The following is a 144,179-nucleotide window of genomic DNA, read 5'->3' on the forward strand; positions in this document are numbered from 1 at the left end:
AGAAGAAAAGGAATGAAACATGACCCAAAAAGTTTATTTTTATTTTTTCTTCTACTCTGTCATCCAGATACAGTTGCCACTAGCCTCATGTGCAGTTGTGTATCTGACACACAGATAGTGGAACTGAGGCACTGAAATTTTATTTTCTTTTAACTTAATTGAAAAACTATAATTATTTTATTTAAACTAATATTTAACTCAGTTTTGAGAAAACTTTCAGGCATTTTAGATACATACATTTAGTTTTTCAACATTATGAGATCTAAATATTATTTTCAATGACAATTTAGCATCCTAATTGATGTGGGCTGTATGTGGAAAATATGCCCCAGATATCAAATATTTACATGGAAAGAAATACAAAATATTTCAGTATTTTATATATTTTTATCCTAAAGCATTTTAGATGTATATTGAGTTAAAATATATTGTTAAGATTAATTTCACTTCTTTCTTTTTACTTCTATGATGTGTTTATTAAAAACTTATAATGATCTATGTAGCTCACATTATATTTCTATTAGACAGTCCTGTTCTGCGTCATTCTGAAAAAGTTTGAAAAGGAACTCAAACCTCTCTCTCCAAACTAAGGCTGCCAGTGGTTGACTTTTCTATCAAACATGCCTGACTTCATAAGGAAAGATGCAAACCCCACCGAGAAGAGCACGCTCGCCAACATTTGTTCCTCCATCACACCTCCAAGTATTGCAGAGGTTTGAGTCGAGTCCCTTAGGAATGCATAGTTTCCTTGCTGCGAGACACTCTCAGACAATGAAATGAGACATTTCTGGAATGTATTAAATATAAGGAGAAATCCCTTCTCATTCCTGCTCCTTAATTTCAGGTGAGTGGTGATCCTTTAGATGATTCACCTCTTTTGCTATTTCCTTGTCACCCCTTGGGTGAGATTGGTCATAGAGGAGATCACCACCCTGTTCCATCCTCTGCAGGAGAATCAGTAAAAATCAAGCTGTACATACACTTGAATAATAGGAATGAAGTTACAAATAGCTCAATTCTTCCCATCTTCCCCAGACAAAGCCCAAAAGCTCACCACTGGGAGCTGTGGCTTAAGAAATAAGCTTAGATTACCTCATTCCTTTCTTCTCCACCTGGCTAACTCCTGCTCATCCCAGTAAAGATTTCTTCTTTCAGTAAACATTTCCAATATCCCAACTGCTAAATGTCAATGTCCTTTCCTCTACCCCTGTTGTACCTTGTGACTCCTTTCATATTTATCACCATTCTCTATGTCAAAGATCTCCTAGAATCTCCTGAGGTATATTTCCTCATCATCGCCTGACATTCTTAAGGTAAAGGCCAACATGCCAAGGACATCCTGACTTTTGAGAGACTCTGACTAGTTTATGGTCCTAAGAGTAAGTAAGGAGATAGCCTAGAGTATATGACGGTGCTTCCCTAACCTCAAGTAGCTACATGCCAATTTCATATTTTTTACCATATCTGAGATCTTATTAATAAACATCTTTAAATAACTCATATTTTTCATTTAGATGTATTTAAGGAAGGAATTTTACATCACTGTCATAAATGGAAAGCTAATATAATTATATGCATTGATAGTATATAGCAATTAAACATTTATCCATTACCGCCTAAAATTTTCTCTTCCACCACCAGTGGTATACCCATTGCACAGAGGAATAACGGTCTAGAACGTCGTGGCAAAACAGATGGAAGTCTGAACTATGGATATGAGCTCATGAAAATTCCACAGAAAACTAATTTGGCTTAGGATACCAGCTTTTTCAGAACAAAGACTTTCTCTGAACCAAGATCCATAAATATGAAGATCCTTTTTCTGAACTCAGAGCTGAGGACAGGATGGGGCATAGGGAAGTGCAGGAACCCAGTAAAGTCCAAGAAAAGCAAAACGGTCCCAAGAAACTCATTCTCCAATGCAGTCTACCCCCAGGCTCTAGCTCCCAGCAGTGGCATCTGGGTAAGCAGCACCCTGCGAGTGTTGGCATGGAGAAAGGGTTTAGCTGGGAGGCAGAAAGAAGCAGATAGATGTAGTCTGAAGTTTAGAGTGTACTATGCCTCCCAAAGTGACCAGGCAAGCTTCTCAAGTGCTTCACTTCCTCCTCTATCAAATCCTTTTTTTTGGTGATAGTTTCATAATCTCCCTTAAGCCAAGTTCTGCAGATAAAATAAATTCAGCTTGACTTTTTCTTCCAAGTTCCCCTTTTTTATTTGGGGGTTACAGTTTTTACCAGCGCAATTTAGTTGTTCTGTATCCATGCACGTGAAATGGAATAAAGCTTCTCCCTTCAGAAAAATCACCTTAAAATTCTAGGACCTCAAACTTTATTAAAATCCCCCAGGTAGTTTTCTGTACATGATCTTATTTCAGCCAACTCTCAAATGGGAAAAAAAAACAATTGTATTTAAAAAACTAAATAAACACGGATTTTACATGATATATCCGTAGGGATTTAGGCAATTAGGATGGCAAAAAAAAAAAAAAAAAAAAAAAACCAGCTTCTGAGAGCTAAATGGGTAAGAAACAAGCAGTTTCCTTCACAGCTAATAAAACTAAGGGTGCTGCAGAGGTTATTTTGAAGGCAGATTTCCACGAACTGTCAATCACTTTCAGTTAACAGAAAATTACACCCATATATTCTTAGAAATCTCTGTTTTCTTCTTACTACACAGTGCTAGGGTGATAACGTTCCTCTTTGAGGTGGTGTATATTAAATACACGTGGCTTGACGTGAAAATGCTAGGGGATTTTTGCATACTTTCCTAGCCTAGATGCACATAATGCTCTTAGAAATATTTTGCAGAGGGAAATGTTTTATGATTTAACACATGTTCCACACAATCTTTTTGAGTAGTGGAAATATTGTTCTAAAACTTAATGGCTCTTTAGAAGAAAAGGATTATTTTCTTGGTAGAAAAAAACACACATTAACAATTGCTATATTTAACATGTATAGCTATTACCTTTTTACTCTTTTGCCTGAAATATATGACAATATTGCCTTTCTAGGACCCTTTATAAAGTATGAAGGCAATATTAGTCTAACAGAAATTAATAAGCAGAGCAAATAATATTTTAATAAACAGTAGGGCCAACACATAAATATAACTATTTTTACTATGCAAAAAAATGAATGACCTGTAATATTATTAACTTTTAATGTTAATTGTACTAATAATAGCATGCACTTTCACATTTACATTTTCTAGTCTCAGAGACTTTCATATTCATTATCTTCTTTCAGTTTCTATGAAACAAGATAGCAATAATATTCTCAGTATAACTATGAATAAGTAAAAATCTATAAAAGTAAAATGGGCTTCTCTGGTAGCTCAGATGGTAAAGAACCTGCCTAAATACTTTTCCCAAAGTAACAAAGCAAGGTAGTAATTAACTAGGACAAATTCTACCAGTTTGTCTTATGGTCAAACGAACTTATCAAACTATGGTGCATCTTCATACTGTGTATCTACCTTGAAAATTAGACGGTCTCATGCTTCTGCTGTTTTTTCTCTTTGGAACCTAATGTGTCACTTGAACACAGTCCCAAGAAAACCTCACTAATAATTACCTAGTAACATCCAGGCTATGCTGTAAATGATCACTGTGTTGGGCAGTCTTTTGAGGGAAATATCATTATTCCCATTTGGCTGATGACAAAACTGAGGATTAGAGAGCTCAAGTTGTGTGTGCATGGCCAGACAGGCAAGAATTAGACAAGAAATGGAATCTGGCTCTAGTAAACTACAGACCCAGCCAGCATCTTTGTCCCTCCCTAAGACTCCTCAACGAGGTCACAGAACTCCAGGGTCATCTTCCAGCCAATGGAATTGTTAAAATGGGGACAGGCAAAGAAACTGACTGAAGTTGGTCTTTATATAAGCTGGAAAATTACTTTGGTGAATCAAATGAATCATTATATTACACAAAAATTATCCAAAAGAATTCATCAAGCATTAAGTGTTCATGATATCTTGTAAAGAAAAATATTAGCAAGTTGTTGTTAACTTCACAGGCAACTTCTCTGAAAAGACAGTTATCCACAGTGATCACTGTGGTGCAGATCTGCAGAAGACTACTGGTGAAAAACAAAAAAAAAAAAACCCATTCTGTGTGGGCAAGAATGTGCTTTTGTACACATGTGTGGTTCCCAACCTGCCTGTGCTTCTTGGGACTCTGTCTGTTCCTCCTTCTGACTGCTGAACACTGTGGCATCACCTTTCCAACTGATGCACAGTGATAGGTCTTCCCTCTGTCTAATACCACTCCTGTCTGGAATCACACATTTCCTGGATTAGAAGGCATTGTTTAGTACTCTGAAGCTGCTAACAATATCAGATTGCATATGAGAATACAAAAGTACATAAGCAATACTGCTTAGAAATAATTATTCTCTTTTGCAACACCTATCCCCTAATTAGTATCTGTGAAGCTAAACCCAGTGATATCAAAACTGCTCAAAAGGAAGCTTTCCCCAGAGAATAGAGCCATATGTAACATGGACAATTGAAAATTGGGTGTATTTATGCTTAGAATCATAGAAATGAAAGAAGATTTAGGGATAATTACGTCTCATGAACCACTAAGGCCCAGAGAGATAAGCCCAAGGTCACAACGGTAATTAGTGGCAAAAGTGGGCCATGAACCAACAATGTCAGTGTCTTGGTTGAATGCTCCCTCTAAACCAGTTATGTAGAAATGCATTTTTAAATAAACTCGGTCACACTCTCAAATATGAGGTTACTGCAAAAAAGATTTCTGAGTATATGCATATTGAGACCCTCACATGCAGACAGTTTTTAAATGCTGGGTATTCCTAATTCTGACCTAAGTGAAGAGACCTGAGTTCAAGTTTCAATTTTTAATGAGGCCCGTAACAACAAGTGACTTTGCCATCATGGGTTAGTCTCCTGAACTATAAAATGAAGATGCCAGGTTCATTAGGTAACAACTGACCAAAACAGAAAAAAAAGAAAAAAACAACTAACTTAAGCAAAAACTTCAAACTGGTTTGTGTCCAGGAGCAGACATGTTTCAGGTGAGTCTTAATCCAGGGGTGGAATCATGTTGCCAGGACCTAATGTTCTCCTATCTGCCTACTATGCCCCTTTATATTGCTCTGCTTTCAGGCTCCATGTGTCATGAAATGGCTACCAGAAACTCTAGGCCTATATCCTCCACAAGTCCTCTGAGTCAGGCAAAATCAACAACTATGTTGGACAAAATGCCTTTAAGGTCCCTGGCATTTGCTCTGATTCCTGGATCTGTGAGATCCTACTAAAGTCTTACTTAGAGTATCAGGATGTAGGAACTGTCTGGAGGATCTAAGGACCTCTCTGTACCCCCACAAAGGAAGCAATTTGTTACTTTCTACTGCCATGGCCTTGATGTGACTGGTGCTTCACGGTGTGCCCCACACTTCAGCTCCTCCTAATTGTAGTTTCCTCCATGTAGTTTATTGTCAAATGTCATTTTGCCTTTTCGTACACTCTTCCCTCTGCCTGGGATGCCCTTCTTCCTTATCTGTCTGCAAAATGCTTACTCACTGAACAAAACATCATTTTTCCTCTGAAATCTTCCCTGATTACAATACTCCCCTCAAGTGAAATTGATCACTCAGTTGTACTTTGGCCTTCCTACCTACCTAGACTGGAATATATACCATATTGTATAGTATTCATCTATGTATATGTCTTCTCTAACGGGGCTTCCTCGGTAGCCCAGGGGTAAAGAATCTGCCTGCAATGCAGGAGACACAGATTCAATCCCTGGGTCGGGAAGATCCCTTGCAGAAGGAAATGGCACCCACTCCAGTATTCTTGCCTGGGAAGTCCCGTGGACAGAGGAGCCTGGCAGGCTGCAGTTCATGGGGTCACAAAAGAATCAGGCACAACTGAACAACAGGTTCTCCAAGGAGTATTTCCACTGCCGTTTGGAGATGAGCGAGCATGCCTTATTTATCTTGATGTGCTCAGGGCCAAATACAGTTCCCAAAACATAACAATCATTTGATAAATTTTGATGAATCGATAAAATCTGGTTCCTTTGAACTAGAACATTACTGACTCTCATTCTGTCACCTACAATACAATTTAAAATAATGCATCTGCCTCCCACACTTCAATCTCTCTGTCAATAACAAATGATTTTACAGTCTTATATGTTCATAAAGTAGAGTTAATCCTGCTTTCTAATCATTTGTAGGATAAATGTTTATTTGGTTTTCACATAATGAATGAGATTCCATCACTAAATCTGCGGCATCTGAGCACTAGAAAATGTGCTCCCTAATACCCATACAGTTATATAATGTATCTCAGTGTTACATTCATTGTCCTAGGAGTTCTTTGATGCATATACTGAAGAATACTTTTTAAATTATTTTATTTATTTACTTTTTTTCCAACTGTGCTGGGTCTTTGCTGTTGTGCAGGCTTTCTCTAGTTGCAACGAGCGGGGGCTACTCTTGTTGCAGTGGGCTGGCATCTCATTGCAGTGGCTTCTTTTGTTGCAGAGCAAGGGCCCTAGAGCGCACAGGCTTCAGTAGTTGTGGCGCACATGCTCAGTAGTTAGGGTGCACAGGCTTAGCTGCTCTGCACCATGTGGAATCCTCCTGGACCAGGGATGAAACCCACGTCCCCTGCATTGGCAGGCAGATTCTCAACCACTGGACCACGAAGAAAGTCCTGGAGAATACTTTTAGTGAAGTTTGTTGAGTGTACAATTTGTGTTTCCTATCAATATTGCTCAGCTACTGTGTTTAATTTGAGAAAAAATGTCTCTGTGTTTTGGGAATCTGTTAACTGATAATATTCCTACTCACCCTCCATAGCCAGAGGTTATTATGCCAGGGGACTCTAGGGTGCAAAACCTTGCTGTAGGGAGCTGCAGGACAGGGATCTGGATGCAGGGTATTCACTCTATGTGCCACACCTATATTCCACTTCATTATTTTTATACAGGAAGAATTGAATTTTTTTAAACCTAGGAAAGGAAAGATAATGTTCAAAGAGGAAGGCAAGCCATTCCTCTTGTTTTCAGTTACAGGAATGATGACATCTACAGCTACAAGCAAGGGAGACCAAGGCCTGTGTCCCTGGCATAATTTGCAGGACTCACTGTAGCCCAGGAAAAGCTCCGCCTAATGGGTTGCATTATCGACTTGGGTGTGGCTATTACTTCTTAGAGCTCAATTATGAGGTTGACCATCAGTTTACTGCCAGCTTTGGAATTTAAGGAACTTAGTGGGAAATATTATCTAAGCTCGATGAGGTTTCATTTACTTAACTCACTGAACATGACTTGGAAAAACAAGCCAACAAACGAGTTCAGAAAGCATGTATGTTTACCAGAAGAGTTCACATGGTATTGCCATACTGATGTTATTGTCATTGCAAATCCACTTAGAGACCACCCACTACAGCACTGAGAAAGAGTTACACCCTCATGCTCCTGCTGTAGAAAGTCCCCTTCTCGGGTTTCTCGAATGATTCATGCGCTCTCTCAAATCCAGGATTGGGATAGACTGTCCTGTCTGCCTGGAGTACACTTCTCTCACTGACATTCTGGTTCCCCAGTTTCATCTAGTCAACCTTGTTTTCCTTCAACTCGCAAGTTCTCCAGGAATACTTCTCAAGATCTCTTGGACTCAGTCATACCTCCTCATGTCTAGAGCTTTTCCTTCCCTAGAGTTCAATGCTGCCTCCTTTGGTTGAGGCATGTAAAGTCCTCAGTGGCCAGGATCCTTTCTGTCATGTTCACAGATGTGAACAAGAAAATGGGAGTGTGGAGTAGTCTTATCAAATTTGGGGAAAATGAACAAAGTGTTCTTTTTATGTTTATACAAATGCAAAAAGGGGAATATCTGGGAAAGGAAGAGAAAATAAAAACCAAACTAACATTCTACTATATTTAAATTCCCTCTTATGTACCAGGCACTAGACTATGATGTGCATGGGGGCTACAAAGTCCAATAAATCATGATTCCTGCTCAATGAATTATAGTTGCCTTGTTTGAGTCAAAATACAAGAGGTTGATGAACCAAAAGAAAATTTGTTGGATTCCTGAAATAAGAAGAGGAAAACGAGAGAAAGAAGAATTGGAAGGTGAGGGGGAAAATAGGCTTTGAACATTTTCATATTTCATTGATTCCTTTTACCTTCTTCACCTGCAACCCAAAAAATACTCTGAATTCAGACTTGTGTTTTGTAACTGAATATGGAAATGTTAAAGCCTGTTTCTTACACTTTATAAAGACATTTGGAGACTCTTTGCTTTGTATGCCACAGTATTATTTTAAAAAAGAGCTCAATCAACAAATATTACAGAACCATTCCTATGGGGCCAGCACTGTGCTTACTGCTGTGGGCTGTATGCTTTAAAAGAGATGCTTTATCCTTCCTTCATATCTCAGCTCTCCACATCCTCCCAAGATGCATAGCTGTTTACATTTGTGCATTTATCCTTTTTCATTTTCCCTTTGAATCAGCACTCTGTAATTGCAGTAACACATTTTAGTGCTCTGTTAGGTGAGGAAGCTGAGATAGTTGCCTATATGACTCAACCAAGCTCATGTTCTCCCAAGTTTCTTTTATTTGAAATTCCACCCTCATTCTGACCACACTGCCTTGGCAGAACCACTAAGTACAAAAGATGACAATGATTAAGTCCCATCTCCTAAACAGAAGATACAGTACAGATTTTCTTCTTACAGTAGAAAAATAATACTAGTCTCCATCTGAACATTAGAGCCCATAAAATTATGCAAAGAATGCTCACATATTAAATTTCCACAAACTTACAATAAAAGGAAGATGATCAAAAATGTGTTTATCCTTGGCAATTGGGGTTTTCTTCCAGAAGATGGCTCTGCAGAGGGCAACTGTAAAAAAAAAAAAGAAAGTCATCTCTTCCCTATGCATTGATGGATATACCTCATGGAGCCTAGAGTGATGGGATACAAAATAAATAAATAAATAAGAATGCTGCAGGAAACCTGGATTTGATCCCTGGTTTGGGAAAATCCCATGGAGAAGGGAATGACTACCCACTGCAGTATTCTTACCAGAATTCCATGGACAGAGGAGCCTGTCAGGCTACAGTCCATGGGGTCGCAAAGAGTTGGACACGACTGAAAGATTAACACTCACTCGTCAGAGAAAGACGGCAGTAGGATTTATCAGCCTTCCAGGGAAGCATTTAAAGCCTAAAAAAAAAAAAAAAATATCAGTGACAGTGCAGAGAACTTCTGCATACAGGGTGTACTCCTAAGGCAGTTTCTACATGAAGTCAATAAAATGGCCCTTTTGCCCAGTATAAAGGGACAGAGTACAAACAGATGCTGAAGAAAAAAGTATCTTCTCCTTCTATTCAATTCTCTGGAATGTTGCAAACTGTTGTAAACATATAGCTTAGTTTTTTCTCCTAAGACTGACTCACATTTTACTAAAAATAATTTGTACACCTCTTAATAGTTGACCAAGTGTGTTATACTGCACTGAACAGAAAAGTGATGATAGAACAAAGCTAACAAATTACTTGGGAATTAACATCCCCTTGCCTAAAAAAATAAAGCCTATGCAACCACACGAGCTTCTTTCCCCTTCCAAGAAAATTTAACATCTAAAAAGTCAACTACAGTCTCAGTTAAATTTCAAAGGGAGATAGGGGGTTTAATAAAGGAAGGACTTTTTCTTGGCTAGGATCATATCTGCCTCTCTCCAAGAAAGTCTGGAAGACATTGAACATTGTAAAACTGCAGTTTTCAGAATCTAGTACCACTTTCCTGTGGATGCCTTTCTATCAAATCATCAAGGAGTATCTGGAAAACTAGACTAGATTGGCATCCCCTTGCTTAGGGTGTTTCAGTCAGCTCTGTTCTACAAATGAGCCTGGAGCTGTAGGCACCCTTCAGGCTGGAGCAAAGAACTTGGTGGGTGGCCTAGAAGAGAGTCTGGGCTTTGTAATAAAAAGACACAGTGATGGTGCACCTGGGCATGAGAAGCTGCTGAGGAAGATACTCAAAGGTCCAGGGAAAGATGCCAGTCCACATCAAGACTACATAAACACTACAGAGAATCAGCCCAGGTGCCAGGCTAACACTGTAAATAAAGTATCTTGGCTTTGTCCTTATTAGAGGGACGTCATTATCTTAAGGAGTATGTTACAGTTACATGGAAAAACATAGAGAGAAACACATCAAAGGTGTGGGGAACACTGAAACTCAGCAAACTTATTGTGATTATAGTTGTTAAAGCGCTTTCCCACAAATTATTGTGTTGAATCTTCACAACTCCAGGGATACAGGTTTATTGTGAGGCTGGAAATGAGATGTTAAATGACAACTACCTTGCATGTGGCCACTCAGTGCATCTTGAGACCACCCCAGGGAAAAGAGGCCGGGTCCTCCATCCTGCACACAGAAGGGGGTCCATGTTCAGATGTTTGATGACCCCAGTCCCCACACAGTGAGTTCACCCACACATGACTGGGCCAGACCCCACCTCAGACCCGACATCTTTGTTATGACTAATTCCACCTTTGGAATGTCTGTGGTCAGTTAATTCCAATTAAGGCTTCCGTCCCTATAATCCTCATATGCCAAAAGGAAGTCAGTTTCCCTCCCCTGTTCTTAACCCCTTGCATGCTCTGTACCTCTTCTCTCTGGCTTCTCTCCTCAAACCACTAAACCCTCTGGAATCTTCTTCCTTTATGTAAAAGAAAAAGAACCAATAAACACAGCATCTCCCCACATTAAACTGTACATTTCACCTACCATAGAACTAAGGATAGGGGTGACAATTTATTAACCCATTAATGCCACTTTAGAACCACCACAGCTCCATCCTGGCATCTTTGACATCTGACAATACTACTATGTACACTTACATGTTTCTATCATCTACTGACCTCTGGTCACATGCTTTAAGACAGAACACTCCTCCCCTCAAACCCAACTTCTGCCATTTTTCTAGAAAACTTCAGTGTCTTTGGGAGCAATCCACCTAGTACCTTCAATCTGTTGTTCCTTGGCCTCAATTCATTGAGTCCTCCGGCTCCTGGGTCTTCATTTCATCAGAGTCCATGAGCATTCCCCTAAAAGGACACTAAGTAGTTGGCTATATGAACTACTCACCACCAGCACCTTCAGATAGATGTCTCTTCTTATACTGCATTTACCTGGCAAATTCCCAACACAGGATCAATGCCATCTTAGTACCTAGCAGGTTGAACACTCCTAAGTAAAATGTTAAGCCATTCGGATTATTGTCATAATAAACATATGGTCTCTGATCTTAAATCCTTAATTCATTTCAATCTTTTCACTTGATTAAATTTCCTCCCTACTATCCTATACATCTCTATTGAGGCTATAATTTTTTTCTTCACTGCCCTCCCCCCAAAAAAGATGTCTAGAGACAGAAGAGGAAAAGGAGGGGATATGGTGACATAAAAGCTAACTTTTGAGGGAAGAATCCTCTACTCTCTCTAGAGTATTTATTTCTTTCTTAAATAAAGAAATCCTTAGGGCTCACCCTGAGCTCTCTTCTCTGCTCATTTTGAGAAGTATCTCTCACCTACTTCTACAGTTTCAATTATCTTCTTTATGCAAAGGACTTTGAAACCTCTATTATCAGTCCAGGTCACACGCCTATGTATCATTAAAGCTTAAACTCAACATTTCAACTTATACATCTAGAGAATATCTCAAATCCTTATGTTGAAATTGATCTCTGTCTCTGTCACACACACACACACACACACACAAATTGCTTCTCTTATCTCCTCCTCACCAAAATGCATCACCACCCATTTGGCAAGACAGAAACCTGGTAGACATCCTTGCCTCTTGCCTCTTGCCTCTGCCTCACCCAAGTCATCAACAACTGCTACTACTATTATCTCCTGGCTTTTTCTCAAATTCAGCCACTTTTCCCTGTTCAAATAATGAACAATAGCCCTGTTCAAACAAGGAAACTAAAGCTGAGAGAGGTTAAGACATTGTACAATGCCACACAACTAGAAAGTGACCAAGCCTACTCATCTGCCTCCAAAGCCCATGATAGAAATGGGAGAAGAATTTTGGAGGGGGCTCTCAGAGCCAAAGAAGCACAAATTAGACTGTCCCAACTGCAGAGTGGCCCAAAACCAAGGGAAAAAAGACACTGGGGGTAACCAGTCTTCCAAGGAAGCATTTAAAGCCTCAAACAAAATCAGTCAATCAAAGAACTTCTGTGTGCAGGGGTTTCTCCTGAGGTAGTTTCTACATGAAGCTAAAAAATGGCCCTTGTGCCTAGAATGAAGACATAGGGGGTACAAACAGATGCTGGATAGATGGAGAAAGTATCATAGAATGTGGCCATTGATGGGCATATGTCATGAGTGAGTGAGTACTCTTTAAGGCACCAAGATTTTGAGGTTATTTGTTACCATAGCATAACCTGGTTTATCCTGAGTCAATCTCGTTTTGTTTTCATTAAGGCTTGTGTGGTACTCTCACTGTCAAGTACAGAAAGAAAGAAAGATCAAAATGGCTGCAATGAATGTTCTTCCTCTGAAAAACTTTCCTAATAATTCATTTTATCCTCTCATTAGGTTCATGTTTCTCCCTGGTTTCTCCCTTTACAGTTTTGAAGTCAGTGAAGTTGTCCATTAGAGAGACTGAGAAGAGATGAAAGTTAGAGGAAAAAAATAAATGAATGACAATTTTTCAGCATCCACAAAGTGAAATTACCTTGGAAATTATGTAAAAATATACCATGAGGCCTACAGAAAAGTGATGTAAAAAGGTCTTTTTTATTATATTGTATGACCTTTCTAGAGCTAATCTTTATATCTTACTGAGTGTGACAGACAAAATATTCTTTGCACGAGAAGATTCAGTGGTTCCAAATTTTAAATTATTTTTGGTTAAAAACATGGGCTTTGGAGTCTGGCAGAAATAAGCCTGTATCCAGTTTCTCTGCCACTTTCCAGCTGTGTAACCTTGGGCAGGTCTAAGACAAGAACAGTAATAGTATCCACCCCAGTGTCACTGTGAGGGCTAGACCATCAATGAATCCACAGTGCTTTCTGTAGTGCCCACAGGTCTTAATAGGTGCTAATTATTAATAGTATTAGTAATACTATTGTTGTCATTATTATTGTTATTTTTACTATAAAAAAATTTTTTTAAAAGGACATATAGTTCTGTATCTAATCCACAGCAGCTAGGTCTGAAGGGTAAGAAAATGTGAAGGCCTTTAAAGAAGTTGGGAAAAATAAATTCCAATGCATGTGCAAACTTAAGAATACATGGGTCTTCTGGGTAATTTAGGAGCTAACTTCTAGAAAGGAATCAAGAGACAATTTCTATAAAAGTAATATTTTAATTTAATGCTTATTTTTATCAAGATAATTCATGTATATTTTGAGTCAAATCTTACTAACATAAAACATGACAAAAAACAAGAGACACTTGTTTGGTGTGGGGTAGAAGTGGACTCAAAATACTTGTTAATATATGGTGACAGTGAGATAAAAGGTTGTCTCTAGAATAAGTCTTTGTTTGGGGGTGGGGAGGAACTAAGCAACTAGGTGGATGGCAGGCCCATTAACTAAGATGGGGAAGACTAGTAGACGAGCAGGATTTCCACAGAGGGGGCAGGCGAAGAACCAAGAGACCTGATATTTAGCCTCAAAAGTGAAGATGCTGAATAGACAATTTGATATACAGCCTAGAGGTCAGGGCATGGATCATGGGTAAAGTTAATGAATTGCAGGTTACTGGCATGTAGATGTTAATACTTAAATGATAAAAAGCTAGGTGAAGACCCGGGTTTGATCCCTGGGTTTGGAAAATCCCCTTCTCTCGCCTGGAGAAGGGAATGAATACCCACTCTCGTATTCTTGCCTGAAGAATTCCATGGACAGAGGAACCTAGCTAGCTACTGTCCATGGGGTTGCAAAGAGTCAGACACGACTGAGTGACTAACACTTTCAATATTACTAACCCAGACGAAGAAAGCTACAAAAAACTGATGCTGCAACCTTTCAACGTGTAGAGCTCAGGCTGAGGAAGGACAGCCAGGAAGGATAACTGAGAAGCAATGGATGGTAAGATTGTCAAAGAGTCAGGGGGCACTGTGACTCTGGGGCAAACAAGAGTTCAAGGAGGAGGGCCTAAAATACCCAATCAAAAAATGGGCCAAAGAACTAAACAGACATTTCTCCAAAGAAGACATACAGATGGCTAATAAACACATGAAAAGATGCTCAACAACACTCATTATCAGAGAAATGCAAATCAAAACCACAATGAGGTACTATCTCACACTGATCAGAACACCTGCTATCCAAAAGTCTACAAACAGTAAATCCTAGAGAGGGTGTGGAGAATAGGGAACCCTCTTACACTGTTGGTGGGAATGCAAACTAGTACAGCCACTATGGAGAACAGTGTGAAGACTCCTTAAAAAACTGGAAATAGAACTGCCATACAATCCAGCAATCCCACTGCTGGGCATACACACCCAGGAAACCAGAACTGAAAGAGACACGTGTACCCCAATGTTCACCGCAGCACTGTTTACAATAGGCAGGACATGGATGCAACCTAGATGTCCATTGGCAGTTGAATGGACAAGAAAGCTGTGGTACACATACACAATGGAATATTACTCAGCTATTAAAAAGAATGCATTTGAGTCAGTTCTAATGAGGTGGATGAAACCAGAGCCTATTATACAGAGCAAAGTAAGTCAGAAAGAAAAACACCAATACAGTATATTAACACATATACATGGAATTTAGAAAGATGGTAACGATGACCCTATATGCAAGACAGCAAAAGAGACACAGATATAAAAAACAGACTTTTGGACTCTGTGGGAGAAGGCGAGGGTGGGATGACTTGAGAGAATAGCACTGAAACATTTATATTACCATATGTGAAACAGACGACCAGTCTAAGTTCGATGCATGAAACAGGGCACTCAATGCCGGCGCACTGGGACAACCCAAAGGGAGGGGATGGGGAGGGAGGTGGGAGGGAAGCTTGGGATGGAGCAGATACAGGTACACCCGTGGCTGATTCATGTCAATGTATGGCAAAAACCACTACAATATTGTTAAGTAATTAGCCTATAATTAAAATTAATTAATTAATTTTTTTTAAAAGGAGGAGGGCATGGACAGCTGTGTGCACGCAGCTCAGAAATCACACTATAATCCTAGCCACCCTTTATTTCCCTGCTTCTGCCCTTAATGGACCACTGTGCTTTTTCTATTATTATTCTCTTGCATTAGAATGGCTCTTCACCTGCCAAAATCCTACCTCTCTTTTGTGACCCAGCAAGAATGCCATCACCTTGGTAATGCATTTCCTATCTCCACTAATAAAAAATGCCTTCTTGCTCCACAATATTCCATAGCTTGTTGTATATTATAATTTATTCTGCTTTGTGCTGTATGTATAGATGTTCTCTCTTTATCCTTGTCTTCCAATTAGACTGTAGTCCCCCAACCCCTATTATTTCAGCAGAGTGCTGTGCATGTGCTGGGTACTCAGTAAAGATTTCCATTGAGTCAAATCCAGAAATAAAGGACTCAAGCCTGAAAAAGTATCTCCAAAGGACAATCTGCTTTAATACTGTACATTTGTTTGCCAGCATATGTATCTTCTGCACCTAACCCAGAAATTCTTTATACATTTCCCTGACCCTCTATAGAAAAATAGTGGGAAGAATCATTTCCAAAAAACAAACTTTTTAAATGACACCTTAAAAAAGCATGTGATCAAAACAGTGTAGGGTAGGCAAAGTTCCTGTCACACGTGTATCTCCCGTCACATAGCTCCTGTTGGCTGTGTATCTCCTGAGCTAATGGCTATTTTGGAAACTATTTAGACTAAGCTTTCCTCCAGATCTCAGGTATGAAAATAACAAGTTGCAAAAGTCTCGTGAATGAAAAGAAAAAAAAAGTGATCCCTGAACTTCACATTAAAGAGCTAAAAAGATTGTTCTAATCCAAGAGCTGGGTTAGCAGGCAGCAATTCTTCAATCTTCTTGTTTCAAACATCACGTGCTTGCTCTCTTATTCTAAGCAGGAGGAGTGTGGTACAAAGAGGGCATCTGGAAGGCAGTTCTGGCTAAGAGCTGGAGGAAGAGAAGAGAGAAAAACAGGTTACCCATGGTAAACACAGTCACAGTCCAAACTTGATATACCAAACAGAATTTCTACAGGCCTAACAAGGGAGAATTATTTGCCAAGCTGCCATGTGCAACTTGCTATAAAAACAACTGCGACTCAATGACAAAAATGTTAATTTTTATGATTTCCTTTATCATCTCTTCTGTGTTGAACCATGTTGCAAAACAGTTGTTTTTTAACTAATCACTCTTTCGTAGCCAATGGTGATTTACAAATTAGACCCTCAGACCTCCTCTAAAACACTTAGGTCTTTACAGATATTTGAAGATAAACAAATAGCCTGGTGATTAATAAGAGTACACATTCTTTTTAGTTGCATATGCCAGATCTACCACATATTTGTGATCATCCAAACTGGTGTTTTTTGTTAATATCTCTACTTCCTGTACCTTCAAACCACATATTCAGAGGGAGAAAACTTTTTTTTTGCGAGTACAAGGTGGTGATTTGCAGACGCTCAGCAGTAGACTACATAAAAGTAAATAATCAATCTAGGGACTACCCTGGTGGTCCAGTGATTAAGAATCCACCTTCCAATGCAGGGGATGCTGGTTCAATCCTTGGTCAGAGAGCTATGATCCCACATGCCACTGGGCAGCTAAGCCTACACACCACAGCTAGAGAGCTGGCACCACAACTAAGACCCAATGCAGCCAAATATATAAGTTGATTTTTAAAGAGAGTATGAGAATAATCAACCTAGCTGCCCTTTGCTGCAACACTGAATAGTCCAGTAACCTCCTTTTCTTAATGGTGGCACCAGTTCAGCCACACTCTGGAAGGTATTGGTTTCCCAAAGTACAATGTGGAAGCATCAGAATAAAAGGACAGTGTGAGGAAAAGTGACAGTGGGGACTTTGTGGTCTCTAGATTCAGTTGCTCATACAAGAACCTGGGAGGGGGAACCCCCAAAAGATTAATCACTTCGTTTTGTGTTGCAGAACTCAATTCAGGTTAACAAAGCATTTGCCAACAAAGGAGATGGGAGAATGGCACTATTCACTTGCTCTGGTCTGAGTAAACAAATGTGGAATTTGTGGGCTGACTAATGTCCTGAGATAAACCAGGCAGTCAGCCAAATCCTAGGAGTTCTGATGCAAAGACAGCAAACCCACACTTTTCTTCTTCATGGAAAGTGCTCCATGGGAGTATTAATGTCCACAAGGGCAGCCTGGGTCTTCAGCTTGCCTTAAAAATTCACCAGTATTCATCCACAGGGAATTCTCAATGTTTCCAAAATTGAAAACCTAGATCAAGTGATAGAAGCAGAATCCCTTCTCGGAAAGTGTCAAATACGCCATTTAGCTCCTTTTAGAAATGTGTTATCACAGTCCCTTTTTAAATACATTACTCTGAAAATATATAATTAGGCTATTAAAATATGACTTTGGTTCTATCTTTCCTTTCATTCGTTCATTTTATTCATTGAGTGCCTTCATTCATTCACTGTATACTCCCAGCATACAGAAGCAATTTAAGTTTCTATGGATGAAACAGTCTCTGAGTCAGACCCAGTCCAGCTCTTGGGGAATCCCTGGGCAGTCTTTGACAATTTCCAGGGCATTGGAAGAGTATTACATTCTTATAATTTTACTTTTGTTCCATAGAAAGTATTAAAATTTGTAATTTTTTAGTGAAAGAAGCAATAAGCTCTTAAATTAAGGTCACAGCATAAGTTTGTGGGGACTTCAGAAAAAAGAATAAGGGGTTTCCCTCTATTTGCCCACCAGGGTCCCTCACCATTCTTTGAGGACCAGATTTTATTACCAATGACAGCTACTGAAATATCAAGGACCGAGTTTCACAGGTTCCTAACTAACTCAAGAAAAACTTCCCAGCAACAGCTCATGCAATCTCCTTTAAACCTATAAGGCTGGTTTATCTACCCAGATCAGACCATACATGGTATATGCAGGCTAAAAGCAAAATCACTGGAATGATTCAATGTGAATATAACATACACTAGAGGGAGAAAGTTCACTGTGGTAAATGATACAAAGGGAGTGTTTTAAGAGTCTCCAAAAAACCTCCAGCCTTCCTTGTGATGTGGGGTCTTCTTAAGTAGTATTTACCCACATTGGGGCCTTCCTATTTCCCACATGAATGTGTAATCTCCATGACTTATTATTAATCCTCCAGAGTTCCAGGAGGAACCTGCCTGCCAAACTGCAAATTTATATAGATGATTCCTTTTAAGCGGCATTATATGTAACTGCCTTAAGAAGGAAATTCAGGTAGATTAGCAGAGATTCAAGCCAGCTCATTCACACATACACACACACAAAAAAGCTGTCAAGGAGTCTGGGGTTTACGAAGTCATCGAATCAATACCAAGTTCAACATGTTTTGGTTAGTCTCATGAACATAACTCTTTAGGAAAAAAAGTATTACAAAGTCAAAGTGTGGAAAGGGAGCGTTATTTCTGCTTAATTACTATGAAGAGGGGAAAGAAAGTAGAAAGAGAAAGCTATAGAAAAATTCGGGAAAAGAGCTACTTCAGGTATAAAAAACAAGGAAGGAAAACCTGAGCCTGGGACTGGATGATAAACAGATGGCAGAAGGCACCACAGAAACTGTTTGACCAGCAGCTCAGTCCTCGCCTTGAAGGAACAAGACGAAGTACACAGGCCACAAACCAGAGGAAGCCTGCACAGGAAGCGGGGGGGAAAGATAGAGGCTTATGGACCCGGGGACAGGATGAAGCCAGTCCATGTGAGGTTCATGAAAACCAAGTAGGCAATACAAGCAGCAAAGTGTTTCCTTGTGTCATTCACTCAGGACCACAACCCGATTTCAAAACACCATGGGACCACAGATGGGAAAACTGGGTAAAATGGGGCCATTTAAAAAATTTTCTCTCTTTGCTGTTTGCTTGTCAGAGATGACCAGAACTCCTTTGACAACCCCATGTGTAAAGCACAATTCTCTGGTGGCTTAGACGGTAAAGGGTCCACCAGCAATGTGGGAGAGCTGGGTTAGATCCCTGGGTTGGGAAGATCCCCTGGAGAAGGAAATGGCAACCCACTCCAGTACTCTTGCCTGGAGAATTCCGTGGACAGAGGAGCCTGGCAGGCTGCATTCCACGGGGTCGCAACGAGTCAGACACGACTGAGTGACTAACTCATTTTTTCACTTATGTAAAGCACACACTGGATCCCACTGTGGTGAGCGATTTGATGGACAGTGTCATACTTCCCAGAGAAATTAGACAAGCAGTTGGACTTGACAAGTAGCATAAAATAACATAAAAAGCTTCCCTAAACAGTGCCAGAGAATTAGGTGCCAAAAGCCTGAGGTGGTTATTAGAAAATGGTAACCGCCTCTGATTGTCTGCCTACAGTCTCTTCATCACCAGGAAACGGCTACGGCAGAACCCAGCCAAAGCAATCACAGCTCCCTTAGGAAGCATTCACCGTTCACTGCTAGTTCTTGCTAACATCTCCGCTGTTTGCAAAGTGGCTAGACAGGGATGTGACAGCAATTCCTGTCGTCAGTTAAGAAGGAACTGCCCAACGGGATTTTAACTTTTAACTGGATTTCAGCCATGCTCTTTCCTTTGGTTACCTATCAGCTGAAACTTCTCTGGCAGCCAAGCTCCAGTGCATTTCGTTTCCATGGTCACTGGAGCAGTACAAAGGAAAAAAAAACTGGAAAAGGGTCAGGACACCCCAGCTCTATCCCTAATCAGCTGCAAGGCCTGTGGCCAGGCCAAGTTGCTTCTTTTTTCCTTTAATCATAAAATAGAATAATATAAAACCTACCTTACAGGGTTACAGTCATTGGAGAGAACAGATGAGCAAAATGTTACAGAAAGTATATTCATATATTATATTAACATCTAAGTTATGTGTATATATACATGTTTTTAAATGTTTCCCATTGCATAAAAGTAAGGATAGATGTGGCAAGTCCCTGGATAAGTAAAGTGACATGGACCATTTAGATAGTTAAGAAAAAAAATGCCTCTCTTGATCCTAAGGAGAAAGATAATTGTCTAAATTGTTTCAGACCATTTTTCTTCTCCAAGTCCTAGTCATGGGATCTATACAAAGACTGACTTTCATGATTGCTGGCAAAAAAAATATTTTGAGGAAAATATAATAATAGCTACTGATTACTAAATGTTTACTATATGCTGGCCAATCTGTGAAGCTCTTTATAAATATGACTTCACTTCCTCTTCATTATGATCCCATGAAATATGTATCATTTTATAATATTATACATTAGGAAGAAATTCACTGTTAGAACTAGTATTTAAATTCAGGTCTGTCTCACTTCAGGGCTCTTGGTCTTAGAGCCATTTCAGTTCTATAAAGGAAATCATGTTTCTCTTTTGCCCCAGCTTCTTGCAGTTGCTATTAAAAGTTGGCCCATGTGCTCTGGCTGGTTGGAGCGCCCTTTGTATTAGAGCTGAAGGTTGCTGGAGGCCCACATGGAGGCCCATAGAGAGGGGGTGGTGTGAGGGAGTGTTCTAAAAGGAAATGGCAAAGAAGCTTCACGAGAAAGGACCTGTGGGGTTCACACTCATATCTGAAAGGCTATATTTCTTGGGTAAATGCCACACAGGTTTGCATTTAGACAGAACAGGAAAGAGTCCCAGAAACACACACACATAATTAACCGGCACCAAAGGAGGCAAGACTATACAGTGGGGCAAGACAGCCTCTTTAATAAGTGGTGTTGGAAAAACTGGACAGTTACATGCAAAAGAATGAAACTGTACTACTTTTTCACAGCATATACAAAAATGAATTCAAAATGGATTAGAGACAATTATAAGAATTCACCATAAAACTCCAAGGAGAAAACATAGGCAGTATACTCTTTGACACTGGACTTGGCAATATTTTTTTGGATCTGTCTCTTCAGACAAGAGGGAAACAAAAGCCAAAATAAATAAATAGTATTACATCAAACTAAAAAATCTGTTGCTCAATAAAGGAAAGCATCAACAAAATGAAAAAGCCACCTACTGAGTGGGAGAAGATATTTGCAAATAATTATGTCCAATATGGGGTTAATATCATATATATATATATATAATTCATACAACTCAATAGCAAAAGAATAACCTGATAAAACATGGGCAGGGTATCTAAATAAACATTTTTCCAAAGAAGACATACAGGTGACCAATAGACACACAAAAATATGCTCAACATCATGAACATCAGGGAAATGCAAATCAAAACCACTATGAGATATCATCTCACATCTGTCAGAACAGCTGTTATCAAAAAGACAAAAGATAACAAGTGTTGATGAGGATGTGGAGAAAAGGGAAACCTTCAACACTGTAAGTGGGATTGTTAAGTGGTACAGCCTCTACAGAAAACAGTATGGAGGTTCTTCAAAAAATTAAAAATAGAACTACCACATGACCCAGCAATGTCACTCCTGGTTATTTACCTAAACAAAAACACTAATTCAAAAAGATATATGCACCGCTGTGTTCATTACAGCATTATCCACCAATGTGAAAGTGAAAGTTGCTCAATCATGTCCAACTCTTCCTAACCCCGTGGACTGTACAGTCCATGGAATTCACTAGGCCAGAGTACTGGAGTGGGTAGCCGTTCCCTTCTCCAGGGAATCTTCACAACCCAGGGACTGAACCCAGGCCTCCCGCATTGCAGGCAGATTCTTTACCTTCTGAGACACCAAGGAAGTTTAAGAATACTGGAGTGGGTAGCCTGTCCCTTCTCCAGCAGATCTTCCCAACCCAGGAACCAAACTGGGGTCTCCTGCATTGCAGGCAGATTCTTTACCATCTGAACTACCACAGCATTATTCACTAATAGATGAATGGATAAAGAAGATGAGGATCTATATGTATATATATACTTACATACATATACACAGAGAGAAATATTGCTCAGCTATGAAAAAAGAAATCTTGCCATTTGCAACAATGAGGATGGATCTATAAGGTATTATGTTAAGATAAATGTTAAAGAAAGACAAGTACCCCATGATCTCAGTTATATGTGAACTCTAACAAACCAAATGTAATGAAAACAGACACATAGATTCAGAGAACAAATGGGTAGCTGTCAGAGGGGAAGGAATAGAGGTTGGGCAAAATAAGCATAGGTGAAGAGGATTAAGAGGTACAAATTTCTACTTATAAATAAGCCACAGGGATGTAATATACAGCATGGGGAATATTGTCAATAGTACTATGATAACCTTGCATGGTACAGATGGTTACTAGAATTGCCATGCTGATTATTTCATAATCATTTAAAATGTAGCATCGCTAGGTTGTACACCTGAAACTGGCATTATATTGTGCACCATCTATATTTCAATATATAAACAAACATTTTTTAAAAGAGCAGGAAGGAACGTTTTCTATAATCTCTGGTCATTCTCATTTAGACCAAAACTGTTCCTCAGACGTGGCAATGAGCTGTTCAGGAATTTTATTCAACTAAGATTAGTTCAGTTTGGATGTCTAATAGGTTTTTGCATCCCATCTCCCACCAGTTACCTCAGATAGTTTCTTTGGAGTTAAATACATTTCAAATATGTATCCCAATTTTATCCTCAAAAATAGTACTGACTCAGGAAAGGTTTCTATCTTTCACAATAATGCTTGAACCCTGGAAGAACCATATAACATATTTAGCCTAATTATTAGATTTTACTTTAAGAGAAAGGTTGACCAACAGAATTTCAGAATTGAGAATAATAATAGCTGTACAGCTGATACTGAGTTATTATAGAATGGAAAGCATAGTGCCATACCTCTTATACAGATTATATCATTTGAACCTTTATAATATCCCTATGAGGTAAACACTGTTAGGATTTTCATCTTCAAACAAAACTAGATTTGTCATTAATATTTCTTATGATCCAATGGCCACCAAAATGACAAAGGGGTAAAGCTGGGACAAGAGCAACAGAACATTTTAGCATATTCCCCTGCAACCTCCCTACTTCGCCAGTGTTCTCTCAAACACCTTATTCAGTCAGCCAAGGTGGTTCAAAATCATTTGTCCTACTGCTTCCCTGACATGGATTGGTTACTAGAAATATCCCCAAAAATTATCCAGAGGGAAAAAAAAACCCAGTAAAACCATAAAGAGGCAATTAAAGAAATTTAACTGTTTAAAGGACCTGAGAATAAACTATGACTTCAAGAAAACAGTACATTATGCAAATTATGAAACTGTGAAAGTTAAGTATGCAATGAAGAACTGCAGACTAGCCCCATGAACAGACTCTTCCATGTAATTCAATGGAAATGATTTCACTGGACTTATGCAATAGAAAAGGAGAAAAAGATATATGCTGAGAAATGTAGGACCAGGAGAGTTGGGCCAATAAAATGAAGAGCTTTGGTTGGTATGCACCCTTTGGCCAGCTCCCTCCCTCCAAGAGAAGGTCACAGCTGAGGGATGTCTTAGAGAGGCACACGACTGCCTGGGGCAATGGAGTTAGTACAGAGAGACATTTATAGGATGACATTGACAAGTGGTTGTTGAACAAATCCACCTCTAAAATATACCCAATGACTTACATCATCTTTGGCGTTTCCAGCTTAATATTTTCTTACCCAGAGTCTAACCACAGAAAAGCTGGATCTCAAAATTTCCTTAAAGGGAAAATATTTAGGAAGGCATTACATAGTAGGTCCTTGTTTCTACTTTTGTTGTTGGTGTTATTGTTGATGTTATTAGTTATGTTTTATAATATATCTTCTTTAATGGAGACACAGTGGATAAGTTCTTCAACTCACCAGTTTTTGGAAGCATGAATTTGCAACAGTGGTGAAAGGGTATCTCTTCAGTGCTCAGGTCAGGGGTAAAGTAAGTGCTTTTTCTCACCGATCCACCAGCATCCAGAGTTCCCCCTCTAAAACCTGTGAAGATGAGACAGTTATATTAATACAGAAACACAAGCAAAGGATCAGGGTCTCCTTTTATACAAAACTGTAGCAACAATATACATAGACAAAACTTGGGCTTGTGAAACACTGCTACAGAAAAAAATAAGAGAAAGAAAAGAAAAGGGAGGAGAGGGAGAGGAGAAGAGAAGGGAAGTGAAAAGCTCTTAGACGAATACAAGAGGTGAAAAGACTTCATTTGTTTTATGTCTTTTAGGATCATGAGTTTATCTGTATTATATGCATTATATCTTTACTATAACTCTGGAGGTCATTTGGATCACCCTCAAGTTTCAGAAAAAGAAATCAGTGCTCAAAGAAGTAAAGTAGGTTATGCTACTAAAAAGCATCACCCCAGGATTTGATCCTAGGTGTCCATGATTTTAAAAATACTCATTCTCTTTTATCTCATTACCTTTCTTCCCAAGAGAATGCTCCTTTGAGGTACACTTTCAATTCTGTAAGTGCAGATAACATATATCTGCTGGCAAGAAGACAGAAGTTTTTTCATTGATTCAGAATGAGGCTATTTTTCCTCTCATCAAAAGAGAGAATGATTGTAGGAGAAAGAAGAAGCAAGTGTTCACAAATCTTGTGACTTGGCCTAAACACAGGAGATATTGCTTAATCCCCACTTCCTAAGCCCCTTTATCACTTGGACAGTGTGCAGAGTAGAGAAATACATTGAATATAGTATACTTCCACTCAGTAACTAAAATACAAGAGTTCCATCTTCCAATTTCAGGAATTTCAGCTAGTTTAAATCCATGAACAGCATGAAAAGACACAAAGATAGGACACTGAAAGATGAACTCCCCGGGTTGGCAGGCTCCCAGGATGCTCCAGATCAGTGGAGAAATAACTCCAGAAAGAATGAAGAGACAGAGCCAAAGGGAAAACAACACCCAGTTGTGGATGTGACTGGTGATGGAAGTAAAGTCCAATGCTGTAAAGAGCAGTATTGCATAGGAACCTGGAATGTTAGGTCCATGAATCAAGGCAAATTGGAAGCAGTCAAACAGGAGATGGCAAGAGTGAGCATCAACATTTTAGGAATCAGCGAATTAAAATGGACTGGAATGGGTGAATTAAACTCAGATGACCATTATATCTACTACTGTGGGCAAGAATCCATTAGAAGAAATGGACTAGCCATCATAGTCAACAAAAGAGTCCAAAATGCAGTATTTGGATGCAATCTCAAAAATGACAGAATGATCTCTATTCATTTCCAAGGCAAACCATTCATGGTATCCATCACGGTAATCCAAGTCTATGCCCCGACCAGTAATGCTGAAGAAGCTGAAGTTGAACAGTTCTAATTCCAAAACTAACACAGAAAAAAGATGTTCTATTCATTATAAGGGACTGGAATGCAAAACTACGAAGTCAAGAAATACCTAGAGTAACAGGCAAACGTGGCCTTGGAGTACAGAATGAAGCAGGGCAAAGGCTAATAGAGTTTGCCAAGAAAATGCACTGGTCGTAGCAAACACCATTTTCCAACAACACAAGAGAAGACTCTACACATGGACATCACTAGATGGTCAATACCGAAATCAGATTGATTATATTTTTTGCAGTCAAAGATGGAGAAGTTCTATACAGTCAGCAAAAACAAGACCAGGAGCTGATTGTGGCTCAGATCATGAACTCCTTATTGCAAAATTCAGACTGAAATTGAAGAAAGCAGGGAAAACCACTAGACCATTCAGTTCAGTTCAGTTCAGTTCAGTTCAGTCACTCAGTCATATCCAACTCTTTGAGACCCCATGAATCACAGCACACCAGGCCTCCCTGTCCATCACCAACTCCCAGAGTCTACTCAAACTCATGTCCATTGAGCCAGTGATGCCATCCAGCCATCTCATCTTCTGTCGTCCCCTTCTCCTCCTGCCCCCAGTCCCTGCCAGCATCAGGGTCTTTTCCAATGAGTCAGCTCTTTGCATGAGGTGGCCAAAGTATTGGAGTTTTAGCTTTAGCATCAGTCCTTCCAATAAATATTCAGGGCTGATTTCCTTTAGGATGGACTGCTTGGATCTCCTTGCAGTGCAAGGGACTCTCAAGAGTCTTCTCCAACACCACAGTTCGAAACCATCAATTCTTCAGTGCTCAGCTTTCTTCACAGTCCAACTCTCACATCCATACATGACCACTGGAAAAACCATAGCCTTGACTAGACGGACCTTTGTTGGCAAAGTAATGTCTTTGCTTTTAATATGCTATCTAGGTTGGTCATAACTTTCCTTCCAAGGAGTAAGTGTCTTTTAATTTCATGGCTGCAATCACCATCTGTAGTGATTTTGGAGCCCCAGAAAATAAAGTCAGCCACTGTTTCCACTGTTTCCCCATCTATTTCCCATGAAGTGATGGGACCAAATGCCATGATCTTCTTTTTCTGAATGTTGAGCTTTAAGCCAACTTTTTCACTCTCCTCTTTCACTTTCATCAAGAGACTTTTTAGTTCCTCTTCACTTTCTGCCATAAGGGTGGTGTCATCTGCATATCTGAGATTATTAATATTTCTCCTGGTAAGCTTGATTCCAGCCTCTGCTTCTTCCAGCCCAGCATTTCTCATGATGTACTCTGCATGTAGGTTAAATAAGCAGAGTGACAATATACAGCCTTGATGTACTATGACCTAAATCAAATACCTTACGATTATACAGTACAAGTGACAAATAGACTCAAGGGATTAGATCTGATAGAGTGCCTGAGGAACTATGGACAGAGGTTTGTGACATTGTATAGGAGGCAGTGATCAAGACCATCCCCAAGAAAAAGAAATGCAAAAAGGCAAAATGGTTGTAAATAGCTGTGAAAAAAAGAGAAGTAAAAGGCAAAGGAGAAAAGGAAAGATATACCCATTTGAATGCAGAGTTCCAAAGAACAGCAAGGAGAGATAAGAAAGCCTTTCTCGGTGATCAATGCAAAGAAATAGAGGAAAACAACAGAATGGGAAAGACTAGAGATCTCTTCAAGAAAATTAGAGATACCAAGGGAACATTTCATGCAAAGATGGGCACAATAAAGGACAGAAATGGTATGGACCTAACAGAAGCAGAAGACATTAAGAAGAGGTGGCAAGAATACACAGAAGAATATACAAAAAAGATCTTCATGACCCAGATAACCATGATGGTGTGATCACTCACCTAGAGCTAGACATCCTGGAATGTGAAGTCAAGTGGGCCTTAGGAAGCATCACTATGAACAAAGCTAGTGGAGGTGATGGGATTCCAGTTGAGCTATTTCAAATCCTGAAAGATGATGCTGCGAAAGTGCTGCACACAATATGTCAGCAAATTTGGAAAACTCAGCAGTGGTCAAAGGACTGGAAAAGGTCAGTTTTCATTCCAATTCCAAAGAAAGGCAATGCCAAAGAATGTTCAAACTACCACACAATTGCACTCATCTCACACGCTAGCACAGTAATGCTGAAAATTCTCCAGGCTAGGCTTCAATAGTGTGAACTGTGAAATTCCAAATGTTCAAGCTGGATTTAGAAAAGGTAGAGGAACCAGAGATCAAATCACCAACATCCATTGGATCATCAAAAAAGCTAGAGAGTTCCAGAAAAACATCTACTTCTGCTTTATTGACTATGCCAAAGACTTTGACCATGTGGATCACAACAAACTGCGGAAAATTCTTAAAGAGGTGGGAATACCAGACAACCTGACCTGCCTCCTGAGAAATCTGTATGCAGGTCAACAAGCAAGTTAGAACTGGACATGGAACAACAGACTGGTTCCAAATCAGGAAAGGAGTTTGTCAAGACTGTATATTGTCACCCTGCTTATTTAACACACATGCAGAGTACGTCATGAGAAATGCTGGGCTGGATGAAGCACAAGCTGGAATCAAGATTGCCGGGAGAAATATCAATAACCTCAGATATGCAGATGACACCACCTTTATGGCAGAAAGAAAAGAAGAACTAAAGAGCCTCTTGATGAAAGTAAAGGAGGAGAGTGAAAAAGTTGGCTTAAAATTGATCATTCAGAAAACTAAGATCATGGCATCTGGTCCCATCACTTAATGGGAAATAGATGGGGAAACAATGGAAACAGTGAGAGACTATTTTTGCACTCCAAATTCACTGCAGATAGTGACTGCGGCCATGAAATTAAAGGATGCTTGCTCCTTGGAAGAAGAGTTATGAACAATCTAGACAGCATATTAAAAAGCAGACACGTTACTTTGCCGACAAAGGTCCATCTAGTTAAAGTTATGGTTTTTCCAGTGGTCATGTATGATGTGAGAGTTGGACTAGAAAGAAAACTCAGCACCGAAGAAATTATACTTTTGAACTGTGGTGTTGGAGAAGACTCTTGAGAGTCCCTTGGACTGCAAGGAGATCCAAGCAGTCCATCCTAAAGGAAATCAGCCCTAAATATTCATTGGAAGGACGGATGCTGAAGCTGAAACTCCAATACTTTGGCCACCTGATGTGAAGAACTGACTCTTTTGAAAAGACCCTGATGCTGGGAAGGACTGAAGGCAGGAGAAGGGAGAGGACAAGATGGTTGGATGGCATCACCAACTCAATGGACATGAGTTTGAGCAATTTCTAGGAGTTGGTGATGGACAGGGTGGCCTGGCATGCTGCAGTCCATGGGTTCACAAAGAGTCAGACATGACTGAGCAACTGAACTGAACTGAACTGAAACCTATGCTCCAAATCCTCTTGCCTTTTTCCTCTCTTAAAGCAACTGTCTATACACAGTCAAGTCTCTATGACAACCTTAGCTGTTCTTTTATAGGATAGGGGGACAGTCCAGTGGTTAAGTCCATGGGGTTTGGCATCATGTCTAGGTTTAAATTCAGGCTCCATCATGGATGTGGCCCTGGGGCAAATTGTTTTACTTCTCTAATCTTTCTGTGGTTTCTCAATCTCTAAAATGGGGATAATAACATTTCATGGAGTTGCTATTAGAATTTTTAAATTATGTGCACAATATCTTAGCATGGTGCCTAAGACATAGAGAGTCAGCACATTTTTCCTGAATCATTACTCTGATCTAACTCAATAAGCTGTCAAGGAGACAAATTATAGTACTTTGAAGTAGCTTTAAGGTGTAGGGAATTATTCTGATGGCTTCCATTTGCCACAGGGAAATTTATCTGGAGGTAAAGAAGCTGTTCAAAATACTTTCTCAAGAGACTTTTCTTGAGAGACCTGAAATAGTCAAGTTGTCCCAATTTTTTTTCCTATGTCTTAAGTCTAGTGCAAACTAAATGCATCCTATTAAATAATTAGTATTTAATATAGCCAAAAAATTAATTTGAGGCCTGATTTTGTGATATTGCAGTATGGTATTTGTGTGTGTGTGTGTGTGCGTGTGTGTGTGTGTGTGTGTAGTGTTTAATGAATGTGCATGGTGATTTATGAGATTATAAAGAGCTTTAACCACAATTTTGAGCAATTTACCTCATGGTAGAATTTCTTAGTGTTGTATCTTCACATTTACAGCATATGAAGGAAAACGTGTTAGACGCTTAGTCGTGTCTGACTCTTTGCAACCCCATGGACTGTAGCCTGCCGGGCTCCTGTCTCCATAGGATTCTCCAGGCAAGAATACTGGAGTGGGCTGCATTCCCTTCTCCAAGGGATCTTCCCTATTCAGGGATCAAACCCCAGGCTCCCGCACTGCAGGCAGATTCTTGATGGCTGAGTCTATATGGTTTATTTAACACCAATATCTTGGTGAAGAATACAGCCTCCAAGGATAACATTAGTCTTTAAATGATCTACTTTTGACCTGCACTATAGGAAAGAGCAGGGACAACCTGCGTATTTTACTACATCAAAACCACAACTACCACCAGTACCCAACAATTACTGAATCTCCAACCTATTGTACTTCTTAAGCATTGACAGTTATGGGAAAAAATTGACTGATTTAATGCAGCTAATTTATTTGTATATTTGCTAAGATAGTATGATGTATTACCATCACTAATAATAAATACCTCTGCAAAAAGCAAGCCATAAATTGCTTTGGATTCAAAAGCCTATTTCCACCATTCATTAGCAGTGTGGAGTTCAATAAATCAACCAGCTCAAGCTTCAATGTCTACATCTACCAAATCTAAACAGATTCAAAACAGTGGCTACATATTATATTAGACTACATATTTTGATGAGATAGTGTTGTGTTCTACCTATAATAAACACTAGACAGCTGATAGCTACTCTGTGCTAGAATACAATTTATTTTCAACTTAACAATTCTTCTATTTTCCTTTTCTCTTTTTGCAAAATATACATATTTTTTCCTTTCCGCTCTTGATCCTACAGTATTATTTGTATTTGTAAAACCTCCTTAAATTCTTTGTGGAATTAGAAAAACGCACACACACAAGTAAATCAATAACATTTTTCTCGTTCTTCAAAAAAAACTTTCTAAATTGACTATTGATCTTGTGATTTCAAGATCAGGTGATTTTTTTTGCACAGTGGCAGGTGATTTGGGGTTTTCTAACTTGAATATAAAGTGGTATTCTCAGGAGAGGGTCAGGAGGGTGGTATGAAGAGCCTAATGAAGCAAATTCAAACGTCTTTGCCTTCAAGCCTCTTTTCCCAGCCAATAAAGAAAATGCAGGTTAAAATTTTCCACTCTAACTGACTCATCTGGCGGAAAAAGTCTTCCAAGTGCCAAGAAGACTAGGAGGAAAAAAAAAAAACTGGTAGTGAAAAGGGCACAGGAAGAAGGGGGAGATAGGAGAAGCATGTTATATTCCATCAAGCTATTAAAAAAAAAAAAGCAGTTTTGAGGATTGAAAAGGAAGATGCATTGAACTTTACAGGTTAAAACAGAGCTCTGGAAATACAATACTTCTTATAGTACATTTCACACCAAAGTATCTCTCAAGTACACGTTTTTTACACTTTTATAACGAAGATAAATAATTAAATGAGGTTTAAGTATCTAGAAAGCTTATGTCAAAGAATTAAAAAGCAAGCTTTATGGGGTATATTATCCAATTTAGCTAACCAAAAATCAGTTCTTTCAGACCCACTAAATACAAGGAATTCTGCTGAAAATTCAGGTAAGAAACAAGGCATGGTTTGTGCTGGAATTCACAATATACTAGAAATCAAAATTCAGGTATGCAAATAGAACATGTGTCTGTCATAAAAGGATGGCAATACCAATCATGCAAACACGGGGAAATTTTTTCTAATTATTGCCAGGTTTGAACTTTTTTTCCTTCCATTAAGTGAAGTTGTCTTAGTCTCCTCAGGTCTCCTTCAAACTTAATATTTTGTTATATGTTTATAAAAAATATTTATTTCACTATTTTTTTGCAGAGAGATAGAAGAATTTTGCCTTTAATAAGTTAGGCACTGTACCAGAGAATGCAGAGGTTTTTGAACATATGCCTTGGTTCAGTAGGACAAAGATATTCTCATTGGAGCAACTGGAGAAACAAAAAACTATTAGCCAAAAAGTATATAAATAAAACTGTTTTAGTCTGATTTCTCCCTGCTTTCGTAGAATGGGTTTAATTGACATTAACATCCTTTTTCTGTGATTATTCCATTTGACTAACAAATATAGCAAATATATTTGAATAAAAGTGTTTTAATCTGCCACCATCACTCTCCAATTTTCATAAAATAATCAGGTATGAAATCTCATCTAAATAAAGAATAAATACTAAAATATGATGATGCATATTATTAGCTACAGCTGCTCTAGGCAAGATGAAGCTTCACTTCCACTATTCTCTCTTTCCTGCCTTTTTGTTTCACGTTGTGATAGGCACGGCTATGAGAGTTGCAGAGATTAAGTAAGATAAAATTAAATGACCATGTAAAACCTTTAATAAATAATAGCTCTTGTTACCACTGCTATGGTTATTATCATTATTTATGCATTTTATTTTTTTTCTGCCATTCCTCACTTTCAAAGGTAATTCCTACATGTAAAGCTTCCCAAGGTATGACACGTCTAGTACTAAGAGCCCTTGAGAAGATTTGGGGATACACACACACACAAAAAAATTTAATTTAGCAGTCGTGCTTAATTTAGAAGTCATATTAGGCCTTCCCAGATGGTGCTAATAGTAAAGAAACTGCCTGCCAATGCAAGAGGCATAAGAGACACGGGTTCGATCCCTAGGTTGGGAAGATACTCTGGAATGGAGTATGGCAACCCACTCCAGTATTCCTGCCTGGAGAATCCCATGGACAGAGGAGCCTGGCGAGCTGCAGTCCATGGGGTCACAAAGAGACACAACTGAAGCAACTTAGGTTGATATATATTAAAGTACATTTGAAAATTTTACAGCTAGCACATTAACCTAGTGATTTAACAATTATTATTATTAACTAAATTTCATTAAGTAAAAAAACAGTAGTATCTTCAGAAGCACAATTGTACAGGTGGTATGTGGTACGTGAATACAGCAAAATTATGAAAATTATGAGCAACAACTGAAGTTTGGGAAACAATGCATAAACAGCCACTTTCACAATCTGAGGAGTGAGGAAGGAGTGTCACATTTTGAAAGAAACAAATCTCTCATATCCTAGATTACAGATCTCTTGAGGGAAAATTCAGTCTTCATCTATGTCAGTACATTAATATGTGCTCAGTGACTGAAAGCTACCTAAATCTGGAGATAATTAAAACTGTGTGTGTGTCTTTGATCAGAACATTCCGCTTATTCAGACAGCTCTTACTGGAGAAAAATAAAAGGCAGTGAATATGGAAAGGGCTTAAACCGTGAGTCATACCTTATTCAACATCAAGGATTTCTTACTACTGAGAAAACCTATGAATAGGAGACAGTCTTTACCATTGTTTCCCTTGTGGCTCAGCTGCAATGTGGGAGACCTGGGCTCAATCCCTGGATTGGGAAGATCCCCTGGGGAAGGGAAAGGCTACTCACTTCAGTATTCTGGCCTAGAAAATTCCATGGACTGTATAGTCCATGTGGTTGCAAAGAGTCAGACACAACTGAGCGACTTTACTTTTCACTTTACCAATGTTTAAAATGCACGGGTTAAAAAAATCTTAAATTTCTAACACATGTAGGGAAACTTTTAACCACTCACTCTTCACAACATTGGAAAAGTCTGAGCACATTCAGTTCAGTTCAGTCGTTCGGTCATGTCTGACTCTTTGCGACCTCATGGACTGCAGCCCACCAGGCCACCCTGTTCATCACCAACTCCCAGAGCTTGCTCAAACTCATGTCCATCGTGTTGGTAATGCCATCCAACCATCTCATCCTCTGTCATCCCCTTCTCCTCCTGCCTTCAATCTTTCCCAGCATCAGGGTCTTTTCAAATGAGTCAGTTCTTTGCATCAGGTAGCCAAAGTATTGGAGTTTCAGGTTCAGCATCAGTCCTTCCAATGAATATTCAGGACTGATTTCCTTTAGGATTGACTGGTTTGAAAAGTCTAAGCACATGGTAGCATTCAATAATTTTTTGTTGAATGAATGATTAATGTGGATATTATACCAACAAATAACCTAAAGCTGCATAATCATAATGCTGACCTGATAGCCCTGCACAATTGGTCAGGGAGGAAGCTAAAATTGAAAGAAACAGGCTGAATAAAACCCCTATGGAAAGAGTGCTATAATAGTGTTACAATGACAGCCTATTAATAGGAATAGCATAAAAACTCTATTGTAAATAGATTTTCAAAGCATGTATACATGTCATAAGCAAGGCAACACATTTCCTAACCATAAAGACTGTAATTCAATTGATTAGGGGAGTTTAAACCTATCATTTAACATCAATCCTTATATGATTATGCAACAAAAGAGACTTCAGAGACTCTTGCTGAAACATAAGGGCTTTTTGAGAAGTTCAATCATACCTTTTCTCTTTTCTTTTCTTTAACATGATAAGGTCAAAGTGAATATCTTAGTAAAATTCTTTAATCTTACTACTGGGTCTGAGTACTGGTGGGACAACACATGGAAGACACTCAGAAACAGTGTGGGTGGAGCTTGAGAGCGGTGCTTCCAGCAGTGCTTGTGGTGGCCTTAGCCAAAACAGCCTCTGAGTATAGAAGGAAAGGGAGGGCTTATTCTGAATGCACAGTGGAACGGAGAAACAGGTTCACATATCCATAAGTTTAATGAGTTCCCATCTATAAATACACCTCCATGCCATACCTTTGTGCACTTTCTGCTTTTTAAGAGACTTGAATTATTATTATTTTCCACTGAGTATTGCAATTATTAATTTATAAGTACTTAAAGGCAGGAAATGTCTGATTATATATATATGTATGTACATATATATATTATATTTCTAGAGCCTAGGTCAGTGCCTGACACATTATGGCTTCTTAGTAAACATTTGTTGGATGAATGAATGCATGCATTTGTAAATGAGTGCTTCAGTCCCTAGACAGTTGGCAGAAGAAAGGGTTTGGGAGAGGAAATAGGAAAGAGAATTTCTGAAATCCAAAGTCAGTCCATTTATTTCTTGTCTTCTTCCGCCTACAAGACCTGGCAATGAGAAAGCCAAGCAGTGATCTCACCTGCAGAACCTGCTGGGCTAGTCCAGTCAGCAAGTGAGGAGAGTCCAACCACTCATGTCAAACACAGTAAACTTGGCTCATAGATTACCAGAAGTACAGTGTGACTGCTCTCTTCCTCCAAATCTCCCCTGCTAGGCTAGATCTAATTATCCACCATGGAATTTGGCCAATTACACTGAGATTATGGTATGTTGAGAAATTTGAACTTTAACCATACATAAATGAAAGCATGGGGATCAGAGTCATTGCTTCTGGGTGATTTTTGAGTTTTTTTCAAGCAGAAAACAGTTGCTTTGGAGCCTGTGAGTTTAAGTCAAATTTTTGAATGTAAATTGTCCTCAGATGTCTTTATTAAAATCATTCAAATTTATTGAATAACAATATCTGGATATTATTTCTAAATATAAATAACTAAAATATAGCACCCTTTATTAATCATCATCCAAAGAAAAAACAAAACGTTGTTAGGTACAGAGAATGATACAAAATAAGTAAGATATAGTCTCTGGTGCTGCCTTTTTCAGTTAGATTTCAACTGAAGTAAGTTCAAAACCCTAAGAAAATGCTTTCCTTCCTACCTGAGCAGTAGATGCAGAAAGGTTAAGTCTTGCCAGTCTACACTAGAAAGTCATCAGGCACTCATCACATTTCCCAGCAGCAGAATTAAACAAATTTTGTTTACTGTTTCTTAATGTTTCTCTTTAAGAAAATCCCCTTGGTAAACACAGTTTGTCTCAGGGTTGTGCTGGTGTGATATTCTCAAGTTTCCTAGGTATAGCTGGACAAAGTCCTCTCCATAAACAAACTAGAGGGTGATCAGAGTTTTCTTTACTTTGAAAAATGGTTCCCAGTAGAATCTCAACAGCTAGACAATTTCTACAATTACACTTTTGTTCACCTTAGATGCAACTCCTCCTTAGATGCAACAGATGATACCTGTTTTCAGATATACAAATAACATTTGTTCTCCTCACTACTTCAGAACTAATTCAGAGATTTTCATTTTCTCTCTTTTCATTTCCTCCCAATATATCCATTTTCTCCTTTGCAGCAATGGACACCACTTCACAACAGGCCTTCTCCTTATCTGTTTTATCTCTTGTAAGACCAGCCTTTCTAGTACATTGTTTTCTGTTTTCATGAGAATTTCTGCCTTGCCTTGAGAGTTATTTAATGACAAGGAGGGAATGGTATAAAACCACAGAAGTGACTAAGAAAAGTCAGAGAAAGCAAAGCCAGTTCTACTGGCGATGAGAAATGATAGAAAATATGCCGGGTTGACCTCAAAAACCTAGGGACTGGTTCCAGCACCAAGGATTATCTGGTGCCAGAATTGAATTCGGGGAACCTCTTGTATTTCAGTTTCCACATCTACATAATCAGCATGGCTTGTCTACTTGACAGAAATGATAACAACATTGAATCAGACAGCAAAATAGTTTGATGTTTTATTCATTTATAAAGTGTATATCTCTGCATTGCATGAGATGTGGTTTTTGATGATATTAGATACCCAGCTGCAAAGGGGGTGATTATGCACACCAACTGTCACAGCCTTCTATTTACTTTGGCCTAGACTGGACTAACTCAGGGATATTTAGGAGCTGATTATATGGAATGAACAAGGAATCTATGTACCAATATATAGGAGCAATCCTACCATCTATATTCTGACTAGTTGGTTGACTTCATCAAGCTTCTCCCAGCTTGCTTTCTTGACAGTCCAATGCTGGCCATGCTCCTTTTCAACCCATAAGCACTGCCCACACCCCAGATACAATCTGATAGTTTGTGAGCCTCTGGATTGGACTAGACTTGAGCAGGGTGATGTCACTCTGGAGTCACACTGGCACTATAATGAAACATCTGTAACACCTTAAACTTGTTATTTAATTTCTCTCAGGCTACATTTCCTAATTTGTACAGAGAAGCCACTAATATCTACACTGTAGATATTACAGTGGGATGAGTAAAAACCAATAAAGATATCCCAAGAGCTAAAAGTAACATATCACAAATATGATATTTGGGGTTGTCCAGATATTTGAATTATAGTCTTAAAAATATAAGATTTTTAAAAAGAAGCAGCCGTGCAATTAAAGTAAGATACACTTTGTGGTCTCTTTGAGCTCATACCTCTTTAGAAGTTTATCAAATATGTACTAGCACAATAATTAAGCCTGCTGCTGCTAAGTCGCTTCAGTCGTGTCAGACTCTGTGCAACCCCATAGGTGGCATCCCACCAGGCTCCCCCGTCCCTGGGATTCTCCAGGCAAGAACACTGGAGTGGGTTGCCATTTCCTTCTCCAGTGCATGAAAGTGGAAAGTGAAAGTGAAGTCGCTCAGTTGTGTCTGACTCTTTGCAACCCCATGGACTGCAGCCTACCAGGCTCCTCTGTCCATGGGATTTTCCAGGCAAGAGTACTGCAGTGGGGTGCCATTGCCTTCTCTGATAATTAAGCCTAGTAGATACTTATTTTTTGATAATTAAATGAGTAAATAATTAAGGAATGAATTCTGCTGAAGTTGTTTGAAGGACTGTTGTTTCATCTCTCTCCTCTAGGTGGCAAACTATTACCTCCTACAGTGAATTGCATTTCCTTGTCTCAGCAACTGACATGAAAATTGTGCTTTAAAAAGTACACAATTTTATGTCTGTCCTAGTGTAGAAGTACACAATCATAAATCTATTTGCTTCTAAAGTTATCTCTTTGTACATCTTTAAGCTTTTTGTCCCCAAAAAATTGTTTCTAGAAAATCATTCAGAAATAATGATTGTGTAAGTACTATAAAGAAATTGAGTTGTGCAAGAGAGTTTTCAAAGCACTTGTACAAGATTGTTTTGGGTACTTTCAATTTTCATGGAGTACTTAGGCTTAGGAAAACATTGTTTTTTCCAAAGTTCATTATTATTTTTCTAGGGAATGCTTTTTCCCCTAAATAAGAAAAAATTAATAAAAGTAATTCTACTAAAAATGACTTTTTTAAAAACTAAGCTCCAAATATATGCTTTTTCTTCTAGATTCATTGTGACAGGAACAGATAAAATTAAGAGCTGAATACAGAATCCTGTAAATTGAATACAGAACAATTAGATAAGTTCATCCAAATACTTCAATTTTTCTTAAATCCAGGATATGAGTTCCCTGAATGATTTAAATACTGTCCCCCAAATTCCACTCCCCTTTATAATGACATAGTCTATATTTTCTTACATAAGAAATACAACTGGAAAATATGTCGGAGTGCCAGGAAATCTAAAAGGCAAAGCTAAAAGTCACCTGAGAGCACACCAAACAGGAACAGCAGGAACTGAAGATGCCTGTCTGTTTCTAGTACAAGGGGAGGGGATAAGTAAAAAGAACAATGACATGTCATAGCCCAAGAGCTAAAATTAAATGCATGTAAACAATTCCTGTTGAAACTAGAAGCCAATGTAGATTAGGCAAACCAGGTGAAGAGTTCTTTCCTGCCAAAACACGCCAGGAGAAGAGTCACCAAGCACTGAGACATGGCTAGTACAGAAGTGAGGTTAATTCTGGAAAGCCACAGAGGATTCTGAGCTATATGTGGCAGCTCTTAAATTCTACATTAAAGTGTAGTGTGTACCGAAAAGCCATATTTCTTCTTTATCCCACCCAAAAACCTGAAAGCCAGTTGTTCAGATATGGAAATCGGAATGAGAATTTCTAGCTGAGTATAATCATTTCTCTGGGGCTTCCCTGGTGACTCAAGTGGTGAAGAATCCTCCTGCAGTGCAGGAGACCAGGGTTCAATTCCTGGGTTGGGAAGATCCCCTGGAGAAGGAAAATGGCAACCCACTCCAGTATTCTTGCCTGGGAAATGTCATGGACATGGAAGCCTGGCAGACTACATACAGTCTGTAGGGTCGCAAGAGTCAGACATGACTTAGTGACTAAACCACCATAAGTATTTCTCTAACACACATTTCTTGAGTAACCACTCTGGGCCAGGCCCTGTGGTCAAAACTTTCAGAACTACAAAGATGATAAGGTATGGTCCCTACCCTTAGAAGAGTGAGGAAGATAGGGACATGTACACAAATAGTTTTATGAGCTCTATCAAGAGAAAGGAACAGTAGGCACTAAGGCCAAATCAGTATGTTGATGTGAAAATGTGGAAGAGTCACCTTTAAATCCCATCCCATAGATGAGTTAGTGGCAAGTTGCCTGACCAGAGTCCAACCATAGTATTAGGTTTTGCTGGAATTCAAATTAAACCTATACTGCTGGGTCTTTGATGCAGCTAAATCATGGAATAGACCTGGAAAAAGATATAAATATATATAAACCATCTTTCCAAAAGCAATTTGGGCTTTTTTCATAAGATCATTCTCAAAAGCATGCAAGAAGCAGGAGCTATGGAAGAAAACACCACCCATGAAATTAGCATACAATTTCTAACTTTGCATGAGTACACAAGTGTAAACCTTTCTAAGCAAAATAAGAAACAAGATAAGAACCCATTAATAGGGGAGTGTAAATAAATTATAGAATATCTCATACAGTGATGGTAAAAGAATGAGGTAGCTTAGCATACAGACATGTCCATGTGTATAGAAGTGAAAGAAAACAATCAGGAGGAAACAGCCTAGGCTAAAACTTTTTTTGTTATTTGACTCAACTTAAACACTTTTTCTGAACTGTGGTGTTGGAGAAGACTCTTGAGAGCCCCTTGGACTGCAAGCAGAACCAACCAGTCCATTCTGAAGGAGATCAGCCCTGGGATTTCTTTGGAAGGAATGATGCTAAAGCCAAAACTCCAATACTTTGGACACCTCATGCGAAGAGTTGACTCATTGGAAAAGACTTTGATGCTGGGAGGGATTGGGGGCAGGAAGAGAAGGGGACGACAGAGGATGAGATGGCTGGATGGCATCACTGACTTGATGGACGTGAGTCTGAGTGAACTCCGGGTGTTGGTGATGGACAGGGAGGCCCGGCGTGCTGCGATTCATGGGGTCAAAAAGAGTTGGACATGACTGAGCGACTGAACTGAACTGAAACACTTTTTCTAAAGATTAAGCAAAAGCAGAAAAAGGCATAAATATGTAAATAAAGTATGAAATTATGCATTCTTTACTTATCACTATTATGTTTTACCTCCAAAATTACAATCATTTAGAGTGAATTTTTAATAAAAAATTTTTTTTGAGTGTTTGTATTATTTTACCTACCAAAAATAATTTTGTTTTAAAGTACAGTGTGTGAAAACTTTTGGTATTATCCTTAAGTATTACTAGGTTGTTTTAGACACTTTCTCTGGAGTCACTTTTGCAAGCCTTATCTCTATTAATGTTTAAAGCCTTCAATCTAATTAACCCGTGCACACTATAATTTTAATTCAAAAAGAAAAGTGAACTTTGACCCAACTTCAGATGTTAAGTGTGTATCTAGCCTCCATACCAGCCCACAGCATATTTGTTATCATTTGTCTTTACTCTTCATTATAAGAAAGGTAAATGAAAAGGAGAGAATGGGGAAAAAGTCAAGAAAAAAAGAGAAAATAACTGATTATCCTTTCAATAACGGGAACTGAAAGTCATCTGTTAAATGTAGCCCCTGTGTTCATGGTGGGTCAACATCCCAGGCTCCATTCTATGGCTTGTGCCTTACTGTACAATTTTCTCCTTTAACGAAAAATTGCCTTTGAGTATTGTGATGACTCAAGACCCTCAGCTGTGATCATCACCTTTTCGCCTTCTAGGGAAATTCACAAAGATAAAAAGCCAGAGTCTCACTTTTATGAGCCAAATTCACCTCTAGAAATGAGGCTGCACGCCACAGAGAGAAAGCCAGTACGGCATGTGTACAGGATGTGGGATCCAGCCCAGCAGCTCAAATCAGCCAACGCCGTTTCACGGAGAAGACAAAGGCAAATAGGCAGAGAAGCAGGCACGTGGTTAGCGTCCACGTTACACAAGTGGAGCAGGCATCTCCACCCTCCCTTGGTGCCACAGCCCAAGCCAGACACACCCAGACCCTCCCACTCTCAGCTACCAGGGCTGGTCCGAGTTCAGCCACTAGAAGCCTGCAGCATGAGGAGAGGTGAGAGCTATGTGTGGTGTCAATCGACATGTACATGAATACCCAACAGGGAGAATAAAGGGGGAAAAGCACATCTACACCCACTCCTATACAATTGTTTTCAAAGATCTTGAGGCAGAGAAACCAGAACTAAGAGAGAATGGTATTAACTCAGTAAGTATGAAATAAGCACCAACACTCTCTTAAGCAACATTCCAGTTCCAGTAGAAGAATTTTCAATGGTGAACAAGCAAAAGACAGTTCCAGCTGCCCTCAACAGCATTTATTGGTTTGCTGTAAATACATTAGCTAGACTGCTGAAACAAGTAGGAAAAAAAAAAAAAAACTAAGAGAAATTAAAATAATAATACTGTGATGATGATAATAATTATAGTTACCATTTATTAAGCAGTTATTAGGTGCCAGTTTGCTGTATTTAGCTACATGGCTTAATCTTCATAATAGTCTTTGAAGTAGGTTTTATTTTTCCAATTTTACAGATAAGAAAGCTACATCAAATCTAAATTAAATATCTTTCCCAAGAATACTGCTGCTGCTGCTGCTAAGTCACTTCAGTCATGTTCAACTCTGTGCAACCCCATAGACAGCTGCCCACCAGGCTCCACCATCCCTGGGATTCTCCAGGCAAGAACACTGGAGTGGGTTGCCATTTCCTTCTCCAAAGCAGGAAAGTGAAAAGTGAAAGTGAAGTCGCTCAGTCGTGTCCGACTCTTGGCGACCCCATGAACTGCAGCCCACCAGGCTCCTCCGCCTTGGGATTTTCCAGGCAAGAGTATGGCTCTTTCACTCTAACTAGTGGCATGCCATTGTCTTCTCCCCCTAGTTAGAGTGAAAGAGCCATACTCAGACTCCCCCTGAACTGTCTCCACTATACCAGGAGTCAGCAACCTGTGACCCTTCTGTCCAATCTGTCCTGCTGTCTGTTTTTGTAGATAAAGCTATACTGAAATGCAGACATTCTCATTCATTTTTGTATTATCTATGGTTGCTTTGGTGCTGTAACAGCAAAATTGAGTATCTGGCCCACAAAGGGTAAAGAGTTTACTATCTGGCCTTTAAGAGAACAATTTGGCCAACTTCTGCAATGTAGTATGCCATTAAGTATTTTTAAAAGGTTGAGTATAATAAATATTTTTGGAGAATTATGAAATTCTAAGAAATGGGAGTACACTGCACTCAACTCTGCCTGTGCATAGATCTTTCTTCCACTCCTTAAAAACTCAGTTGGGGAAAGCATATACGTGTTTCCAAAACTTAGAACCTTAATTTTATCAAGGAATTCTTTCACATCCTTCCCAGACCTGCTTTCAGTTCCTTCACACTTCAGGTTCTCACAGGACATCTTACCAAACTGGGCACCTAAAAAGAGAAAGAGAGGGAGAAACACAATGAAAAAATAATGCTATAGTTTCAGGGAACTTCCATCCATTCTGACACTGACCCCCTGCCACAGGGCAACTCCAAAGGAACAGCATGCCACATTACAGGGTTCACTTGCCTTAGGCTTGTTAGCTTGGTGCACCTGAGTAGATGAATTTATAGACTAGAAGAATAGTATTTTAATATGGAAGGCATATTAGCTAGATTATAGTATTTATCAGGTTGAAAACAAAAACGAAAACTCAGCAAACCTGGGTGACTTGTCAGAGATTATGTCCAGTTCTAACTGTTGCTTCCTGACTTGCATACAGGTTTCTCAAGAGGCAGGTCAGGTGGTCTGGTATTCCCATCTCTTTCAGAATTTTCCACAGTTTATTGTGATCCACACAGTCAAAGGCTTTGGCATAGTCAATAAAGCAGAAATAGATGTTTTTCTGGAACTCTCTTGCTTTTTCAATGATCCGGCAAATGTTGGCAATTTGATCTCTGGTTCCTCTGCCTTTTCTAAAACCAGCTTGAACATCTGGTCCACATATTGCTGAAGCCTGGCTTGGAGAATTTTGAGTTGGACTATAAAGAAAGCTGATTGCCGAAGAATTGATGCTTTTGAACTGTGGTGTTGGAGAAGACTCTTCAGAGTCCCTTGCACTGCAAGGAGGTCCAACCAGTCCATCCTAAAGGAGATCAGTCCTGGGTGTTCATTGGAGGGACTGATGTTGAAGCTGAAACTCCAATACTTTGGTCACCTGATGTGGAGAGCTAACTCATTTGAAAAGATCCTGATGCTGGGAAAGATTGAGGGCAGGAGAAGGGGATGATAGAGGATGAGATGGTTGGATGGCATCACCAACACAATGGACATGGGTTTGGGTGGACTTCGGGAGTTGGTGATGGACAGGGAGGCCTGGCTTGCTGTGGTTCATGGGGTCACAATGAGTCGGACACGACTGAGTGACTGAACTGAAATGAACAGAGAAAAGGCCTCTTTTACTCCACCATTCTTGCCCAGAGAATCCCATAGGCAGAGGAGCTTGGCAGGCTATAGTCCATAGGGTCACAAAGAGTCAGACACGACTGAAGTGACTTAGCACGCACATCCAATCTACCATGCATTCAATAGGGTCTGGTGTAAGGCAACAGCCATATGCTATACATATATATTCACTAATATATTCACTAATTTCATGTCCTTTATCAAGGCCACAACTTTGATGGAAAGAGTACCTTTGAGGAATCAGGCAGACTTAGATCCAAACACTGACTTGGTCACTCATTGCTTGTGTAAACTTAGCAAAATCAGCAAACCACTTTAAGCCTCAGTTTTATATAAATAAAACATGGTAAGCTGTTCTCTGACTTTAAAGCAGATAAACTGAAACAGCACATTCAATGCCTAACAATGTATCTGGCACATAGTAAGAACTTTATGAATATACGGCAAACACTAGTATTGTTCTTACAAGATGAGTAAAAGTGCATCACCTCAGTCTCTTTTTGGAACAAGGTCCATAGGTATTAGCATTTGGACCACGTAGCATCTCACTGTTCAAGTATAGATGATAACTGCTAGTTGCCTATGGTCGAGTTGAAGAATTCACCTGAGAAAGCTAACTTTTAGCTTTCTAATCAAGTCTGGTACCAGTGCATATAATTGTTATTATATGTTATAATTTATGGACAACCTTGTTTTTAATTACAAGGTTTTTATTAGAGAAACAGGTTTCAGGGTGAGTCTGCGATCTGACTTGCCAGCACTTGTTGGAAGTTTTTATGTGATTCATTTACATGTGTGTGTGTGTGTTTAGGAGCAGTGCTATTATTAAACTTTGCTGACATACTGTGAGGAATCTGTGATTCAAATTTGTATATACACCTTCCCCACCACCCACTCTGTCCCTTCACACAACTCACCCCTCCCCCATTTATCAAGGACTAGTTTCAGATTATTTTCAAGGATGTATACAGATAGAATCACTTGGAATGGTCCTTGCCTAATTCTCTTTAGCTACTTGTGCATATGAGATAGAAGTAAACACTGCTTAAAAGTAACAATCTTTCAAAAAGAAAAAGGAGGGGGAGGGGACTTCCCTGGTGGTTCTGTGGTTAAGACTTCACTCTTTCATTGCAGAGGGCATGGGTTTGATCCCTCATGGGGGAACTAAGAACCCACACACTGCACAGTAGGGCCAAGAAAAAAAAAAAGCTAAAATTTTTTAGGTAATGTGGTGAATAGAAAATCCAAGGGGACTCATTATGATGTAAAGCAGGCATGTCATTTCCTCATTCTCAATGTTGTTAATTTTGTAGAAAGGATACCTGCAGAAAAAACCATCTTCACATCAAAGTCAGCAAATGATACTGATAGGTCAGTGCTACAAATCTCACTCAGAGGAAAAGGGAAAAGATGATTATATAAAACCCGCAAGGAATAAAGATACTCTCACAAATAGAAAACTGAAAACGAAATGGAATGGACAGTAATGAAACAACTCCATGATGATTAAATAATAGCAAGAGTTGAACCTTTGTCAAGCACTTCCCACATATGGACATGAAACCTGCATATGAAGCCCAGGGCAAGGCATTGTAGAAAGGTTACATGATAATGTTTTACAGATGGGAGTTCTCTTTAGTGTTACTATTGTCTTTAAGCTTCCAACTGCTCTGTTAATTAAAAACATAGGAAAGAGTAGAAGAAATGAAGAGGAGGGAAAAAGAGAGGGAAAAGAGGAAAGGATGGGAGAATAAAAGAGGTAGAAAAGATGTCCAGTGTTACGTGTCACAATCCATTAAAAATGCAAAACTTGGGGCCCCCACACAACCGTTTCACTTGATCCCACCTCATTGAGTCACTTCTTAAAAGGACCCCTATGGACTCACGTTACATGTTGCTGACTAGTAAATTAAATCACCCCCTCCCCAAAATGAATGGCTTAAAATGCCTGTGGGCCAGGATTCTCAGGATGGTGTGACAGGTCCTCCTCTTCACAGTTTCTCACCAGGCTGCAGTGAAAGTGTCCAGCAGGGCTGGAGTCTCATCTGAAGGCTCACCTAGGGAAGGCGCTGCTTCCAAGTTAATATACCTGATTGTTGGCAGGATTAATTTCCTTGAGAAGAGGGTGAACAAAGGCCTTCAGTTCCCTGCGAGCTTTAGCTGGAGACTGTCCTCAGTTCCTCTTTCCTATGGCAACTTTTCTTCATCAGAATCAGCAGGAGAGAGAGTCTTCGAACATACACTTGAGAAAAGTTCCTCCTATAATCCATGGGCCACTTAAAATCATCTCAAGCACCTCTGGTGCTATGTTACTGTAGTTTGGAAAATATTGACACATGTGATCTTCCTTAGTCCTTGTTACAATTATTTGAGGCAAAAAGAGAAGGCACAATTATTCCCATTTCTAAGATGAGAAAATCAGGTTCATGGATAAAATTTTACAGCCAGTAAATTTCCAGAAATGGGCCTGGCACTCATGCTTTCTCCATATCAACCCAATTCTTCTACTGTACTACGAATGCTTCTAAGGAAGACAAATTTAGAACTAAAAGTAAAGTTTTCTTTTTTTATTTAGATATGATTATTTTGGAATTTGGTGGTAATTTGAATAGCAACCAGAAAGAAAATAATTAGCAAACAGAAATACTGAGAATAGATTGCCAAGTGGTGGTCGGCAGCATCTCAGATAGTTTTGGATTAGCTCAGCCTCCTAGGAGTCATGCCTGTGTAATCCCCTCCACTTGAATAACTTACTTTGAACCAATAGAATGTGGAAATTTCCCTGATTAAAAAAATTACAAAAGATTAGTTAATCAGGGAAATGATACCTTCTCTAAATTGCCATTTTCTGGAACTTTACTGGTTGTAAAATTTTATCCATGAACCTGATTTTCTCATCTTAGAAATGGGAATAATTGTGCCTTCTCTTTTTGCCTCAAATAATTGTAACAAGGACTAAGGAAGATCACATGTGTCAATATTTTCCAAACTACAGTAACATAGCACCGGAGGTGCTTGAGATGATTTTAAGTGGCCCATGGATTATAGGAGGAACTTTTCTCAAGTGTATGTTTTTAGAGTGTATTAGAAAAATATAACGTGCATAGCAAACCCATGATTTCATAGCTAATGTTACTTAAATGAGATTTAAATGAAGTTGAGGAAAGTGTGAGTCAAACTGAAAACAAATATTAAGAAAAGAATATACTAGATGGTCTAAGAACAGGACAAACATTGTGAAAGCGGTATACAAATGACTGCATAAAATTTAGAATGCTCAGTAAATACATTGAATCTTATTCATTAACTTTTGCCCCATGACTCTGGTTGAAGAAGGTAACTAGATATATCCTTATTACTAGCAGAGCAAACCTAACTACACCTGGTAAAAGAGATGACTCCTTGAAAATCCAATCCTAAATTGTTTGCCCACAAATAATCCATCTATTAATATTTTATAAAACATTATTCATTCTCTATGTCTTTTTTCTTGTCCTAGGATGTATTAATAATAACTTCCACTTATTAGGAGCTCGCTATGCTAAAAGTTGGTGATAGACAGGGAGGCCTGGCATCCTGCAATTCATGGGGTCGCAAAGAGTCAGACACGACTGAGCAACTGAACTTACTGACTGATGCTAAAATCTGCATATACAATTTCAACTAATATGTATCCTTGAGGAAGGATGTATTAATATTATCATTCATTTGAATGAGGAAACGGAACGTTAAAGAGGTTAAATAACTTGGCCAAAGTAACTCAGCAAAATAATAAGACAAGTAGAATTTATTTTTTTAATTTACCTATTTTAATTGGAGGCTAATTACTTTACAATATTGTAGTGGTTTTGCCATATACTGACAAGCAGAATTTAAACTCAGGTCTATCTAACTTTAAACCCTGTTTTAAGTCTACTTCTGCCAGTAATGTTTTAAAGGACTGACCCTCCACTTAGTATGCCCACACATCTTTTTTGACTTCTTACACTTTTACTTTTTAGCATTCTAATCTTTTTCCTCTGGAATGTGGGAAAATATATCAACACCGGGGCATTCAAAACAAGGTCAGAGGATGAATCTTTTTTTTTTTTTTGGCCAAATCCCCAGATAGGACATACACATGAAGCAGAAAAAAAGAAGCAATTGCTTCCTGGCCCAAACTCTTTCGCCCCACTTAGTCCGCAGGGCAGAGGAGCAAACAGAAAGGTACAGTTCAGGCACTTCTTAGGGCTCCTTCCAGGCAGGGATGTTACCACTCACCACTTCTTCTGCATGTGCTTCCAACCAAGAACAATTCTACAAACAAAGGAGAAGCACATTACTCTTGGGCTCCGAATACCTGGTGCGTTGTGTAACTGCAAAGAAATCTCTCAAGACCAGACAGCATCTGAGTTTTGCTTTTTCAGTATGACATGTAAGTTTTGACTGACATGTGATTTTCTAAGTGATAAGGGTAACTAAAATGTTTTTAATTCTCTTTCCAAGAAGAACTTTGAGCTTTATGTCTTTAGATCAAGAAAAATAGACTTGCAAAATCTACTTTGAGAAAATATTACTAAAGTTATAGCCCATGAGCAGGCGGGAATTAGAATTCAGGAGACTGTACAGAACAGAATGGTCCTATGAGGAAAATATTACTCTTCTATATTATTCACTCCCCATTTTGTAACAGGAAGCAAGTTTTTGCTCATTTGAATCATGGAGTATCAATATCACAAGATTCAGACCCTAGTAACTACAAACAAGACAAAATTAACTTGTCACATGAAAGTCACATGAATATGGAAAATTGTTTTTAAAAACCTGAAAGCAAGCCCTTGTGATATTCTCTAAGAATGTTCAGATTGAACTTAGCAGAAATGTCTTCCCATTAGTCTTCTCTTCCCACGTAGCCCTGGAAGATGACCCCAAACAGCAGTATGGGTGTCTCTCGCGGGCACATATCACCCTGACTACCACAGAGTCTTGTGGGTTGGGTCAGAGACAAGACGGGAGGTGCCATCAGAGCGTGACCACCTACACTCTCTCTTCTCTGGATCCTTTAAGCAGTCCTGGCCAGTATTCCTGGAGAATATTCAACAATCTGAATTGGTTAGACCATCTTCTCTATGACTGGGTTCATATCAAATGTTCCATCAGGAACCCCACATAGATGAACCTCAAACTGTACTCACAAAGTATACATCAAAATTAGTAACACTGTTCTATAAGCCTGTCTAATACTTCACTGTTAAATTTCAAGTGCTAATTTAAGATTACGTGCCAAATTTTAAAATCCTAACATTGCCTTTATATTGATTATGTTTCTGATAATTCTTTGAATTTGTTTTGAAACTTTCATTTCAACACTGCCTTGGTTATAACCACATCAAACACAATTTGAGACTAGACTGTCAAAATTAAAATCCTAAACTGCCATCATAACGATACTGAATTTTGGCTTATGACACTTTTATAAAACTTTCATTTCAACTATGCCTTGGTGTACAACCACATCTAGTTCTTCAACTCTGAATTAGGGGTACTCATTTAATATGGGAATAGAAAAATTAGTAACCCAAATCTGACATGCCTTATTCTGGTGTCTAGGTCTGTTTCTTAAAAAATTGCTTTAAATCTACCAAGGTTTCTTTAAGATGAAAATAACTCTGCATTCAGTTTATGATTTTTGAAGAAATGGTCTCATTATTGATTCATTCATGTAACAAAAAATTTTTTAGAAGTCTTTATATGATGGGGTATTGATTTATCATAAGCTAAATCTTGTGTTGGAGAAGGAAATGGCAACCCACTCCAATATTCTTGCCTAGAGAATCCCATGGACAGAGAAGCCCGGCAGGCTACAGTCCATGGGGCTGCAAGAGAGTTGGACACAACAGAGCAGCTGAACAACAAACTTTGTGTATTTGAGGGTATAGTATAAAATATGAAATATGTTCAATTTTAAAATAACTTCTTTTACATGCTATTTCTATAATATGATTAACTTTACAACAAAAACTGCTACTCTTCCTAGAATGTAACAGCCATGAGGATGGGGATCTTTTACTATTTTGTCACCAGTACATCTAGAGAGCTTCCAAGAGTGCCTGTCACATAACAGACACTCATTAACTATTTGTCGAGTGACCATTAGACGAACTGAAAAATCAGAACAGACGCACACAGAAATGAGCAACCATGAAGAAAGGTGTTCCTCATTCAGAAAAGGCCTTACTTTTAGACAATTTTCTAACGATATTGTCTTGCTCGCTATTTTTTCACTTAGTAAGAATGCACCTATAAAGAGAAACTTCAGAAGAAACTCTTATCAGGGGTATTATGTGGTAAATGCCTTCTCTTGGCATTGTTTCTGGGTGTTTTTATGTAGTTCTCTGATCTGCTTCAATAGATTATTCCAAGGTTGAATCCAATAGAGTATTCCAATTTGAATTACAGGCATACCTTGTTTCACTGCACTTCATTTAATTGCACTTCACAGATCTTGTGTTTTTTACAGACTGAAGATTTTTGGCAACCCTGCAGCAAGCAAATCTACACTATTTTTCCAACAGCATTTATTCTTTTCATGTCTGTGTGTCGTATTTTGATAATTCTCATGATACTTCAAACTTTGGGGTTATTATTATATTTGTTATGATGATCTGTGATCGGTGATCTCTGATATTACTGTTGTAATTGTTTGAGGCCACCACGAACTGTAACAACATAAAGTTGGCAGACTGAATAATACACGGATAATACACGGATAAACGTGTATTATGACTTCTCCTCTGACCTGCCCTTCCCTGTCTCCCTCCCTCTCCTCAGGCCTTCCTATTCACTGAGATAAGATAAATTAAAATTAGGCCAATTAATCACCTTACAATAGCCTCTGAGCATTCAAGTGGAAGGAAGAGTTGCAGGTCTCTCACTTTAAAGCAAAGCCAGAAATGATTAAGCTTAGAGAGGAAAGTACGTTGAAAGCCTGGATAGGTCAAAAGTTAGACCTTCCCCGCCGAAAGAAAAAAAATGAAATCGTTCAGTCATGTCCGACTCTTTGCAACCCTATGGACTGCAGCCCGCCAGGCTCCTCTGTCCATGGGATTCTCCAGGCAAGAATACTGGAAGGGGTAGCCATTCCCTTCTCCAGGGGATTTTCCCAACCCAGGGATCAAACCTGGGTCTCCCACATTGCAGGCAGATTTTTTACCATCTGAGCCACCAGGGAAGCCTTGTGTGTCAAATAGTTAATTTTTTAATGAAAAGGGAAAGTTCTTGAAGGAAATTAAAATTGCTACTCCACTGAACACATGAGTGATAAGAAAGTAAAAGAGGCTCATTGCTGATATGGAGAAAGTTTCAGCGGTCTGAATGTAAGATCAAACCAGCTACAGCATTCCCTTAAGATGCCTAACCCAAAGAAAGCCCTAACTCTCTGCAATTCTGTGAAGGCTAAGAGAGGTGAGGGGAAAAGCTTGAAGGTAGCAGAAGTTGGTTCACAAGGTTTACGTCTCTGTAACGTAAAAGTGCAAGGTGAAGCATCAAGAACTGATATGGGAGCTACAGTAAGATATCCAGAGATCTGGCTAAGATAATTAACAAAGGTGGCTCTATTAAACACAGATTTTCATTTATACATAAAACCTTGTATTAGGAGAAGGCACCATCTTGGACTTTCACAGCTAGAGGGGAGAAGTCAAAATTCAAAGCCTCGGGTTAATGCAGTGATGACTTTTAAGTTGAGGCCAGTGCTCATCTACCATTCCAGAAATCTTAGGGCCCTTAAAAATCATGCTACATTTACTCTGTTTCAGCTCTATAAATGAAACAACAGACTCTGTATGACAGTAAAAGATTCTTTTCAAAATATGACTGCTCACTGACAATGCACCTGGTCACCCAAGAGCTCTGACAGAGATAAACAATGAGATTAAGATTGTTTTCATGCCTGCTAACACAATATTTCTTCTGCAGCTCATGCATCAAGGAGTAATTCTGACTTTCAAGTCTTATTATTTAAGAAATATATTCCATAAGGCTACAGCTACCATAGATAGTCATTCTTCTGGGTAAAGTCAACTGAAAATCTTCTGGAAAGGATTCAGTATTCTAGATGCCATTAAGAACATCAATGGTTTATGAGAAGAGGGCAAAATATCAACATTAAAATGAGTTTGGAAGAAATTGATTTCAATCCTCATAGATGACTTTGAGGGAGTCTAGACTTCAGTGGAGGAAGTAATTGCAAATGTGGTGGAAAGAGCAAGAGAATTAGAATTAGAAGTGCAGCTTGAAGATGTAACTGAATTGCTACAATCTCGTGATAAAACTTTAATAAATGAGGAGTCACTTTTTATGGATGAGCAAAGAAACAGCTTCTTGAAATGGAATCTACTCCTGATGAAGATGCTGTGAAGACTGTTGAAATGACAACAAAGAATTTAGAGTATTGCATAAACTTAGTTGATAAAGCAGCATCAGGATTTGAGAGGACTGACTCCAATTTTGAAAAAAATTCTACAGTGGGTAAAATGTTATCAAACTGCATTGCATCTACAGAAAGATCGTCCATGAAAGAAAGAGTTAATGAATGCAGCAAACTTCATTTTATCTTATTTTAAGGAATCGCCACACTCTCACCAATCTTCAGAAACCACCACCCTGATTAGTCAGAAGCCATCAACCTGGAGCTAAGACTTTCCATGAGCAAAAAGATTATGACTTGTTGAAGAATCAGACAATGTTTAGCATTTTTTAGTAATAAAATATTTTTAATTAAGGTATGCACTTTGTTTTTTTTTTTAAGACATAATGCAATTTAGCACTTAATAGACTACAGTATGGGGCTTCCATGGTGGCTCAGATGGTAAAGAACCTGCCTCCAATGCAGAAGACCCGGGTTCAATCCCTAGGTCAGGGAAGATCCCCTGGAGAAGGGCATGGCTGCCCACTCCAGTATTCTTGCCTGGATAATTTCAGAGACAGAGGAGTCTAGCAGGCTATATAGTACACAGGGTCGCAAACGTCGGACACGACTGAGCAAGTAACACTTTCACTTCACTTGCAGACTAAGTATGATTTCCCAAGTGGCACAACAGTAGAGAATCCTCTTGCCAATGCAGAAGATGCAGGAGACATGGGTTCAATCCCTGGGTCAGGGAAGATCCCCAGGAATGGGAAATGGCAGCCCACTTCAGTATTCTTACTTGGAAAATTCTATGGACAGAGAAGCCTGATGGATTAGAGTCTATGGGGTTGCAAAGAGTCAGACACAACTGAGAGACTGAGCATGCATGCACTCACAGACTATAGTATAAACATAACTTTTATATGTACTAGGAAACAAAAAAATTTGTGCAAATGCTTTATTATGATATTTATTTTATTGCCATGGTCTGGAACTGAACTGATATTTTCCAAGTATGCCTGTGCATTCATATCTTTGGAACTAGCCCTTATATATAAACAATCAAAAAAAAAGTTAAGCCTAAATTTTAAAAAATAAACAAAAAACATTATCAATGTAAAGATGTATAAAAAATGTCTTCGAAATGATCAAGCAAATTTAAAGTTGGAAGAGGTGGTTTCAATGTATTTATCAACATTTTTGCTGGAAATATTTCAGAATTATTTGCTATAACTTTTACTATTTTTTTTTCTGAAAAATAAACTTTCCAGGCTAAAATTGTGACATAAAATTTCATTTCTACATTTGTCAGTATAAATTAGTCTGCATTTAAAATTTGCACTCCTTTCTGAGCTCCATTGGAAAAGACTCTGCTGCTGGGAGGGATTGGGGGCAGGAGGAGAAGGGGACGACAGAGGATGAGATGGCATCACTGACTCGATGGACGTGAGTCTGAGTGAACTCCAGGAGTTGGTGATGGACAGGGAGGCCTGGCGTGCTTCGATTCATGGGGTCGCAAAGAGTCGAACACGACTGAGCGACTGAACTGAACTGAACTGAGCTCCAGACCCATCTTTTTAATATTGGACATCTCCACTCTGGATACATCACCATGTCTCAAGTTCAAGTTCTCTGAATGCAAACTTGTGATCTTTACCTCAAACTGCATCTTCCTCCAGTGTTCCTTATTTTGATGACCATGATCACCAACTTCTTCAGTTGTACACATCTGCATATCTTCCTCTCTCTTATCTGCTATCTCAAATTTATTGCTAAACTCTGTTGAAGTTAATCCTTAAATATTAAATATACCTTACAGAATTCTATTTCTTTCCATGTTGGTTACAAACACTTTAGTTCAAGCTACCATAATCTATCCATTGAACTGCCAGCCCACAGGTATCCATTCTTGCTTCTTCTCTAAACCATTTTCCAATGGTATCTAAAGTAATTTTTTTCTTCTTTTATTTAACCGAAAATCTGATCACATCACTTCTCTGCTTAAACACATCATTGACTTCTCTTTTTCTTAATATAAAGAAGAAATTCTTATCATGGCATGTACTGCCCTTACAAGATTTTACTGTACTTAATTTTCCAACCACAGTTAGCCATACTCTCCTCCTCCATCCCTATGCTTAACTATTGTTATTGTTTAGTTGTTAAATCATGTCCTTCTCTGCGACCCCAAGGACTTCAGCACACAGTCCTTCATAATCTCCCAGAGTTTGCTCAAATTTATGTCTATTGAGTTAATGATGCTATGTTTATGTGCTTAACCATAACTCATTCAGTTCAGTTCAGTTCAGTCGCTCAGTCGTGTCCGGCTCTTTGCGACCCCATGAATCGCAGCATGCCAGGCCTCCCTGTCCATCACCAACTCCCGGAGTTCACTCAGACTCACATCCATCGAGTCAGTGATGCCATCCAGCCATCTCATCCTCTGTCGTCCCCTTCTCCTCCTGCCCCCAATCCCTCCCAGCATCAAAATCTTTTCCAATGAGTCAACTCTTTGCATGAGGTGGCCAAAGTACTGGAGCTTCAGCTTTAGCATCATTCCTTCCAAAGAAATCCCAGGGCTGATCTCCTTCAGAATGGACTGGTTGGATCTCCTTGCAGTCCCAGGGACTCTCAAGAGTCTTCTCCAACACCACAGTTCAAAAGCATCAATTCTTTGGCACTCAGATTTCTTCACAGTCTAACTCTCACATCCATACATGACCACTGGAAAAACCATAGCCTTGACTAGATGGACCTTTGTTGGCAAAGTAATGTCTCTGCTTTTGAATATGCTATCTAGGTTGCTTATAACCTTTCTTCCAAGGAGTAAGCATCTTTTAATTTCATGGCTGCAATCACCATCTGCAGTGATTTTGGAGCCCCAAAAAATAAAGTCTGACACTGTTTCCACTGTTTCCCCATCTATTTCCCATGAAGTGATGGGACCAGATGCCATGATCTTCATTTTCTGAATGTTGAGCTTTAAGCCAACTTTTTCACTCTCCTCTTTCACTTTCATCAAGAGGCTTTTTAGTTTCTCTTCACTTTCTGCCATAAGGGTAGTGTCATCTGCATATCTGAGGTTACTGATATTTCTCCCGACAATCTTGATTCCAGCTTGTGGTTCTTCCAGTCCAGAGTTTCTCCCAGTCCAGAGTTTCTCATGATGTACTCTGCATAGAAGTTAAATAAGCAGGGTGACAATATACAGCCTTGACATACTCCTTTTCCTGTTTGGAACCAGTCTGTTGTTCCATGTCCAGTTCTAACTGTTGCTTCCTGACCTGCATACAGATTTCTTAAGAGGCAGGTCAGGTGGTCTGGTATTCCCATCTCTTTCAGAATTTTCCAGTTTATTGTGATCCACACAGTCAAAGGCTTTGGCATAGTCAATAAGCAGAAATAGATGTTTTTCTGGAACTCTCTTGCTTTTTCCATGATCCAGCGGATGTTGGCAATCTGATCTCTGGTTCCTCTGCCTTTTCTAAGACCAGCTTGAATATCAGGAAGTTCACGGGTCAAGTATTGCTGAAGCCTGGCTTGGAGAATTTTGAGCATTACTTTACTAGCATGTGAGATGAGTGCAATTGTGCGGTAGTTTGAACATTCTTTGGCATTGCCTTTCTTTGGGATTGGAATGAAAACTGACCTTTTCCAGTTCTGTGGCCACTGCTGAGTTTTCTAAATTTGCTGGCATATTGAGTGCAGCACTTTCACAGCATCATCTTTCAGGATTTGAAATAGAGCAACTGGAATGCCATCACCTCCACTAGCTTTGTTTGTACTTGATGCTTTCTAAGGCCCACTTGACTTTACATTCCAGGATGTCTGGCTCTAGATGAGTGATCACACCATCGTGATTATCCAGGTCATGAAGATATTTTTGGACACTTTTTCTGTGTATTCTTTCCATCTCTTCTTAATATCTTCTGCTTCTGTTAGGTCTATACCATTTCTGTCCTTTATCGAGCCCATCTTTGCATGAAATGTTCCCTTGGTATCTCTAATTTTCTTGAAGAGATCTCTAGTCTTTCCCATTCTGTTGTTTTCCTCTATTTCTTTGCATTGATTGCTGAAGAAGGCTTTCCTATCTCTCCTTGCTATTCTTTGGAACTCTGCATTCAGATGCTTATATCTTTCCTTTTCTCCTTTGCTTTTCGCTTCTCTTCTTTTCACAGCTATTTGTAAGGCCTCCCCAGACAGCCATTTTGCTTTTGTGCATTTCTTTTCCATGGGGATGGTCTCGATCCCTGTCTCCTGTACAATGTCATGAACCTCATTCCATAGTTCATCAGGCACTCTATCTATCAGATCTAGGCCCTTAAATCTATTTCTCACTTCCACTGTATAATCATAAGGGATTTGATTTAGGTCATACCTGAATGGTCTAGTGGTTTTGTCCATACTTACCCCTACCTCAGAGCTTGCCACATGCAGTTCATTCAGCCTGGAATGTTCCTCCTTGCAACTACTGCCCCATTCCTTTGATTAATTCATAGCAACATTATCTTACAGATCTCAACCCAAATATCCCTTAATTTTCTTGACCACCAGACCAGATCAATTCCCTCATTATGCATTCAGAGAGCATCCAGGACTTTTACATAATGGCAGTTATCAAGTTTTGTAGTTAATACTCTCTGATTTGCTCATCACTTATACCTAGCCCATAGTACCTGATATTTAGTAGGGACTCAATATAAAATTTCGTAATGGATAAGTAGATATTTTACAGATAGCTAATAATTCAAGATTTCACTTTGTTGTTATCACTAAAAATATGGATGGGTTAAATGTGAAATAAGAATATATTTGAGGGGACTTCCCCAGCAGTCCAGTGGTGAAGACTCCATGCTCCCAATGCAGGACCACGGTTTCCATCCCTTGTCAGGGACCTAAGATCCCACATGCCACAAGGCACAAGGAAACAAACTGTATATATACATACACATACATTTGTAGGAATATGTGAACATGTTGGTATTATTTACATCACACACAAGACATATTGTAAATATATGAGAGGATGGTTTTGTGAGAGGCAAGAAATTTAAAAGCCACAAGAAAAGAGAATTAATCCGGATACAAAACTGTAGGAAGAAACTATAGTCAAATGAAGATTATAAAAAATTATAGTCAGATTATTGAATTAAGTGACAAAAAAATCATTGATTACTTTCACAAATGGTTACCTAGATTCTGAATGAAAGCCAGATTGCAGAAGATTGAGGAATGAATTGAAAGAGAAATAACATTCCTCTTTCAAAGAGCTTACATTCTGAATAAGTAGCTTCTCATGGAGAAGGCAATGGCAACCCACTCCAGTACTCTTGCCTGGAAAATCCCATGGACGGAGGAGCCTGGTGGGCTGCAGTCCATGCGGTCGCACAGAGTCGGACACGACTGAGCCACTTCACTTTCACTTTTCACTTTCATGCATTGGAGAAGGAAATGGCAACCCACTCCAGTGTTCTTGCCTGGAGAATCCCAGGGACGGGGGTGCCTGGTGGGCTGCCGTCCATGGGGTCGCACAGAGTCGGACACGACTGATGTGACTTAGCAGCAGCAGCGGCAGCAACAATGTAAAGGGTAATGATTTGATTGTGTCTGTACTAGATCTACAAGAGCAACGTTTTCTTGCTCTTGTAGATGAGAAAAAGATCCACTTTTCATTTCACAAAAACTCATAAAGATGGAGGCTTGAATGTAGAGCTGGATCCACCACATATCAGACTAATAAAATCTTCAAGCCAATTCATTCTGCTGAGATATGTTTATATGTGCTTGTACATGCACTTGCATTTTTTTAAACAAATAAGCTTTTGTAATTTTTTTAAGTTTTAAAAAAATCACTATATTTTAAGTTTTAAAAAATCACTATAAAATTTTATGCCTTTATATAGAGAGTCCTTTATATATACCTGCCAAATATGTATAAAGAAAAAATATACTTTATCAGAAATGTATAATTATCCCTAATGAAAATTAGTACTACATATAGCTCAGAAATAACACATTTCTGAGAAAAAACAGTTAAATATGTAATTTATGCTAAATACCAATATTCAAGAGAAAATGAAGATAAAGTAAAATTCTCAATTCATTGATTTTTTTTTTTAGCATATTTCAAGAAATTTAGCAACTATCTCTACTTTGAGAAAATGCTTTTCAGGTAACTCAACCTTTCATTCCCTTTCCTGATATTCCATCTACAATAGTAAGAGCTGTGAAATTCACTAGATACTAACATTAAAACTAGACAGTCAATATAAAAGAAAGAGAGAGAACTTCATGTCACAAATAATTACTGACTCCGATACTGCTGTATTATTCATCATGTCTAACTTGAGCAGTAAGTCCTCTGTAAATTCATGTTGGTGAAAATGTATGTAAATATTCTGATCTAAGAAATTATGTTTAATGTATAAACACAAAGGCCTAAAAATATAATCACTGACTGGGTAGCAATAAAATCCGCAGCACTCAGGCTGTGTTTTTAAAATTCCAATTGCCACTAAAAAATAATCAGTGCTCCTTTGAGAAATGGTTGATATCATGTATAGTGAGGGAAATATACAAGATAAAAGTGGAATATATTATCATGCCAGAAATAAAAGATTCTGTCAAAGACTACTGAAGTCATATTAAAAAGACTCAGGAGCCAACTTTCAGGAGCTCCCATTGGCCAAAGATAGGGCTTGAGCATCAGTAGGAATGATAATTATAATAAACTGAAACATACCAATTATGTTTAAATGCCTACATCTACAATAATTTAAAAATCAGTAATCACCTTTGGAAGAGGTTAGGGACTCAACTCATCATTTTGAAAGCTTGAAAATAAAGTATTCATTCTGTCTCTTAGATGTACCTGAGGGCAACCAAGTAGATAATAAAGAAAAATGTCTCTTCATAGAAGTAGCCCAGCTAGTAGATGAAGAAGTATTGAAAGGATTAAAATATCACCATTTTGCAACCCCTAAGGAAATTACAGATATAAGAAATAATTATTAATGACTGTCGAAGTTGTAGAAAAAGAGACAATCAGATTATCTGCCTCTTAGTGGAAGTTTATAATTCTACTTATGAAGTATTTTTGCCAAAATATCAGGCCTGAATGACACCCAAACTCTGGATCTAATAACAAATGATAAGAAATACAAGTGACAGAGAAAAATGTTAAATGTCATCATGAAAAGTGAAAAGTTTGTCATTCTGCAAAGTCCAGACTTTAGAAAACTACAAAATTAGCAACTGAATTACTGCAATAAATAAATTGCAAGAGGGAAAAAAGAAGAAAGAAAGAGGGGAGCTGATAAATTAGAAGAGACAAAAGAGACTAGTAAAAACTTCAACCAATTTCAATGTGTTGATTTTACTTTCATCCTTATTCAAATAAATAAATTATTGACAACAGTTTTTTATAAAGCAATGAAAAGTGATATGTGTAAAACTTGGAAGAGACTCCATATGAACTGAATTGTTCATATGTTAAATCTCTAACCCCCAGTATCTCAGAATGACTGTATTTGAAGACAGCGCATTAAGGTGATTAAGTTAAAACAAGGCTCCTGGGGTGGACTATAATCCAATCTGACTAGTATCTTTATAAGGAGAGGATTCTTGGACACACAAAAGAGATACCAGGGACTTGCATGCACACAGGGTGACTATGTAAAGCAGTAGTAGGAAAGAGACCATCTGCAAGGCAAGAGGAGTGAACCAAAACTAAAAAATAAAACCGTGTTGTTAAAGCCACCTTGTCTGTGGTGGTGCTAGCAGTAAAGAACTTGCCTGCCAATGCAGGAGACATAAGAGATGCAGGTTTGATCCCTGGGTCAGGAATATCCCCTGGAGGAGGGCATGGCAGCCCATTTCAGTATTCTTGCCTGGAGAATCCCATGGACAGAGGAGCCTGGTGGGCTACAAGCCCATAGGGTCCCAAAGAGTCAGACATGACTGAAGCAACTTAGAATGCACACACAGCCCCAGAAAACTAATACTGATGCTAAAATGATATATATGCCCATCATTCAATTAAACTTATAACCATATATGGGGATATAGAAGGAGCGGTACTGTGGGTCCTGAGGCAATAAATCTCAACTGGTGAAATGGAGAGAATTAAGTCTCCTGGTGAGATGTGGGTCATATACACAGTAGCTTGAAGAAGCTGCGAATATGATTCTGTATTTCTTTCTCTCCCAACTTAGAACCACTGTCTTAGATTAAAAAAGAAAGAGACAGTTATGAGGGCATAATTATGTCACTACTTCTCTTGGTCACTCAACTGATTTTATTCATACTTCTAAAGTGAGTTCATATATAGTGTTGCTTCAATCGTGTCCAACTCTGCGGGACCCTGTGGACTGCAGCCTGCCTGGAGCCTCTGTCCATGGGATTCTCCAGGCAAGAATACTGGAGTGGGCTGCCATGTCCTCCTCCAGATCTTACAACCCAGGAATCAAACCTGCATCTCTTATGTCTAGCTTGCATTGGAGGCAGGTAGTTTACCAGTAGCTCCACCTGGGAAACCCTGTAGTTTCACGAACTAGAATACAAACATCTTCACTAGGGATCTGAATTGTCTACAATATTGGAACTGATTCTACTCCTTCCCTTCTATTAACTTCCAAAATTCTATGCCAATTTACTGTTTACTTTCTCTCCCTTCTCACTTGCAAATAATCCACTCTATTAAAAGGCAGAGCTATTTTAATTCCTAATTTCAATTGCCCACTCTGTTCCCATCCATTTCATCTCTTAAATGTGTTCAAAGCATTAACAGCAGGTTATATTTCATCCTAGAGACAGCTGGGTTTCAGGAAGAGGTAAAATGTTTCATTATCTCCCTCTATTGCCCAAGACAAATGTGCTACTGTATTATGTGTGAAATATCATCTTTGAAGTCTATTAAGGTTGTGTTATGAGGTGAGCCATCTGGAAAACACAGTGTAGACTGAAAAATAATTATAAACCAGTTTGTTGTGCTTTCTTTCCAGTTAAGCCTATCATGACAGCTGCAAAAAACCCTATGTAGTGTAAATGGTAGAGGCTCTGAAGCCACACAGGTTAGACCATACCTCCAATGAGTAGCTCGTATGCAAGTGACTTAACTTCTCTTTTGTCTTTCCTGTAAAAGTGAGATACAAGTGCATGTTGCATAGGAATTTTATGAGGATTGAATAAAATAATACTCATAAAGCATTGGCAACATAGTACACAATAAGTGTAATTTCTCCTCTCATCTTTCAAATATAGAGGATATTTAATATTGTCTACATAGAATTCTCTGTGTAGATTATCCAATAATACTTGGAAACCAGGCTGAGCAGGTTGGTTTTGTAAAAGACATCCATTGAGCTTCCATTGGTTTCCTTTAAATTTCAGGGGAGCAAGGGACTTTGGAAAACCAAGTTTGCAGCTTCCTCAGGAATTCTCAGTCTGGAGTGGGTTAGGACCACCCAGATTTTGCTTAATAGAGAAGTGCTGTCCATGGTGCTAGTAACCGCGCATACCCCTGGCAATATTTTCCCTGTGCAAAGTTCTTTTCCAGTCAATCTGTTTCGTGCACATATCTGCTTATCGGAAGATTATCAGTCATTCTGCTCTTTGGACTTTTCCTGTCTTAACATTCTTTATCTACATCTTCTTCAACAACAACAACAATTCTCTTCCACCTTATCAACTTCAAATAGTTTTTATTTTTTAGACACTTTGACCGTGCCTTACCATTTAAGAAGACAGCTCAAAAATTGGCTCATGCTATATTTTACTAATCTTTTGTTAAATTTTAGAGAAATCTAAAGCTTGAAGCAAGGATACAGGAAACAATCAACTTCCAATGCATTTTTAAAGACTCTCTTCAGCTGCAACATCTCTAAGAATATTCCCTGTACTTCTTAAGTTCCCCTATTCCTAACTCCCAGGGTACCTTATAGATGCATCTCTCAGTAAGGTTATTACATTAAATGGAAGCTCTTTGTTAGTTTTGACTGTCACTAGAAAGAGTTTCTTAAAATCTAGGAGCCTTTTAAAATTTTTTTAAGCTCTGGCCATCTTGTACCAACTTCACTCTCCCTCTCTTCTCCACAGGTCATATCTACCTATGCTGATGAAGCATGCAATTTCAGAAGACTAGACTAAGAAAGTTTATCCAGTTTAAGGAAAATTTATGAACTTAGCTATCATAGTCAACTGGGTTTGTAATTTTGTGCCATATTTTTATGCAATCATACTAGCATTCATTTTAGAATAGAGTTAAAATTGTATACTTATATAGTAGCAGTGATAGTCATAGTAGTATATTCAAGCACTATTTTCATCCATCCCTACATCTACCTTTTCAAAAAGGAAATCTGCAAGTAATCTGTTTTTCTACATCTGAATTCTTGAGTACCTGAATAATCATATCCATCACTAGTAGCATTTCCTTCAATTCCTAAATCCCAATGCTTCTTACCCAGTTCTGTGTCTATTCATGAACTAGGATTCTATTTCATCCTGGATGGCCCTCCTCTGAAACCTAGACATTACTACCTCTCTGACCATTGCCAGGAGTAGCTTATCACATTTTGTAACCCACATGAGAAATTTATATTTTCCACCCTTACAATTCTAATACCTGTGGCCTGGAAATCTAGATTCCTAGAGAGAGAACAATTTCACCATGAGATGTTGGAAGAGTCCCAGTTAAATTCTAGATGCTGCCCAATCACTTCAGACCCTTCATGCTAACAGACCAGTTAGGATGTAAAGGAATCATCTTTCCTACAGGGGATAATTGATCATGTTTATCAGAAGATGGGACTTCTGAATCTAAGAAAAGGAAAAAAGCATTTGATATTCAGATAATCCACTGGAATATCTCTTGATATTTGTCTGCCCAATTGTGACAGTGAATATACAAATATACCAACCTTGTTCTGAAAAGAGCATGAGGACTAGTCACAGCTCTCAGGAAAGGGGGGTCTACTTGACTTGCTAAGTTAGACACCTAGATCACCACATGTGCTCAGAGGGAGAGAATCTAGAATGGGTACTCGAAGAAGGAGACAAGGATTATTAGTAGTGGCTGGGCAAACAGCTGCAGCAAGAAGGGCTGGATTTTGTCCCCCTAACTTCACAAGTATTCTAACTTGCTGTAGGGGTGAACAAGACTTCAAACAAGAGGCTATACCAAAGGAGAAATTGTAGAGCTGACAAAGATGAGACTGCTGTTACAATAAAAGTAGGAATACATTTTTTACATTTATTTAAACAATTTAAAGCTAAAAAAAAAAGTTCACCCATTTTTCACACAGCCCCTACTCCCTGTCTCTTGCAACCAACAATCTGTTTTCTATAGTAATGAGTTTGATTATTTCTATTTTGTTTTTTGAGGGAGGGATTTTGTTTCATTTTAGACTCTAAATATAAAAGAGATCATACGGCATTTGTCTTTGTCTGGCTTATTTCACTTACCATAATGCCCTCAAGTTCCATTTATAGTATCACAAATGGCAAGATTTAAATCTCCTTGTAGCTAAAATATATATTTGACAAGTTGCTTATCCATATATCCATCAGTGGATACACAGGTTGTTTCCATATCTTGGCTATTGTAAATAATTCTGCAGTGAACATGGGGATTTATGTATCTTTTTGAGTTAGTATTTTCATTTTCTTCAGATAAATATACAGAAGTAGAATTGCTGGATCATATGGTGGTTCTATTTTCAGTTTTTTGAGGAAGCTCCATACTGTTTTCCACAGTGGCTGCATCAATTTATATCCCATGAACTGTGTACTGGGGTTGCCTCTTCTCCACATTCTCACCAACACTTGTTATTTCTTGTCTTTCTGATAATAGTGATTTTACAAGTTTGAGATGATATCTCATTGTGGTTTTGACTTGCATTTTCCTGATGATTAGTGATGTTATACATCATTTCATGTTCCTGTTGCCCATCTGTATGTCTTCTTTGGGAAAATGTCTATTCAGACTTTCTGCACATTTTCTAATTGGATTGCTTGGGGTTTTGCTATTGAGTTGTTTGAGATCTCTATATATTTTGGATGTTAGTCCCTTATCAGATAAATGGTTTGGAAATAGTGTCTCCCAATCATAGGGTGCCTTTCATTTTGTTGATGATTTCCTTTTCTGTGAAGAAGCTTTTTAGTATGATGTAGTCCCACTTAGTTATCTTTGCTTTCATTGTCAGAGTCAAAAAATCATTGCCAAGTCCTATGTCAAGGAGCTTACTACCTATGAGTTTTACCACTCCTTACCACTTTTAGGAGTTTTATGGTTTAAGGTCTTACATTCAAGTCTTTAATTATCTTGAGTCAATTTTGGGTTATGGTGTAAGATAGCTGTCAAGGTTCATTGTTATGCATGTGGCTTTCCAGTTTTCCCAACAGCATTTTTTGAAGAAACTTCCCTTTCCACATTGTATATTCTTGGCTCCCTTGTCATAAATTAATTGACCAGATAACTATGGATTTATTTCTGGGCTTCCAATTTTATCCCATTGATCTTTATTTCCTTATTTATGCCAAAGCCATTCTGTTTTAATAACTGTAACTTTGTAATGTAGTTTGAAATCAGGAAAGTGTGATGCCTCTTGCTTTTTTGTTCTTTCTCAAGATGGCTTTGGCTATTTGGAATTTTTGTGGTTCCATATAAATTTTAATATTATTTGTTCTATTTTTTTTGAAAAATGCCATTGGGATTTTGATAGGGATTGCATTGATTCTCAAACTCTCTATTTGTTGGTTTAAAATTTAGGACCAATATCTTGTTCAACTGTGAAAGGCAGTATATAGCATATGCTGAACTAAGTACTCTTGAACTAAATTTAATTGCTGGATTCATTAGCGGGAAGATCCAACACTCTTCCCTCTAATGCCTTGTTGCATCTAGCTGTGCACTAAATTTCAGAGTAATCAGGCTGTTCTGATGAAGATATTTTTGTCTGAGCCCATATGCCACCATATCCGGCCAAGATCAGTCTAGTGATTCAGCTCCTCAACGTAACTTGCAGAGACCCAATGCCATTCATTTCAAAGTCTCTGGCTCCCTACTGTCCATCTTTTCTCTTCCTTCTCCCATTCAACCTGCACACCTGTAATCTCAAATACACTGGGCATGAGAACTGGCTTCTAAGACAAAAAGAGTTATTCATGTTTTTCATCCAGCAGCAGACTTCTGTTCTTCTGGCCAGACTAGGAATAGAATCATCACCAACAAATAAAAGAACAAGGTTGTGTTTTTTTTCCCCCTAGATAAGAGTAGAGGTTCAAATAAGAGTGAAAGAGGAATTAAAACCGTGAAAACTAAGAAATGAGGGTGTGGTGAGAGAGAAAATAAAATGTTATTAATGTTGCCCCCTTCCTTTCCCCATCCAGGTGAATTTCAACCCTGTTGAGTCTCAGTCAGCAAATCTATAGGCCTAACCACCACACTTCCATGCCACCCGACCCCAACCCTGTCCATAAAGAGCTCTTCTTTATTCTACAGTGGATTGGAACCAAGAGAGTCCAAAATAAGATACACTATAGAGGAAATATGTGGAGTCTCTTACTTCAAGTGTCCTCCCTTTGTGTTTCTCAGCACTCTAAACCTAAAAGGATGTCCAAGATAAGAGCTGTTAACTGTTAGGGGCATTATAATGTAGCTCCTCACCAAAGTTTCGTGAGGAAATACAAATACATAACTTGTGATTCTCTTATTTCAATAGCGCATCAACTGTAAATTTTTTTTAACCTTTAAAGCAATGCATCTGTTAATACAAACTCACGAAGATTAGGAAGAAAAGCAAAGCACTTGGCCTTTAAATCTTCAGAAGCGGGTTTAATGACAGGTTCAGCCTGTTTAATGACAGGCTCAGCACCACACCCCTGTTTTATTATGTTTCATTATTACTGCATAATTTCCTTTATTACCCATGATAAATGGAAATCAAATACTTGCTGAGGTGGGTTTAAATAGGTAAGAGTGCAAACAAAAATAGACAGTTCAAATATCATGAAACTGAGATCTCAAGTTCTTAAAATGTATATTTATATTTTTTAAGTGTCCGACGTACCAAGCTCTGCAACTCCTAAACTAGGTGTGTGTGGGGGGGGGGGGGTGTAGTTGGCTAAGTTTTTTGTTTGTTTTTTGTGGGTTATTTTTATTTTTTAGTATTGCATCCATAATTTAAGGATAAAAAGAATTAAAAGCACCTTCAGAATATGATTCGCGGGATCTTTCAGTCAGACCCATTTTTGGCTGAGTCAAATAAACATCCTCTTCCCAACTGCTAAATTTGATGGAAGATGTGAAGCAAGTGAAATTCAAGTACGGCCTGAGGATGAATTTAACCTGCCTGAGAGGGGGCAGAGCTGTCTCTTTAAGACATCTTGAGACAAGGTTATTTCAAATGCCCGGCCTTTTGATTACACAGGGAGCGACTAACGTCTCCAAGTGAGAGCGGCTGGGCCGGGACTGAAGAACTAGAAATCCTCTGCTCCGCCTGCTGGAAGGAGGAGATCAGGAGCTGAGTACACCGCTTCAATTGCTCCAAAAAACTTACCCTAGAATTGCTGGATACCCCACAGGCAGTATCACAGCGGGCTCCGCTCGGCGTTGGCCGGCGCATGCGGCCGGGCACCTTCTGGACTGCTCTCCCCCGCCCCTCCCCTCTTGGGCTGTAACGTCAGCCGCGGGCCTGGCCTCCGCGCCAACACAGTGGGACGCGCCCGGACCCGCAGGGGGCGGAGCCTAAGGAGGTTGGAGAGCGCCTCTCGACAGGCCAGCTGGGAACGGGTTCAGTCCCGGCCGGCTCTCCGCTCCGCCGGAGGGAAGCTCCGCGGTGAGGACTCTGTGACGCGCCCGCACTGGCAACCAGAGCGGGTTCGCGCAAGGTTGTTGCTGCGCGAGGCGCATTTTCCTGGGAGCCATCCGGGAAAAGGCCGGCTTTAACTACGTTTCGGCCACTGTACCGACCCCTCTAGAAGCAGAAGGACGGCAAAGGGTCTGAAGTTGAGCTAAGCTCTTCCCGAGTGGGTAGAGCCCTCCAGGGCGAGGTGGGAAGGGAGGGTAGGGTGTTGCGAAGTTCACGGCCAGCGGTGGATTATCCCGGACAGTTTGCGCTTGGGGGCTGCGAAGTGAGCGAAGAGGACAAGGGCATGCTCAGTGGTGGTGGCGGTGATGCGGACCTGGCCAATGCCGCGGCGCGGGGCCAAGTGGAAGCCGTGCGGCAGCTCCTCGAAGCCGGTGTGGATCCCAACAGACTCAACCGCTTCGGGAGACGCCCGATCCAGGTAGCTGGGGGCCCCGGGCCTCGCCGGCAGGGGGCGCACAAACACGGGGCCGCCGCCTCCGTGGACGCGGCTGGAACTGAGATCTCCACGAACAGACCTGTGTCTCTCTTTGCTGGAGTATGGAGCAGCAGGTTTTCACTCATCAAAAATTCTAAAGAAAGGGACTGGAAACCCCACTACTTTAGTTTGCTTTTCTTTTTAATGGGGGCGGGGGGGGGGCGGTTGGGAGGCCAGTATTCCCTGTCCCATCTCATAAGAGATGCATGGGATAGGTTCAACTGGGCAGGAAAAGGGAAAATGAGAGGCTATTTGGGGAGAACTGCTTTGTCTTATCTGTTTGTCTTTAAACAAATAGCGATCAACTTTCAACGACAGAGATAATTAAATTACAAGTTACGCAATTTGGATTGGATTTAAGGAATCCTACATCACAGCACATGAAAAAAAAATCATCCTGAAGTTTTAAGCTGCGATATGAAATGTTATATTCTTTCCTCATGCAGGCGAATTGAATACAAAGTAATAAGTCAGGATTCCTCAACCACAGTACTTAATTCCTTTTATTTTACGTTAGCAGTGTTTCTTGAGTGTTACATAAGAAAAAAATATGCTTCTATAGATTTTTATCATACTGAATGCTTGGATTACATATACATTCTTTCAGCTTTGTTAAATGGCAAAGGGTCTTTATAATTAGCCTCTTCATTGTTAAAATTCATTTATTCGATATGTTTAACTATTAATCCCACTTTAATCAGTGCTGATATATCTTTTTAATTTCTTTAAAATCTAAGGTAGTACTTTGTGTCTTACTGTTATCATGTAGTCAGCAGTATTAAATACTAAAAATTAGTATTCACCTCACAATCATCTTCCAGAACCAAGTCATTAGTAAGAAATCTTGTTAATCGTGCAATTTTTAAATATGTATTCATTTATTTTGAATTCATAGAAAATGTTGGAAGAAATGAGGGATTATTAAAAGCAGCAAAAATATTTTAAAGTAGTCCTCAAAGACTTCAATTATATTAGTAACTGTAAAAGGGGGGGCTTTTATTTGTCATTTTAATTCACCATATTCTGAGATATTAAGAGCCACTTTTTCTCCTCTATATATGAAATGCCCTTTACATCACTCATAGAAAATATATCATGGTTTTTAAGGGAGGAGATGGATGTTTTCAATAACCATGGAACAATGAAAAAATTAGCATACTATATTTTGATTCCATGGTACATATTAAAGCATAAACTCACAAGAACATATAATTTCATTTTGAATATTTAATTATCAAAAATTGTTAAAATAAAGTAAATGCTGGCATAATGTACATGTACACAAATGGATACTGTAGGATTACTGCTTCAAAACATCATTTTTCTAAGTTATGCATTGCTCTGATTTGACTGCTAAAATCCAAGATCCTTTTTAGATAGCAAAATGTTTACTATTTAACAATATAAAATACTAGCACATTATAAAATCCTGTACAATGCAAATATAGTATCTATTTTATGTTACATCAAATATCCTCTAAACTGTAGCCCTTATCTATAATGTTAAATATTAAAAGTGGTGAATCATTGATTGAAAACAAGTAGTTTGTTTTCATCGTCTTATAAAACTATGCACGACTTTACTTTCCCCCCCTCTATCTCCCATTGTGGCTCAAATTATGGGACCATATATACGCCCTTTATGAGCAAAGGCATATAACAGTGAAAAGCAAAAGCCTTCCCACAGGGGATTTACTACAAGAAATAAACAAAGTAAACCTTGTTTTAAACGTAGTTGTTTCTTATTTTCTCTCCTAAAGCATTACTCTAACGCCTAAAATAAATATATCAGCTGACTGCCTAGTAAATTTTTTAGATGGGGACTATGGCTGGGGGAGAGGGGAGAGCAAGCGAAATAAATTTAAGACTTTAAGTCTTTAAACTTAACTATGCTCATACATCCTTTAACAACATAGATTCCCCTGTTTCAATGGAAATTTTTTTAAAAAATTTCCGACAACAGCGATAAGCACTTTGTTATCAGCTCTTCCTTTTCTTCCCACGTTCGGAGAATAAAACTGTACGAATTAGGTCTGAGTAGAGTATAAACTGGAGAAGGAAATGGCAGCCCACTCCAGTGTTCTTGCCTGGAGAATCCCAGGGGCGGCGGAGCCTGGTGGGCTGCTGTCTATGGGGTCGCACAGAGTCGGACACGACGGAAGTGACTTAGCAGCAGCAGACTTCCGAGGCTTATAAGGGCCTGGATGAATAGGTATTTTTTTTGGAAAAGACTCTATTTGCCCCTGCGTCCTGACCACTCTGCTGTCTCTGGCAGGTGATGATGATGGGCAGCGCCCGCGTGGCCGAGCTGCTGCTGCTCCACGGCGCGGACCCCAACTGCGCGGACCCCGCCACCCTCACCCGGCCGGTGCACGACGCCGCCCGGGAGGGCTTCCTTGACACGCTGGTGGCCCTGCACCGAGCCGGGGCGCGGCTGGATGTGCGCGATGCCTGGGGCCGCCTGCCCGTGGACCTGGCCGAGGAGCGGGGCCACCACGACGTCGCCCGGTACCTGCGCGCGGCCGCGGGAGATTGAGGGCGCGCGTACACAACCGCCCACAACGACTTTCTCTCCAGTTCGCCACCCCAACTTAGTTCAAAGAGGGCTGCAAACGTGGAGCAGCGGAAGTCTTCCAGGGCGACTGGATTCCCGGCAGCGAAGGAGGAGCTGACTGGGAGTAATTTTTTCTCCCCACGCCCCCGGATATCGCCCCTCGGCACTCACCGTGAATAAAATGAATAGAGGTGGGGCACATGGATTTCCAGTAGGAGCCGAGTGTGGAACTCCCAGGTTTGTTTTTCAGGGCGTTCTGGTGAAAAGCGGCCTGTGAACAAGTCCATGAACAAACCCAAGTGCTGTGAATCTTCACACACGAGGTGCTGGGGCGGAGTGGGAGGCGGCGGCAACTAGCCTTCAGGTGGGAGGCAGATAACGATCGCCCCACTGACCGTGAAGGACCTCCCCTGCAAGTCCCCACGTCGGGCGTCGGGCCCTGAGGGAAAATCTGGAGGTGAAGGACCACACAATGACGAGGACGAAGATCGACACGGGCTCAGTAGGCGACCAACGCTTTCTTTACAGGCTTGAGGAGCGGGGCAGGTCGCGAGCAGAAAGCTACCTACTGGAAGCCTTGGGGCCTCTTGCCCAGCCCCATCAGATAGCGATGGGTGAGAGAGGACCCGGAAGTGACCTCAATTTGCCAGCTTATTCTAAAGTCCCCAGGTCGAGGTGATGCTGAACAGCTCTCCGAAAGGGGCGCTCATTTGCTGTTGTTACGGCGAGATTCCTGCGGTGTTCCCTCCTCGCACAGACTGAAGTCCGGGCTGTAGCGAGAGCGACTGTAGGGAGACTGTTAACTGTAAAGATTTGTTTGATCTCTATACGGTAGGATTCAGAGAGCCCCCTGTAAATTGCCACTTGAAATGACTTCGTGATATTTTGTACTTCTGGGTTGTTCTTCAGTAGCAGTCTTAATTCGGAGACTAAATAACAAAGTAACTCGCAGCCCTTGGGAAGGAAGTGAAGAACTACAGCTTTTATGCGAAGCTGTGGCACAGTGCCATCTCCCAGGTTACTTCAGTCTTTAACTTATTTATTTCTTTGTTAAAGTTTGTTTCCTTTACTGGAGTGTCTCCAGGGTCAAACTATGAAACATTACAAATGTTTTTCTTAGAAGATCCATGCCCTTACCCAGTAAATGATCTCAGGGTATTGCCCAAAGGGTTGCTGAAAGAGTACACTGAGTGTGAAACTGTTGAAAATACATAATGATGGTTCGTGAAATGTCTTAATATCTGCTGAACAAACTAAAGGTGTACTGTTTGGGGATTTAATTTCCAGTGTTGCTTGATTCATTACAGCATTGGAATAACTGATATTTCACTGTTTTAATGGTAAAAAGAAAAGTTGAGATTGGACACCAAGGTTTTGGCTTAAAACATGTGAATTCCATTCCTAATTTAAGGGAGTGGTGGAATCTGGTGACAACCTTATATTAATGGAAAGTAAATCAAGAAAATATGGTTGGGTACTACAGGGTACTGTGAGATTCATATATATATATACATATATATATGTGTGTGTGTGTGTGTGTGTGTGCCAAAACATCATACGTTATTGGAAAATCAAGTACCACCAGGTTGCAACTGAAATATTTATGATGCATGTAAAAATAAATTCAGATTTCAAATCCACCTGATAGGTAGGTATGGTCAATGTGTTTTATCAGCTGCACAAGAAATACATATGTTGACTCTGTTTAAGATTTTACTTTGAAGGATACATGCAAATAAATATAGCTCTATATACATGAGCCCTGCTTCTGGCTCCATTTTACAATTACAGAAAAATATATATGCTAATTTCTGTATCTAAATCTAAAATATTACCAAGGTTTGTAAAATCTTATCACCTGATCTTCACTGCAAGATCTGGAAGTAAAATAAATTTATAATTCAAATATATATTCATTTGGCCTCATTTTTTATTTCTTTTTTCAGCCGAGTGAATGGATGAGAAAACGAGGATGCTTTACTCTGAAAGCAAAATCTGTTTAAAATTTCCTATGTTCTAATGGCTAAAATTAGTGATTTCAAATATAAGGAATGAAATAAATTCTGAGAGCTCAAGATCCATACAGCTCCTAACAGTTTTGGGAAAATGTGTTCATAAGAATGCCTTAATGATATTTTATTTCTGTGTTATGACAAAAACAACATGAATATGGTGTCCAGAACCAAATAAGTTCATTTTATGAAGCTAGGTAACTGACCTTCAGCAAATAAATAAAACTTATTTAACTTACACCAATCACACTGAGATTCTATATTGCCCTTCCTTTATGGGAGATGTTAAAAAACAAATTACTTGTGTGTTAATATGTAATAGTCAATAGGGATTTTTTTTACCACCTCTGTAATTACCAATTATTTTTAAAAACCAACACATGCTTATTTTTCTTTTCCAATGTTCAAGATGTTGCCACTCTACCAAAATTAAAAAAGAGCAATTAGAATTAGTGATTCTAAAACCTTAGAAACACTCTTGTGGACTACTTTCTGAAACAAATGGAAAAGCGAGTGTCATCTACAATATAAGAAGACTGCTTCAGTATTTACATCAGCAGCTAATCATAACCAAAATCTGATATGAGTACTAGGTTTTCACTATTAACAAACTATTTCATTATCTTGTGAAAACCTAGGTTGGTGTAATTTCATTGCATTCAATTACCAAGTTTAAAAAGATGGGAGGGTAAATACATAAGAAAATAAGAATATTTTATTTTTTTAAATTACTTGAAGAAGCAACAAGAGTTGAATCACAATACTTTCAACATCTTTTCCTGTTCTATTTAAAATTCCAGGGAAGAAAGAGGGAATGAAGGAAAGAGAAATTAGATAGGAGACCTGGATTCTGATATTGGTTCTTCAACTAATTCAATATATGATCTACTAAATTAAATGACATGACTAGCCCCAATTTCCTCATCTATAAAAAATGGGAGTGGTACTAGATTATTTTTAAGCTCCCAACCATCACTAACATTTTATCCCTTTATAAGTTTGTCATATACATGACTGTAATAGGGTCTTATATTTTATTAGTAGTGATTTTGCCATGGTCTGTCTGAGCCAAGAAAAGCTATATAAGGGAAGAGACAGAAGAGATTTATTTGCTGACCTTCAGCAAATAAAACTTATTTAACTTACACCAATCACATTGAGATTCTATATTGCCCTTCCTTTATGGGAAATGTTAAAAAACAAATTACTTGTGTGTTAATATGTAACAGTCAATAGTTTTTAAATTCTGGAGCCCTGGGGAATGGGGGATCTTTATAAGTACCACCTCTACCAGTTAATTGAAAAGTTAGAGACAAGTTTGTGGGAACTAGCACAAAAAAAATGATGCTTTGTAAAATAAATATGTAGTTTAATTTTAAGCTCTTTCTTACTCCATCTTACCTGATTTTTTGTTGTCACATTTTGCATTTATCTCATGTCACTCAGAGCCACCAAAAGAACCCAGTTCTTTAAGTGAGATAAGCAGGTAAATCCAATAAATTTATTAAAATAATGCTGAAGTAGGTATTTACCAACTAAATGCTCTGAAAGGAATGATGTTTTTTAAGTACGCTTATAACAAGTGATTCTGACCTAAAAGGAGCTGGTAATAGGAGTTAAAACCAAGAAAAAAGGATGGGGATTTTGGAAGGAAAAAGAAAGTGTGAAGCATGAGAATGCTAAAATATGTAGAAATGTCATTAGAAGATGAATAACTGTAAATAGCTGTCACGGATTTTACAAACGCGTTTCTAAAGGTCTGCACTTTCTCATTTGTTTGAAGTTATAGGTCCCTAAGTGTTAGGTGATAGTAGGAAGCGGCTGGTCAGAGAAGAGCTTAGTATCACCTGAATAGGTATAGTTCAGTTCGGTCATTCAGTCCTGTCCCACTCTTTTCGACATCATGGACTGCAGCACGCCAGGGTTCCCTGTCGATCACCAACTCCCACAGCTTGCTCAAACTCCTGTCCATTGAGTCAAGGACGCCATTCAAGTATCTCATCCTCTGTCCCCTTCCCCTCCTGCCTTCAATCTTTCCCAGCGTCAGGGTCTTTTCAAATGAGTCAGTTCTTCACATCAGGCAGCCAAAGTATTGGAGCTTCAGCATCAATCCTTCCAATGAATATTCAGGACTGATTTCCTTTAGGATTGACTAGTTGGATCTCTTTGCAGTCCAAGGGACACTCAAGAGTCTTCTCCAACACCACAGTTCAAAAGCATCAATTCTTAGGTGCTCAGCTTTCTTTATAGTCCAACTCTCACATCCATACATGACTACTGAAAAAAACCATAACTTTGACTAGATGGACCTTTGTCAGCGAAGTAATATCTCTGCTTTTTAATACACTGTCTAGGCTGGTCATAGCTTTTCTTCCAAGGAGCAAGCGTCTTTTAATTTCATGGCTGCAATCACCATCTGCAGTGATTCTGGAGCCCAAGAAAATAAAGTCTGTCACTATTTCCATTGTTTCCCCATCTCTTTGCCATGAAGTGATGAGACTGGATGCCATGATTTTTGTTTTGAATATGTATAAGTCAGCCATTTCAGGAGGGCAGAGAATGAGATGAAAAGGAATAGAAGGAGGAGAGGTATGTGGTGTTTTGTGGAAGACGGATCAGTGAGTAGCTCAACAAAATCAAATCAAACCAAAACAAACTGTATATGATCTACACGCTGGTAGGGTTTGTGAAATATCTCCAGGCCTAAAATAATGGGAATCTGCTCATATGCTACTGTCTGGATTTTCTATAAAACTTTTCTCAGGATCAGCTTTTACAAACGGTATGTGTGCATGTTAGTCCCTCAGTCATGTTCAACTCTTTGCAACCCCATGGGCTGTAGCCTGCCAGGCTCCTCACTCCATGGGATTCTCCAGACAAGAATACTGGAGTGGGTTGCCATTTCATTCTTCAGAGTATCATTGCGACACAGGAATCAAACCCAAGTCTCCTGCATTGGTAGATGGATTCTTTACCATCTAAGCCACTAGGGTAGGAATCCTTTTTACTTTGTGGAAATAACTTGTATATATCACCCCTTTGTTAATTATGTAACATAGAAAATTTTGCTTTGAAGCCAATACTACTGATGAAATAACACACAACTGGCATGGATTACATATTAAGCACAGTATTTCCCAACTGAGCACCCAATTCTGGTTTTCTAATTTGAAGTTTTAAATCAATATAAACCAAATATTTTTCTGGGGGTAAAAGAAATGGAGAGAGAAGTATGAAGATGATTCGATGACTGTCTCACAGACATCTACATTTTCTTTGAAGTTTACAAAGAACCCTAAACACCTGTTAATCCCCTTCCCATTCAGAAGCCCCTGACATTAGACCTCCAGCAGATCTATATAGTCAGTGCAGGCATGTAAAATGTTTAACCACAGAGTTAAGGTGAAAACTTTTAAGACCAATTACAGTAATTAAAACATGCCTCATTTCCGTTTCAAATTTGGCCTTCTCCCAAAATGCATAATCTGTTTTCTCTTTGGCATACTCTATATTCTGACAGGATTGGAGCTACTTCCTTTGCACTCTTTTCTTGTGTGACCTCTGAGTCTCCATTTCATTTTAACCAAACTCCTCTCTACTTCCCTATCCCAGCACAAATTTCTTCATCCCTTTGCTTTAGTTGAAAACTGCATGTGACTGATAATTCCACTTTCTTCTGACAAGATAATAGGTGTGGCTAAGAGTGGGAGTTAGAACCAGTCATGAGTGCCTGCTGTTTGAGTGGTTTTCAATATACCCCTAAACCAGATAGGTAAAAATTATCCATTGTTCTTCAGTTTTCACTCATCTCTTAATATAAATAATTGCATTTTGTTTTCTTTATCAGATTAAGCTGTAAATAATTTTAGTATGCGTCATTACATCTTTAATAATATGTTTATGAGAGATAACATATAAACATAAAATAGTAAGCACTTTTTCTATTAACAAAGCCACAGGTAGGTCAACAGATTATCAATAACACACAGAGTTTTCTTCTGTGAATTCTGGGAAATTGGCTTTTCATTCTGTCTGTGGGTTATAAGTTACTAAATTCTATCACCTTTCCTAGGACACAAGAGTAAGTACCCTGTACCGTCTTCTGTATCTGCTTCCAACATGCCAATTTAGAATTATAAGCTATAGCCTTGCCTAAAATATTTTGTCATCCTCTACTGCTCTCTAATCTCTGGACTGCCTTTGATAGTTAAAGATATTATATATGGATCTATTCCAGAGCTTTAGGAGCCTTTTGATCTATTTAAATTCCATCTTGAACAGACGACTATGCCATCCCCTTTCTAGGGAAAAATTACATGACATTTCATTTTATATGTGCCCCAGGTATTTATTATATCTGTATAAATGATGGTGTTTTCCCCACCAGTCATTTGAGACCAACATGTAGGGAAGTGATTCTCAACCCTGACTCTCAATCATTTGTGTTCCAAATTTTGAAGTCACTGACCACTTCAGGACTACAAAATTAGAATCTCTAGTTTTGAAGATGAAAATTTCTGTAGTTGTTATTTTAAAATTCTGGTTCATAGTAAACTTTCAATCAGTACAGAAAATAAACAGAACTAAGTAAATACCTCCTGAAGCTTTCCTACCCACCATTCTCACTATCTCATTAATCAACTTTCCAGAAATATAAGTACATATAATTGTAAACACCCCTTCCCAACACACACATTTAGAAAACCATTCTGCAACTTGTTTTCTTTGGTAGTAGATCTTTGACAACCTTCATTAGGAAATAAAGATGCACTTTGTTTTTTGTATAGTTGCATAGTTTATATTTTATGGATAAACCAAAATTTTTAAAAATTGGTTTCTTATTGACAAACATGTAAATTGTTTCCTGTTTTTTTGCTACTACATATGCTGCTACAAAGAACCTTTTTTTCACCCCTATATGAGCAATCTGTAGCAATTTATAGAAGTGATATTGCTAAGGTTAAGGGTACATCTCTTTTTCCTCTCACACACACACAAACACACGCATACAGTATATGTCTGCACATATGTGTGTATAAAATCTTTCCATACTTATGTTTGTATATATGTGTGTGTGTGTATATCTCCAATAATATATACACATATACATGTATATATACTTTTCATACTTAGATGAGTTATAGGAGTAGAATTGCAAAGTCAAAGGGTAGTACATATATACATATATATGTAATATGTATTTCTTTCATACACATATAAACCCTACACAAATAGTATACATATTTCCATACCTATATTTGTGTACGTGTATATGTACATACATAAACTTAGTGGGATTGCTATAAAGTTGCCTTCCAAAATGAATGTACCAAGTTGCAATAGTATGTAAGGATGATTGTTTTCTGACAACCTTCCCAATGTTGTCACTCTTTTTATTTCTGCCATACCTATAGGTATATGTCAGTGTTTTTGTTACATTTCTTTACTAATCAATAAAGTTGAATATATTTTCATAGTTTTTTACCATTTGACTATTTTAATATTTTCTATTCTAAACTGCCCATTATATTATTTGCTACCATTCTTACTGGGTTATTTTTCTAACTCACTTATGTATTCATGTATTGTAAGAGTTAATCTTTTGTCATTTATGTTCAAATAATAGTTTTTAAATCTTGCTTATAGTGTCCTGTGTCTTACACCTTTGGGATTTTTAGTTTGAGCATGGAAAATTTCTCACAGAATTTTGATAATCAAGAGATAGCTGAGGGAAAAAGCTAGTTGTCTCTAGGACATCATGGCTGGGGGTAGTAGAGTTGGATGGTACAGACAAATCATTAGTAAAATGCCCACTCCTATCTCTGCCTGTGGAATGAATTTGCTGATCCAAAATAGAAATCATTTTTTTAAAATAAAACATCATTTTCCTCTGTTCAAACACTCAGATCTGTGAAGTCCAGTTTTAGGCCAAAAATGACCCATCAATAGCTCACTTCCTGTTGACTCTAGCCTGTAGAACAACAGAAAGGGCACAAGGATTTTAGCCCAAAGACTTTCTTAATGAGACCAGCCTTGGCACTTGCAGGTCATAAAGTATCCAAGATTTTAGTCTGTCTAGGCCTCAGTTTTCTCACCTGTAAGACAGGGTAGTAATCCCAAATTCAAAGGGCCACAGTGAGGATAAAATAAGTAAAAGAAGCCAAAGTGCATGCAAATAACACTGCCAAGCTTTTGGTCATACTGTTTTTGAAGAACACATAGCTAAAGTCATGTGAAACTCCAAACGTTTTTGGAATGCCACAAATTAGTTGTATTGGTAAAGATTCACCTTCATAATTATATTTTGCTTAGTCTGAATATTAAAATTAGATAGAATTCCCCTGTATACAACTAAAAAAACACAGGTGTTGGGCAGCAAGGGAAAACCAAGATGGAGTTTGAGTTTTTAATTTTATATTCATTGAACTGTTCATTCACTACTATATAGAGCTTATTGTATAGCTTATCATTTTACTCAGTGCTGTCATTCAAATGGCATTCCTCTGAAGTGGGTAACTCTCCTTATCCCCAGAATAAGTTTAGGTGGAGAAGAAATGGTTATGGGTGAAGCTATTCAGGCCAAATCAACACAGACAAGTCCCTGAATTTAAACGTGGGATCTGAAGTCTAAAACTTCCTTTGGGAAACTGAAGCGCAGCAGGAATAATAGGATAATGTGAGGTTTAATTTTATGTGTCAGCTTGGCAAGGCTATGGTATCCAGTTGTTTGGCCAAACACCAGTCAAGATATTGCTATAAAGCTATTTTTAATATATAATTAACATTTAAATCCATAGACTTTAAGTAAAGCAGATTATCCTCCATAATGTGTGTGGGCCTCATCCAGTTAGTTGAAGGCCTTAAGTGAAAGAGATGTTGCCCAAAGAAGAAAGAATTCAGTCTCCAGGCTGCTGCCTTCTGACTCAAAACTGCAATATCAACTCTTCTCTGGGTCTCCAGCCTGCCTATTTGTCACGCGGACTTCAAGTTTTGCCAGCCCCCACAACTGGGGTAAGCCAATTCCTTAAAACAAATCATAGAAACACACACAATTTGGTTCTGTCTCTCTAGAGAACCCTGACTAATAATTTCAAGAAATGATAATACAGAAATGCGTAATACAGGTCTTCTCATCCTCACCCACCATAGTTTACTGACACAGCTAATAACACTACCTGGGTTCACTCTTCCACGTCTCCAGGGTTCTTAAATGATACTAAGCTGTAATTGGGCTTCCCTGATAGCTCAGCTGGTAAAGAATCCGCCTGCAATGCGGGAGACCTGGCTTCGATCCCTGGGTTGGGAAGATCCCCTGGAGAAGGGAAAGGCTACCCACTCTAGTATTCTGGCCTGGAGAATTCCATGGACTTCGTAGTCTACAGGGTCGTAGAGAGTCGGACACGACTGTACAGGGTCAGGGTCGTAGAGAGTCGGACACGACTCTACAGGGTTGTAGAGAGTCAGGCTCGACTGAGCGACTTTCACTCACTCACTCAAGCTGCAATTGGGCAATATTTCTCCTCCAGGATTCTTTCTCTTATCCCCCATCTCCTAAAGTACCCCTCCTCTGTTTTCCATAAAATGAAATTTCCTCATTATAATTGCAAGTTTTTACAAGCCCATCTCTCCTACGAAGTTTGTTTTGTTTTTGTTTTTTTTTGGCGGGGGGAAGTGAAGGAGGGGATCATGGGCATAGTGCAAAACAGAGCAAGATCCACCTTCCATGGAGGTTGCATACTGAGAGACAAATAATTACTTATGATAATTTCTGTAGGGTAAGCACTGTAGGGGAAAAAAAAAAAAATACAGTGCCTAGAGGAAGAGTCTCTGAGGGCGGATACCTGAGAAGAGACCTGAAGAAGAAGGAGCTAACCTTGTGAAGAGGAATGCACATTCATTCTGTCACACAAGAGTGGCAAGCAGCCTCAGCATGGAGCCTGGATGGTCGGGAAAGTCTGAGGGAGTCCTACAGGAGAGAAGAGAGGTGCATTTGTAATTTATTTAGACTGGTTATTTGAGCCTGGGGCTTCCCTGGTGGCTCAATCCTAAAGAATACTCCTGCCAATGCAGGAGACGCAGGAGACGCCGGCTCGATCCCTGGGTCGGGAAGATCCCCAGGAGATGGAAACGGTAACCCTCTACAGTATTCCTGCCTCATAAATCCCATGGACAGAGGAGCTTGGCAGACTCCAGTCCACGGAGTTTCAAAGAGTCAGACGCGACTTAGCGATTAAACAAAAACATTTAAGCCTGGTCCCTGAGTCTCACTTCAACTGGCCAGTCAGGAGGCTGCGTCCTGTGCGGAAGTGAGGGATGGGGAGTGGAAGCAGCCCGAGTGCAGAGGGACCTGGCCTCACCGTTACAGTACGGTGGCTCGTACCATCCGAGTCCCACTTGCCTCCTCCAATAGTGAAGAGCTTGGCGTTTGCTCCAGGGGATCTGTCGGCTGTCTCACTAGGGATCCACTTCTGCAGCTCGGCCACTAGGCTCGGGCACAAGCAAAAAAAAGAAGCCACTTCAATGTGGTCCACCTTTCAGGCTTGGAAGGCTGGGCCTAGTCCCACACCCTCTCCTCCACGCCGAGCGGCCAGGCCGCGCCTCCAGCCCGCGAGGCTCTGGGCCGATCGAAACCGACTTCGGAGCCGAGGAGCTGGGGACATCGAGTCAGCGCCGCCCGCCTGCAAGCGGCGTCCTGGGCTGGACCACTCGCTTTCGGGGAGCCGGCGAGCCCGCGTCAAAGCTCTTTCTAGCCCGGGAGCCGGGACCAGTCCGACTGCGCTCCGGAACTGGCTCTTGAGTGTCCCCAGGCCGCCTCGGTGTCCTCGACTCAACCTCCCCCCGCCCCTCCTTTATGCGGCTCTTTCCTTTCCTTCCCCCGCTCTCCTGTGCCGGGTGGACCACAGCAGCTCGGGAGGGGGCTGGGGGGTGTCCAGAAAGAAAGGATCAGTGATGTGTAAGAAAAGAGGGGGGAGGGAGGGAGGGAGGCGAGGAGAGAGAAGAGGGACCACGCTGGGGAGTCGGGCAGCGAGAGGGAAGCGCGTCCGAGCGTGGGGCCGGAGGGAGGAGGGGGGTAAGGCTGCGGGAGGAAGGACCGGTGGACGCAGGGACACCGGAGAGCGGGGATCAGCCGTGGGGGAGGGGAGCACGGCGGGAGGAGGAAAGAGGAAGAAGCGTTCAGATGCTTCGCTGAGCGGGATGTCAAAACCGAAAATAAAATTTGCCTGGTGAATGGACTCTTGGCCTAGCCCAGAACCCTCCGCAGCGCGTGGAGCTGGGAGGGGAAGGGGCGCCCCGACCCAGCGGGAGTTGGGGTTCGGCTCCGCCTACCTGGTCCGGCGCGGGGCCCGCCGCTCCAGCGGCGCCAGCGCCACGCAGTGTCCAGATGTCGCAGCAGTTTCCTTTAATTCCGCTGGTTTCCCAAATCTAGAAGTGGAGCGTAGCGCCATTTCTTTCAAAAACTGACATCCAGCCTCCTGAATGGCGGATAGAGCCAAGAGATGACTTAGCGGGTTTTTTTTTTTCTTTCTTTTTGTTTTTTAAATAATCCGGTTTGAAGAAAGGGAGGACCCCCCACCCCAGCGAGGGGCGCGAGGAATAAAGGAAGGAGGTCAGGGAAGCAGGGACGCGCGCCGGACCGTGGCGGTTCCTGATATGGCCGGGTCAGGTGACGGATGTTGCGAGGGGGGCGGGCTGCCTGGAGATGCGTTGTGGCGTCAGGACCCGGAGCTGTCACCGCGTGGCGCTCCCCCGCGCTGGGTGGGAAGGCGGCGGGGTAGGGGAGGGGGGCAGTGTGGACAAGGCGGGAAAGGAGAGGTGCGCGGGCGAGAGAGGAACCTAGGAAGCTAGCCTCCCGCGCGCGCCGCCCGGCGCCTCAGCCCGCCTTTCCCGCGCGCGCTGAGTGCAGTGCCTCTGGGCTCCCAGGAGGTTGGGGGCGAGCGAGCGCGCGCCGGCCCGGGCGGGGGCGCGCCTGCGGGGCGGGGATGGGCGGGCTGCTGCGCGTGGGTCTCTGCGATCCTCGGGGGGCGGGCGCCGAGCTGCCTACCTCTGAAGTCAAAAGGCGGCGCAGCGGTTGCCGAGCTCCGAGGCGGCGAGAACATGGTGCGCCGGCTCTCGATTACAGTGAGGATTCCGCGCGCGGGCGGCCCACCACGAGTCACGGTGCACATCGCGCGGCCAGCGGGTGAGTGGGCAGCGCCGAGTGTGCTGGCCGCTGTGGCCCTCGTGCTGATGCTAGTGAGGAGGCAGCGCAGAGCGCAGCAACCGCATCCTAGACCAGGTAGGAAAGGCCTCGAAAATCCCGGGGCGCACTCGGCCCTTGGGTGATTTTGTTTGATGTAATCTATTGCACAGATAAGTCACCTCGGACGAGGTTGGAGGAGGCTGTAACGGGGGTTGGAGGCTCCTTCCACTTTCTCCCCATACGGGTTACAATTTCGGTTACAATTTCTCCGAGGTGCAGTTCTCGCAGCATGTTGAGCCCAGAGCCCCCTTCACACACCTCCTTAAGTTCTTGAAACTCTGGGGGAAACCGGGAGATTCCAAACCTACTCTAGAAGTCAGTCACTCCTGACTGGGAATCAATAAACAAACACGCACATCCACACACAAGGTGTATTTCAAAAGCACTTTATTGTGCCCTGAAGGAAAGTATTACTAACGGTCTTAGATTTCTGGAGGCCGCCTTTTTTCTTCCTGCCGGGTCAACCCTTTCTCCTTGCAGTAGTGGGGGAAGTTTGAGGCTGGGGGCTCGCGCCCTCAAATATTACTATTATTCTCGAAATAGTAATATTGATCGCAGGATCAGTAACTTCTAAGAGGAGCAATCACTTGCTTTTTCAAGTCAAAGGAGAGATTGACTTTCGTAGTGAGATGGAGATTTCTTTTTTAGCGGCCTGGTGTTACCTAGAGTCGGGACAATGCCCATATGTTTAGAAGAAGCCAGAACTACAGTGTGGAGCCCAAGGATGACATCGATCATATTTTAATCATCTCAGGCCCCAACTAAAAGGCCCAAAATGAGGCCTACTTCTTGAAAAACAGAAATCTAGGTAGTTGTGTCCTCACATCAGATAATTCTTTACACAGTCGATGTAATTTCCGATGACCATAATAGTTGAAATATATATATATAGTTACAATATAGAGAGTCCTAATTAGAACCAGGATAAAAAATCCAAAAACAATTTAGTGAGGCTTCATTTTTGTGGCCTTCTTTGTGGCGTTATTTCCCTGGGAATATGTGTTTTGAAAAAAGCAAAGGCCAGCATGGGGGGAATTAATTTTTTTATTTTAAGGTTAGTAGATTTTTTGACATGTAAATGTAAAACTGTTAACACTATCCGTGTTTAATTAGGTGTCTCAATTCTATTGGCGAAAATCTACAACAACTGATAGGGAAAGTACACATTTTCTTTTTCATATTTTTATTGTAAGTTCAGTTATTTTTGAGCATTGGTAGAAGTATTGTAAAAAATTTCAAGGGGTGTTGCTGGATTTGATTTCAATTCATTTTAAAACACTAACAGAATCCCATTTTTTAAACGGTGCTTTATCTGTACCAGCAAGCATTTAGCCACTATGATATGTTTATTAATATCTTCACTTTTAATTTTATTCTCTCTATAAAGCTATTTTATTAAATTATTAAGTTGCATCCAAAAACCTATAGTAATGAGGTAGAAATTTTTAACCTATGTAAATACTGTAATTACTTGATTTCTATTTTAGGAGTACATAGGATAATATTGTGATTATTTTAAGTTAGAGAAATATTCATTTTATAATATATTTGTTGTGTAAAGAGTTAAAATATAAAAATGATAGGTTCATTGAAAATAGCCATTTATTTCTTATTATTTAAGTATAAGTCAATTTTCAGGAATGAAAGCTATTTAAAAATGCAATGATCATATGAAAAGCCCAATTTTCAGCAAATATCTGATGTCAGAATACATGGCTTGGATAAAATAGAGTATTTTGAAAATATGTGCAATTCTCCAACTTCGTATATGAAATTTTACACATATATAAAAAACATCTGGAAGTATTCATTATAAATGGCATGTAATTCTATATTTCACAATTATATATATTATGTCTACGGTTGTGCTGATTTAACAATATATGTGGATGGTAATTATGTTGGGACTCATACAATTCCTTGAGAGCCACAGGGCTAAAAATATAACTTGTATGAATTATTTAACATTAATGCTGACCTGTATGGTATTGTTAGTTTAACATAGTTTTATAGTTTTGCAAATATATTCATTATGACTTTTTTATATGACTGGAAACTGTATATAATAAAATTTCATGTTACTACTTTCTTATCCATACATGCCTGATGAATTACACTAATTGACTTGTTACCTCTACCTTGGTGTATTTATAAAATAGTCATACTTTTCTGAAATTAAATATTTATTTGTTTACTGCTATCTGGGAACTCTTAGAGGTTTTCCCCTCCTTTAACGGCACAGTATTCTCTCACGGTAAGCACTATACAGTTAGCTTAAACCATTATTCCCAATGTGTACATGATCTTTAGCTATCAGAAATAAGACAATATTCATTTACTTCTTTGGGGACTCGAATTTTAAAATGTCCATTCTCAACACAGCCTATTGCTGTCTGCATCCACAATATTTTACAGGTCTGCTAATTACGTATTAGATTATCCATTCTCAACACAGCCTATTGCTGTCTGCATCCATGATATTTTACAGGTCTGCTAATTACGTATTAGTTTATCACTAGTAACTACCATGATAGAGTTAAGCTAAACCATTTTCCCAACATGTGAGTGACTCCTGATAATAAAGTGATCTATATCATCTCAAAATATACTTTCTTCAAGGAAGGCTGAACATTTGGCCCAGTGTTTTTGCTTCTAAAACCTTTAGTCCTTTTTGAAAAGCATAACAACCTCATTTGCCCTACTCCATCCTAAAACACTCTAGGCCAGAGAATCCTCTCTGCTCCAAATCCAGCCTGATAAAAAGTTTTAGTGGTGTTTTCTTTCTGTAGTTTAAATTATGTAAACAATGGGTATAGTTTCATTTTCTAAACATAAAATTCTAATATTGAATAGCTTTAAAAAAAAATCTACAGCTCTCTAGATTCTGATTTTCACACACCTGATGATGAATACTGTGTCTGTTTACTGACTGAAGATTAATGCACTTTCGTAAACACCTCACCAGCAAGAACATTTTTTACATTGTATATCAAGAGCTTCTAAATACCCATACACTTTTATTTAGCTTTTCTACAAGTAGGCATCATCTTAAGGAAAGAAAACTTCTGACAAAAATTGATACAAATAAATAGTAGCAAGAAATTGAAAATTGCCTAAAATTCTAGCAATCACATTGTTAAATTATTTTGAATTATACTCTGGAATTAGGTCTGAAATATTTCAGATCTGGATCATTATAGGCAATCATGTTTTTTAAGAATATTTACTAGAATGTAAAATTATTACATTATAAAATTAAGTGATTTTTTAAAAGCAAGATTTAAAGCAGTAACAGTAAACAATTCTTATTCTTGCTTCTCTCTCTCCACACACACACAGAGTAACAAAATATTTATAGTGGCTTCCTCAAGATGGTTGGTGGTCTTTTATCTTCTCATTATACTTTTGAGTTTTCCAAAGTGCTATGACCATCACCAGTTAAAAAAGAAAGAAAAGATAAAAACCTTATTTTCCTATAGTACAGCGAACTAAGACCTTACTTAGAAAGGATGAGGAAAGTATTCTGTTGCACAAATATTCTATATAAGAAGGTGACTTTAAGGTCTGGAGAGAGTCTGCAAGGGTTCTGACTCTAGGGCACGCTGTCCCTATTCACAATGTAGTTCGTTTTTTAATAACTGATAAATTGGTGGCTCTACCTGTTTTCAAGGCGCCTGGGTGTTAGGCCTCTCCGGTTCTAGCACTTGCCTCCTTCTCCGGATCCCTTCTCCCAAGTCCTCTCTAGACGACTTCAAAGTGGGGTTTGCCACTTCCCAAAGCTAGGCTGGGGTCACCACGGTTGTTGCCAGGACCTCAACGTGAGGTCTAGAAGGAAGTGAGACTCAAGTTGCTCTGTACCGGCCCCTTCGCTTCTCAACCCCAGCCACCCTCCTTGACTCATATCCCCACCGAATCAATTCTTAGAGATGCTTCGGATGTTGTTGGCCGCTGGGGTAGGACCCTCCAGCCAGAGCTAGACGCTGACCCGTTTATCACCCAACTCCTCGAACGCGCCCTTTCTACTTTTAGCCTTCCCTGGGCCTCGCTCCTCCTCACCACAGCTATTTCCGCATGTAATATTTCATCAAAGTAACAGAGCAGAGCAAGGGTTAAACGCAGAGCAGGGCGCGGGCTGACAGAGGTGAGAGAGGGGTGAGGGCAAGTGGAGTCTGAGTGGGCTTCGTGGCTTTCAGAGGGTTGAAAGCGTGACAGGGGACATCTCTGGGTCACCTCTCCAGCTTGAAATTGACTAGGCCTCCCCCCGCCCCCCAACCCACAAGAGTGAGAGCGAGATGGGACAGGTTCACTCCGAGGTGTACTTCCAAGTTTTGGCGACTGTTCCTTTACCTTCCAGGCTAGGGGGCGACCAGAGTGTTGACAGGCCTGGGTTTCTTTGTTTCTCTGTCTGGGATGCAAGGTGGTATAAAGAACGGTCCGTAATATTCCAGTGATATGGTCTCGAAGTAGGTTTCTTCTTATACTGAAGCTTTCCTGGTATTTGAAAACTTTTCTCCTTCATTAAAACATTAAAAAGATATTTATCAGAATGAAAAAAAAAGTAAGTTTGAAAATAAGGTCAACTTCTGTGTCAGCAAGCCAACTGATGGAGACAACCTTAGTAATAAATATTTTGTTTAGTAGGAAAAAGGAGTTCTTTTTAAAGACTACTCTACCTTAGAAAATGCCCACCAACTGGGGGCCTCCGCAGGGGCTCCGGAATCCTAATTCATGGTCTTTCAAAGTTTGTTCAGCAATCCCATGTGCATTGACAATTGTTGAACTTGCTATATGTCAATAACATTTGCTTTTTAAAGAAAGAAGGATCAAAGATAATCTCTGCTTGTCAGTGCAGTTTGCATAAAAACTGGAGTGATTGTTGCAGTTGGGCAGGACTACATAATCAGAAAGAAGTAATAGAAAAGAAGAATTAAAGTGTCAACTACAAGATTGAAAATTACAGTGCCTCAGAGGTTCTTTGGAAAAGAATAAGTTGATTTTTAAATTTTTATTACAAATGACTTTTTAATTCTTCTTCAACTAGCTCTCAGTTTCCCCCTTTACCTTTAAAAAGAAAATCTCAGAATTTATTTAAATGGTTGCACAGCCAGAGGTGTTTTTTTTTTCAAGGAAGGAAAGTTTTGCAGATTGTGGAGGTTCAGCACTGTATGAACAAAGATATGTAATCTCTTAAACAAATTGAAACTAACAAAGCTATGCCATCAGAGTGGTGTAAATCAATATGTCTTTTCTTAAATTAATCATGAGAATAATCAGTGAAGTTAAAGAAGTAAGGCGAAGGTTATCAGCAGCATCATTACCTGGACTGCTCTTTAAAATACATATTTCTGTAATTCACTCTCAGAATATCTAACTGAGCAGATTTGCTGTGGAGTCCCAATAACTTGCATTTTAAAGCATTTGAGGGGGATTCTGTTAAGATATAGCTCCTTGGGACAAATATGGCCAACATTGGGGTTTTTTTTTAACTTATTTTTGATTATTTAATTTTAAATTGAAATTCAGACTTTTAGATAAGATTTAAAACTTTAGAATCACACTTTGGGTCCCAGGTAGGACATTGAGAATCTGAATAAATCATTGGAGGAGCTATTTTACCAAATGAAGGGGACCCTTTATTATGTGATTCTCCGTGTGACTTGGAAAAGATCATCTCTTAGATGCCAGGTCTCTACAATCAGAACACATTTGAGGGCAAAGGATGTAATAGGATATACTTGTGCATTAAAGCTTGTAGCACCAGACAGAAAATTTCCACAGAAGACATTAATCATATCTTTTTGAAGCACTATATATACTTACAGTTGTTTACATAGGATGGATAGTGCTAGATAGATAGAGTAATAAGTAACATGGGATTTTTTTTCATTTTATTTTATTTTCCAAATCAGAAACCAAGCAATAAACATAACACACTAAAATTATCTAAGAGAAGGAAAAGAAAGCATAGAAGTATTTTACAGGTTTAAATTATATTTATTTATGATCAAGGCAAATTACAGTAAAATGTACCCATAACAGAATAAAGCACGTATAGACACAATGATGGGTCTTTGTGTCTGTAAAAACACATTGGTGAGGAGAAAATATATTTAGAAATAGTGTAAGCTTAAAAAAAAATTGCAATTATAGGTAAAACTACAATAGTATGCTTTCCCAATTATAGTCATAATTTTTCTGCTTTTAAACTACATTTTTCTAATGTTACACCTATTAGTTTGCTGGTTTATTGGGGGGGAACTTACGTTTTACTTTCTTTTTTTGAGTGCCACCATTTTCTTGCTCTGAATCTCTCTGGCTGCCAGATCATCTGACTCAGCAATTGTACAACTCTTTCACCCAATTTAAAGAAACAGCAACTATCCCAAAACCAGGGTATCCCCCCAGTTGCAAATCTTTACCAGCCTATAGAACTAGCAGTATATTTTAACTCTGAAATAATTGTTACATGTACATGCAACATGGACACTTTGAATTTTACTCCATTCAATTTACATACTGAATAGTTGAAACTGAATTTATTTTATGTAACACAATTTTTGAAAAGAAACTTGTTAAAACTTTCTTCTAAAAGTATATGGTCAAGTTTGCTTTCTCTTTTCTCTCAAAATAATTATGAGGAGATTATTAACAGTAATAGAGCACATCAACTTATATTATTTCATTTAATTGTCACATTTTCCTTTTGTTTTAGGGGTTTTATTCTCTTATTTCATAGACTGGGTTGCAAATGGTCTGTCAAAAGTCTTTGACTAATAACATGCCAAATTCAACCAGGTGTGCTTCTTGCACTAAATGCCCTAACTTAGCCCTTTATAACTGCCTCTTGAGTGAATACATGTTTTATATATATACACATATTATATATATGTATTATATATAATTATATATATACATGTTATATATAACTATACATATAGTTTCAGTTCCATCTCTTATAGTTAGTTATTTTGTAAATTGCTTAACTCTCTTGGATCTACATTTTATTCAGCATCAGCTACATATATTCTAGCAAATATATATTGATTAGGTGAATTAAAAAGTTCTGAAAAATAAGGCAGTTTAATAACTGAAGTCCCTTTTAGGCTCTAAAAGCCATTGAATCTCATAATAAAACAAGAAGATTAACTTGTTTTAGAAATTTGTATCTTGCCCAGAATAAAACTAACTCAAAACTTCCTTATAAATTAAATTACCCACTTCCGCTTCAATTTAAGATCAATAACTAGGAAACCTATGCAACCAGCATAGGGATCAGCTGAAGCACCAAGTAGAAATGTCACTTTCTTGGAATATGTGGTCTGTGATTAGATTCCATTTCTTTTACTTACTAGCTGTGTGGTATTAGGACTAATACTTAAAACTCGCAGTACTTCCATTTTCTCATCTGTAAACCTGAGGTGGTACCCTCTAGTACTCATCCAGTAAGAACTAGTACAAATAGCATGTGTAAAGAGGCATTGTAAACTTTCAATCCATCACAGACATTGGTCAGTTTTTATTAAAGTGCCTAATTAAACTACATCCTTAAAAGCACATTAGTTTACTTTTACAGTAAATGCCTTCTTAACTATAATTATTTAGAGTAGCTAGGAATTCCTGAACTCTGTTTTAAAGAATATGCATATCATAATAAACATATGTATATTTATTCAAATCCCTGATGTATTCCAAGGTGTCAGGTAAGTTTATGCAGAAAATCAGTATAAAGGTTTAAAGAATCCCTGCATGATGGCCTTTGTAGTGTGATCCCAAACTTTTCTAGTATTCATAATTATTAAATAGGTATTAACAATAGTCATGAACCTCTGTTTTCTAAAATAAGAAATTAAATTGGTTTTAGAAAATTGAAAAAAGTTATTAACTTGCCTTTAACTTATCAAAAAATTTAATAACCCCAAGTAATTTTTGGAGGGAACACGCATAATGGGTTCTTGATTCCTTCAGAAAGGTTGCTGCAGTGTATCTGAATCAATAGTTTTTGCACAGATTTTCCTTAAAGTTCTTTGGTAAAAAATGTGCATGCATAGGGTTGTGTGTGTGAGTGTGTGTGTGTATTTGAGCATGTGTGTGTGGGCTGACATCTATGGGGTCGCACAGAGTCAGACACGACTGAAGTGACTTAGCAGCAGCAGTGTGTGTGAGTGTGTGTGGTGGACAGAAAATGGGGAAGAAACGTTAAAGTCATCCTCAAAACCTTCAAAATGTCTGCCTTGGAAGATAACTTCCAACTATTCTTATTCACGTTTAGTAGGCTATCAAAGAGACAAAATACACTGAATATACTTCCTTGGGCAAAATTGACTTAGGTATATAAAATTAGTGCAGAGTAAACATAAAAAATATCCCATTATCATTTTTTTGAAAAACGAAGTCTGAGAGTTATCATCTTAACCATAAGATAGAGAACTATAAAAGTATATCTTCAATCTAGAGTCTCAAGGGAAAAGCATAAGTGGGAATGTTAAATCTGTAAGTGAAAGGTGCTAAAACATGAATAGAAAGCATTTTATAATTTATTCAGAATTGACGTATATGATCATGAAGTTGATTCCTTCCAGAGCAGTTTAATCCCATAGTGGGTAAAGAATGTGACTCCAGGAAGAGTGATCCAACACAGAAAATTTTCTTATGATCTTTTACAATATCAGACGGTAGTTTGGCTTCAGAATTTTCAGAAGTCCAGGAAAGAAAAAAAAAAAATGAAGATAACAGTTAGACTCTAGAGCCCCAAGAAGACAATCTGCTCTTAAAGGATAGTTGTGGGGAGGGTGGTAAATAGGTCTCCCTTTGAAGAGGAAAGCTTCAATATAGATGTATTAGAATACTCAAGTATTAGGCTACTGGAAATTAGAGTATCATCGTTAAACCCTATTGATCAACCATGAACACTCAACTTCCACCAAGAGTAAAAACTAAACACAATGTTACTTCTCTGTGAGTTTCACTTTCTCAAGTTGATACTAGCACATACAAGCGTCAGCATACTGTATGCGGGAATACTATATGTCTTCAAGGTTAGCAATTAAGACAGCAACTCATGTTTGAAAGGAGAAAATCTATCCCATCAAGGAGAAAAAAGAGGGAGGTTGGGAACAGAAGCTTAGAGAAGGTAAACTTTACAATTTTGCCTATAGTTTCTCCATTGTACTTTCTGCTTGAACTGCAATCCAGGGAATGGTGGTGGGTGGCAACGAATGCAGGGGAAACACTGAATGAACATAGGGACACAATCCTTTGTTACTTCCCATGATTTAATGAAAGATTTTGTGGAAGTACTTTTATTATAATACAGCCAACATGATTACAAAGAAGCTTTGTTTTCATGGGATTAGAATTCAAAGAAGACAGAATTAATCACACCTTTTGGAAAGGAGTTTGCTTGTTCAATCCACAGATACCTGCCAGAACGTACAGTAATGAGAAAAAAAAAATTGACAGATGGTCTAAATGAATAAGATGATAGTAAATGTCATATCCTTTTTTTAAAAAAAAAGAAAATAAGTTCCATTTATTGAGAGCCTACTGTGTACCTGGATTTTTCTATATCTGACATTCTATATTCTTTATAATAACCCTATGAGATATGTTTTATTCCCCACTTTGAGAGGTAAGGAAATGGAGGCTCAGAAAGTTTATGTCATTTATTCAAGTCCACAGAACTGGTCAATGAAGGATGAGGGCTACCTGAGTATAAAAACTAAGATTGTTCCATTACCCATGTTGCACTTGTGTCTTCTCCAAGATCATTATTTAAGGGTGTGGTTGACATTCTCACCAACCACATTTGTCACGGTCAGAGTAAGTTGCTGTGGCCCAAGAAAGAACATGAAGGAGGACTGGATTTAAGATCTGCAGGAAACATTTACTTTCTGAGTAACCATGGCGATGCATTACCCCTCCATTTATAAATAAAAGGGGTAACGTTTTGAAAAACAATTTTTTAATGTGTCACAAGACTTATACTTTGAAAATCTGCAATACTATTTATTGCAAAAATTTTGAAAAACCTTAAATATCTGACAACAGGGGCATCAGTAGGTAAACATTTTCTCCCAAGTAGAGTGTGCTGCAGCAAATTAAAAGTAGTGTTTATAAAGTGATGTTGGAGAATTTGGGAAAATGCTCTAACAATGAGTAAGAGGAAGAGTTCATTTCAAAACTGTGTTATATGCACAAGAACTGAGCAAGGATAAAAGACAGGAAGGAAATATTTCAAAATGTTGTTCTTGTTTCTATGTAGTATAATTTTTCACTTTCTTTATAAAGCTCGTTTCTTACCTTTTTTTGCATATGTGAACTATAATCAGGAAAAAGTCATTCAAAAATGAGAGGACTGGATTAAGTGACTTTGAGGGGACTTCAGGATCCAAATTTCTGTCACCATGTGTATTATTGGCCAGGAATAATCACACAGAAGCATGGTAATTCCCAAAAGTGGAGATCCTGTCACCTTGGTCTAGAATTCACAACCTGCCTGATGGCATAGTTCTCAAAGAAGAGAAAGCACTGCTGAGTTGTCCACTACATACTGTACAAATCAATCAGCAGGGAGACCTAGTGCATCTCTCAGACGGAACTGGGAACCTTGAGCTGGAACTGCATCTCTTTGTGCATTGTGAGTTAAGCACACTGAGCTTTTTTTCTGATTTAGGAAAGAAGGATAATACTCTCTATCCCACAGGATAGTGGTGGGATTAGAAATGATGTATCTAAAGCTGCTTAATTCTTATCACATAGTTGGGGTTCAATAATGGTAGCCATTATGATTTTCTTGGCAATTTGGAATGAATTTTCTCTTGTTTCTATTTCCTTCTTTCTCTCTCTTCTAATTATATGCTTTACTTATTTTGTCCCTCAGGATGAGGCTAATTCTAATTCTCCATATTCTGTGCATATAAACAAATTATTCATGTATGCACACAAATACATATTATATACTTATATATACACATACTATATATATAAAAAGAGAGACACATACACACACATACAGTGCTACCTTTTAGTTTTTTCAACTTGCTAAGTAGCCACAGATAAGCGTAAGTAATTCAACAAAAGAAACTTATCAACAAACAAAAACAGACATTTACAAAACAATTTAGTTAGAGATTAATCATTTTCATGATTTATAGAGTCCTCATATCACGAGTCCACTCTAGAAATAGTTTTAATAGTAAACTCCTTATATAGATCTAAAATCACATATGTTTTGCACACACTTTGGAAAAGACAGCTGCTGTATAACATATACTTACAAGGTATCCTCAAAATCATCTTGGGAAAATGATGATAGGTACTGCAGATTCTACACCCAGTTAATACTTTGGAAACCAGGACTGAGAAATTGGGACTTATCTATAATTATGCATCGGGTTTATAATAAGTTAAAGAGAATTTGTGTTTTGTGCTCTTTGCCCACATCCTGTTTGAGCAGGAAGATAAATCTTATAATAATTCAGAGTGCAAGTGAAAAATCATAGAGTCCCTGAAAGAGTGACCTATTCATAACAGATACTCAGTAATTGTGCTGTATTGAATTTAACTAGAGAATAGTTTTTTTAAAAGGAGGGGGAGAAGAAAACATGCCTCCATCTTGAATTTTCCAAAGATATCATTTCTGGGGGCACATTCCCTATTTTTAACTAACCTGTTACAGAGATCTGCTTCATTTCTCAGAGATCTCCCCTTCTACTAAAGTTACATTTTATCCCTGTGGGAAAATAAATAAATGATTAAAGGAAAACCTTGTGTTCTTTGTCATTTTTCACCCAAGAAAGTTCTTTCCCATTTAAAATGCCAAGCTTGGACACTAAGCTCTTAGAATTCTTACCCAGGGGGCACTTTGAGGGGCAGTTTTCTTGGCTGAACAAATCTCTTTTGAGGTACAGCTGTTATTGTGCCCACTTTGAAGATATCAACACCAGAATAAAGTATTACTTTCTCAAGGTGATAAAGTTGGTGGTGGAGCTAGGCCTGGGCTTTTCTTTACTTTACTATCTCTTTGTATATTAAAAGGGGTGCCTGAAATTATTCTTCCATTGCTCTCAGTTCAGTTCAGTTCAGTCGCTCAGTCGTGTCCGACTCTTTGCGACCCCATGGGCCACAGCACACCAGGCCTCCCTGTCCAAGAGTTTACTCAAACTCATGTCCATTGAGTCGGTGATGCCATCCAACCATCTCACCTCTGTCGTCCCCTTCTCCTCCTACTTTCAATCTTTCCCAGCATCAGGGTCTTTTCAAGTGAGTCAGTTCTTCGCATGAGGTGGCCAAAGTATTGGCGTTTCAGTTTCAACATCAGTCCTTCCAATGAACACTCAGGACTGATCTCCTTCAGAATGGACTGGTTGGATCTCCTTGCAATCCAAGGGACTCTCAAGAGTCTTCTCCAACACCACAGTTCAAAAGCATCAATTCTTCGGCACTCAGCCTTCTTCACAGTCCAACTCTCACATCCATACATGACCACTGGAAAAATCATAGCCTTGACTGGACAGAACTTTGTTGGCAAAATAATGTCTCTGCTCTTTGATATGCTGTCTAGCTCGGTCATAACTTTCCTTCCAAGGAGTAAGCATCTTTTAATTTCATGGCTGCAGTCACCATCTGCATTCATTCAACCCTGGAGCCCATTTATTCAGGCTCAACCCAGATATGTCTAGAAGCACTGTTACCTGAGCATACCGGCTCTGATAAGCTTTTTCCTAATGAGATCACCTTAATGATTGGAACCTCTCCAGGCCCTGAAACACAACATCTTTTTCCTGATAATACAAGTCTGAAGTGTATTACCACACTACAGTGTGCACACTGACGTGCACAGATCAGAGTGTGTCTTCCTCCTCCTATGCCGTGAATGTAGGCTCCCTTGAAGGGTACATCCCAATTCCAGACCACCTTTCTCCTCCAGAGAATCAAACATGTTGATGGTTGTTACCAATTTACCCTCTTGACTAAGGACCCTTCTTTTTTGTGTGTCCACAATTATAGTGTGTCCACTATATGCCAAGTGCCTGACGTATAGTACAAACTCAGTTAATCTTTGTCAAATAACATTATGAATAATGGCTTTCCGAAAAACAACTTTTATTTGTCTAATAAAAGATACTGTTTACTTAATTAGATGGTTAATATATGCATATAGTACAAAATTCCAACAATATAAGTCATAGAATATGAAAAGAAAATCACATGCTTATCCTCGTATCCCTTTTCTTCTCCCCACAGTTAACAGGCTTCTTTGTTTCTGTCCAAAGGTATTCTGTGTATTTTTTATTTTTAACCTCAAGCTATATATTGAATGGTTCTTTTATAACAATACTAATATTAAATACAGTAAAGAGATGTATGCTTTCATGTATATTGCCTCACTTGATATAACACGCTCATGAGATAGAAAGGTAGAGCAAAATAGAGTCCATTTTAAAGATGTGGACATTGAAGCTAAGAGTAGTCTCAAAAGGTTTCACAGTGGAAAGGCATTACATAGACATAGAGAAGAGACTTGTGGACACAGTAGGGGAGGGAGACGGTGGAATGAATTGAGAGAGGAGCATTGGAACATATATATTACCGTATGTAAAATTAGGTAGCCAGTGAAAATTTGCTGTATGACACTGGGAGCTCAAATCAGGTGCTTTGTGACCTAGAGGGGTGGTTTGGGGTGGGAGGTGGGAAGGAAGTTCAAGAGGGAGGGGACATATGTATACCTATAGCTGATTCATGTTGTTATATGGCCGAAACCAATACAGTATTATAAAGCAATTATCCCCGAATTAAAAATAAATTTTAAAAACATGTCAGATAGTGAAATCAAGACTGTCAGTTGTCAGACAGTCCTGTCACCAAGTCAGAGTTATGTATCCAGTGACCTCTGTTTTCCTGATAAAATAATGATTTCAAATGATATGTGGGCATATCATGCATATCATACCCTGTGAATCCTGCAGTGGCTTGTAAGAACCAGAACCTAATTTCAGAATACTATTAACACCTTCTCAAATGTCTTTCTTTCTCTTCCTGGTGGTGTGTTGAATTAATAGTCACATCTAGAATTACTATTCTTTGATTTGTAGGGTCACAGGAGCACCATCATCACAAGGCTTCCTTTAATTTAAATAAAAGAGTCACATACTTCTGGTAGTGTCACTTACCCTCAGCTGAGTTCTCCAGGCTGAAGGAAAGGCTTCTCAGTTTCTAAGTCTGTCTTAGCCCATCCCTCTTTCTTCCCAACAGATATCCTAAATGTTCACCACTCTCACTTCCTAATCCACCATCTTATCATCACTGTAAACAAGCCAGGCTTCGTTGTTCACAGAAGGAAGTGTTTCAACTTCCTTCCTGCCCTGACCTTTTCTCCCTTCCCACATCTAGCTGAATCTCCTGCATCAAATTTATGATCACTCCCTGTGCCTTGTACTCCATTTCTTCCTGACTTCTTAGGTGCCTCAGGTCCCCAGAAATACCCTATCGTGCCTGTGTCCTCAATTTCTCGCTCTCTTTTTCTTCTCCTAACACTTCTTCCTGTCACCTGGTACTCTTCCTTTAGGGCACATGTGTGCTCAGGCCTCTTCCACCTTCCTTCTGCCTCCTCTTACCACACGTGCCTTGAACTATCGCAGCTAATCTGTGAAAGAGTGGCCTACACAAGTGTCTCCACTTCCTTGACATCCCAGTCACTCTTGGTTTTCCTTCTGATCCATGTAAGCAGCATTTAACAGACTCCTTTGCAGGCTTTTCTTTCAGGAGTTTACTTTTCCAGCTTCTCACATGCTGCTGCTAAGTCGCTTCAGTCGTGTCCGACTCTGTGCGACCCCATAGACAGCAGCCCATCAGGCTCCCCCGTCCCTGGGATTCTCCAGGCAAGAACACTGGAGTGGGTTGCTTCTCATATGCATCCCAGTAAATTACTGTTTTCCCAAACCTCTTTGCATTCACTTCTGCCTGGAACATCTTTATACTTTTATATCTTTATACTCACATTTTTTAAGACTAAGATGAGCTTTCAGCATCCATGGAGACTTTGTCTAAGCCACAGAATGAGCTTGGTTCCGTTTTCATTTTCTTGTGTCATCCTCTGCTTCTGTTTGCTCTTCTACACATATTACATATAATACTTCGTTTAATCTCTACAACAACTGTTTGAGGCAAGGACTATTATCCCAGTTACACAGATGAAAAAACTGAGCTCCAAGTACATTAAGTTACTTTGTTATAGAGCAATTAAGTGAAAAGTGTAGGTTTGAACCCAGGCATTCTAACTCAAGCCCCATACATTTAATATCTTCCCCGCCCCCCGCCACACTCAGTGCTCTACCCCTAACCTCTGAGCTTCTTGAATGAACATTCATTTTTAGAGGTGAGCAATCGTGAAAAAAAAAAGATCAGAATTGAGACAGATTTTTAATTCATAGTGTAGATTTTCAAAACTGCCAACACAGCACAAACCTAAATAAGGCCATGTCATTCTCAGGGAAGAGAAGGAAGTTTGAGAAGGGTAATAACAGTAACCAACAAACTTTAGAATTTTTAAAGCTCTTTGACATGTATCATCTTATTTTATCAATCCATAAAATATGACTCCATTTTACACATGGGGGAACTGAGACTAGCATAACCAGCACAAGGATCCTGGGTTTTATATTTTATTTCTTCTGAGATTTTTCCCCTCAAGGCTGATCTAATAGACATGAGTAAGTTGAGAGTTTGGTAGTTCTTTAAAAGAAAAACTAGGCAATCTTTCATATTATTGCTAGTTACCTATTTATAGAAGATTGCTGGCTGAGTATGGGGTCAATTTCTAGAACAAAGGGGCCACACTCAAGGATGCCATAGTCTTTAGTGAACTCTACTTAAGTGTTGGAGCTAGTGCATACCTGTCTAAAACTTGCTTTTGAAGAAAATCAACCTCTATATCTATATATAATGCATCCAGTGGATGTTTTTATACTGTTCGAGCACCCGTTTCCTTCATCAACAGTCCAATATATTACATGAGAATTTAAAGAGTTCCTGATGTAGGAATCTATAGTTGAATTTTAGAGGAATTTCTGAATTCCCTAAAAGTTACATGTGCCAGTGAACACACTTTTTAAATAAAATTGCATATTTTATTTTTGGAGGAGAGGGTATATAGCTTTCAACAGCTTATTCTCCCTGCCCTAAGATTAAGAACCATTATTTTAATGATGAGAACTAATTTTGATATTAGTCTAAAAAGCCAGACCTATTACAAGGGAAATCTGTTCCCTCCATCTCATTACCACAACTGCTGTTTTCCCCTCCTCTTATCATACAATACCTTAAGCAACATTAGAAGATGTTTACATTTCCACATCATTGTTGCTCTGTACTTGAGAGGTGCCTGGAGGAAAATATAAATAACACAGTGATGCATTGTGGATTTTATAATGGACTTGACGTCCCAGTCCCGTAAGTGTTTTAATTGTCATTATTTAAAACCTCATGTGTTGCCTAAGCTAACAGCCACTGAAAGTATAGTCAAGTATTATGGGTCTTCAAGAGGAGTCAAGTAGGAATTGAAATATAACTTTTAAAACAGAGCTGGGTTATCTAGCAGACAGATTAAACATTAACTTTTCATTAAATATGTCGGTCATTGGAAGATGTCCATCATTGTTTCAGTGATTAAGGTTTTCTTGCCTGCCCTTTTCTATGTAATATTGATAATTCTACCCAAACCATTTCCTTCTCTGCCTCCTAGATTGCAAGAAAATCTTCAAAATGGAAAAGTTAAGAGCTACAGGCATTAGCTTAGGATGTGTGATACTGTTCTAAATGCTTATGTGTGTATCAATTCATTTAAAACTCAAAACAGTCCTAGGAAGTAGGGACACCTCTTATTCCCCCCTCCATTTTATAACTAAGAAAAGTGTAAGGTTTTTCTAACCGGAAGGAAAGGTGGACAGAAGTGGCACCAAGACAGTGTGTGAGCCTGCTTTCTGAATCATCTCTGAATGCAGCCCTGTCCCTAGCGCAATGAGCATGTTTTCTGGTGTAGGAGGAATTATTGAAAACAGAGCCTACTAAGCCCAAGGATACCCTTGCCACTTTCCTATCTGCTTATAGGTAGAAATCTCCACCATCCCTTTTAAATTGACCTCATCTGCTCGGAGCCAGCCCGTATACTGGGCACTAGTACCAGGCATTGTGCAAGCCTAGGAAACGCTCTCCCCCGACATCCGTTTTACATGTGTGTGGAGGGAGGGAGGCACAGCCTGGCGCGTGAGCCAGTTCTCCAGAAGGGACGTTTGAGCTAGAATTTCTGGCATAATTGAGCCAGCGCTCGAAAACCTGGTGCTGAGCGTTGGAGGGGGAGTGTATCCTCTCCAAGAAGGAAAGCCTCATGGTGGTATGGCTGATACCTCTCCTGGGCTCTCGGCGCCAGGACAAGCTGGCTGTTTCTTCTGATTAAAAGAGGAAGCAATAACTTTGCCTATGACTCCAAACACACTGGTTCGAACTTGGCAGTTAGGAATCCTGTGCAGTTGTCTCATGCCACTCAGGGTGTATACGCGAGGAATTTTCACTTGGCTGGAGTGAACTCGCTCGGAGCCGCGCGTGCGCCTCTGATGGGGGTGGGGGCGCGCTGCGCGCGGAGACCGGCCGCGAGGACGGGGGCGGGGGGCGGGGGGCGGGGAGGAGGTCCCAGGGCGCCCTCCTTTCGCGGTCCCGTCGCGCTACCGGAGCGGACAGCTTCCGGCCGGTGCCTCGGGTCGCGTGGGCGGCAGACCTGTGACCGAGGAGGCCCGGCGGGGGGCGACTTCATAGACGTCTTGTTCGTCCTGGAGGAGCGCGTGGAGGGCGCTCCCCGGGTGGAAAGACTCCTCGGGAGGAGTCGAGGGGCCGAGTCTGGGGGCCGCTTCCGCCAGCCCCGGAGGAGGAAAGAGGAGGGGCGGGCTGCTCAGGAGCTGCCTGGGCGGGCCGCCCGCGCTCGACGCAGGCGGGAGGAAGGGAGGGAGCGAGGGGCGAGCATTGGGGAGCAGCATGGAGACCTCGGCTGACTCGCTGGCCGCCGCCGCCGCGCGGGGCCGGGCTGACGAGGTACGGGCGCTGCTCGAGGCGGGAGCGTCGGCCAACGCGCCGAACCGTTACGGTCGAAGCGCGATTCAGGTGGGTCAGCAGGTCTGCCGCGGAAAGGTGGGCGGCTGGGTGGGTGGATGGCGAGAGGCTTTGGAGGACGAGGTCCGCCAGTGAGTCGGAACCAGGTAAGCGTTTCTTGGTAAAGGGGAGACTTTTCAGACCGAGTTCGGGATCGGAGACCTCCTCTCGGCGACTCTCAGGGGGCTCAGGACGGCCGCGGAGCTGGCTGAGAAGGCGCATGGGGTTCAGATTTCTAAAACGGTGTGAAGATCTAGAAGGGAGAACCTATGTGTGTTAATATAGACCGATATGCGAAATTGACGAACGTCTGGAGTACGAGTATAAAGACCGTAAGACATGCTGGACCACTTACTCCCGAACTTATAAAATTGTGAATGGAGCTGATCGACTTCTTTGTTGGTGGGGAGGGGCGGTGAGAGGGAGATTTAAGTGGAAATCTACTGCTGTGTAAGTTGGAATAAAGGTCGATTGAAATTATTCAGAAGCAACCATATATCGTGTTGATTATTTTTTTTAACCGAGTAAGGAACATATATGCTTGTTTAGGAAATAGACATATATGAAAAAAAAATTAGTGCAATTATGCCTGAAATAATGCTGCCAATTTAGTTACCACTTGAGTGTCTCTTACCTTTTGGGGTATTTTAAACTTACTTGGTATACATTAATTTCCTGGGAAGTTTTCAGTTCCTCATAGTTTAAAAATGTCATTTCTCCTCTCCCCACTCCAGTTTTGTATGTGTGAGGATGAGTTGTGAGTTCGTTTTTCTGTGTGGTTTTTTTTTTTTTGCCTTCACTAACTTCCTAAATCTGGGGCTAAAAATAAATTCTTCCTGGCCGTCACTCCAGTTTTATTCCAGGTTTCGACAATGATTTCTGATTCTGAAAAATAATATTTATATGAAATGTACACTGCAAAAACTCCAGCATAACAAGACAAAGGAAAAGTAACTCAACCTGGAACTTAACAAGTGGTTTCACAAGTGAATCGTCCTTTCCTCAAACTATGCTACATAGAACAGATATATTTTATATACTTTAAGATACAAAAATAAAAATAAAATATCCTCAAATCTGAGATTATTTGGGATTTGAAATGTAGAGAGATTTGGAGATAAAAAGGTTGAATGGTTGTAGAAGAGAAGCATGAGTTCTTTTTTTAAAAAATGCATGCATGATTCATAATTGGATATCTCTAAAGTTTTGCCAGCAGTTTGCAGACTGGGCGTTACAGCCTTCTAGTTCTGAAAGATGTTATATTAGACTTTATTGTTTAAATACAAAAAGAAAGTTAGATAATTAATTTTAAATTATTTTTAAATAGGATAAGGGCATCGACAAAAGGGATATGATTTTAGTTTTGAACCCTAACCAAATTTGTGTTTAAAAATACTTAGTTTATAGAAAAATTTTAATGACTAAATTAAATTTATATCTTCAATTTGACTTAAGTACCCTAGAAGTATTCATTTGAATGATTTTCTTTTTGCTTTGGATTGCTACTATGATTTAAATATTATGTTACTTTTCATACTTTAATACTGTAGCATATAATAATACCTTTAACCAATTTAATGACTAAGACCAAGGACTTCATTTATCCAACCCATGTAATATATTTTCACCTGCATTATATACAAGCATGGAAGGAGACATACATATATATATGAGCTCTGGCACTTATAGTAGAGTTTCCAAAAGATTATGGTATCCTTGGGTGTGGCCCCTTTGTTTTGGAAATTAATTCATAATCCATGAGAAATCCAATAGTGTAAATTTCCCCAGTTTTTATTTAAAAAAATTCTTTCTTCTAATGCACTATGTTAGTTTTTCTTTTTGTAGCTGCAAGTTGGTTCACTTAAATTTTCTCTGTGGTTTTTTTTTTGAAAAATAAATCAGTTTCACTTTCTCCAGGATAGAACTCAACAAGCATAGTATAACTTGTTAAGATTCCTTGGTTTGAACAAATTAATTCAAGTTTAATACAGAACTCAACTAAAAATAAATAATTCCTCAATATAGTGTAGCTAATGTAACCAAATAATGGTTACCCTAAAAAAGAATGTTGTATCACCTCCACCCAATGTATAACACTCAAATTGCAAAGTTGCTGTGATTGTGAACAGTATTTCAAAATTCCTCTTTGGTAATGCTCTTGTATCATCAAAGATTATTTAGGAACCAAATGAAGTGAGCACCTCCTCTTTAATGAAGTCTCAGAGTGTGATCTTGGAAGGTGTCTTCCTATTTCTGCTATAACAAATTACCACAAATTTAGTATCAACATAAATTTATTACCTTATGGTTCTGTAAATCAGAATTCTAAAATGGGTCCACAAGGTTGCATTCCCTTTGGGAGTTCTAAGGAAGAATCCATTTCCTTGCCTCTCCCAACATTTAGTGACAGTCAACATTCCTTGGCTCTTGGCCCCTGCATTTTCTCTCTGACCTCTGCTTCCATTCTTATATCTTCTCTGACTGTGATCTTTTTATAAGGAAACTTGTCATTAAATTGTGCCCACCCTGACAATACAGGTTAATTGCCCGCAAAATCCTTAATTTAATCATATCCGCAAAGTCCCTTTTTTCACATAAGGTAGTATGTTAACAGCTTTTGAGTATCAGGAAATGGACATCTTTGGGGAACATTATTTAGCTTACCAGAAGAAGGAATTTTAGGACTGGTTAGACAAACTTTTTCATTTTATACTTCAAGAAATTGAAGTTTAACGTTCAGGGAAATCAACAGTAGCTTAACCTTTTACAAGAATTAAGTTTTTTTTTTTTTCATTTTTACTTTTAAACAATTACCATGTTCTGGGCTTGGACATACAGCAGTGAACCATACAAAGTCTCTGGGCCTTGCATAATTTCATATCAAAATAAAATACAGGAGATTAGGCTGTAGTAGAAGTCAGTTTGTTCCTCACCCTTTTGCTGTTATCTATGACTCTAGTAGTGTTCTGTTCATGGCTGGAACCCCGCAAAATGTTGGAGAATATAACAGTGTGTACAGAAAAAAAAAAATGGAATAGGTAGGAGAACTGGCTAAGCGAGTCGGTAACTGAAAAAAAAAAATAGTAACTAGATTCTTGCGGATCGTAAGCGCATCTGCAGGGAGTACGGGTTCTACAAGTAGTTTCTTTAATCCTGCCCCTGCCCCCAGCCGTCCTGACCACTCTGCTCTCTCTGGCAGGTGATGATGATGGGCAGCGCCCGCGTGGCCGAGCTGCTGCTACTCCACGGCGCGGACCCCAACTGCGCGGACCCCGCCACCCTCACCCGGCCGGTGCACGACGCCGCCCGGGAGGGCTTCCTTGACACGCTGGTGGCCCTGCACCGAGCCGGGGCGCGGCTGGATGTGCGCGATGCCTGGGGCCGCCTGCCCGTGGACCTGGCCGAGGAGCGGGGCCACCGCGACGTCGCCCAGTACCTGCGCGCGGCCGCGGAGAGCACAGAAGGCGGTAGCCACGCCCGCGCAGACTCCACGGAAGGTCCCGCAGGTGAGGTGGTGGATCCACGAGTTTGAACTCAGAGAGCTTCCGCTTCCCAGAGCATTTACTGTTCAGAAGAGAAAGTTGGACTCAGGAGAGTAGGCTATTTGATGTTAGCTCACCCTGCCAACCTTTGGGACAACCGCAGTCTCCGATCGCGACACCACGTTAGGGCTGCGGACCGGGATATCTCAAGATGGATTTCCGCACGTTAAAGCCCATCGCAGAAACCGGGCTTCCATCCCCTAAACACACTGCACAGCTAGACTAGATTGAGGAGAACTGAACACTCCGGAGGCTCCAGGTCTAGTGAGTGGCCCCTCTTCCCGGAAATGAGCTGCAGCCGCATCCATTCGATGGCTCTCACTTTTCCCATTAGTTTATCAAGATCGCGGAACCAGCCTGGGATTTCCAAAGTCAGCTTCTCGTGGCATCGTCTGGCAGAGACCTGTCATTCCCGACGCTGTTGCGAAATGCGGTGGAGTTTTCCAGAGCTCCCCCAGTGGTTTCTGAGGGCAACTGGAGCGGATACCTCCCCAACTCTGCGCACTGGGATTTGCTGCACTCTATGAGAAACACTCTTTTAAGCTTTTCCCTCCCTTGATTGAGCATTCTGTTATGATGGGAATGTGGTCCTCCTTCCCTTTTTCTACAACCACAAGAACTTCTTTTCCCTTGGCCCCCTTTCCCCCACCTCATTCCTACCTGCCTAAAATACCAACTTTACTCTTAGTTTTCTGAAGACAGAATTGTTTTATCTATCTAAAGCATTATATCAATACGAAATTACACGAAAATTTAAGGTAAACCATAACTTCAAAGAGACCAAACCCTATCCTGTTTTGGCTCACAACTGGGGTACTAGGCTCCTCGTGCTCTAGGGGAGCTTAGGAGGACAGAGTGTAGGGGCTAGCTCTGGATTTTGGGGAGATGTCTTGAGCGCTGCGCCTTGGGTATGAGAGGCACGCACATCTTTAGCCTGCTACCCTCTCTCTCCTGAAATTGAAGCTTGCCTAAGGCAGTGGCATAGGAAAGTGAAAAGAAAGTGAAGTCGCTCAGTTGTGTACGACTCTTTGTGACCCCATGGACTGTAGCCTACCAGGGGCCTCTGTTCATAGGATTTCCATTCCAAGCAAGAAAACCGGAGTGGATTGCCATTTCCTTCTCCAGGAGATCTTCCCAACCCAGGGATTGAACCCGGGTCTCCCGCGTTGTTGGCAGACGCTTTACTGTCCGAGCCACCAAGGAAGTCCAGAGAAGGATCAGGGGCCAATCAGAGGGCTGCTGAGCGCAGTAAGAACTGGGAGGAGCTGAAGAGGAGAAGGATTTAGATGATCAAATTGGGCCACAGGCAAATGAATAATCAAGCCTAAGATATTTAACCCAAGTACGGATGATCCCTCCTTCCTCTCTCCCTACCACGTCCCCTTCTTCCTACCCTTTTTTTTTTCTTTCTTATCTTTTTCAAAGTTCCTGCTGTGTGATCAGCCCCAGTCTAGGTCGGGCACAGAAATGAACAAGACAAAACAGGAGTCCTGCCCTCATTGAGCTTATATTCCGGGAAACTAGACTTTTAAGCAACATAACAGTGTATCTGGAAGAGTGAGTTTGTAAAACTAATGTGGTGGATAAGAGTGAAGTGTGAATAGGAGGCGAGGCTATCTTAAGAGTGGTCAGAGAACCAGACTTTTGAGAAGAGACTAGCCACTGGAGGCAGAGAAACTCTCAAGTGCAAAGACTTACTCCAAAAAGAACGTGGCAGGTTAAGAAGATGGGAAGGCCAGATGCAGAAAGCACACAGAGATCAAAGAGAAGGGTAGAGACCAGATAAGGTAGTGAACCAGTAAATCCAAAAAAGGATGTTAGATAACCTGCTCTCCCATTGGCTGAGACTCCCCAATGCAAGACACCCCAATTTTATCCATCTCTGGTCAGGGAACTATATTCCATATGCCACAACTGAGTTCGCATGCCACAGTGAAGATGAAATATTCCACATGTCATAGCTAAGACCCTGGGCACCAAATAAATAAATATTAAAACACATACACAGGTTTTGTTCTAGAAACGTTAGGGAGCTATTAGCCATTTTGGGAAAGGGGTGTCTGGGAAAAAAGACAATAGGACTGCAGAGCACCCCTGAGCCCGAGCAACCCTGATCTCTCTGCTTACGCCAGTTCACTGAATCTCTCTGAGTTGCAAGAGCTACCTGGGGACGTTCGAAGGGCAAGGCGGCGACACCTTCGCCCCCAGTCGCCTGGAGTTATGTGTGGTAAACAACTTGGCACTAGTAATAGACCCGCTTTGTTCTCTCAACCCCGCGGGCTGTTCAACCGCTGTCTCCCTGCCCTCGTCGGGCGCGTCGGGAGTGGCTGGGGAGCCCGGAGCAGCCCAGAATGGCAGCGGACGCGCTGCGAAATTCCGGAGGCTAGTCAGTGCCGCGGCGGCTGGGAAGGTCCAAACACCCTAGACAGACCCTGGACAAGGCGTCAGCATTGCCGAGGGGGTAGGGGGTAGGGGCAGAGAGGAGGAGGGAGGTGTTACAGTCCTTGACTTCCGTTTTCTAATGTCTTTCTCTCTCTCTCTCTCTCTCTCTCTCTCTGCCATCTACAGACAGCTCGGACCCAAAGAATTATTGAAATCATTGGAATACGAGAAAGAACATCACCCACGACCAGTTCTTCCCAGCTGTCTTAATGCCAGGTCCCTCCACTCCAGTATTCTTGGCTGGAGTACCCTGGCGGGCTACGGTCCATGGGGTCGCAAAGACTCGGACAAGCCTGAAGCGATTTAGCAGGCACGAATCAAATAAAGCTTTTTTTTTTTTAATTGGAACGACCTCGATTTTCCTTTCCCTTAAATTTCTCATATACATTTTGCTATAAAAGTTTTCTTTAAAAAAAATGTAACACCGTTCTTGTCTTTTCATTGGGTTTTATGAAACGAGTACTCGTGCCCAGAGAACAGGTCTAAAAAGGACACTTCCTCTTTCAAGCCTCGCACCAGCCAGGCTCTGGTTTTATTACAGCCATTTTGTGAACTAGGAAAACGAAGCTTAAATGGATTACATGACTTGTGTCAAACTGCCTGTGAGGGGTGGAGCCAAGGATAAAAAAATTAAAAAACATGTTCTTTCCGTTCAGTCAACATTTATTAAGCACCTATTATGGCATCTTGCCAGGAGTATAGGTGGGAAGGGAGGCGAGACAGACGTCAAATAATAAGGAAATTTTAAGGCCTGTTTCACTGAATCGTAGATGCAACATTGTTTCCGACACTCACCATTGTTTCACGTACCTCTTAGGAAAACCGCTGTAGTTAACAGTGTGTACGTGAGTGTGCACCGCTCAGTCCCTTCAGTCCTGTCGGACTCTGGGCTACCCCATGGACCCCTCTGTCTGTAGCATTTTTCCTGGCACCGAATACTGGAGTGGGTTGCCATGATACCATAGATCAATAAGAAATCCAGATTTCAGATGACGAAATCGCCAAAGCAGCAAAGTTAGATTGATGAAATGGGGTTAAAAATTGATAAATGGAAACTCCAAAGGAGACCTCAGATTGAGATTTCCCTTCCTTACCTGGATCAGAGTCCGGTAAGGTTTTGGGTATTTTGCATGGAGTGTTACAGCCAATAGGTGCCGAAGCCAGCAGAACGTGACTCACAGCCACCCGCCTCTTTCTGCAGCGCGCTGGGGACCTGCGTGAGAGGGCCCTCAGTGCCCGCCCAGTGCTCTGGGATTGGCGGGGCGGGGGCGTGAGTCTGCTGCTCTGACCACCACCCAAGCCAAAACCGGCTCGGCTTTCTCTGTCAGAGCAAGGGTGCTGCAGGAACGTGACTCCAACTTCAGCTAGGGCTGCCTTGGCCTCCGTGGCTTATTCATTTTTTATTGAGGTGCAATTCACATAAGATCAACAATTATAAATTTCATAATCCACTAACGTGGTATTGCTGCTAAGTCACTTCAGTAGTGTCTGACTCTGTGTGACCCCATAGACAGCAGCCCACCAGGCCCCCGTCCCTGGGATTCTCCAGGCAAGAACACTGGAGTGGGTTGCCATTTCCTTCTCCAATGCATAAAAGTGAAAGTGAAGTCGCTCAGTCGTGTCTGACCCTCAGCGACCCCTTGGACTGCAGCCTTTCCAGGCTCCTCCGTCCAGAGGATTTTCCACGCAAGAGTACTGGAGTGGGGTGCCATTGCCTTCTCCAAACGTGGTATTGCACAACTCATATGTTGTGCAACATCACCTTTTATCCAGTTCCAAAACATTTTCATGGTCTGCATAGGAGACCCCCATACCCAATAAGCATAGCATGTTCACTGGACCCTCCCCGTTCCTAGACCCTCCCTGTTCCCAGACCCTAGCAACCACTAACACTAACGTCTGGTTGTCTTTGCGGATTTACCTATTCTGGACACTTGGTGATAAGTGAGGTCGTACAATATATTGTCCTTTGTGTCTATCTTCTTTCACTTAGCATAATGCTTTTGAGGTTCATCCATGTTGCAGCATGTGTCAGTACTTCACTCCTTTTTATGGTTGAATAATAGTCCATTGTTTATCTGGTCATATGGTAATGAACAGTTGGGCTGTTTCCACCTTTTGGCTTTTGTGAATAGTGCTGTGAACATTTGTATACAAGTATTTGTTTTGAATACTTGTTTTCAGTTCTTTGGGGTATATGCCTAGGAGTGGAATTGCTAGTTATAATTATACTGCTTAACCTTTTGTGGAACTGCCAAACTGTTATCCATAGCAGCTGCACCATTAAATATTCCTACCAGCAATGTAAAAGAATTCCAACATCTCCACAGCCTCCTTATTTTCTCTGTGTGTGTGTCTGTGTGTGTTTTAAGAAGGCATCCTATTGGGCATTAAGTATAACTCATTTTGGGTTTGACTTATATTTCCTTAATGAGTGCAGATGTTGAGTATCTTTTCATGTGTTTATTGATTACTTGTATGTTTTCAAAGGAGAAATGTCTTTTTGAGTCCTTTGCCCATTTTAAAATTGAGTTACTTTTCTTTTTGCTGTGAAGTTGTAAGAAATCTTTGTATATTATAGATCCTAGATTCTTATCAAATACATGATTTATAAATATTTTCTTTCATTCTATCTGCGGTCATTTGACTTCCTTAATAGTGTTCCTGTGCACAAAACATTTTAGTTTTGATGAGGTCCAATTAATTTTGCTTTATGTTTGCTGTTTATGCTTTTGGTGTCATATCTAAGGTCGCATTACCAAATCCAAGTTCATAAAGATTTACCTCTATGTTTTCTTTTTTACTTTTTATTTCATATTGAAGTATAGCTGATTACAGTGTTGTAGTAGTTTCAGATGTACACCAAAGTGATTTAGTTATACACATACACAAATCTATTCTTTTTCAAATTTTTCTCCCATTTAGATTGTTGCATAATATTGAGCAGAGTTCCCTTTACTGTACAGTAGGTCCTTATTGAAGATTTACCTCTGTACTTTCTTCTATGACTTTTAGAGTTTTATATCTCTTACTTAAGTCTTTGATGCGTTTTGATTTTTTTTTCTTTTGGCATGTGGTGTAATGTAGGGTTCTATCTTCCCTTCCAAGTGGATATCCAATTGTCTGACATCATTTGTTAATGAGACTGTTATTTGTCAATTGAATGGTCTGGAATTCTTGTCAAAAATCAATTGATTGCAACTACTGAAGCCTGTGCCCCTAGAGCTTATGTTCCACAACATTCTCCAAAACATTCACCACGTTGAGGAGCCTGCACACTGCAATGAAGAGAAGCCTCTGCTAACCACAACTAAAGAAGGCCTGTGCACAGCAATGATGACCCAGTGCAATAAAAAAAAATTTTAAGTAAATTTAAAAAATCAATTGAGTGTAGATGTATTGGTTTATTTCAGGATTCTCAATTATATTCCACTGAGATATATATGTATTTTTAATATCTGCTCCACACTGTTTTTATTACTTTAGCTTTGCAGTATGTTTTGAAATTGAGAAGTAAATATTCTATTTCTGTTCTTCTTTTCAAAAGTATATTGATCTGGAGTGCCTTGCAATTCCATGTATGGTTCAGGATCAGCTTTTTCATTTCTACCTAAAAAACAAAAAAGCACATTGGGATTTTCATAGGAATTTCACTGGATATGTAGATTACCTTAGGTACTACCGCCATCTTGACACTATTAAGTCTTCTAATTTATGAACAGAGGGTGTCTTTCCATTCATTTAGGTCTTCTTTAATTGCTATTTGGTTAAATTTATTTCTAAATATTTTATTATTTTTGATGCTACTAAAAATTGAATTTTCTCAATTCCTTATCTGGATTGTTCATTGCTAGTGTTTAGAAATACAGCTGATTTTCATGTTGATCTTCTATCTTGCAATTTCACTGAATTTATCAGTTCTAATAGTTTTCTTTGTGTGTGTGTGTATTCTTTATTTTCCATATATGATCATGTCATCTGCAAAGAGGGATAGTTTTACTTATTTCTTTCCAATTTGGATGTCTCTTATTTCCTTTTTCTTGACATATTGCTCATGTTATAACTTTCAGGGCAATGTTTCCTATACAATTTTGAATAGAAGCAGTGAAAGCAGGCATTGTCGTTGTTCCTGATCTTAGGTGTAACTCTTTCAGTCTTTCACTATTGATGTTAGTTGTAGGGTTTGTTTCCATAAATGCTCTTAATCAGATTGAGGAAGTTCTCTTTATTCCTATCTTGTTTAATGTTTTTATCATGGAAAAGTGTTGCATTTTGTAAAATTCTTTTTCTGCATCAATTGAAGATTATTATATTTTCTTTCATTCTATTAATATGATATATTATAATTGATTGGTTCTTATTTGTGGAACCCCTTGTGAGATAAATATCACCTGGTCATGGTGTGTAATTATTTTAACAGTCTGTTGAATTCAGTTTGCAAGGATTTTATTCAGATTTTTTTCCATTTATATTCATCAGTTCAGTTCGACTCTTTTACGACCCCATGAATCGCAGCACGCCAGGCCTCCCTGTCCATCACCAACTCCCGGAGTTCACTCAGGTTCACGTCCATTGAGTCAGTGATGCCATCCAGCCATCTCATCCTCTGTCGTCCCCTTCTCCTCCTGCCCCCAATCCCTCCCAGCATCAGTCTTTTCCAATGAGTCAACTCTTTGCATGAGGTGTCCAAAGTACTGGAGTTTCAGCTTCAGCATCATTAGGGGATATTGGTCTGCAGTTTTTTTCTCTTGTGATGTCTCTGGTTTCGGTATCGCATAATATTGGTCCCATCAAATGAGTGAAGAAGTGTTGACTGTTTTTCTATTCTTAGAAGAGTTTGAAAAGGATTGGTATTAATTGTTCTTTAAGCAGTTCATACAATTCACTAGTGAACCACTGATCGGGTCCTGGACTTTTCTTCATCAGAAATTGGTGTTTGTTTTTTTTAAAACTACTGATTCAATCTCTGGTTATAAGGCTGTTCAGATTTCTTTTTTTTTTTTTTTCTCGAATCAGGTTTGATGGTCTGAATCATGTTTCTAAGAACACGTCCATTTTATCTAGCTTACCTAATTTGTTAGTGTACATTGTTCATAGTTTACTCATAATCTTTTTTATTCCCTTAAAATCGCTAGTAATGTCTCCATTATGCTGTGTTTAAATCATCTTTTTCTTGATTGAGGATTCACTCGAATGCTACAAATGATCAACTATTTCTCAGAGCTCCCATAAAGTCATTTCTGACACCATTTTGGTGTTTCTGTGTCGGGACGGCCCATGGAGCTTCCTAGTCTGCCATTTCCACTGATAGCCCTTTTTTTTTTTTTGCTTTCCAGCCGAATGGCAAAATGACTCTGATGTGCCAGGTTTCGTTCTCTACACATCCTATGCGACTGGGACTCAGTCTTCCCCTCCCCACCTTCCCACTTTCTGTCCCCCACCACGTCTCTGAAGCCCCGTCTAGCTCTAACACCCAGCTGTATCTGCGAACTCAGTCGTGTCCCACTCTTTGCGACCCCATGGACTGTAGCCCGCCAGGTTCGTCTGTCGATGGAATTTTCCAGGCAAGCATCTTGGAGTGGGTTGCCATTTTCTACTGCAGGAACATTCACCTAGCCCCTTCCAAAATTTTCTCCACCCGCTCGCCTTCCTCTTTTTTGCACTGTAAAAGGAGGCTCTTCTTTCCTCAACTCTCTCTCTCTCTCTCTTTCTCTCTCTCACACACACACACACAAGCAGGCACACCCTGTTCTCCACGATTCCCGAGCGCCTCACAGCGCTCAGCTGAAGGCCCCGAAGAGGCTCGGGCCAACAGGAGCGGGTCTCGGGCCCTTTACGGAACCTGCGCTCGCCGAGCGGAGCGGAGCGTGCACGTGCGCGTCTCCCGAGCACTCACAGCGCCGCCCGGCAGCCAGTGCCGCCAGCGCCATTGGGAAGTGAAACGCGGGGCTGGGCGGCGGCCTCGTGCAAGCGGCCCGAAAAAGTCGGCGGCTTGCTCTGATTAAAGAAACAAACGAAAGAGAGCGAGAAGGAAGGTGAGAGAAAGGGAACGAGGAAGAGGAAAGGGAGAGGTTTTTAACTAGACCGTGGGCCCCTTCCCGTTGGCTGGCTGGAGGCCGCGGGACCGGAGCTCGGAGGGGATTTCCCGGTAATAACGGTAATAACGGACGAAACTTCGGGGTCATCCGGCCGTGGAGGAAAGAAAAAAAGGTACTGCCGGACTGGGGCGTTTCTAGCGTCAGTGGGAAGCCCGCAGGGTGCGGCGGACCGAGAGTCCCAGGCTCGCGGAGAGCAGAGCACCCTGGGCTCGGCCGCGTCTCCCAGGTGCCTGCATGGCCCTGGCAGCCGGTGGGAGGGCCCCAGTTCAGCTCAGTTCAGTCGCTCAGTCGTGTCCGACTCTTTGCGACCCCATGGACGCCAGGCCTCCCTGTCTGTCGCTAACTCTTGGAGTTTACTCAAACTCATGTCCATTGGGTCGGTGAAGCCATCCAACTATCTCATCCTCTGTCGTCCCCTTCTCCTCCTACCTTCAATCTTTCCCAGCATCAGGGTCTTTTCAAATGAGTCAGTTCTTTACATCAGGTGCGCAAAGGATTGGAGGGAGTTTCAGCTTCCCCATCAGTCCTTCTAATGAATATTCAGGACTGATTTCCTTTAGGATGGACTGGTTGGATCTCCTTGTAGTTCAAGGGACTCTCAGGAATCCTCTCCAACTCCACAGTTCAAAAGCATCAATTCTTTGGGGCTCAGTTTTCTTTATAGTCCAACTCTCACATCCATACATGACTACTGGTAAAACCATAGCTTTGACTAGACGGACCTTTGTTGGCAAAGTAATGTCTCTGCTTTTTAATATGCTCTCTAGGTTGGTCATAACTTTTCTTCCAAGGAGCAAGCAACACCTACCCCCAGAACTCATGTGCGGAACTTAAGCAATAATGGTCAAGCAATAAACAAAAAGATACATATGTGTGTGTGTGTGTGGTTTTCCTGCTTTTTTCTATTTGAATTTTCTTTGAGTGAATTGTTTTACAGTAACTTAAACTTTTCTGAATTCTCAGTAATCTTTTCCTTTAAATAGCGGACTAAATTGAGTGTTGCCCCAGTTCTGTCTGTAGATGGCTTGGTCCTAGAGAATTGTTTCTATTGAGGCATCATAGTTGAGGAACAAGTCTACATTTATGTTTTCTGCCCCATATACAGCTACCTGAAGTTATTTATCTTCTCTGTTTATTTATATCTTTAAGGTATTTCTGAGCAAACCGAATAATCATTCCCTAAACTCTGCTTCCATTCAGGTGGACAATGTACCTGCCCCACACCCTACCAGTTTACTAAAAAAAAAAAAAAAGATATGTGAGATTTGAAGGGGAAGAATGTGAGGAGTTCTGCCTCTGTAAGTAGTCTTCTCGTTCATTAATTTATGCAATAAATAATTATTGAATACCTCTTGTATGTCAGGCACTGTGCCAAGCCATAGGACTACAGGACTCACCATCTCTAATGACAGATAAAAATAAAACATAAAGTACTGGTGTTGATCATAAATCTTCCAGTATTCTATTCTGTCTACCTTCTGAGAAAATCTTTCCTGTTATACAAACTTCTTAACAGGCTGAAATCATAACTGTTTCCAGTCAAGCCGAATATCCTTGATTCGGTAAAGATTGCCCCAAAGTTTTTTGTTTTTTTCTTAAGTGAATAAGAGAACAAATCAACATGTTAACTCTACCCAGAAGAAGTTACTGAGAGTACTATTTCTTTATTGGAGGAGAGAGAGAGAAATAGTGTTACCCTTATTATAAATTATATAATAAAGTGATTCTTATTGTTAATAACTCAAGTGAGAAAACTGTTGTCGCAGATGACATTTGAAGTTGGCAATCTAGGAAGCAAATCTCAGGATCCTTCCACTTGATAACATCCAAGTCACCATTAGTTGCTATATAATTTTAAAGCTATTTTGACATATGAAAAGATTTTCTTAGTTGTCATATTTTCAAACTTTGTATGAGTGTGCAAGCTCAGTTGTGTCCGACTTGTCGTGACCATGTGCACTGTAGCCCACCAAGCTCCTTTGTTCATAGGGTTTTCCGGGCAAGAATACTGGAGTGGATTGTCATTTCCTTCTCCACAAACTTTGTATAGGAAAGAATAAATAGATTTTCTATTGGCCCAGTAGTAAGAAGAAATAAATTTGGCCTTGGAAATCAAGGAGTCTATCTTTGTAGGTGGGGAACTGAGGAAACTTGTTTTAATGGCGCGATAGTAAGAAGAAATAAATTAGGCCTTAGAAATCAAGGAGTCTATCTTTGTGGGTGGGGAACTGGGGAAACTAGGTTACACAAAGCTAAATAATAATGACTATACAGTGGAAGTGAGAAATAGATTTAAGGGACCAGATCTGATAGACAGAGTTCCTGATGAACTATGGATGGAGGTTCGTGACATTGTACAGGTGACAGGAATGAAGACCATCTCCAAGAAAAGGAAATGCAAAAGCAAAATGGCTGTCTGAGGAGGCCTTACAAATAGCTGTGAAAAGAAGAGAAGCGAAAAACAAAGGAGAAAAGGAAAGATATTCCCATTTGAATGCAGAGTTCCAAAGAATAGCAAGGAGAGAAAACCTTCCTCAGTGATCAATGCAAAGAAATAGAGGAAAACAATAGATGTGAAAGACTAGACACCTCTTCAAGAAAATTAGCGATACCAAGGAACATTTCAAGCAAAGATGGGCTCAATAAAGGATTGAAATGATATGGACCTAATAGAAGCAGAAGATATTAAGAAGAGGTGGCAAGAATATACAGAAGAACTGTACAAAAAAGATCTTCACGACCCAGATAACCATGATGGTGTGATCACTCACCTAGAGCCAGACATCCTGGAATGAAAAGTCAAGTGGGCCTTAGGAAGCATCACTACCAACAAAGCTAGTGGAGGTGATGGAGTTCCAGTTGAGCTATTTCAAATCCTGAAAGATGATGCTATGAAAGTGCTGCCCTCAATATGTCAGCAAATTTGGAAAACTCAGCAGTAGCCACAGGACTGGAAAAGGTCAGTTTTCATTCCAATCCCAAAGAAAGGCAATGCCAAAGAATGCTCAAACTACTGCACAATTGCACTCATCTCACACGCTAGTAAAGTAATGCTCAAAATTCTCCAAGCCAGGCTTCAGCAATATGTGAACCATGAACTTCCAGTTGTTCAAGCTGGTTTTAGAAAAGGCAGAGGAGCCAGAGATCAAATTGCCAACATCAGCTGGATCATTGAAAAAGCAAGAGAGTTCCAGAAAAACATCTGCTTTATTGACTATGCCAAAGCCTTTGACTGTGTGGATCACAATAAACTGTGGAAAATTCTGAAGGAGATGGGAATACCAGACCACCTGACCTGCCTCTTGAGAAACCTGTATGCAGCTCAAGAAGCAGCAGTTAGAACTGGACATGGAACAACAGACTGGTTCAAATAGGAAAAGGAGTACATCAAGGCTGTATATTGTCACCCTGCTTATTTAACTTATATGCAGAGTACATCATGAGAAATGCTGGGCTGGGGGAAGCACAAGCTGGAATCAAGATTGCCAGGAGAAATATCAATCACCTCAGATATGCAGATGACACCACCCTTATGGCAGAAAGTGAAGAAGAACTAAAGAGCCTCTTGATGAAAGTGAAAGAGGAGAGTAAAAAAATTGGCTTAAAGCTCAACATTCAGAAAACTAAGATCATGGCATCTGGTCCCATCATTTCATGGCAAATATATGGGGAAAGAGGGGAAACAGTGTCAGACTTTATTTTTGGGGGCTCCAAAATCAGTGCAGATGGTGATTGCAGCCATGAAATTAAAAGACACTTGCTCCTTGGAAGGAAAGTTATGACCAACCTAGATAGCATATTACCAGGGAAGTCCAGCATATTCAAAAGCAGAGACATTACTTTGCCAACAAAGGTCCGTCTAGTCAAGGCTGTGGTTTTTCCAGTAGTCACGTATGGATGTGAGAGTTGGACTATAAAGAAAGCTGAGCACCGAAGAATTGATGCTTTTGACCTGTGGTGTTGGAGAAGACTCTTGAGAGTCCTTTGGACTGCAAGGAGATCCAACCAGTCCATCCTAAAGGAGATCAGTCCTGGCTGTTCATTGGAAGGACTCATGTCGAAGCTGAAGCTCCAATACTTTGGCCACCTGATGCGAAGAGCTGACTCATTTGAAAAGACCCTGAAGCTGGGAAAGATTGAGGGCAGGAGGAGAAGGGGACAACAGAGGATGAGATGGTTGGATGGCATCACTGACTCAGTGGACATGAGTTTGAGTAAACTCTGGGAGTTGGTGATGGACAGGGAGGCCTGGCATGCTGCAGTTTATGGGGTTGGAAAGAGTCGAACACGACTGAGTGACTGAACTGAACTGAACTGAAATAATAATGAAATAAAATGTTTTCCTAAGGACCATTGGGGAGAAGTCAATGGCAACCCACTCTAGTACTCTTGCCTGGAAAATCCCATGGACGGAGGAGCCGGGTAGGCTGCAGTCCATGGGGTCTCGAAGAGTCAGACATGACTAAGCTACTTCACTTTCACTTTCATTCATTGGAGAAGGAAATGGCAACTGCCTCCCGTGTTCTGGCCTGGAGAATCCCAGGGACGGCGGAGCCTGGTGGGCTGTCGTCTATGGGGTCGAACAGAGTCGGACACGACTGACGCGACTTAGCAGCAGCAGCAAGGACCATTGAGATGAGATTGATGAAAGAAGGGAGGAGAGAGATGGCAATTTTTTTTGCCAGAAAAAATTACCTGATGTAAATACTTGCCAGGAAGGGGCAGTGGGTCCATCCTAGAACCAAAGGTGGATGTTTCTGGAGAGTTCAATCAGAAAGTGACCCAGGGTAGTGAGGGGTTGATCACCTTGAAAGGAGAGTTATCTTTCAAATGGAAGAGCAGAATTAATAATTTCCATGCCCAGCCCTATATGAAGTAGATCAATCACGTGTAAAGGTTTCACAGTCTCAGTTGATAAGTAGTACCATTGTAGGAAATGGAGGTTTGATGGAACTGCAACTTGCCCCTGGGCAAGGTTGAAAGAGCTACCTTTGGGTGCCAAATGCAAATGAAATAAATTTTTTCTTTTTTTTTCCTTTTCCTTGTATAAGAAAACACTACGTATGACAGAAAACAAAATTCTGTAAAGCAAGTTTCCTTCAATTAAAAAATAAATTAATTTTTAAAAAAGAAAATAAGTCATTGCTTTGTGGAATATGTTCCAGTTTCCATCCCAGAATCCTATTAGTATTTGCTACCGTGGTTATCAAGGAATTCAACTATCACTTTGGACATGCCTATTTATAAATTTATAGAACTGAGAGTTGAAATCAACCTTAAAGGCCATCTGATCCACCCTTCTCATATATAAGTGCTGTATGAGAATCCTCACAAATTGAAACTGCTTCCGATTCTAGGTAACAAGAGTTTAGAATGTTGAGATTAGATGTATTAACTTGAGGAAAAAAAATAAAGAAAAAAAGAAAATATTACCAAGTATTGGCAGAGGAGTATAAATAAACAGTGGGGGGGGGGCAGTAAAATTATATAACATCTACAGAGGAAAATTATCAGTATCCATGAAGAAGTTAAGGGGCATCGTTTGTATTCAGCAATTGCTCCTCTAGAAATTATTCTGCAGATACATTTACACATGTGCAAAATGGCCTATGTATAGCAATAGCCACTGTAGCTTTGTAATAACAGAAGATATTAAACAACCGCAGTTGCCATAAATGAGGGATTAATTAAATTTTGAGTTTTCCCTAAAATTAGTAATGTACAGCTATTAACCAGAATGTAGCAGACCTAGCAAATATGAAATGATTTCTAAGGTACATTGTTGAGTGAAATAAGAAAAGTACAGAACTATGTGTGTAAAATACTTCAAATTAGATTTTAGGTATATTTGTGTGTGTGCTTGTATATACATGGAATATTTCTGAAAAGACACAGAAAAAGTTGCTGACTGTTGTCCCGAGGGGGGAGGTAGATGACTACAGGCTGTGTGGAGGGAGATTTACTTTGTACTGAATACAGTTTACTGCCAGTTTAAAAAATAAGGGTATGAACTATCTAATACAAGTAAAACAAACACCTAGTAAAGTAAATAAAGTACTGGTAGAAGGAAGTATTTTTGTTGAACTCACCACATTCTGTTTTGTAAGAATTCTGTTACTGTCAAAATTGCATTTACAGGAAGAGAACAAAGAAAACCTTAGGGTAAGTCATTTCAGTTAGTCTCTTATCTAAGCCTTAGTTTCCTTATTTGTAAAATGGGTATGAGGATGACTGCTTTGCAGAGTTGTTGTCTGGAAGCATAAAGAATATAAATTATTATACATACTAAAGCACACACACATGCATATTCACTCACTCACTTTTGGCTCAGACTTCCAGTTTCCCCAAAGCAGTTTCCAAATGAAGACCAAGCTGGGCTTGAAGCAGAAAGAATTTAGGCATAGTTCAGGCATATTCTCACCAGCTCAGGATTTATCATTAGCAGTAAATCTCATCCCCTTGGATTTCATTCACTAAACAAACATCACTGTGCTGGCTGCTTGGATACAATGATGAACAAGACAAAGTTGTGCTTTAAAAAATATTATGCAGTTTATACATGAGTGTGACTGCCTTCAAATAATATAGAACAAAATTAATGTTTCACGTTGCTGCTGCTCTTCTGCCCAGAGGTAACTGCTGATATCTTCATAAAAGTGGGGACAATACTTTATGATTTATGGTTTTGTTTGGTGCATATTGTTTCCCCCCTAAAAATAGCTTTATACAGTACATACTGTTCTGTTACTATCTAAAATATCAATGAGATTTTTGCAAAGAATCAGACAAATTCTTGCTTATTCTTTTAAATTGTTGTAGGTAGCCTATCGTATGCTTTCCTTGTGGCTCAGCTGATAAAAGAATCTGCCTGCAATGTGGGACACCTGGATTCGATCCCCCGGTCGGGCAGATCCCCTGGAGAGGAAATGGCAACCCACTCCAGTTCTTGTGCCTGGAGAATTCCATGGACAGAGGAGTGGGACAGGCTGCAGTCCATGGAATCATAAAGAGTTGGACAGGACTGTGCAACTGACTTTCTATTGTATGGGTAAATGCACCATTTAATCATTCCCTTACTGATAGACACTTAAGTCATTTTCTATTTTTACTAGTATAAAATGGGCTACTAATCCTTGGTGAAAGTGAAGTCACTCAGTTGTATCTGACCCTTTGGACCAACTCTTTGCGAGTCCGTGGACTGTAGCCTACCAGGCTCCTCTGTCCTTGGGATTTTCGAGGTAAGAGTACTGGAGTGGGTTGCCATTTTCTTCTCCAGGGGGATCTTCCCGACCCAGGAATCAAACCCGGGTCTCCTGCATTTTAGGCAGATGCTTTTACCATCTGAGCCACCAGGGAAGTCCTATCCTTGGTTATATATGCTGCAAATGTTTTATGCCAGCTTGTTGCTTGTGCTTTTGCTTTATGTAAGTTAGATTACAGAGTTTTAAAACTTTAATGGAAATAAAGGTATCAGTTTTTAAAAAAGCAGTCTTAACAATATTGTTGTCTTAAGACCTTTGACACACCCAAGATTGTGAATACATTCTCCTACATTTGCTGTTAATACTTGACATTTACTTATTTTGTTGACCTGTACTTTATTTTCCCTTTATGTGAAATTGTGGTATAGGCATTATAATGCCCTTCCCCCAAGATGTCCATGTTCTAATCCCTGGAAACTGAGTATGTTAAGTTACAAGGCAAATGAAATGAAGGTTTCGGGTGGAATTAAGGTTGGTAATCAGCAGACCTTGAGATGGTCTAGATGATTTAGTAACAATAGTTTCCTATTGTTACTAAAATTTAGTAGCTTAAAACAATACATGTTTATTTTCTTACAGTTTTGAATTTCAGAAGGCCAAAATCAGTTTCACTGGGCTAAAATAAAAATGTTTGTATGGCTAATTTTTTCCTGGAGTCTCTGAATGGAAATTCCCTTTTCTTGTTTTCTAGTGGACACTTGTATTCCGTGGATAGGGGCCCCTTCCTCTATCTTGGAAGCATAAATCTCTCCAATCTCTGCTTCTGTCATATCTCTTTCATAAAATCTCCTTCAATCTCCCTCTTATAAGAACACTTATAATTACAGTTCACCCAGATAATCTAGGATAATTTCCCTCTTTCAAAATCCTTAATTTAATTACATATGCAGAAGTCCCTCTTTCCATATGGCAGTAATCATAGGTTCCAGGAATTCAGACTTGGATATCTTTGGAGGACATTAGTCACTCTCCCATGTATGGGGAGATTATCCAGATGGTCCCAATGTAATTATATAAATGGGAGCGAGAGGCATAGCAAAGAGCCAGAGTTAGCAGTGGGAGTCTTAGGCTGATGTTGATGGCTCTGAAGATGAAAGAGAGAGGGCAGTAAGCCTAGGAATGTGGGTAGCCTCTAGAGAGTAGAAAAAGTAAGAAACAAATTATCCCTCAGAGCCTCAAAAATGATTTGATTTAACCCAGTCAGACCCATTTCAGAGTTCTTTTTTAAAATTTAACTTTTAGAATGAGCACTTAGCATGAGATTTATCCTCTTAATAATTTTTAAGTGTCCAAAACAGTCTTGTTAACTATAGGATAGATAACAGTATATTGTATAACAGATCTTTAGAACTTTATTCATCTTGCTTAACTAAAACTTTATGCCTGTTGATTAATCATTCATACCACCCCTCTGCCCCTTGGCAACCACCATTGCACATTTTGATTCTAAGATTTTGATGATTTTAGATACCTTATATAAGTGAAGTCATGTAATGCTTATCTTTCTGCGACTGGTTTATTTCAGTTAGCATAAAATCTTCAAAGTTCATCCATGTTGTTGCATATTGCAGAGCTTCCTTTTTAAAGGCTAAATAATAATCCATTGTATGTGTATAGTATTGTTTCTTCATTCATCTGTTGATAGACATTTATGTTGTTTTCACACCTTGGCTATCATGAATGGTGGTGTAATGAACATGGAAGTGCTAATATTTCTTTGAGATCTTGGTTTCAGTTCTTTTGGATAAATACCTAAAAGTGGGATTGCTTGGTCATATGATAGTTCTATTTTTTTTTAAGAACCTTTATACGGTTTACCATAGTGGCTATACTGTTTTGTATTTCTACCAACAGTGCACAAAGGTTCCAGTTTTTCCACATCCTCACCAACTCTTGTGATCTTTTTTTTTTTTAATAATAACCATCCTTACAGGTATGAGACGATATTTCATTGTGGCTTTGATTTGTATTTCCTTTACATTTATAGACTGTGGAACATTTTTTCATGTACCTGATAGACATTTATATATCTTCTTTGGATAAATGCCTATTCAGGTCCTTAGCTCATTTTAAAATCAGATTTTGGTATTTGGCTATAGAGTTCTCAGTTCAGTTCAGTTGCTCAGTCGTGTCTGACTCTTTGTGACCCCATGGACTGCAGCACACCAGGCTACCCTGTCCATCACCAACTCCAGGAGCTTGCTCAAGCTCATTTCCATTGAGCCAATGATGCCATCCAACCATCTCATCCTCTGTCACCCCTTTCTCCTCCTGCCTTCAGTCTTTCCCAGCATCAGGATCTTTTCCAGTGAGTGAGTTCTTCACATCAGGTAGCCAAAGTATTGGTGCTTTAGCTTCAGCATCAGTCCTTCCAATGAATATTCAGGACTGAATATTCAGTTCCCTTAGGATTGACTGGTTGGATCTCTTTGCAGTCCAAGGGACTCTCAAGAGTCTTCTCCAACATCACAGTTGAAGAGCATCAATTCTTCAGTGCTCAGCTCTCTTTATGGTCTAACTCTTAACATCATGACTACTGGAAAAGCTGTATCTTTGACTAGATGGACTTTTGTCGGCAAAGTAATGTCTCTGCTTTTTAATATGCTATATAGGTTGGCCATAGCTTTTCTTCCAAGGAGCAAGCATCTTTTAATTTCATGGCTGCAGTCACCATCTGCAGTGATTTTGAAGCCCAGGAAAATAAAGTCTGTCACTATTTCTAATGTTTCCCCATCTATTTGCCATGAAGTGATAGGACCAGATACCATGATCTTAGTTCTTTGAATGTTGAGTTTTAAGCCAACTTTTTCACTCTCCTCTTTCACTTTCATTAAGAGGCTCTTTAGTTCCTCTTCACTTTCTGCCATAAGGGTGGTATCATCTGCATATCTGAGGTGATTGATAGTTCTCCCGGCAATCTTGGTTCCAGCTTGTGTTTCTTCCAGTCCATCGTTTCGCATGATATACTCTGCATATAAACTAAACAAGCAGAGTGACAATATACAGCCTTGACATACTCCTTTCCCAATTTGGAACCAGTCTATTGTTCGATGTCTGATTCTAACTGTTGCTTCTTGACCTGCATACAGATTTCTTAGGAGGCAGATAGGGTGGTCTGGTATTCCCATCTCTTTTAAGAATTTTGCACAGTTGTTGTGATCTGCACGGTCAAAGACTTCAGCATAGTCAATGAAGCAGAAGTAAATGTTTTTCTGGAATTCTCTTGCTTTTCCTATGATCCAGTGGATGTTGGCAATTTGATCTCTGGTTCCTCTGCCTTTTCTAAATTCAGCTTGGAACATCTGAAAGTTCACAGTTCACATACTATTGAAGCCTGGCTTGGAGAATTTTGAGTATTACTTTGCTAGTGTGTGAGATGAGTGCAATTGTGTGGTAGTTTGAACATTCTTTGGCACTGCCTTTGGGATTGGAATGAAAACTGACCTTTTCCAGTCCTTTGGCCACTGCTGAGTTTTCCAAATTTGCTGGCATATTGAGTGCAGCACTTTCACAGCATCATCTTTTAGGAGTTCTGTGTGTGTATATATATATAAATTATATAGTTTGCAAATGTTTTCTCTGAGTCCACTAATTACCTTTTCACTTTCTTGTTTCTGTTGCTATAGAGAGGCTTTTTAGTTTGATGTAGTCCCAGTTAACTGTTTTGCTTTTCTTGCCTGAGGTATTGTTGTCATATACAAAAAAAATCATTGTCAAGACCAGTGTCACCAAGCTTTTCCCCTACAGTTTCTTTTAGGAGTTTTACACTTTCTTATCTCTTCTTTAAATGTTAATCCATTTTGAGTTGATTTGTGTATATGGTATAAAACAAGGGTAAGGTTTCATTCTTTTCCATGTGAATATCCAGTTTTCTTAACACCATTTGTTGGGGAAATTGTCCTTTCCATATTGCGTATTCTTGGCACTTTCGTTAAAGATCAGGTTGACCATATATGCATATGTTTATTTCTGGGCTCTTTAATCTGTTCCATTGGTTAGATCTGTCTTTATGCAGGCACAGTACTGTTTTAACTTCTGTAGCTCTGTAGTATATTTTGAAATCAGGAAGTGGGGTGTTTTCAGCTTTGCAAGATTGCTTTTTCTATTCATGTCCTTCAGTGTTTCCATATGACTTTTAGGATTGTTTTTTCTACTTCTGTGAAAAATACCATTAGAATTTTGGTAGCGGTTACATAGAATCTGTAGATCACTTTGGGTTGTATGGACATTTTAACAACATTAATTCTTCAGTTCATGGACATGAATATCTTTCCATTTGTTTGTGTCTTTATCAGTGTCTTATAGTTTTTATAGTGTGCAAGTCTTTTAACTCCTTGTTTAAATTTATCCCTAAATATACTAAATATGTATATTTATATTTATATGTATATTCCTAAATTCCTAAATATGTTTTTATGCTATTGTGAATGAGATTGTTTCTTTAATTTTCTTTTCAGATTGTTCACTGTTAGTATATAGAAATGCAACTGATTTTTGTTTATTGATTTTGTATCCTGCAACTTTACCAAATTTATTAGTTTTAACACCTTTATGGTGGCATCTTTAGGATTTTCTGTATATATGTATATATATATGATCATGTCATTTGCAAACATGGATAATTTTAGATCTTATTTTCCAATTTGGATGCCTTTTCTTTCTTTCTCTTGCCTAAAGTGCTCTACCTCTAACTTCTAGTACTATGTTAAATAGAAGTAGCATAGCAGCCATCTTTATCTGTTACTCATATTAGAGGAAAAGCTTTCCATTTTTTTACCATTTAGTGTGATGTTACCTGTGTGCTTATCATATATGGCTTCTGCTATGTTGAGGTAATTTCCTCATATTAAGATTTTTTTTCCTGTCAAATGCTTTTTGTGTATCTATTGAGATGATTCTATAATTTTTATTCTATATTCTGGCCTTATGGTGTGACATGTTGATTTGTATATGTTGAACCATCCTTGCATCCCACTTGGTTGTGATTCATGATCCTTTTGAACAGCTGTTTAATTTGGTTTGCTGGTATTTTGTTTAGGATTTTTGTATCTGTATTCATCTGGGATATTGGTCTGTAGTTTTCTTTTCTTGTTTGTTGTCAGGGTAATTCTGGTACCTGGCTTTGGTATCAGGGTGGCACTGACCTTGTAAATGAATTTGGATATGTATACTTCTCTTTGAGTTTTGGGAAGAGTTTGAGACAGATTGGCATTTATGTTTTTATTTTGTCATCTCTATTTTTTTCCTAGGTCATCTAAGAGTTTGTCAATTTTGTTTATCTTTTCATGATATCACCTCTTAGTTTTGTTGTTTTCTTCACATTGTTAATCTGTTCTCTCTTTCGCTTATGTTTTAATCTTTTTTATTCCCATAATTTTGATAACTTTAGGCTTAATTTATTCTTCTTTTTATAGCTTCCTGGTGTATAAAGTTAGGTTGTTTGAGGTTTTTTTTCTTTTTTAATATAAGCATTTATGTCAACAAACTTCCCTCTTTGTACTGCTTTTGTTGTCAGTCAGTTCAGTTGCTCAGTCATCTGACTCTGCAACCCCATGGACTGCAGCACGCCAGGCTTCCCTGCCCATCACCAACTCCTGCAGCTTACTCAAACTCATGCCCATCGAGCATCCAACCATCTCATCCTCTTTCATCCCCTTCTCTTGCTGCCTTCAATCTTTCCTAGCATCAGTCTTTTCCAGTGAGTTGACTCTTTCCATCAAGTGGCCAAAGTGTTGGAGCTTCAGCTTCAACATCAGTGCTCTCAATAAATATTCAGGACTGATCTTCTGAATATTTTGTTGTACCTCATGTATTTTGATACGTTGTGTTTTTGTTTATCACAAGGTATATTACAATTTCCTTTAAACCTAGTTGTTCAGGATTATTATTGCTTAATTTCCACATTTGTTAATTTTCCCATTTATCATCTACTGTTGACTGCTAGTTTCATTCCATTGTGGGCAGAAAAGATACTTGGTATAATTTCAGTCTTCTTAAACTTCTTAAAACATGTTTTGTGACCTAAATATGAGCTTCCTGGAGAATGTTCCATGTGCACTTGAGAAGAATGTGTATTCTATTGATACAGTGTGGAATGTTCTTTATGTCTCTTAGGTCCATTTAGTCTATAGTTTTGTTCAAGTCCTAAACCTTTTTGATCTTCTGTCTGAATGTTCTCTCTATTATTGAGAATGGAGTCTTTTACTGTTATTATCTTGTCTTGTATTGCTTATTTCTCCCTTCAAACTCTCAATGTTTGCTTTATATATTTAGATGTTCTGATGTTTTATATATATATAGGTATATATATACATGTATGTGCATGTATGTATATATATATATATACATACATATGTTTATGCATGTATGCTCAGTCATTCAATTTTTCCAACTTTTTTGTGACCCCATGGACTGTAGCCCACCAGGCTCCTCTGTTCATGGGGCTTTCCCAGGCAGGAATTATGGAGTGGGTTGCCTTTTTCTTCTCCAGGGCATCTTACTCAGGGATTGAACTTACGTCTCCTGTCTCTTGCATTGGCAGGCAGATTTTTTACCACCGAGTCATGAAGGAAGCCCCATCTTATAAATGAGGAAACAAAGGCTTAGAGAGGTGCTGACCCTGGCCCAACCATATATATCCAGTGAATGGTAGAGCCAGAATTTGATCCTAGTTCTGTCCAGGAGAATGGACTATGCTCATTGAGCCTGATATTGCTCTACACTGGGAGGTCTTTAGGCCTTTCTCAAAAAGGCATTTGGGATTAAAGCCACCTTTGCTTCTTATTCCTGTTTTCATCAGTCAGAAACCTCAGTGTAAGTAAGCATTCCTGACCAATTTCCTCTCTCTACCCTTCATGCTCATAATGCTCTATAATCTCTTGTCCTTAACCCAAATCTCTCCCACCTCCCAAACTTTCCACTGTGTCCCTAATATTCCTACTCTGTAATCAGCTAATGCTACGTAGGCTCAATTTCTTTTTAGTTTCTGCTTCCTTCTTGAAGAGTATAAATGTAATCCACCTCTCTCTTGAGGACATGGAATTTCCTGAAGGTCTCTGATATGACAATTTTTATTCTCATTAGCAACTCATTTGAAGTCAGGAGGTGAATTTGAGACCCCTCTTTGTTCACATTGTATCTTTCCCAACTGTTGTGGATTGAATTTTATATCTGCAAAATACATATGTTGAAGTCTTAGCCTCTGGTACCTCAAAGTGTGACCTTGTTTGGAAATAGGGTCATTGCAGATGTAATTAATTAAGGTGAGGATTAGGGTGAAGCCCTAATTTAATATGACTGATGTCTTTATAAAAAAGGGAAATTTAGACACAGATATGGACATAAGGAGGATGCCATATGAAGATGAAGCAGAAACCAAGCCAAGGGACACCAAAGATTGCCAGCAAACTGCTGTAATCTGGGGGAGAGGAATGGAACAGAGTCTGCCTCATCACTCTCAGGAGGAACCAATGTTACAGACACCTTGACTTCTAGTTTTTTAGAACTGTGAGCCAATACATTCCTGTTGTTTATGCCATCTAGTCTGTGATACTTTGTTACGGCAACCCTAGCAAATTAACACACAAACTCTGGTAAAAATCTTGTTTCACTTTAAGGCTCAGATCATTCAACCCAGCTCATCCTTCGGATCTCAGTTAAATGGTTATTTGCTCCAGATTACTTCCTTGATTAGAGTCTTTGGTATAAGTGCTCACAGAATGATTTTCATTCTCTTTGGGACACTTATTTACCTCAGTTTGCAATTGTGCAAAAGTTAGTTGTTTGATATTTGGCTTTACTGCTTGCTCCAAAACTCCTTGACTCCAGGAAAGGTTTCTGTTGTGCTCACCATCATATCCCAGAGTAGGTGCTCAGCAAATATTTGTTGAATGAATTAAAGCACTCCATTGTTTTAGAAGTTAATTCCTTTTTGAAATACAAATAACCTTTGGCAAATATAATTCACCAAACCTTATCAGTTAACTGATATTTAATATGTACATGAAGGTTAGGTCCAAAAGGACTCTGAGTTTTGTGTTATCAGATAATTGCTTCCTAAATGACACTTGGCTTCTTTTTGAGTCCTATTTCTTGCTTTTGTCTACTTTTGATGATGGTTTTATTGACTTTTTTCTGGCTGATTTGAATTTTTTATTGACAACCCTGTGGTCTTTAAAATCTTATCTTTTAACAGCAGTTGCCTCAGATACTTTTAGATTTCTAGGCAGTTGTTGTCACATCTTAATTTGTTTGTAGCCATTACATGGTGTCTTGGCCATACTCCTACATTTAGGCTTGTTTATCTTCTAGTCAAGATTTTAGAACATTAAGAGGTAGATGGCCTACCATTATTTTTAGCCCTAGATGTAGGGAACTTGCTCTTTTTCAAATGGTACTAACAATAGCTAGTGCTATCTTGAAATTAGCCAAGGATGCACCATTATGCAACTTGGGGCAGACGATGCCCTGGTGATGTCCACTAAAAAAAATAGTCACAATGCAGACATTGAGAGTTATGTTTTATTCGGTGGGGATTTTTTAGGACTTCAAGCCCGGGAGACAGTATCTCAAGTAACTGAGAGAATTGCTCCGAGGAAGTAGGGGGAAGAGTCAGGATATATAGATGTTTGCAACAAAGGGCAAGTAATCTAAACATCAGAAGTATTTTTGTGAATTAAAGAAAACCAGATATCTCAAATTAAGGAATTTAGTGCTTTTCTGTGTATGAGAAGATGCAAGAATGTAGGCTCACTGAAATCATTCCTTTCATGTGCATCTCAGCTATCTGGGACCAGTTTTTCTTCAGTGCTCACCCCAGGAAGCTGCCCAGATAGCAGGTACTATACTTCCTGGGTTCCCTTGGGGCTCAGAAATTCACATTTGGTGTATTAGAATTGCTGATGATTATGACATCCTGGTTTACTGATATGGCAAGAAATACTCTTAATTCTCAGTGATATAAAGAAGGCTGAGTACCAAAGAATTGATGCTTTCAAATTGTGGTGCTGGAGAAAACTCTTGAGAGTCCCTTGGACAGCAAAGAGATCAAACCAGTCAATCCTAAAGGAAATCAGCCCTGAATATTCATTGGAAGGATTGATGCTGATGCTGAAACTGCAATCCTTTGGCCACCTGATGCGAAGAACTGGCTCATTTGAAAAGACCCTGATGCTGGGAAAGATTGAAGGCAGAAGGAGAAAGGGACGACAGAGGATGAGATGGTTGGATGGCATCACCATTTCGATGAAGATGAGTTTGAGCAAGCTCTGGGAGTTGGTGTTGGACAGGGAAGACTGACGTGCTGCAGTCCGTGAGGTTGTAAAGAGTTGGACATGACCGAGCGACTGAACAACAACAAAATGACAAGGTAATACAAGAGAATGACAATCTATGAGGTGTTTCTTGGGTTTTTTAAAATAGGTGTCTCTTCCCAGCTGGAGTAGGGTGGCAGGTATTGTGTAGATGTTTGAGAAATGATGGTGGATTAAAATACTAGATGAAATCAGAGGGAAAAATGTCAGAATTTAGCTGCATAATTAGTACATTGTAAAATTTTAGTTTCCAGGTGGTGCTAGCGGTAAAGAACACACTTGCCAGTGCAGGAGACAAGAGATGCTGGTTGGATCACTGGGTTGGGAAGATCCCTGGAGAAGGAAATGGCAACCCACTCCATTATTCTTGCCTGGAGAATCCCATGGACAGAGGAACCTGATGGGCAATAGTCAGTTCATGGGGTTGCAAAGAGTCGGACATGACTGAAGTGACTTAGCACAGCACAGTACATTGTGGTATAATAAATATATTCGGTCCTTGCTGGCCCCACTTTCTTCTTGGCACGGAGCTGCTAAAACCCTCGAAATCTCCTGAGAGATGATTGTCTTTTGTATGCTAATGAGATGACTCCTGACTGAGGCTTCTAGATAGCTTCAGATTCAGGGCTAGAAAAATCAAGCCAGAGTAAGAGGGTTGGACCTTTCAGTCCCCTATCCGCGCTTCAGAGGAGAAGGGAACTATAGACTGAATTCACTCACCAATGAGCAATAATTGAACTAATCATGTCTATGCAATGAAACCTTCATACAAACTCCTAATCAGTCGGGTTCAGAGAGCTCAATTGGTGAACATGTTGAGGGCCTGGGAGGTGGTATGCCTTGAGAGGGTGTGGAAACTTTATTCAGCACTTCAGCAAACCCTCATTACCACCACCACCTGTCAATACCTTTCCCTATGTATCTTTTCCATTTGGTTATTCCTGAGTTGTATCCTTTATAATATATCAGCAAACATATTTGTCATTTGTGTAGCCCAGTGCCAAATTAATAGACCAAAATGTGGTATCATCCAGCCCCAAAATGTAACAAAGTACTGATATATGTATGCTACAGAGTGGCTGAACCTTGAAACTCTTATGCCAAACAGAAGAATCCAGTTACAGAAGGTCACATATTGTAAGATTCTTTTCATATGAAATGTCCAGAATAGGCAATTCCATAGAGACAGGAAGTGAATTAGTGGTTTCCAGAGGCAAGGGGAAAGGGGGAATGAGAAACAGCTGCTAAGATATGGGGATTCTTTTGGAGTGATGAAAATCCTCCAGAGTTGGATTGTGGTGATGGTAGCACAGTTCTGAATGTATTATTTAACCACTGACTTATATACTTTATTAGTGTGAACTTTAAGGTATGTGCATTGTATTAGAGTAAAGTTGTTACTAAAAAACAAAGAAAAAATCCACAAAGACACCACCATCCCTCAAAAAAATCCCTGAACTTTTTAGTGACTTCCATTCCTATACCTGTCTCTTTCACCTCACCTACTGCTATTGTTCCACTGGATCGTTTTGCTTCAGCTTCACCAGCCTCCTTGCCATTCTTCAAATATGCCAGGCCATCCCCAGCTTAGGGTCTTAGAAGTCTTCTCTCTGGACTTCTCTTCCCCGGAGACTAATTCTCTTATCGTCAGGTGTCATTTTCTTATGCTGACTGTTCTATTTAATGTTGTTTACAACCTCCACCCTTCTCTGCTGAGCCTACCCTATTTTTCTTTTTCTCTAGTACCTCTACTTTCAGAATCTAGAGGTAGACCTTATGGGTTTGATCCTGGACACTGACGCTGGGAGGGATTGGGGGCAGGAGGAGAAGGGGACGACCGAGGATGAGATGGCTGGATGGCACCAAGGACTCGATGAACATGAGTCTGAGTGAACTCCGGGAGATGGTGATGGACAGGGAGGCCTGGTGTGCTGCGATTCATGGAGTTGCAAAGAGTCGGACACGACTGAGCGACTGAACTAACTAACTAATGCCACTGTTAAACTATGTGTGCCTTGGTCAAGTTACCTAATATCCTTGAGCCTTAGTTTCCTCATCTACATAATGGGGAATTTAATAGTATCTACCTCATGGATGTGTTGTAAGAATCAAAGTATTTAATACTTGCTAAATGAATAGCATATTGTCTGGCACATGGAAATTGTAGAGTGAATGTTAGCTATTTTTATGCTTATCACTTAGTATTTTTATGCTTATTATAGATCCTTCTCCCCCTTGTAACAAGGGAGAAAGTGACTGATCAGTTACTCACAAATATAGAAGAAACCATTTATATTGTTGATGTTGAGGAATAAGTGAGATGTCCAAAGTTTAGAGACAGTGTGAGAGATTGAAAATAATCCATAGTAGAATTAAGCTTATGTTATAGTAAGGTACTCTATGATGGTTTTCCTATTAAGTATAAAACTTGGGAATATTGAGGTTTAATCATCTTGAAAGGGCCATATGAAAGATTCTTGTGGTGAAGGAAACATTTGTGTTTTGACTGTATTATTGTAAACATCCTAGCTATGTTTTGTATTATAGTTTTGCAAGATGTTAATGTTAGGGGAAACTGGATGGAAGGTTCTCAGTATCTGTCTGCATTATTTTCTAGAGTTGCATGTGAATCTATAAGTCTCTCAGAATGAAAATTTTAATTAGGGCTTCCTTAGTGTCTCAGTGGTAAAGAATCTGCCTGTCAATGCAGGAGACACAGGTTCTACCCCTGATCTGGGAAGATCCCAGATACCGAGGAGCAACTAAGCCCCTGCACCGCAACTGGTGAGCTTGTGCTCTTGAGCCCTGGAGCCACAACTACTGAGCTCAGGTGCCACAACTCCTGAAGCCCATGTGTCGTGTGCTCTGCAGCAAGTGAAGCCACTGTAATGAGGAGCCCATGCACTGCAACTAGGGAAAAGCCCACAGAACAGGGAAGACTCACAAGAGCTGAAAAATAAAAAATAAATAAAAAATTTAATTAAAAAATAATAAAATAAGGTATACTTGAAATATTCTAAAAAACCAATAAATGTCTTCTTTGGTAAGATTAAAGGAAATACAAATATTTTTTTCTTGCAGCTTATATCTTTAAAATTTTCTGCAGCACACAGAATTTACTTTTGTAGTTTAAAAAAAATTGTCATTGATGAGAAAGAATAGCCCTGAAAATTTAATCAAACTATTTGAAATACATTGATAGCTTTGTTTTATTATATACAAACTATTACGCATTAAGATTATTGACAGCCTCTACAAGTCAGTACATTAGAACCTTATATAAATTAAACACTGCTGACCACTATTGCGTCTCTTGTCTAAATAGTCAAAATCTAGGATAGTTGACCCCAGCGTCTGGCATTGTACTTGGATATCATATGCTGTTTCTTCAGTAAGTTTTTTCCACTTGTCCATTAACCCAACCACATTTCTTCATAGCCTTAATTAGTGGAAAATACTTGTGATTTAACATTTGTTTCAATTGCTGGGTTCAGTTTTCAGCTGCCAGGCTTTTCTTCTGATTTACAGAATTACTGCTAAGCAATCTTAGACAGGAAAAGAGATGACTCACCTTTTTTCCTTCTCAAAAAGAATTTACTTTTTAAATCATAGGGCATAGTTCAGTTGTATATTCTGGTAATTTTTTCCACTGATTTCTGACTTATATTGCAGATGATCACAGATCTGCCAGTGTACAGATGAGTGTTCTTTTGTAGGTAATCTTTTATCTTTAATTGCTTTTAAATTTTTTCAACATTTTCACCACTGTTTGTCTAGGTATGAATTTAATTTCTCCATCTTGGACCTTAATTTGTTTCCTGAATCTAAATATTCATGTTTCTCCATAATTTTGGTCAACATTTCAGTCTTTTCTACTTTTCTCAGATATTGTCTGTCAGTCCTCTATTCTCTCATTTTCTCTGTTCTTTCTACCTAGACTTCTATTAAATTTTATGTTAGTCTTCCTGGATTCTTAACATCTTTTGCATATTCATTCTCTTGCTCTTTTGCTCACTCTCTCTCATTCTGGATAATTTCTTTTCTTTTTTTATTATCCTGTGTGCAAATAAAAATTTTTTAATATAAATTTATTTATTTTAATTAGAGGTCAATTACTTTACAATATTGTATTGGTTTTGCCATACGTCAACATGAATCTGCCACAGGAATATACGTGTTTCCCATCCTGAACCCCTCCTCCCTCCTCCCTCCCCATACAATCCCTCTGGGTCGTCCCAGTGCACCAGCCCCAAGCATCCAGTATCATGCATTGAACCTGGACTGGCGATTCGTTTCATTTATGATATTATACATGTTTCAATGCCATTCTCCCAAATCATCCCACCCTCTCCCTCTCCCACAGAGTCCGAAAGACTGTTCTATATATCTGTCTCTCTTTTGCTGTCTCGTGTACAGGGTTATCGTCACCATCTTTCTAAATTCCATATATATGCATTAGTATACTGTATTGGTATTTTTCTTTCTGGCTTACTTCACTCTGTATAATCGGCTCCAGTTTCATCCACCTCATTAGAACTGATTCAAATATATTCTTTTTAATGGCTGCGTAATATTCCATTGTGTATATGTAACATAGCTTTCTTATCCATTCATCTGCTGATGGACATCTAGGTTGCTTCCATGTCCTGGCTATTATAAACAGTGCTGCAATGAACATTGGGGTACACGTGTCTCTTTCAATTCTGGTTTCCTCAGTGTGTATGCCCAGCAGTGGGATTGCTGGGTCTATATAAGGTAGTTCTATTTCCAGATTTTTAAGGAATCTCCCCACTGTTCTCCATAGTGGCTGTACTAGTTTGCATTCCCACCAACAGTGTAGGAGGATTCCCTTTTCTCCACACCCTCTCCAGCCTTTATTGCTTGTAGACTTTTGGATTGCAGCCATTATGACTGGCATGAAAAGGTACCTCATTGTGGTTTTGATTTGCATTTCTCTGATAATGAGTGATGTTGAGCATCTTTTCATGTGTTTGTTAGCCATCTGTATGTCTTCTTTGGAGAAATGTCTATTTAGTTCTTTGGCCCATTTTTTGATTGGGTCGTTTATTTTTCTGGAATTGAGCTGCAGGAGTTGCTTGTATATTTTTGAGATGAGTTGTTTGTCAGTTGCTTCATTTGCTATTATTTTCTCCCATTCTGAAGGCTATCTTTTCATCTTGCTTATAGTTTCCTTCATTGTGCAGAAGCTTTTAAGTTTAATTAGGTCCCATTTGTTTATTTTTGCTTTCATTTCCAGTATTCTGGGAGGTGGGTCATAGAGGATCCTGCTGTGATTTATGTCAGAGAGTGTTTTGCTTATGTTCTCCTCTAGGAGTTCTATAGTTTCTGGTCTTACATTTAGATCTTTAATCCATTTTGAGTTTATGTTTGTGTATGGTGTTAGAAAGTGTTCTAGTTTCATTCTTTTACAAGTGGTTGACCAGTTTTCCCAGCACCACTTGTTAAAGAGATTGTCTTTAATCCATTGTATATTCTTGCCTCCTTTGTCAAAGACAAGGTGCCCATAGGTGCGTGGATTTATCTCTAGGCTTTCTGTTTTGTTCCATTGATCTAGATTTCTGTCTTTGTGCCAGTACCATACTGTCTTGATGACTGTGGCTTTGTAGTAGAGCCTGAAGTCAGGCAGATTGATTCGTCCAGTTCCATTCTTCTTTCTCAAGATTGCTTTGGCTATTTGAGGTTTTTTGTATTTCCATACAAATTGTGAAATTATTTGTTCTAGCTCTGTGAAAAATACCGTTGGTAGCTTGATAGGGATTGCATTGATTGCTTTGGGTAGTATACTCATTTCACTATATTGATTCTTCCGATCCATGAACATGGTATATTTCTCTATCTATTAGTCTCCTCTTTGATTTCTTTCACCATTGTTTTATAGTTTTCTATATAGGTCTTTAGTTTTTTTAGGTAGATGTATTCCTAAGTATTTTATTCTTTTCATTGCAATGGTGAATGGAATTGTTTCCTTAATTTCTGTTTCTATTTTCTCATTATTAGTGTATAGGAATGCAAGGGCTTTCTGTGTGTTGATTTTAGCTCTAGTAATTTTCTGGTGGAGTCTTTAGGGTTTTCTATGTAGAGGATCATGTCATCTGCAAACAGTGAGAGTTTTACTTCTTTTCCAATTTGGATTCCTTTTATTTCTTTTTCTGCTCTGATTGCTGTGGCCAAAACTTCCAAAACTATGTTGAATAGTAGTGGTGAGAGTGGGCACCCTTGTCTTGTTCCTGACTTTAGGGGAAATGCTTTCAACTTTTCACCATTTAGGATAATGTTTGCTGTGGGTTTGTCATATATAGCTTTTATTATGTTGAGGTATGTTCCTTCTATTCCTGCTTTCTGGAGAGTTTTTATCATAAATGGATGTTGAATTTTGTCAAAGGTTTTCTCTGCATCTATTGAGATAATCATATGGTTTTTATTTTTCAATTTGTTCATGTGGTGTATTATATTGATTGATTTGCAGATATGGAAGAATCCTTGTATCCCTGGGATAAAGCCCACTTGGTCATCGTGTATGATCTTTTTAATGTGTTGTTGGATTCTGATTGCTAGAATTGTGTTAAGGATTTTTGCATCTATGTTCATCAGTGATATTGGCCTGTAGTTTTCTTTATTTGTGGCATCTTTGTCAGGTTTTGGTATTAGGGTGATGGTGGCCTCATAGAATGAGTTTGGCAGTTTACCTTCTTCTGCAATTTTCTGGGAGAGTTTGAGTAGGATGGGTGTTAGCTTTTCTCTAAATTTTTGGTAGAATTCAGCTGTGAAGCCTTTTGGACGTGGGCTTTTGTTTGCTGGAAGATTTCTGATTACAGTTTCAATTTCCATGCTTGTGATGGGTCTGTTAAGATTTTCTATTTCTTCCTGGTTCAGTTTTGGAAAGTTGTACTTTTCTAAGAATTTGTCCATTTCTTCCACGTTGTCCATTTTATTGGCATATAATTGCTGATAGTAGTCTCTTATGATCCTTTGTATTTCTGTGTTGTCTGTTGTGATCTCTCCATTTTCATTTCTAATTTTATTGATTTGATTTTTCTCTCTTTGTTTCTTGATGAGTCTGGCTAATGGTTTGTCAATTTTATTTATCCTTTCAAACAACCAGTTTTTGGCTTTGTTGATTTTTGCTATGATCTCTTTTGTTTCTTTTGCATTTATTTCTGCCTTAATTTTTAAGATTTCTTTCCTCTACTAACCCTGGGGTTCTTCATTTCTTCCTTTTCTAGTTGCTTTAGGTGTAGAGTTAGGTTATTTATTTGACTTTTTTCTTGTTTCTTGAGGTATGCCTGTATTGCTACGAACTTTCCCCTTAGCACTGCTTTTACAGTGTCCTACAGGTTTGGGTTGTTGTGTTTTCATTTTCAGTCGTTTCTATGCATATTTTGATTTCTTCTGTGATTTGTTGGTTATTCAGCAGCGTGTTGTTCAGCCTCCATATGTTGGAATTTTAAATAGTTTTTCTCCTGTAATTGAGATCTAATCTTACTGCATTGTGGTCAGAAAAGATGCTTGGAATGATTTCAATGTTTTTTTAAATTACCAAGGCTAGATTTATGGCCCAGGATGTGATCTATCCTGGAGAAAGTTCTGTGTGCGCTTGAGAAAAAGGTGAAATTCATTGTTTTGGGGTGAAATGTCCTATAGATATCAATGAGGTCTAACTGGTCTATTGTATCATTTAAAGTTTGTGTTTCCTTGTTAATTTTCTGTTTAGTTGATTTATCCATAGGTGTGAGTAGGGTATTAAAGTCTCCCACTATTATTGTGTTATTGTTAATTTCCCCTCTCATACTTGTTAACATTTGTCTTCCATATTGCAGTGCTCCTATGTTGGGAACATATATATTTATAATTGTTGTATCTTCTTCTTGGATTGATCCTTAGATCATTATGCAGTGTCCCTTTTTTTTTTTGTAGTTTCCTTCTTTGTCTCTTTTCACAGCCTTTGTTTTAAAGTCTATTTTATCTGATATGAGTATTGCTACTCTTCCTTTCTTTTGGTCTCTATTTGCATGGAAAATATTTTTCCAGCCCTTCACTTTCAGTCTGTATGTGTCCCCTGTTTTGAGGTGGGTCCCTTGTAGACAGCATATATAGGGGTCTTGTTTTTGTATCCATTCAGCCAGTCTTTGTCTTTTGATTGGGGCATTCAACCCATTTACGTTTAAGGTAATTATTGATAAGTATGATCCAGTTGCCATTTACTTTATTGTTTTGGGTTCGAGTTTATACACCCTTTTTATGTTTCCTGTCTAGAGAATATCCTTTAGCATTTGTTGGAGATCTGGTTTGGTGGTGCTGAATTCTCTCAGGTTTTGCTTGTCTGTAAAGCTTTTGATTTCTCCTTCGTACTTGAATGAGATCCTTGCTGGGTACAGTAATCTGGGCTGTAGGTTATTTTCTTTCATCACTTTAAGTATGTCTTGCCATTCCCTCCTGGCTTGAAGAGTTTCTGTGGAAAGATCAGCTGTTATCCTTATGGGGATCCTCTTGTGTGTTATTTGTTGTTTTTCCCTTGCTGCTTTTAATATTTGGTCTTTGTGTTTGATCTTTGTTAATTTGATTAATATGTGTCTTGGGATGTTTCACTTTGGGTTTATCCTGTTTGGGACTCTCTGGGTTTCTTGGACTTGGGTAATTATTTCCTTCCCCATTTTAGGGAAGTTTTCAACTATTATCTCTTCAAGTATTTTCTCATGGTCTTTCTTTTTGTCTTCTTCTTCTGGGACTCCTATGATTCAAATGTTGGGGCGTTTAACACTGTCCTGGAGGTCTCTGAGATTGTCCTCATTTCTTTTAATTCGTTTTTTTTTCCCTCTCTGATTCATTTATTTCTACCATTCTATCTTCTAATTCACTAATCCTGTCTTCTGCCTCTGTTATTCTACTATTTGTTGCCTCCAGAGTGTTTTTTATCTCATTTATTGCATTATTCATTATATATTGATTCTTTTTTATTTCTTCTAGGTCCTTGTTAAACCTTTCTTGCATCTTCTCAATCCTTGTCTCCAGGCTGTTTATCTGTGATTCCATTTTGATTTCAAGATTTTGGATCATTTTCACTATCATTATTTGGAATTCTTTATCAGGTTGATTCCCTATCTCGTCCTCCTTTGTTTGGTTTGGTGGCCATTTATCCTGTTCCTTTACCTGCTGGGTGTTCCTCTGTCTCTTCATCTTGTTTATATTGCTGAGTTTGGGGTGGCCTTTCTGTATTCTTGCAGTTTGTGGAGTTCTCTTTATTGTGGAGTTTCCTCGCTGTGGGTGGGGTTGTACAGGTGGCTTGTCAAGGTTTCTTGGTTAGGGAAGCTTGTATCAGTGTTCTGGTGGGTGGAGCTGGATTTCTTCTCTCTGGAGTGCAATGAAGTGTCCAGTAATGAGTTATGAGATGTCAGTGGTTTTGAAGTAACTTTGGGCAGCCTGTATATTGGAGCTCAGGGCTGTGTTCCTGTGTTGCTGGAGAATTTGCGTGGTATGTCTTGCTCTGGAACTTGTTGGTCCTTGGGTGGTGCTTGGTTTCAGTGTAGATATGGAGGCGTTTGATGAGCTCCTGTCAATTAATGTTCCCTGGAGTCAGGAGTTCTCTGGTGTTCTCAGGGTTTGAACTTAAGCCTCCTGCTTCTGGTTTTCAGTCTTATTTTTACAGTAGTCTCAAGACTTCTCCTTCTGTACAGCACCGTTGATAAAACATCTCCTTTTAAAGACAATGGGCTGCTTTTCTGGGTGCCTGATGTCCTCTGCCAGCATTCAGAAGTTGTTTTGTGGCATTTACTCAGCGTTTAAGTGTTCTTTTGATGAATTTGTCGGGGAGAAAGTGGTCTCCCCGTCCTATTCCTCTGCCATCTTAGGACTGCCTCCTCATTCTGGGTAATTTCTTTAAGTCTGTCTTACAGTTGACCAACTCTCTTCTATTGTGTTTACCTGCTGTTTAATCCTTCCAGTGATTTTTTTAAATAACTATATCTTTATAGCCTTCATTTCTATTTTTCTAAAGTATATTTTAGAAATATAAAAATTTCTACTTTTCTAAAGTATATTTTAAAACAATTCTTTTTTAATAATTATAAATTATTTATTTATTTATTTTTGGCTGTGCAGGGTCTTTGCTGCTGCAAGGACTTTTCTCTAGTTGCAGTATGCAGGCCTCTGATTGCAGTGGCTTCACTTGCTGTGGAGCACAGGCTCTAGGGCGCATGAGCTTCATTAGTTGTGGCATCTGGGCTCAGTAGTTGCAGCTCCTGGGCCCTAGAGCACAGGCTCAGTAGTTGTGGTGCACAGGCTTAGTTGCTCCAAGGCATGTGGGATCTTCCTTGGCCAGGAATCAAACCCTTGCCTCCTGCATTGGCAAGTAAATTCTTTACAACTAAACCACCAGAGAAGTCCCTCCAACTCTTCTTTATCTTTTATTTCTAAATTACCATACAGAAAAATTGATTTTTTGTGGGTGTACAGTGCATTCACTTATACAGAGTCATGTGAATCATAACCGCAATCAGGATACAAAACAATGCCTTCACTCCCAAAACTTTGCTTTGTAGTTATACCTTTCGCTCACTTCTAACCCCTGGCAATTTACTGATCTGTTTTCCATCACTACAGTCTTTATTTTCTGCCCAACAACTGTTGGTTATACAGCTCTTTTTGTTTTTCAAAGTCCTTTATGCAATTGGATCTACATAATTAGTTTCTTTACAATTTAACTCCAGAAAAATTTCCCTCTCTCTCTCTCTATATATATATACATTAGCATATTTTCCATTATGTTCAAAAATATTTTTATAATAGGATTTATGTAATTAAGTTCTCCATTATCTCACATTCTTAGGAATATGATCTGGCTCTCTTCCTCCCTGATAGCTCAGTTGGTGAAGAATCCACCTGCAACACAGAAGACTCTGGTTCGATTGCTGGGTCAGGAAGATTCTCTGGAGAAGGGATAGGCTACCTACTCCAGTATTCTTGGGCTTCCCTTGTGGCTCAGCTGGTAAAGAATCCTCCTGCAATGCAGGAGACCTCGGTTCGATCCCTGGGTTGGGAAGACCCCCTGGAAAAGGGAACGGCTACCCACTCCAGTATTCTGGCCTGGAGAATTCCATGGACTGTATAGTCCATGGGGGTCACAAAGAGTTGGACAGGACTGGGTGACTTTCACTTTCACTTCTCTTTGCTGACATTTCTAATGGAAGATTGTTCCCTTTTGAGCTTTGTATTTTGGAAAATGAGTTCATTTTAAATGGGGCTTTATCCATAAAAATCCTATGTAGCCTGAGTTTTAGGTGAATCTTTCTAAAGCATTTTGCTTCTTTCTTTCTATTTATTAAAAAAAATTATTTTGGCCATGCTGTGTGGCCTGTGGGATCCTAGTTCCCTGACCCGGATGCCCCCTGCAGTCAAAGTGTGGAGTCCCAACCACTGGACCTCAAGGGAATTCCTAACTTCTGTCTGTTTTTATCAGGTCTCACAAATGATTAATCTGTAGTTAGTTAATTTCTTTATATGGAGGTACTCAGACCACACAACTAAGTAAATACCAAACCAACTTGAAGGCAGACTTCCTCACAAGATGTTTCTCTTGACTCAGAGCCACTAATGGCAGCAAATGGCACAATCTTATGCATTCTCATGCATATATCCTAGGACTTCTTGGCCATCAGTTTATAGCTATTTAAGAGATCCAGTTTTTTGTGAGAATTTCAGTTCCAGTGTCTTGCTTTCTTAGTCTCAAAGTCTTATCTCCATCAGTGAGTGGCTATTGCAGAAATCCAAATCTTCATTGCTAAGGTCAGATTACTAATGCTCCCCGTCCCCATTCTATCACTGCTTTGTTTTTCTGTTCCTTCTTGTTTTGGGGCCTTTGGAAATTCTTTCACTATATTGACATCACATCTATGCACTTAACAGAGTGCTACCTTTGTCAGCATTTCTAACTTTCTATGGTAAAAAATTTTCACATCTTTTACTTAGTCTTCCGTATTCTTGGAAAAGGCAGTGTGTGTGTGTGTGTGTGTGTGTGTGTGTGTGTGTATGTGTGTATGTATGTATTATAATCAGGAATACTAACAGGAAATTTGGGGAAAAAATATGAGAAGCCTAAACCAGTATTTTTTTTTGAAGGTATGTTGATTTTAACTTTGGTTTCTATTAATTAAGAAATAATAAGTAAATCAAAATTTCATATTGGCTCTAAGTGATTTTCCATTTTCAGTTAAAGAACAACCTCTGAATAGTACTAAACCCAGAATTGTTCTAAGTGAATTGAGAAAATTGTATGTTGAAAATTTGGCATTAAAAATAAATCCTTATTAATCAGCAGTATCAACCAAAACAATCTCATGCATTATCAGATAATTCTCTGTGCCCTGAATTTTTTTTTCTCTGCTTCATCCTTACTATGGTGTTTAATGTATATATTTTTTCTTTGTGGTGAGTCATGATTGTTTGCTCAAGATGTTCAGCAGTTACCAAGACCTGTCTACATTGCTGGTAAAAGTGACTCACAGCATTTAGGTTTGTTAAGCAAGAGCAGTAGAGAAGCAGTTTTGATGAAGGTACAGAGAGAAGGCCAGCTGCCCCTGGAATAAACAGCAGCTCTGCAAGCAGAAAAAGGCCTTCTTCTCCCAGAAACTCAGCTTCATATTTTCCATCTCTTCTCTTTCCAGGAGCATTTCCTTCTACTTCCACATATTATCAGTAGAGGATATTTTAAATTCTGGTTCAGAGTTGCTTGCACCTTGAGATTTTTGAGAGACAGTTTTAGGTTACTTGTTTCAGGCTAATTTGTCTGTATAATCAAAGGATCATCATCCTGCAGCAAGCCTAAGCATGCCTCACCCATGCTCACTGGCAGTCATACTCTAAAAAAATATGCTGTCCCTGAATCCACCTTTTGAAATAGCCTACATTTGAAGTCACCTAGCAAAGCAGTACTCTTACCTAGAGAATTCCGTGAACAGAGGAGCCTGGTGGGCTGCTGTCCATGGGGTCACAGAATCAGACACAACTAAAGCGACTTAGCATGCATGCATGCGTTGGAGAATGAAATGGCAACCCACTCCAGTATTCTTGCCTGGAGAATCCCAGGGACAGAGGAGCATGGTGAGCTGCCGTCTGTGGGGTTGCACAGAGTTGGACATGACTGAAGTGACTTAGCAGCAGCAGCAGCAGCAGCAAAGCAGGCTCCACTCAGCGCCATGGAAAGAAACAGGCCATTATGGACTCCTCCTTCATCAGTTGCAGTCACTACTCAGGAGGAAGACAACAGAGCTCACTTTGTCTTTTGAGATGGTCATGCATGTAGTTGAATTAATCTTCTCCCCAGTAGCTTTTTTATTACTTCAATTTTCAGTTCTTTATATGTAACTCTGTCACTTTTGAAATTCATATTTTGGTGGGAATTTCAGTTTCTATTTGGATAATGGCTAATTTCATTTTAAGGTAAACAAGTGTTTATTATATGTTGATATTTTTGTTCTTAACCTAATCATTTGCTGTTTTAACTGATGGATTCAGTTTTATTAAGAGCCATTTGAGATAAGAAGGATTGCTAGTATAGCCACTCCTGCAGGCATGCTGGGTTCTACGTTTTGATCAAGTTAAATTGATTCACTAAAACTACAAACATGTATGTATTAAGAGCCTCCACTGAAAACAGTAAATAAATGCAGGACTATAATACATCATTGGATTGAGAATAGTTAAATCAGTAAGTCAGTATGAAACAAGGAACAATTAGCTGTTTCTTTGTTAAGCCCCTCCCAGGGTGGACTTCATTTATTATAGAGCAAATTCATAAGACAGCTAGGGTTATTGTCCAGATTTAGATCATCTGTTTTGGTGGAATTCCTTACCCCCAGATTATTTGATTCATAGGGTAGAGTACGCTATAGGAGCTAACAGTGCCAGATGCTTACTTTCCCTTTCTCTTTTGCATCTGGAGCAAAGACATGTGACCTCGGCTCTACCAATCAGATGCTGCCAGATACAGTGCACAACTGCACTAGCTGTGCCGGTGGAAGTGACAGTGTCCAGTGGTGCTGGCAGGAGCAGTTTTATCTCCATATCAACTCTGAAACATGCTTGCATTCATTTTTCATGTTGTGGTTTCATATTGAGTCTGTATATAAGTTCTTCATAGTAGATTCTGTGAGCCATTCCACTATCTGTTTAATGACTTAGCTGGAGATGACATCTGTTTCTTGCATGTAAGAATCCAAACTGACAGCTGTTTCTTATACACTTTACTTAGGGATTTATTGTGAACTTAACATGTTGCCTCATTTCTAGTAATGAGCACTATAACACTTGTCATACTTTCGTTTTTACTATTCCTGGCAGCTAAAAAAATCTCAGGATCAAATTTTGATCTTGACCATAGTACAGAGAGAAACTCTTAAAATTAGTATAATTAGCTCATTTTCCTTTGCTCCCCCCATCTCTACTGTTAAAAAAATTTTATTTATTTATTTTTAGCTGCTCTGGGTCTTGGTTCCTGTGCACCAGCTTTCTCTAGTTGTGGCAAACAGGGGCTTCTTTAGAGCGAGGGCTCAGTAGATTGACAGCACACAGGCTTACTTTCCCTGAGGCAAGTGGAATCTTGCCAGACCAGGGATCAAGCCTGTATCTTCTGCATTGTCAGGTGGATTCTTAACCACTGGACCACCAGGGAAGTCCTTGCCACCATGTTAAAAATTAATTCAGTTTGTATTGTCATGTTGTTGGTTATAGTTTGAACATTCTTTGGCATTGCCCCTATTTAGGATTGGAATGAAAGCTGACCTTTTCTAGTCCTGTGGCCATTGCTGAGTTTTCCAAATTTGCTGACATATGGAGTGCTGACATATGGAGTTCATTGGAAGGACTGATGCTGAAGCTGAAATTCCAATACTTTGGCCACCTGATGTGAAGAGCTGACTCACTGTGGAAAAGACCCTGATGCTGGGAAAGATTGAAGGCAGGAGGAGAAGGGGATGACAGAGGCTGAGTTGGTTGGACGGCATTACCAAAAGGATGGACATGAGTTTGAGCAAGCTCTGGGAGCTGGTGATGGACAGGGAAGCCTGGTGTGCTGCAGTCCATGGGGTCACAAAGAGTCGGACACAACTGAGCGACTGAACTGAACTGAACTGATGGAGTGCAGCACTTTCACAGCATCATCCTTTAGGATTTTAAGTAGCTCAGCTGGAATTCCATCACCTCCACTGGCTTTGTTTTTAGTAAAGCTTCCTAAGTCTCTCTTGACTTCACACTCCAGAATGTCCGGCTCTAAGTGAGTGACCACACTAATGTGGTTATCCAGGTCATTAAGACCTTTTCTGTAGAGTTCTTCTGTGTATTCTTGCCACCTCTTCTTAATCTCCTCTGCTTCTATTAGGGCCTTACCATTTTTGTCTTTTATCATGCCCATCTTTGCATGAAATACTCCCATGGTATCTCCAATTATCTTGAAGAGATCTCTAGTCTTTCCCAATCTTTGTTTTCCTCTACTTCTTTTGCATTGTTCATTGAAGCAGGCCTTCTTATCTTTCCTTGCTATTCTCTGGAACTCTGCATTCAGTTGGGTTTATCTTTCCCTTTCTCCTTTGCTTTTCACTTCTCTTCTTTCTTCAGCTATTTATAAATCCTCTTCAGACAACGACTTCGTCTGCTTGCATTTGTTTTTCTTTGGAATGGTTTTGGTCTCTGCCTCCTGTACAGTGTTATAAATTTCTATCCATAGGGCTTCAGGCACTCTATCAGATCTAATCCCTTGAATATATTTGTCACCTCAGGTCATACCT

General features: G+C 39.5%; 2 protein-coding genes and 1 long non-coding RNA gene across 3 annotated transcripts; 2 read left to right on the forward strand and 1 right to left on the reverse strand.

Annotated features, from left to right (window-relative positions):
• Positions 1-47,268: 47,268 nt before the first annotated feature.
• On the reverse strand, positions 47,269-80,809 carry LOC128052515 (uncharacterized). Its single transcript, XR_008199824.1, has 3 exons — positions 80,680-80,809; positions 79,226-79,318; positions 47,269-47,348 (listed from the first exon to the last, which is right to left on the reverse strand). It is a non-coding gene; the product is annotated as an uncharacterized LOC128052515 (long non-coding RNA).
• CDKN2B (cyclin dependent kinase inhibitor 2B) lies at positions 66,580-69,322 on the forward strand. Its single transcript, XM_052645088.1, has 2 exons — positions 66,580-66,729; positions 69,062-69,322. The coding sequence occupies exons 1-2, from the start codon at positions 66,595-66,597 to the stop codon at positions 69,320-69,322; spliced, it is 396 nt and encodes a 131-aa protein (XP_052501048.1). The 5' UTR covers positions 66,580-66,594.
• A 634-nt stretch (positions 80,810-81,443) lies between the features above and the next one.
• Positions 81,444-105,895, forward strand: LOC128052529 (cyclin-dependent kinase inhibitor 2A-like). The gene is made up of 3 exons (XM_052645110.1): positions 81,444-81,532; positions 102,930-103,236; positions 105,841-105,895. Exons 2-3 carry the CDS (start codon positions 102,933-102,935, stop codon positions 105,864-105,866), a joined length of 330 nt encoding a protein of 109 aa, XP_052501070.1. The 5' UTR covers positions 81,444-81,532; positions 102,930-102,932; the 3' UTR covers positions 105,867-105,895.
• Positions 105,896-144,179: the final 38,284 nt, after the last annotated feature.

This window comes from Budorcas taxicolor, chromosome 8 (assembly GCF_023091745.1).
Source record: "Budorcas taxicolor isolate Tak-1 chromosome 8, Takin1.1, whole genome shotgun sequence".
Taxonomy (NCBI): Eukaryota; Metazoa; Chordata; class Mammalia; order Artiodactyla; family Bovidae; genus Budorcas; species Budorcas taxicolor.

What these genes read in the sequence shown, in the direction of transcription:
- CDKN2B (XM_052645088.1), top strand. Translation starts at nt 66,595, where the DNA reads ATGCTCAGTGGTGGTGGCGGTGATGCGGACCTGGCCAATGCCGCGGCG. An exon ending in TCGGGAGACGCCCGATCCAG is followed by an intron (nt 66,730 to 69,061) that starts GTAGCTGGGGGC and finishes TGTCTCTGGCAG; the next exon opens with GTGATGATGATGGGCAGCGC.
- LOC128052529 (XM_052645110.1), top strand. Translation starts at nt 102,933, where the DNA reads ATGATGATGGGCAGCGCCCGCGTGGCCGAGCTGCTGCTACTCCACGGC. An exon ending in CTCCACGGAAGGTCCCGCAG is followed by an intron (nt 103,237 to 105,840) that starts GTGAGGTGGTGG and finishes TGCCATCTACAG; the next exon opens with ACAGCTCGGACCCAAAGAAT.